The following is a 144,179-nucleotide window of genomic DNA, read 5'->3' on the forward strand; positions in this document are numbered from 1 at the left end:
TGTCCCTCTCTTTCTGACTCATTTCGCTAAGCATGATACTTTCCATGTAGTACTACTTGTATGTAAAATTCATGACTTCATCTTTTCTAGCAACTACATAGTATTCCATTTTGTAGATGTACCAAAGCAGTCTTTAAGCAGTCATCTGTTATAGGGCACTCAGGTTTTTTCCAGATTCTGGCTATTGTAAACAGTGCTACAATGAACAAACAAGTGCAGATGTCACTTTGACTATACTTTTTTTGCCTCTCTGGGATATATTCCAAGGAGTAGTATTGCTGGGTCAAATGGAACTCCATTTCTAATTTTTGAGAATCGTCCATACTGTTTTACAAAGGGGCTTGAACCATTCGGCATTCCCACCAGCAGTGAAGGAGGGTTCCTTTTCTCACCACATCCATGCAAACACCAGTTGCTTTTTCCTTGTGGATGTGGGCCAGTCTCTGTGGTGTGAAATATCTCATTGTTCTTTTGATCTGCATCTCCCTGATGATTAATGATGTAGAGCATTTTGTCATGTGCCTTATAGCCATTCGGATTTCTTCTTTAAGAAAGTTTCTGTTCGTTTCATCGCCCCATTTTTTGATGGGGTTGTGTGATTTCTTCTTCATGTGGAGTTCAACCAGTACTTTGTATATCCTTGATATCAACCTCTTGTCGGATGTGCTTAGGGAGAATATCCTTTCCCATTCTGTAGACTGTCTTTGTATTTTTGTCAGTGTTTCTTTTGGGTGAATAAACTTCTTATTTTAAGATAATCCCATTTGTCTCTCTCTGTTTTCACTTACTTGGCCAGTGGCATGACATCTTTGAAGATGCCATTAGCTTCAATGTCATGGAGGGTTTTGCCAACTTTGTCTTCAATGTACCTTATGGATTCCAGTCTGATGTTGAGGTCTTTAATCCATTTTGATCTTACTTAAAAAATTTAAGACTTGTTTTAATATTAAATATTTAAAAAAATTAACTTATTGCTTTCTTGTTTTCAGGTCAAAACTGGCAGTACTCAGGGCTTACTCCTGTCTATGTGCTCAGGATCACTGCTGGTAGGACTTGGGGAACTACACTATGGCTCTGGCTGAAGATTTGTTAAGACAGTTAAAAGGAAGGACTTTTATTTATTTTTAAATTTATTTATTGAATCACCTTGAGAACAGTTACAAAGCTTTCATGTTTGAATTTTGGTCATACAATGATCAAACACCCATCCCTTCACCAGTGCACATTTTCTCCATTAAACCCCCCAGCCTACCCCCATCTCACTCCTACCCCTGCCTGTGGCAGATAATTTCCACAATACTCTCTCTGTACTTTGATTACTTTCAATATTTAGACCCCAATCCCACCATTATTTTTTTTAATTTCCCCCAACACTTAGACCTGCTGAAAAGGCAATATTAGACAATTTGTTTTGCATTGTTATGAGTAGCATATGATGACTTGGAATTCTAAAATTTTAATAATTAGGGTCTGGAGTGATTTCTACCAAGACCTGCTCAGTTCAGAGATTCATCTGTGTGTTTTGGGATCCTGGCTTTTAAGGAGCATAATAAGTAGTTGGGGGCCATTCATGTGTGTCATCTCAGCATTCCGTAGGGGCAGAGGAGAAGGACCGACTCCTCCCCTATCCCGTAAAGCCTGTCACATGCAATCACTGCTGGCCCATACTTGGGATTTCCAATGAGGTCTGGTAGATGGTGGCCGCTGGAATTCCCAGGGAACAGGCCAAGGGATGACACCTTCTCCCATCTGGAGTGGCCTGGAAAGAGTGGCCTAGAGCGAAGTCCAGAGGCATTTCTACCAAGAGTTGCTTGGTTCTGAGATTCATTTTTGTGTCTCTCAGGACTTTTAACTGTTAAAACAGTTAAAAGTTAAAAAGACCCGCTCCCTGCCTCCGGCCCTGGGCCACCCCGCGCCTGTCCACGGGGCCCCGCGCCCCCGCCTCCGGGACCCGCGGGGAGGGCCGCGCGATCCCTCATAGCGAGTCTTCTGGACATCTAAGTATTGGAGTTGAGCCGTTTCCCTGTCTTCCCCCTGCAGTGCTGGTGTGATGGAGAGGAGAGATCCACGCTTCTGAACTGCTGCTGGAGAAGATCAAAGGCACAAGCCCTGCAGGATGCTGGTGAAGTTGGGGCTGGCCTGACGTGCGGTACAGCCCGCCCCCAAGGGCCTGGGTCCCTCTCTGGGCACGCGCAGCTAGAAACAGCCCCTAGAAAGCCGGTTTTCAACCCCTGATCTGCGTGGGACGGGCACAGAGGCCCAGCTCTGGGCAACAAAGCTGAACGGCTCCAATTCCAAACAGGAGACGTTCCCAACTCCTCGCCCAGTGCCAGGGACTCTTTCTGGAGCTGCGGCCGCGTCAGCGGCCGTGAAATATTTTCCCACTACGTATGCCATAGGAACCATAGGCTACCTTCTTAGATGGAAACTTCTCTATTTTAGCTCAGCCACTAGAAACACAGTAGCCAATAACTCATAAGCCTATCTTAACTCACACTGCATATCAAGCAGAATAGTAACAGTGAACGTGAAGGACTAAACCACACCTCTCACAATGGTAAAGCAACGCAAAAGCCCACCAAACTTTCATATTGAAAAGTCTAGCCCAGATGACACCAACAGTACTGTAGTGTTAGACAACCTCTCTGACAAGGAATTCAGAACGGAGCTACTTAGGATTCTTAGGGAATTAAAAGAAACAATGGAAAGCAATGCCAATAGAAGACAAGAGGATCTGAAGGCAGAAATGAGGAAAATGCAATCAGAAATGTCAGACCTGAAAAATCTCGTAGGCGAATTGAAAAGCTCAGTGGAAGGCCTCAGCAGCAGAGTAAGAGCGGCTAAGAACAGAATCAGTGAGCTCGAAGATCAAGTTCAGAGACTCTCCAGAAAAGAGCAGAAAATGGAAAAGAGACTCACAATTCGGGAACATATGGCAAGAGAAGATCGTGATGAAGCCAAGAGGGGTAACATAAGAATTATTGGAGTCCCAGAGGTACAGGGAGAAAACCTCGATGAAGAAGAAACTGTCAAAGACATCATTGCTACAACATTTCCAGAGCTGAAGAAAACTTGTGACCACATTCAGGAGGCCTGAAGGGTACCAGCTGGAAGAAATCCGAATAAAAATACCCCAAGACACATTCTGATCAAAATGACCAAAACCTTAGACAGAGACAAAATTCTGAAAGCAGCAAGATCGAAGAAAGAAATCTCTTACAAAGTAGCATCCTTAAAATTCACAGCTGATTTTTCTGATGAAACCCTCATGGCCCAAAAACAGTGGTGGGACATAGTAAAAAAACTCAATGAAATAAATGCCTCCCCAAAAATACTTTTCCCAGCAAGACTCTCATTCATAATAGAAGGAACAACACACAGTTTCACAGACAAACAACAGCTCAGGAACTTCATAGACACAAAACCATGGTTACAAGAACAACTAAATGGGCTACTTTAAGGCAAGAAAGGCCCCTCAAATACACCAAATTTTAACAGAACAATGGGACAAAATCCCATAAAAATAATCTCTCTCAATGTCAATGGGCTAAACTCACCAATTAAAAGACATAGAGTGGCAGGATGGATTAGAAAATTGAACCCAACATTCTGCTGCCTGCAAGAAACGCATCTCAATAGTCAAAGCAAACACAGACTCAGAGTCAAAGGCTGGAAAACAATCCTACAGGCAAACAGCTCCCAGAAAAAAGCTGGGGTAGCCATCCTTATATCAGACCACATCGATTTCAGAGTGAGGAAGGTCATAAGAGACAGTGAAGGCCATTTCTTATTGATCAAAGGATCTGTACAACAGGAAGAACTTACAATAATAAATGTATATGCACCTAATGAGAAACCAGCAAAGTACTTAAAACAACTACTCATAGATTTGGAAAAAGACATCAATAGCAACACAATCCTAGTGGGAGACTTCAACACTGCTTTGTCACCTCTTGATAGATCAAGCAGACTCAAGCTTAGCAAGGACATACTTCATTTGAGGGAAACAATGGAAGAAAGGGACTTAGTAGATATATACAGGACACTTCATCCACAAAAAGCTGGATACACATTCTTCACAAGCATACATGGAACATTCTCCAAGATAGACCACATGCTGAGCCACAAAACATGCCTCCATAAAATTAAGAAGGTAGATATTGTATCAACAATCTTCACAGACGATAATGCGCTGAAATTAGAAGTAAATCACACACAAAAACAGAAAACTAAATCAAACACCTGGAAATTAAATAGTGCACTATTGAACAACGAGTGGATTAGACAGGAAATCAAAGAGGAAATCAAAAGATTCCTGGAAACGAATAAAAATGAGAACACGAGTTACCAAAACTTATGGGACACAGCAAAGGCTGTGTTAAGAGGAAAGTTTATAGCTCTACAAGCATTCCTCAGGAAGGAGGAGCGAGCACACATAAGTAACCTAACCTCACAGCTTAAGAGCTTGGAGAAGGACCAAAAAAAGGAGCACAACCGGAACAGGAGAAAGGAAATAATAAAACTCAGAGCAGAGATTAACGAGATGGAAACCCAAAAAACAATCCGAAAGATCAATGAAACCAAAAGCTGGTTCTTTGAGAAAATTAACAAGATCGATAAGCCTCTAGCAAAACTCACAAAGAAAGGGAGAGAGAAAACCCTAATAAACCGAATCAGAAATGAAAAGGGGGTCATTACAACAGAAACCACAGAAATTCAGAGGATCCTCAGGGAGTACTTTGAGAAGCTTTATGCCACGGAACATCAAAACCTCGAGGAAATGGATAAATTCCTAGACTCCTACAGACTCCCAAGGCTGAACCAAGAAGACCTGGAATACCTGAAGAGACCTATCACCATCAAGGAAATTGAAATGGTAATAAAAAGTCTCCCCAAGCACAAAAGTCCTGGCCCGGATGGATTCACTAGTGAATTCTTCCAAATCTTTAAAGAGGACTTACTCCCGATGCTCTTTAAGCTTTTCCACGAAATTGAAATATCAAAAACACTTCCGAACAGTTTCTACGAAGCAAATATCACACTGATACCAAAAGCAGACAGAGATACCACAAAGAAAGAGAATTACAGGCCGATATCCCTGAAGAACACAGATGCAAAGATCCTCAACAAACTACTAGCAAATAGAATCCAACTACTCATCAAAAAGATCATACACCATGACCAAGTAGGATTCATCCCAGGGATGCAAGGATGGTTTAACATTCGGAAATCAATCAACATAATCCACCATATCAACAAAAGAAAAGATAAAAAGCATATGATCATATAAATAGATGCAGAGAAAGCATTTGATAAGATCCAGCACCCCTTTATGATGAAAACCCTAGCCAAAATGGGTATAGAGGGGACCTTCCTCAACATAATTAAAGCCATCTACCACAAGCCTACAGCAAGCATCATCCTCAATGGGAAAAACTGAGAGCCTTCCCTCTAAGATCAGGGACGAGACAGGGATGCCCACTCTCTCCACTGCTGTTCAATATAGTACTGGAAGTACTTGCAATAGCGATTAGGCAGGAAAAAGATATTAAGGGCATTCAAGTAGGAAAGGAAGAAATCAAGCTCTCACTATTCGCAGATGATATGATACTCTACTTAGAGAACCCAATAACTTCCACCAAAAAACTCCTAGAAACAATAGACTCGTATAGTAAAGTTGCAGGTTATAAAATCAATACCCAAAAGTCCATGGCTTTCCTATACGCAAACAGTGAGAGAGAAGAAATCAACATCAAAAAAAAATCCCGTTCACAATTGTGCCCCAGAAAATCAAGTACCTAGGAATCAGCTTAACTAAGGAAGTAAAGGACCTGTACAAAGAAAACTACAAAACGCTACTTCAAGAAATAAAAGAGGACATGAGGAAATGGAAAGATATCCCCTGCTCATGGGTCGGGAGACTTAACATTGTCAAAATGGCAATAGTACCGAAAGCATTGTATAAATTCAATGCAATCCCTATAAGGATACCCATGACATTCTTCAAAGAAATGGAGCAAACACTCCTGAAATTTATATGGAACAATAAGCCCCCACGAATAGCTAAAGCAATTCTTGGGAAAACGAAAATGGGAGGAATCAACCTCCCGAACTTCAAACTGTACTACAAAGCAGTAATAATTAAAACAGCATGGTACTGGAACAAAGGCAGAACTGCAGACCAATGGAACAGGGTTGAATACACTGACATCTCCTCTCAATCATATGCTCATCTAATCTTTGATAAAGGTGCAAGTAATGTGAAGTGGAGTAAGGAAAGTCTCTTTAATAAATTGTGTTGGCATCACTGGACGGCTACATGCAAAAAAAATTAGGCTCAGAACTCTGCCTAACACCATGTACAAAAGTAAGATCAAAATGGATTAAAGACCTCAACATCAGACCAGAAACCATAAGGTACATTGAAGATAAAGTTGGCAAAACCCTCCATGACATTGAAGCTAATGGTATCTTCCAAGATGCCACGCCACTGGCCGAGCAAGTGAAAACAGAGATAGATAAATGGGACTATCTTAAACTAAGAAGCTTCTGCCCCTCCAAAGAAACAGTGGCCAAAATACAAAGACAGTCTACAGAATGGGAAAGGATATTCACCGAATACACATCTGACAAGGGGTTGGTATCCAGGATATACAAAATACTGGTTAAACTCCACAAGAAGAAAACATCCAACCCCATCCAAAGATGGGGCAATGAAATGAACAGAAACTTTCTCAAAGAAGAAATCCGAATGGCAAAAAAGCACATGAGAAAATGCTCTACATCATTAATCATCAGGGAGATGCAGATCAAAACCACAATGAGATACCATCTCACACCTCAGAGACTGGCCCACATTCAAAAGAACAAAAGCAACCCATGCTGGCGTGGATGTGGCGAGAAAGGGACACTCCTTCACTGTTGGTGGGAATATCCACTGGTTCAGCCCTTCTGGAAAACAGTATGGACGATTCTCAAAAAATTAGAAATTGAGCTCCCATTTGACCCAGCAATACCACTCCTGGGAATATACCCCAGAGAGGCAAAAATGTATAGTCGAAGTGACATCTGCACTTGTTTGTTCATTGCAGCACTCTTTACAATAGCCAGAAACTGGAAGAAACCTGAATGCCCAAGAACAGATGACTGGTTGAAGAAACTTTGGTACATCTACACAATGGAGTACTATGTAGCTCTTAGAAAAGATGAAGTCATGAAATTTACATACAAGTGGTACAATATGGAAAGTATCATGCTAAGCGAAATGAGTCAGAAAGAGAGGGATAGACATAGAAAGATTGCATTCATCTGGGGGATATAAAGTAACAAAGTATGAGATTAATACCCAAGAATAGCTGAGATCAGCACCAGGAGGATTACTCCATAACTTAGAGGCCAGCCGGGTATCCTAGAGGAAAGGGCAGTTCAGATAGAGAAGGGAGCACCAAATAAAGGATGTTTGGAGGATCCTCCCAGGAGGGGAGATGCATGTCGAAAGTAGACTATGGACTGAAAATGTTTGCCACTCAATGCCTCTTTTGCAGACCACAACACCCAAAAGGAGAGAGAGAACACAGGGGATTGCCCTGCCACAGAGACAGGGGGGATGGGAGGATGGTGGTGGAAGGGATATTATCCATGGTGGTGGAAAATGGGCACTGGTGGAGGGATGGGTATCTGATCATTGTATAATTGAAACCAAAGCACAAAAAATTGTAAATCTATAACTTTAAAAGAAAATAAAATAAAATAAAGGGAAAAAAAATAAAAAAAAAGTTAAAAAGACCCAAATAATAGAGAAGACAATATATGTTTATTAATGCAAAGAACTGATATTTTTCACATTATCTTCTGATCCAAAACAATACCCAAGATTCAGTCTTATCTATGTGAAATTTCTGGTGGTGTTCTTCTAATAAATAGAACAGATACTTCTGAAATCCATAGGAAGCCACAAATACCTCAAGCAGATAAGGCAATTCTCCTGAACTAACATTCTTCAAACTATTTAGCATGTCTATAATAATCAAAGTAGTGTGATATTGAAACAAATTGTTTCTAGGATAAATACATACATACATACATATACAGATAGATGTAATATATTTGAGTGTCCATAAATAAACTCTCACAAATATGGGTGAACAGATAATGCCAAAAGATTAAAAAGCACAAAATGTCCAAAAGAGGGTCTCTTAATAAGTGCTGTTGGGGAAACTGAAGAGGTAAATACAAAGGAAAAAAATCTAATTTTCTTATTCACACTACACAAAAAGTTAAGCCAAACTGAATGCTTATTTTTCTTAGCAGAAAATGTAAATGAAAAGTACAACATGCTATCACTTTTCTTCTGTGAAAGTGACCTATATAAAAATGATCAGTAAAAAGCAATTGTTCTTGAGGGCGTGACTGAAAGTGAACCATCACACATTGCTAATCAGAATATAAATTTGTTCAGGTAGCAATTTAAAAAATTATATACCCAAATACTAAGAACTTACCCATGAAACAATAAGTTTTGACTCATACCAGTGAGAATAACTATATCAAGAAATCAGAATCAACACAGCCTGGAGGGGAGTCTACAGAAAAAGGAACCTTCACTTACTTCTGGTGGGAATGTCAAGTAATTTAGCCTTTATGGAGAGAACTGTAGAAATGTTCCAAAAAATAAAGAAAGCACAACCATATAGATCAGTAATTCTACTCCTAGGTATATAGACATCTGTTCCAACAACAACAATAGAACACTGAAATAACACAAAAATATATGTGCACGCCTATTTTTATTGAAATATTATTCACAGTAGCCATGTTTTACAAAAGATTCAAATTTCCAATGGCATATGTGGATAAGGAATTTGAGACTTTATACTCAGTGGTGCACTACTAAGCTCTAAGAAGAAATCTTGAGATATAGTTGTTACGTTTCTCTTTTCTCCTTGCAGACACCATGGTAGAAGCATCTTTGGAGCTGCCCCTCCTGATGCTGTCATGTCTCAGTCAAAGGTTTCTAAATGTCTCATCAATTGGGGAGAGTTTCTTCAGAGGATTGATTTTTGGAATGACTTGTGAAATTGTGAGAGGGCATGTTGAGTAATGGAGACTGCTCAGACTGTGTGGTAATGAAAGATCGGAACACCAAATGCTCCAGAGACTGATCACAAGTGCCACTAATGCCACCATGGAGGAGTGGACACAGCCATGAATGGAAGACCACACCAGATCTTACATGAAAGATGTGGATCCAGAGATGCCCCAAGAGAAGATTTCCGAGTACTCAGTGCCCATTTCACATTGAAAAATATTTCTGTTGGTTGCATTAAAAAGACTCTTAATAAGTCTTCTTTAAAGAGGTTCATTTCCTTTTTTTGGTGATGTTCCTTTTCTATGAAGAATGCCACCTAACATTATTTTGAATAGTACAGGAAAATTTTAGTGATTGAAATCAGATCTGAAAAAGACAGTGGAAAAAACAGACTTTTTTTTTGGAGGCTGTTGAAAACTATGATTTTGTGGTCAAGATTTTCATTCGAAAAAATTATCCGTGAATGGTCACAAGTGTGATGTATGAAATGTAGAATGAGTAATTATTAGCACTAGAGAGTTCTAGTGCTTCATCCTGAAAAAGAGGTAGGAGTTTAAGATCTTTGGTGTTGTTCTTTATCTGGTGGAAATGAGAACTTTGGTCATGGAAGAAACTTTAATGGGAGAGGTGGATTTGATGTGTAGGTGTGTAGCTGAGGTAGTGGTTGAAATGATGGAGTAGGAATAATTATCATGAATATGGAAATGGTGAAAGCAATTTTGGAGTTTGGGGCAGTTATAATGATTTTATCTATCACAACAGTCTTCAAATTTTATACCCATGCCAGAAGGAAACTTTGGAGACCAAAGCTTAGTCTCCTGTTAGTGGTGGAGGCTAATACTCTGCCAAACCATGAAAGCAAATGATTCCATCAGTAACAGTAGGCTAGCTATGATGAGTGGTAGAAGGTTTGAATTTCTGAGAATCAAAGCACAGCAGAACAAAAGCATCAGAGAAGCGACAGTGGTATCTGACAGGGATGCAGGGCTCAGCTGCTACTAAGATGATGTGTTTTAGGAAAACTTATGTATATGGGCAAAACTTTGAGGACTATATTTGTAAATAATTGTCAACCATGTTAATTTACTTTCTGTTCTGTGCAATGGAGAATATTTTTGCATAGTAATTTACTTCTAAGTATAAAAATATGATCATGTTACTGATCAGTTTTTTTGGGGTGCTGATCAGATTTTTTTGTTTGTTAAACAAAAAAAGGATGAAACTGATTCTTGTGAGTATATGAGGGGAACAAGGAAAACTAGAAAATTTCATGCTAAGAAAAATAAATTAGAGAAAGACAAATACCAGATAACTTTACTAAAATGTGATATAAAATATTCAAGCAAAGGAATGGAAAAGGACAAAAGAAAACAAACTTAACTGTGATATCAGATCTGAAATTACTAGAGAGCTTGGGGATTGTGAGTGCAAAATGTCCTATCTCATATGTAGAGAGTTTTTTTCTTTTTGCGTCATACCCAGCGATGCACGGGGTTAATCCTAGCTCTGTACTCAGGAATTACTCTTGGTGGTGCTCAGGGGATCATATGGGATCCTGGGAATCAAACTCGAGTCAGCCGCATGCAAGGCAAAGGCCCTACCCACTGTGCTATCACTCCAGCCCCAGAATTTTCTCTTTTTTTCTCTTTTTTCTTTTTTGGGTCACACCCAGCAATGCACATGGATTACTCCTGGCTCTATACTCAGAAATTATCCTGGCAGTGCTCAGGAGACCATATGGAATGCTGGGAATCAAACCCGGGTAGGCCGCATGCAAGACAAATGTCCTACCCACTGTCCTATTGCTCCAGGCTCTCATATGTAGAGAGATATTAGTAATTGATTATGGTCATGGTATATGTTTTGTTAACATACAGTTAAGTGGGGAATAAAATGCTATTTATTAGGTATTCAGTCTCATAAATATACATCATAAAAAGTAAGTAAATGTATTCCCAAAGAATTTTAAAAAATGATTTGTGTTTCTGTTTTTTTTAAACATCAAATTAGAAATTTGAATGTAGAGGTCCCTAGGCTAGATATTGTCTGGAAAACGAATGACTACAAAATATTTTAATATTGATTTTTCTGCCATATGTGTTTTAATTATAGGTAAAGGTAAAAGGTAAAGGCCCTCCCATTGATCGTCGATTTGCTCGAGCGGGCCCAGTAACGTCTCCATTGGAGACTTTGTTGTTACTGTGTCTGGCATATCGAATACTCTCGGTAGCTTGCCGGGCTCTCCGAGAGGGGCGGAGGAATCGAACTCGGGTCGGCCATGTTGGCCGCGTGTAAGGCGAACGCCCTACCACTGTGCTATCACTCCAGCCCTGTTTTTATTATAACAGATCAAATTAAGATCCTTTCCTTTTATTACATGTACAGTGACTAATTTCCTACATATTACTTGATCTGGAAACCTGCAATTAAAAGGCATGAAATAAATAAAACTTGAGTGATAGCAGTGAGAATTTGGAGTAATTAATGTCAAAAAATATTTTATGATGTTAATAATAGTTTGTAGCATCTATAATTATTTGGTTATCAACAGTTAGTACCATTTTTCAGATGGCAAAAAAAAGAATATTTTGAAGGATAGAATTTCCTCCTCTCAGCAAAATGGGTGAATTGTTGACGTTTGTAGCATAATACACGCAAATGCAAACAAAATAGATTAATAAAAGTCATTTTGAGGGGGTATGATGCCACCAGCAGGTCAACCTGTACCTGTGGGGTGAGTGCATCAGTAGCCTGATGGTGCTTTCAGACTTCCTGATACCCTAAAAATTGCTCCTGTGCCTTTGGCCAGACCCCAACAACTTGGGCTCAAGTTTACCAAGAAATAAAATGGCCAAAAGTTAGATATGTGGGAGTCACACCCAAAAACCACCTCTGGCTCAGCTATACAAGCTCATTCATTGGCCTGATTGCAGAGACCCGTAAATCTCAAGAGAGATAGAAAACCGCAGTCTGGGCCAGCCATGCAGTGTACTGTGGGTGAGGGGGCAGGCACACCCTGCAGGGCATAAGCCAATAGTTTATTTCTCTGGAAAAGATAGAAACAAGTACCATGATACAGAGATGTATAAAATCTGAGCATTTCGCAGCAGAGATGTCTCCGGACTTTAAGCCAGGCTGACTTCATCAGGGTCCCTCAGATGGACGCAGGCGTAGTCCCTCCACCTGCTGCATAAAAACCCCTGTCAGCGCCAACATCCAGAACCCAATGAGAAGTGTTGGTATGTGGGTTCAGTGACAGCAAACTCCAGAACTCGGGATAGGTGACGGGCCAGTCCCTCTCATCCCCTCATGCCCATGGGACACTGGAGGTTACACCCACAAACTGTCTCAGGCTGCTACTTAATCTCCTTAATAGCCATGATCCAGGGACACACAAAAGAATCTCCTGAGCAGCTCGCTGCAGAGAATTCTCCAGACCCTAATTATATGGAATTTTGCAGTTTCAGGAGCACATGACTGCTCCTGTGGCCTTGCAACATCTTATGCTATTCATAACAAGCAATACAGAAGAAAGTGTCGGGGAGATTGTCTGCCATAGAGGTGGGAGGAGGGGTGGAATGGAGGGTGATACTGGGGTTTTTGGGGGGAAAGATGTGCTTTAGTGGAGGGTTGGGTGATCGATCACTGTATGACTGGAACTCAAACAGGAAAGCTTTGTAACTATCTGATGGTGATTAAACAAAAAAATTAAAAATTAAATTAAATTAACATTCTGAATAAAAAAGTAATATGGATTATTCAATCAGCTTAATCAATGGCTAAATAAATAATGGTACTCTTACATTTTAAAGAAATGTCCATATGAATATGAGGAACACTGCAAAGAATGGTCCTCATGTGTTTAGTCTTGTGACTTTGAAACTTGGACATTTAAAATCAAACCTAAAATCTAAGCATCTAAACATCTAAAACCTAAAATCTAAACATCTAAAATCAAAATCAAAATATGAATATACACACAAACATATCCCATTTCCATGGAATTTTAAAAACTGAAATGATTGTAATTTGCAGTCAGGATTGTTAGTGTGTAGCACTGAGATTGTACTCAATGTTCCTTTAATATTTGAATGACACGTTGTAAATGAAACACATTTTCTATTTAAATTTATAAATATGCTAAAAAGGTACTGTAGACAAGGCCTATGCCATTAATATAAATTTGGGAAGCCACTATAGATAACTTTAAATCCAAATATTTATTACACACACACACACACACACACACACACACACATATATGTGTGTGTGTGTGTGTGTGTGTGTGTGTATATATATATATATATATATATATATATATATCATGGATGATTCTCCCAGAAGGAAGCATAAAATGAGGCTCCCATAACCATGCCACCGGGGCGGGTGAGAGCACACCCTGCCCCAAAGGACCCAGCCCCAGCAGCCAATCTCCACAACCCAACCACTGCCACACTCCAGGCTACTATGCACACTTTCAGGCCGAGCTTCATATACAAGTGAACATATTATACCTGGACCATGTGAAACATCATAAGACACCCCCTACCCATTTTCCATTATTACCACACCATATTTCATGGGCTTCAGACAGTAGGCAACAAATCGTAGAAGGATACACGCACACATACACACACATATATAACATATATATATATATATATATATATATATATATATATATATCCGACTGAGAACACCTGAAAAGGTGATTAGAGGCTGCCCCAAAAGCTTCCATCCTTCTACGAAAGCCCACAGTCTACCGAGAGTATTCCGCCCACATGGCAGAGCCTAGAAAGCTACCCATAGCATAATCGAAATGTTAAAAACAGTAACAATGACCGTCTTCATTCCACTGATCCTGAAAGAGCCCGCAATATGCCATCAGGCTATACTAGCATGCGACAGGGATTAATGAAAATAGTACTGGCTCCGATCAAGGAAATCGATGAACAACAGGATGACAGTGATACAGTAATATATATATATATATATACATATATATATACATCTCACTATATCACTATATCACTATATATATATATATATATATATAGAGAGAGAGAGAGAGAGAGAGAGAGAGAGAGAGAAAGGAGCCAGGAGCAAGTCCTCAACACCACCTGACATAGCCCCACAACTCATCAACAGCAACAATATTATCAAAGTGACTTTGTCTAGAATCTCTATAAATGCAGAAGAATTAAAGTCTATAGGGTCAGTAGTAAAGTCTAGATTATGCTAAAATAATCTCAGGGGGAAACAATACTTTCCTCCAGAAGTCACACTTCCAAGGTAAAGCAGCATTTGTAACATTTGGAAACTGTACCCAGTTTAAAGAAGACTTTGTAGGTATTCGTGCACCTGTGTATGCCATATTTCTTGAGTTGTGTATAATATATCATGTATAGCTTGTCAAATTCTTGTAGGTCTCCTTCAAATGAGTTTTAGATTTTACTCCTTCCTTCTGGAGACTGGGTGACTCTAGGAGTTTCTGGGCTCCCAAGGTGATTCTGGGCCTTTGAGCTAGTGCTGCAAGGCCAAGGAACTTGGGTTTCATGCTGTTGCTGCCCTGAGATAAGGGTTGGGTACCTAGGCACTGCACAGTACTGAGACCCTTCAGGGCCTGAACCAGTGGTGCTCAAGGCCTTCACAGCTCACCCTGATGCTTTGACACTTTGTGTCACTGAAAATTGGGAACCAGATGCTGGAGCAATAGCCATAGTGGGCAGGGTATTTGCCTTTCACACAGCTGACCCGGATTGATTCCCAGCATCCCATATGGTCTCCTCTGAGCACTACCAGGAATAATTCCTGAATGCCTGAGCCAGGAGTAGCCCCTATGCATAGCCAGCTGTGACCCAAAAAGAAAAAAATAGATCGGGAACATGGGAGACATGTACTTTAACACTTGAACTATATCTTCTCTCTGGATTCTGTTGGTAGTTAATTTCAACTGATAACGTCTTAGGACACTCTTGTAGTATTTTAGATGTGTGTATCAGGTGGAGTTTCAAAGCAGGGAAAAAGTATTTTGTGGGTTTTGTTTTGTTTAATTTTCTCAGAGTATACCTGTGTGCCCAGAGATGGCCTGGATGTGCACAATTAAACCCTCATTTCTGAAGGGAAGATTATTAACTAAAATGTTATTAGACAACATTTTTGCCTACAGTTGAAAGTTATCTGTTAATGGACCACCTCAGAGAGGTTTTCTAACAAATATTTTTCTTAATTATGCAGGTAAGAGCAATTATAAATTGTCTCCTACATTTTCTTACTCTTCCTCCTCTAGTATACAGATTTGCCACAAGAAGAAATCAATTCTTCTTGAGATCTTAGTCTCTTTTAAAAAATTAGAGAAAATATAAATTCAAATAACCACTTGTTTTTGGTTTTATTGTTTTTGTCTTGATTTTATTATCAATACTTGTTAAAATTTTCTGAGTTTTAAGAATAATTGCGACTCCTTTAGGTATTGGAGAGCAGAATGGTAATAGCATAACAAATCCAATCAGTGAATATATGACATATTTTAAAATTTTCTGGCGACAATATTACATATTGACAATATTCAATTTGGACAGCCTCTGGTACATCAAAGAATAAGGGTGGTCTCCATTATTGCAGGAACTGCACAACATATTGTTTCAAAATGTATTACAAAGAACATAGTTTTAGAAGATAGATGTTTATTTGGAAAATTAAAAACATCTACCAAATTATTATAATGAAAGACATATCTGTAATTAACTTTTTGCCTCAGTTATATTTTTTACTCTGGTATGAGAAACTAAGGAAATTCTAATGCATAATTATTTATGGGGAGTAAGTAATCCCACCAACTAAAAACATTTTTATATACATATTAGTTAAAAATATTTTGTTATTTTCTTTAGGCTAACTACAAAACTTTCTATGTAACAAGGTAAATGGTTTCCATAAAACCATAGCTAAAATTTTCATTATGAAATAATATGATTTCATCAAACTGTGGGCTTTATGTTTGTTTCTTTGTTTTCTTATGAGCCATATCCAGCTGTGTTTAGGGCCTGCTCCCGGTTCTGTGCTCACACATTGTTTATGAATGTTCTCAGGGGACTACACATGATGATGGGGATAAAACCTGGGTCAGCCACTTACAAGGCAAGCAACTTACTTTCTGTAGTATCTGGTTCTGAAATTGTATTATTTTATTATAATACTTGTCTTTTCAAAGTTCTTGCAAAATCCTAACAGTGGCCACAGTGTGCCCTTCTGTTAGTGAGGAGAAGAGTAGATTCTTTATTAAAACTTAATTTAAACCTTAATGTCTCAGTAAACTTCCATAAGGCTTTCTGAGTTGAGAAAGCATTCTCACTTTATGAAGCATGAAGCGAGTGCTGCTTTCTTCCTTCCAAATTCTAATGCCATAACAAAGATTACCTAAACTGTGTATAAAATCAATCAACCCCCAGACAGATGCCACTGGTGCCATAGAAAATAATAATGGTTAGACAATAACAAAAATCTTTCCTTTAATGTGCCAAATATAGTTTGTGTTTCCCAAATAAATGAGAAAACTGGTATTTAAGTGAAAACTATAAGGCATACCAATCAATAATTAACAATGCTTAATTAAAAGATGAATATAAACAATAGCCCAGGGTAGCACCAATGATGAGGATTTAGCACCACCTAGTAGATATGAGTCTAAATTCTAAATGTCCCAGAACAAAGGAAACAAGTAAACTTTTCTCAAGAGTGGAAATGTCCTATGTATATGTTTTACTGTGTAATCCCATCAATGGCCAAGACTCAGAGACTATAAAACCCAGCTCCAAGAAGCACGCGGCTGCATTTGTGGCTGTGCAACATTTTATTATCTCATTCCTACTTTGGACAAACTGACAGGCTACTGAACGTAACCTGCCCACACGGCAGAGTCTGGCAAACTCCCCGTGGCGTACCCAATATGCCAAATACCAGTAAAACATGAGGGTCTCATTCTCCTAAAGAGCCTTGAATATGACACTTTCTTAAAAATCTCAGGGCTAGGAAGAAGGAGACGTTACTGGGGCCTGCTCGAAGCAATTGACGAATAACAGGATGGTCGTGATCGTGATCGTGATATGTTTTACTATATTATGTACATATAGAACTACACATAAGAAAAGTTTCAAAAGATTTAATCAGAGTATATTACAAAGAATAAATTAAATTTAGAGAATTCTCTCAAGCACCAAGTTTCAAAGCATTTATCATGGAAAAATTATAAAAGTAAAATTTCCTAAGCACTGATTATAAATAATACAATGATTTTAGTAAATAATGGACATATTAGAATCATTATTTAATTCATATATCTTTAAATCAATTTTAATTTTTTGTTTCAAAGAATACCAGTACAATATTCATAACCATGTGATATTTTAAAAATTGTATTGTTTTCAATTTTTGGACAGATCAGTAACTGTTTCCTAGTAATGTATTATAGTAAGCTATATGCAAGTAGCCATGTACATAAAATGATATGATTGAACTGTAAAAGTGCAAGGAAGAGAGCACATAGTTGACTAGAGTTCACAACCAGTAAAGGTTAATCTTATGACAACAATGAGAAAGCACCAGGGAAGTAAATGAATTATCCATATAGAGTCATATTATGGATTAAATCACGTCCTTCAGAGAGTTATTTGTAAGTCATAACCCCTCAGGTATCCCTAATAATTGGGAAGGTGAACTTATTTGACAACAGGACCTTTGTAGATATAATCACTAAGGTCTCAATAAGAAAGAATATAGTCCTCTAAGATGAAAATCCTTATAAGAGTAATGAAACACAGGCCCTAGAGGTAGACCAGAAATTACAGCTCTTATATCCAAAGCAGCTGATACCAGTTTGACCCCCAGTGCACTGACTTCCATAAAGTCCTTCCAGAGGGATTCCGGAGCACAGAATCAAGAACAATCAATCCCTTAGTGCTTCTGGCTTAATCCCCATAGAACAAGAAGTCACTGTCACTGTCACTGTCCTCCCAGTGTTCATCTATTTGCCTGAGTGTGCACCGGTAAGGTCTCCATTGTGAGACTTGTTGTTACTTTTTTTTGGCATATTGAATACACCACAGGGAGCTTGACAGCTCTGCCCTGTGGCCAGAATACTCTCGGTAGCTTGCCGGGCTCTCCGAGATGGAAGGAGGAACAGAACGCGGGTCATCTTCATGTAAAGCAAACGCCCTACCCTCTGTGCTATCACTCAAAGATTTTAATGATGAGGATGCAGGCAGTTCATCACAAAAGAATGTTGACAAGACCAAAATATATTCAGGGATATGATTCTCCCTGAGGGTCTTCACAAAGGGCCAATGACTTTTAGACATACTGACTTTCTGACTTCCTAGCCTTAGAACTGTTAGAAAACAATTTTATGTTGCTTAAAACCACCAGGTCTTGTGTTGCTTTATTATAATTCTAGTAAATGAATCCAGGAAAAATTCCCCCAAGAAGTTTTATCCAGAAATTACCCTCTCTTCAGAAAGGTCAGAGTATTACTGAAATTCTCAAATACAAGTGGGAGATTAAATGAAACACCTGCCCATGTCTCACAGTCGCACTGGAAAGCTGCTAATATTTAGCAGACAGAGCAGGCATATATATGCAAGCAGGCATAGCGGACCCTGAGCAAGCACTAGCCACAGTCAAAGAGTATCTCTTTTCAATTAATCTATAATTTGATACAAAGAAAATATAAAGTGTGTGCTTTATAGCATAAACAATAGCAGTTTTTCTTCTCCTTTTTTCTCAATACAAACACAACAAACACTGATCTGCAATTTATTTTCTCAATTTTTTGTTAATAATTTAATCCCTTGCACATGCACATATAAAAAGTTATTAAGACACAGCCACAATGATAAGTATAAAAGATGAATAAATGTACAATTCAGGGACCTCAACTGAAAATAAGAAAAAAGTAAGAATGAAAACATCTAAACAGGAACAAAGAAGAATTCTTGGTGAGGACAATACTCTGTGCGGAAAGTTGAATACATTAATGTAAGGCCAAAATAATAGTTTATGTGCCTGTATAAATTATACACACTCATTTAGTATTGTGGTTCCAAGTTCAATGAACATTCTTATGTGTGATGTGGTAATATGACTGACTCAAAAGCAAATCTTTATTAGAGTGTCACCACCTAGTACTTAAGGCAGACAAATTGGGTACATAGAGACCCTTGAAAGTAAATAACTATTTCTTCCACCTTCTAAAGGTCTTTAATTCACATATTTTTCTTATGTTATTATTTTTCACCTTTTGGAAACAAATCTTACACAGAAAGTCTTATATGTAAATATAGTGTCTATATTACTTATTCCTTGGCATCCAACACAGATGACAGAAAATTTTTCTAATGAAAATAAATATGGTTTTGAGCATTTCTTAAATTTCAGATAAAAGGAAATAAATAGCTATTTCTCTGTAAAATACTTGACATTTCGTCTTTCCCCATTTCCATGGCATCTCTCAGATCATGTACTACTTTCACGAGGGCAGATGGTTTGCTCGCTGCTGAACCCTCAGCATGTAGAAAAGTATACACATAGTGGGGCTCAGTTCGTATTAAGTGCAAAATTAAATTTCAGAGAAATTAAACTATCCGAAAAATGACTCAATCACAATCCGGCGTTCTTATTCAACTGAGTATGGTCATTGTCTCCTTTATACCTCTGACTGCATTTTCTCATGAGTATCTCTTTGCACTATGGGTTAAACATTTTCCTTGAAAAATTCACATGCTAAAGGTCTAATAATTCAAAAGTTGAAGGTCAGGTCTTGAGGAGATGATTAGATCATGAAAGTGGAACTCTGTCTATGGAAATTTGGCCCATTATACTGAATTGTCTAAGATACCTTGTCTAGTAAAAATATTTCTGAGTCTTTAGCCTGGAGTAATAGTACAGTGAGTAAAATACTTGCCTTGCTTGTGGTTAACCTTAGTTTGATCCCTGGCACTCCATATGCCCCATGCCCACCAGGATGATCCTTGAACACAGAGTCAGGGGAATGCCCTGAGCACTGCCAGTTGTGGCCCCAAGTAGAAAAATACATAAAATAAGCAAATAAACAAAAATTTCTTAGTATAGAATTCCCACCATAGTCACTGTCACTGTCCTCCCGTTCATCGATTTGCTCCAGCGGTCCCAGTAATATCTCCATTATGAGACTTGTTACTGTGTTTTGGCATATTGAATACATCACTGGTAGCTTGCCAGGCTTTGCTGTGTGGCTACGATACTCGTGGTTGCTTGCCGGGCTCTCTGAGAGGGGTGGAGGAATCGAACCTGGCTTGGCTGGATCAGCCACGTGCAAGGCAAACATCCTACTGCTGTGCTATCGCTCCAGCCCACCATAGTACATGGATATATTTGATTAGTCTAGAAAAAATAAATCTTTATAGATCCACAATAAAGATACATACTATAAATTAACTGTTTAGAAATTACTATTGTCTTCTATAATTCTGATACAGAATATAGGAGAGACAATAAGTAAATTATATATTGTATATGATATAAAGTATAATACACTTTAATAGGAATTGAAACAGGGTTATAGAGATCCCCAGACGTGATAGAGGGAGAATCCAGAAAGTTGAACTATAATTAAGATACAAAGTAGGTCATTGAGAAGTTGAGGTTAAGGAAAGGAATGAAAGACATAGAGGAGCTATCCATGCAAATATCTGAGGAAAGAGAGATTTCCAGAAAATTGTATGTTTGAACTCTGAGAGCATCTCTGACATACTCAAGGAAAAACATTATAAAACAAGTGACTAAAGAAGAGCATGCACAAAAACCAGGGTGGTTGATGAGGGCATGGAGAGAATGGGAAACAAGACTACACAATCTTGAAGAGCACATTGAGGACAAAATTCGTCAATTGAGCAAAGAAGAAAGCATCCTCAGGTTTAATCTCTGGTTATAACTGAGCCACATACAAGGACCATGACATAAATGGTTCCTATAAACCCAGATCTCTGCTCTGATATTATATTTCATGTTGCTTGGTCAGATGATATAAACATTTTCATACCTCACCGTCGACTTAACAGCAATCTCCAGGAAGAAAACTGAAGACCAGTTTTCTACTCTTTTAAGTATTCTACACTTAGGAATGCAGTATTTTGTATTGGCTGACATCAAAAGCTCTAGAAGTAAGCTGTGTGGGTTAAAACCATGTCCACCATATTCGAGTTTTAAAGCTTCCATTTATTGCCTTAAATTCCTATTTTCTAGGAGAGAGGGAAATGATGCAAATATTAAATGTGGAGTCATATACATAAAAATTAGTATCACTTTAGAACAGTCTGATGACTCACAGTCACATGTTTCCACAGGTTAAATGCAAGTATTTATGAAACAATCCAAGTGAGCATACATGGTGATCTCCTTTACATATAATTCACATATTTGCATATCACTTTTATTAATCAACTATTTAAATTACATTACTAAACATTATGCAAGTTCAGGCTTTAGATTTCACTGCATTTAGCATGCAGAATGAAAATGACAATTACAACAATTACAATTACCATTTTAATCCAATGCAGCTCAACAAAAGATTAGTTATTTGTATGAACACTAATTATGTTTGTAGAAACCTCATGACAAAAGAAATTGCAGGCGTCTGGAAACAATAGTGTCGGACTAAGAACATAGAAAAGAAACTTTCATATTTATGTATGACATTCATTTTTAAATATGTTTAAATATGTTATAACATCCATGTTAAAATAATGTTTAAAATAATGTTTATCTATGGACTAAATGTTTCTTTTGGTTCAATGAATATTTTTACTATAATACATTGTTTGCTATTTATATTATCATATTACATTAAGATGAAGATATTTTACCAATGTCATATGATAAGTTGTAATATTGTCATTATTACTACTGTCACCCATCCTAATCACATCTATGTTCAAGAGTCTAGAAAACCCCATGGAATAACAGCTATAGCCATTTTTAAAGTCAAATCAGAAATATTTCATCAGTTTCTGGGAAAGATTAATATTAAGATTCTCTAAGTTTTATCATAATATCATAAATTCTGAAGCAGCTGAACAGCTGGGTAAATTGCAATTTTAATTATGGATAATATTATTTTTCTTTATAATCTCTTTGCAAATGAGCAGCTTACCATTTTATCTTTACCTAGAACTTCTAGAGATTTTGCCCTTTAACTGAAATGTCCGAATTGATTCCATTATTTCTCTACAACTAATGACTGTGTTTGGTTCATTTTCAATAAAACTTAATGACTAAATTAAAAAGGTTAATAAGGTTTAAATAAAGATGAGGGTGACATTTCTTCCATATTTGTCTGGTTTCCAACCTGTATTTTGCAAACTTTGAATTCTGCCTTCTGTGAAAATTGTGTCTTCTAAAAGTGAGTGTTGTTAAAACGAATATATGGCATAAAATGGAATGTTGGCATTCAAAAATGTAATAATTTTTTAAAATATTTTTATAAGAAGTGAGTTAGCCATTTAATTAACATTTTGGGTAGGAGTCATTGCTTTTCATTTGGATGAAGAGGAGCTACAAAGAAAATCCCCAAAGAAAATATAACACCGGATCACTTTGCTAAACACTGAAAAATAGGCATGAGACAGTAACATGAAGTCTATACTGAATCCCATTGAAGTCTGTATAATTAGCCCTTGCGTCCGTATTTTGTACAATACAATGAAGCACTATTTTACCCAATATATCTTAATTAAAAGCAAAAACTCAATACAACAGAGAGCGACCATCAAAGAGGTGTTATTGGCACTCACATAATGCAGAAGATGGGGAAGGATTTTGTTTTCTTTGTTTGGCAAGAAAATTGGAACTAGGCCTTCTATTTTATACACCTCTCTCAATATAGAAGCATTTGTGTACAAGAAAAAATTGCATTTGTACTGTAAATTATATGGAATAAAGCCATAGAGAAAGGGATAGTTTGTTGTTTTATAATTCAATAGTAATAATGCTTAGTTTTTTTCTCTGTCTTTCACAAAGAGATAATTATTGAAACTTAGGTTTTACAACAACAAAAAAGAGTTAGTTGAATATTCTAATGCATATTTTATATTTCTTTTTCACTTGGGTGAATTAATTATGTGGTATTGAAATTTACATGCAAAATAATTTCCTTGTTACCTCAGCTTTGAGTTTTAAATATCATGAAAAACCAGAGTCAGACTCTGTGTTCTGCTTTTTGTACTTTTTAATAGGAAAGAAATAAAAAACCTATGAGATAAAGTTTAGCTAATAGAAATTATAAATAAAATTTCCTCAAGATCTAGTTATCTCTATACCCTATAAAATTTATTAAATAAAAAAACGAAATGAAGTTGATTCAAAAAACACCAAAGATCCTGGGTATAACCATTTATAAAGATTTTATCCAACCCAAGTGATAGAGTTTAAGAGAAACAATGAAAGTAAAGCTGTAAATGATGTGTATGAAGAAAGACAATTTAATGACTAGATAGAGTCAATCATAAAAAATGAATTTCTGACATTTTTTAGTTTATATCTGACAACAGAAGTGTTATTTCTAGCAAATTCTTCAAAGATTTGTATATCTTCAATATCTTGCCAACTGGGAAGCAAGTCAAACAATGACATACCAACTAACTAATCCTACAGAGAGTACTGAAAAAAAATTATCTAAATTGCTGTAGGACTTAACCTGAATTATGAAATCTGATTCATTCTTTGCTGTTGATTTAAAAAAGAAGTTAGAAAGCTGTGTTGTTTGTCTATTTGAAGGATGGCATTACACTAATGTGGGTTTTGTGAATCTAAAACACATATGCAAATGTTAGTCTATACTCCTCAATTTCTAATAATGTTTATTTTTATTTATTTATTTTTTATTAGTGAATCACCATGAGGTACAGTTGTAGACTAACAAATTTTTGTGCTTGGGATTCAGTTATACAATGATCGAGTACCCGTCCCTACACCAGTGCCCCTTTTCCACCACCACTAAGCCCAGTATCCCTCCCACCCCAATCCCCCCAATCCCACCCTGCCTCTGTGGCAGGACACTCCCTTTTATTCTCTCTCTCCTTTTGGGCGCTGTATTTTGCAAAAGAAGCATTGAGTGGCAATCATGTTCGGTCTGTAATCTACTTTCAGCATGCATCTCCCATCCTGGGCGGATCTTCCCAACACCCTTTATTTGGTGCTCCCTTCTCTATCTGGGCTGCCTTTACCCCGAGAGTGTGTGGCTGGCCTCCAAACAATTTCTATAATGTTTGAAAAGGACTGAAATAATAAAAAACTGAAAAAGAAAAGAATAACAATCTATCATTCATACAGCCTAAATCTTATTAGAGAAAAGGAAGACAGTGAGTTTCCCCAAACAATAGAAATAATAGCAAAGGGGATTTTCTTTTCTTCAATATGTACTTTACAAAGCTAAAATACATTTACAATCTAACTTTACAAATAACGAGTCAAGTTAACAGGATAATCAGAAAATTGTGGATTAAGAATCAGTGATTATTCCACACTGTATATCACATTTCTAACAATTTTCTCATATGTGCTTTCAACACACAGTGGAAAACAGACGCTGAAAATGTGCTATGTATAACAGGAAATTGTTATTTATTGGTGAACACTTCAAAGTTTTTTAAATCGGTGTTGATGGGGAAATGTATGGAAACAAATTTAAAACCAGGGAATGAGAAGATCTATAACAATATGGAACAGACAGGCAAAAAGAACTGTAAAAATCAAGTTTTTAAAAGCCTGTTTAAATCTAGGTGATTATAAATTCCTGATTTGGAAAACATATATATATGTATTTATATATAATCAGAATGCTGATTCTTATAAATTTGATTAAAATTATAAAAAATAGACATAAAAATTGATTTGTCTGTTATATATGTTAATGTTTCAGAGTGTATTAGACATTGTTCATGGTTTTGTCAAACCTAGTGGAATGCATTTATACAAACATATATATCATTAGATGAAACATCTTATTAAACTGCCAAAGTATCTACTAAAATTCAGTAGGAGAAATGAATTAAGTAGAATAACAAAAGAAATAGCAAGTACAACGACAGAAGTCAGAGACTAAAATCTAAATAAGCAGTGCATGTATGTCAGATAAAACTATGGCATAGTCAGAATGGTAGTTACATAAACTAATCTTCTCATTTCTAGAAGTTTTATAAGGGCCCTTTATATTTTGGAACTTAACCCCTTGTCAGATGAGTATTAAGAAAGTATTCTCTAATCAGTGGGATTTCTTTTTATTCTGATCACTGTTTTTTATGGTGCAAGAAGTTTTTAATCTAACATATCTTATTTGTTTATCTTAGCTTCTGTATAGTTGGTCGGCAGCATTAAATCACTAAAGATGTTATACTGGTAAAGTGTGTTGGAACAGTGTATGACTAAAACCATCTGACAAGGGTTTAAATTCCAAAATATATAGGGCACTTGTAAAACTTTTCAAGAAAAAAATCTCACTTCACCAAAAAGTGGAGAGAAGAGATAGAAACTTCCTCAAGAAAAATATACAGATGACTATAAAAATCACTTATTGGGAAAATGAAAATGAGAACAATGAGCTGTCACCTCATATTAGTGAGACTGGCATACAATAACAAGAGCAAAAACCAGTGCTGGTATGGAAGTTGGAGAAAATAAATCCCCAAATATGATTGTGGGAATGTTGGCTGTTTCAACCATACTAGAAAACCATATGAATACTCCTCTATCACAGAGAATTAATGATATGATTCAATAAATTTACTCCTGGCATCTCACCAGTGCCAAAAATAATTCTGTTCAGGGAAGACTTTTGCACTCCTAATAATCTAATTTGCTTTTTATCTATCCTGGATTGTATACTTTATATATAGTTTTTAAATTTGATAAATGACAATTATTTTTTTCTGATTGATTTATAATTTAAAGAAAGACCTTCATTTCTTCTTTAAAATGTCTATATGCATTTAAGCTTTTCAGATTCTTGAATTAGTAAAACAGACATCATTACTTATAATAGAATACCTAGAAGATTTAAGTTTTACCAATGAAAATTCAAATATTCCATTTCTAAATACATTATTTCTAATGTTTATTTAAATAAATTAATTTTATTTGTATTAATATTGGTGAAATTTCAAATCAATTCTTTTTGGAGAAGGTTGACCTTATCTGTGGATGTCAGGCTCCATGCTCAGGATTTACACCTGGTACTGAGAACCTTTGTGATGCTTAAGATTCGAAACTGTCACAGTCATCAGTGTCAGTCTCTGTCAAGGCAACAACTTAGGTTTCATTAGCCTTACCCACTTCACTATCTCTCAGTTTAGCTTGGCTTTGCTTTGGACCCACATCTTGAGGTGCTCCCGGCTTTTTCCTGAGTCTGTTCAGAGATCAGCCCTGGCAGTGCTTGGGGGAGCATAGGCAGTTTAGGGGATCAAAACAAAGTTGGTCACATGAATGGTAATTGCCTTACTCCCTATACTGTCTGCCCAACCCTCAAGTAAATTTTATTTTTAATTTTTATTTATTTATTTTATTTCATTTGTAAAAAAATTTATTTTTATAAAGTAGTTCACAATATTTGATTACATTTAATATTCAGACATCAGTCCCACAACCATTACACCTTCCCAACACCGTATTTTGGATATTTCTATCCTGAACCTCAACCCAGGCCCAAAGCAGAACTGAAATAATTTATTTTGTATTGTTTGTCATGAATAAACCACTGATAATGATCTAAGGAAGTTCCCTTAGAAGAAAGTGTGTGAATATTTTTGTATTTCTAACAGGGGCCTTTAAGACCTTCTATAAGATATTACTAACATCTTGTTAAAGGTTGAGCTTTGTGTGCTTATATATATATACATTTAAAATACATAAAAATGTAAAAATACATTTCCCTCAAGATTAGGTGCATTCTTCTTTAAACCCTATTGAATCTGGAGTATGAGTGGTATGAGGTATGAGATGTCCAAGAATAGGTTCACTCATGGGTGAGACTCAGCCCCAGCGTGTGGAGAGCAGCTGTGAGCATGGCGGCGGTTGAGTTCTGGAGGTTTTAGGCTGTGGGGCTGGGTCCCTTTGGGGTGGGGAGAGGCCTCACCTGAGACCCTCTGGGGTCTTGCTGCCTGGCTATGGCGAGTCTCAAATCAGTTTTTAATACATGTTTGCTTTTAAACACAGTATTCTTCTATAGTCTGAAAAATTGGGAAATTTGATGGTAATCAAACAAAGGAAGACTGAATACTTATTTTAAAACACCTTCATGTATATTTGTCACCATCAGGGCTACTAAAATTTCATTATAGAATCATTGGCCAGTAGAGAAAATAATAAATCATTGTCTTTCCATCTGAGCGTAAGTATGATGTGTCTGAAATTAATATGAATCCTGTATCAGTTTGGTAAAACTATCACAACAAAATACCAGACTCCTGTGAGGTTGTTTACTTGCTTGTGTTTCAGGCCACACCTGGTGCTGTTGAGGAATCACTCCTACAGGCCTGGTGGATCATATGTCATGCTAGGGGTTAAACTTGGGCTGGGGCTGCGTGCAAGGTAAATGCACTACCTGCTGTATTATGCCTCGGCCAATGACACTGGTGTTTTTAACTAAATTGATTTCTGACAGTTCTGGAGACTATAAGTTGGAAATCAGGGTGCTAAAATGATCATTTTAAGGTGACATCTTTCTGTTTGGCACGCAAACCAGCTGTATTTTTGTTGTGTCCCATGGCAGAGATGAGCTCTGTATCTTTTTTATTTTTCTTTTATAAGACCACAAATTTTACAAGTTAGGACCAATCTTTAATTACCCCCTAAAATCTATAGCTCTACACTTTCATTAGGCTTCAAATTTTGGGTTTGAATATAGGAACTGCAGGGAATACACTATAGTCCATAGTATTATCCCAAAGAATTTCACCTGCAAAAATTCAAAGGCAACTGAATGAATACAGATTACAGAAAAGGCAAAGGCAGAATCCATTTTAGAATGACTAATGTCTCATCAGTTGAAATGTTGTTGTACCTCTAGTCATTGTTTTCAGAATAATGTGGAGCAGACAATAGCCGGCGGCAATCGTGATCTAGTAGACGTACTTCATTGCACACAAAATTGTTTAAACAAATCAGCAGATATTTCTCTGCTCTTCAGTTAGTTTTAATTTAACCTTCAAGTTCTCCCTTCTGGGACATCCCGAGCATCAGAGGATAGGTATATATATTTTTTCGTTTCATTTGAATAGTCCTACCTTTGACTGCACTCCACTTCCTTCGTTCAGCCTGCCTACTGCTGTTCCCAATGTGGCTGCTCTAAAGCCCTGATAGGACGCTCATGTCAGGGAGAAGCTTTCTGCATGTTTTACTTTCTTGTTCTACTTGCTCTAAACATCGTTTTTTCTACTCTGTTGCTTTTTGTCACACATGGCATCTTGAAACAGTTAAATAAAGAGATTATCAATGTTAGATCCATCTCAGCTGTAAAGCCTACATTTATGATCTATTCACTTTCATTTCTGAAAACCCAGCATCCAAAAAATTGGCATAAATTCACTGATTACTCAAAGCATTATATTTTTCATTTGGATCACTATTTGACTGGAAAAAATATCAAACATTTGTTTAAGCAAGGGAACAGCTTCCTATTAATGATGTGTGCAGGGAAACTGCAACATATAAATGATTCTGACTAAAATCATAAATAAAAGTTGACATGCCACCAAAATGACTCCCTACTATCTCCCTTTAGCACAGAGATGATAGGAAGAATACTAATATTTTTCTAAATGCATCATTTTTATGAAATTATACTTTATTTTTTAGGAAAATTGTGTTATAATTATAAATAATAGTACTGTAACACTGTCCTCCCATTGTTCATCAATTTTGCTCAAGCAGGCACCAGTAACATCTCAAAACAAATTGAGAAACTTGTTGTTACTGTTTTTGGCATATCCAATACATCATGGGTAGCTTGCCAGGCTTTGCTGTGCGAGTGAGATACTCTTGGTAGCTTGCAGGGCTCTCTGAGAGGTGCGGAGGAATTACCAGGGTCAGCTGTGTGCAAGGCAAACACTCTACCTGCTGTGCTATCGCTCCATCCCATTAAAATGAGAAATTCTATTAAAATGATATATGCTAAAATTAATATATGCTATTTTCTGTCCAAAAATACACAAAAGACATATTGGCCAGCATTTAATTAAAGACCTCCCCAAAATTCAAAAGTACAATTTTAATCATATTTTTAGAATTAAGACTTATAGAAAGATACTATGTAACTAAACCCATTAACATCTCTTCAAAAGAGCCATAAATTTTATGATTGAAGAAGATAATCATGGAGAACATTCTTTTTGTGAAATAAACGATGAAGCCTACATCTCTGATAAAGTACAGAAGGGGCCTACATCAGCTTTAGGGTTTCATGTTTTGCAAACAAGAAATTGAATTCAAAGTCAGCGTGATAGTACAGACGAGAGGGTGATTGCCTTGCTCAGGGTCATCCAGCACCTCCTATAGTTGCCAAAGCCTGTCGGGAGTGATCCCTGTGCACAGACACAGCAATAACCCTTGAGCACTGCTAGATGTGCCTCCCATCAACCTCACCCCAAAAAGACACCATGCAAACAAAAAAGAGATTGAGTTTCAGGTGGAAGTGATAATCCAGAGGGTATGGCATATGCCTTGCATGCAGTGACTTAAGCTCTATCCCTGGCACCACATATGGTCATCTCAGTACCACCAGAAGTGATTCCTGAGCAATGAGCCAGGAGTAAGTCCTGAGCATTGTCATGTGTGGTCTCAAAACAAATGAAAGATAAAGAATTGAGTTCCATCCTCAGCACCTCCAGGCATAGCCCTAGAGGGCTTTATCAGCTTCTACCTGACCTTAGTAGTGCTCTGACTTGCCCTGAATATAGAACCAATCAGCCCTTTAACATAGGCTCTGGGCCAGGCTCCCACACACATATCAGATGTGGGAGGCTTATCCCCACGTTACATGAGAAATTAATATGGTCTTTCCATTTGATGCTTTTCTAAGGAAAATGCTAAGATTTATTTCACTGCAATTATTTTATTCACCTTTGTTCCTTCAGCAACTTTCCTAACAATAGTTCAATGTTCCATGAAGGGAAGGAAGTGATGCAAGTGACTTGCTTGCCTGGAATGTGGACTAACTACTCCTTGGTTATTCTGCTAGCATATCCCTTAGGAATGTTTGGAGACTAAGACATATAGATCTTATAATTGAAAACCAAACAGAGGCTAATGTCCACCCCAGGGGAGATAATTAGAAAAATCACGTCTTGAGCTACTGTTGTGAATGATAATCAAGTAGAGGTCTATCATTTGATTACAAGCCTCATTCAGTACACCCACGTGTTCTTAGGCATGAAGTGATTAAGCAGTCACCATGCTGAGCTGCTGCTTGAGGGGGGAGAGATGGCAGACAGGAGGGTGCTAGGGAGCTGTTTGTTAGATAGCAAGGAGTATCAGGAGACTGAAGAGGAGAAAAGACAACCCTACTGAGCACACAGCCTAACACGCTCACAAAGGCCACCACGATGTCACAATCTGTCTGGTATAGGCAGTAAAATAGGCAGCCAGGAGTTTACAGATTATTATCTTGCCATTGATGTAAAGAATAGACTCGATGGCTAAAGTCAAAAGCACTATGCACTATTAACAAAGGCATGCTGCTTCATGTAGAAATGAGGATCTTTTAATTGTTAGATTGTTACTTAAAAATTATTTATTTTTCCTATGCATTTTGTTTGTTTTTAGCCACACCAGACAGTTCAGGGGTTATATAAGCCAAGATCTCTTTGAAGTTTATTCCCATCTGTTACAAATCTTAGTTTAATATGTGTTTATCCAATCACAGTATGGAAATCTATGATGGTTTCTTTTAGCATGCCTTTGTTATGAATAAACCCTAGTTTGTACAATGCCATCAATGTGATAAGTGCATTTTGTTTGAATATTTTATAGCATTATATTTTTAAGATAGAAATATATTTTATGTTTTGTTTTGTTTGTGGGCCAAACATGCCCATGCTCAGTTTACATCTGGCTCTGTACTTAGCATCACTCCTCATGGGCTTCCGTAGACATATGTGATGCTGGGGATTGAACTCAGATTAGCTCCATACATGGCAGATTCCTTGCCTGCTGTACTATTTCTCTGGCCCTAAAGAAAGAAATATTTTTAATAATTTCTCATGATTACATTAATCTTTAGAAACTTTTACCAATTGTTAAATTTGAAAAGCATACATACTTTTTATAGACATCAATAGTTTTACAAATACACTAAAAATGTAAGGCAGCTGGGGCTGGAGTGACAGTACAATGGGGACGGTGTTTGCCTTGCATGCGGCCTACCCATGTTCAATTCCCAGCATCCCATATGGTCTCCTGAGCACTGCCAGAAGTAATTCGTAAGTGCATTAGCCAGGAGTAACCCCTGTGCCTCGCCATATGTGATCCAAAAAAGCAAAAAAAAAAACCAACTATATATATATTTATATATATATTATATATGTACATATATGAGATCTCCGCCCCTCTCAGAGAGCCCGGCAAGCTACCGAGAGTATCTAGCCCACATGGCAAAGCCTGGCAAGCTACCCGTGACGTATTCAATATGCCAAACACAGTAGCAATAAAAGTCTCACACTGGAGACGTTACTGGGCCTGCTCGAGAAAATCAATGAACAACAGGAGGACAGTGACAGTGATATGGCAGCTAATACTATTGCAAATGGGCTGAAGCGATAGCAGAGTGGTAGGGTGTTTGCCTTGTGTGCAACCAACCCAGCCGAGCCGGGTTCGATTCCTCCACCACTCTTGGCAAGCCTGGCAAACTACCTAAAGTCTCTTACCCGCATGGCAAAGCCTGGCAAGCTACCTGTGACGTATTCGATATGTCAAACACAGTAACAAAAAGTCTCAAAATGGAGATGTAACTGGGCCCGCTCAAGCAAATTGATTATTACAAATGAGTCAGTCTTTGCTATGTATAAAACACAGTGCAAGTGCCAGTTTATGAAAGTTCCTCAGTGTAACCTGTGAAAAAATAGATAAGAAAGTGTTTTATGTTTCAAAAAAACACAATAATCCCCTAATGGTAGGAACATTGTCTGGCTCAGTCTTTATGGAAACCAATATGGAGATTGATAAAAGATAGAAATAGAACTACAATAGCACTGTGCAACTGCCATCCAGTTGTTCATCGATTTGCTCAAGCAGGCACAAGTAACATCTCTATTGAGAAACTTGTTATTGTTTTTGGCATATTGAATACGCCATAGGGAGCTTAACAGACTCTGCCATTCAGGCGGGATACTCTCAATAGCTTTCCAGTTACTCCGAGAAGGATGAAGGAATCAAACCTAGGTTGGCCACGTGCAAGGCAAATGCCCTACCCACTGTGCTGAACTGGAGCTATAGAACTACCATATTACCCAGCACTACCACTTCTTGGTATCAATTCCCCCAAACACAAAAATATTAACGCAAAAATATGTACATCACTACAATTAGTACAATATCCAAGATCTGGAAATAACCCAAATGCCAAATTACAGATTAATAGATCAAGAAAACATGATAGAAATAATCAATGGAATATTATGCTGCCTAAAAAAGATCAGTCAGCAATGCAGTTGGAACTAGAAGCCATCCTGCTGAGTGAAGTCAGAAGAGGTCAAATAGAGAATGATCTCTCTCATATGCAGGGCTTAAAGATGCATGATAAGGTAGCAGTGACATTATTAAGGCAACATAATGGGAGAACTGGTTCACACAGTCCAGTTGGGAGAGGTCTGGGGTCCTCAGGGTAAAGAGATGGGTCCATTGGTGATGGTTATGGTGTTGAACTTATGCATAGGAAAATATTATTCATAGTATTACAAATCACAAAGTATAAATTATACATGGAAAAAACTTTAAAAATAAAAACAAAATTTATTCATATGTGGTGACACCTATGCACCGTATAGATGCATATAGATAAATGAAGTTAAACTCCTAAAATGGCAAAAAATAAATAGTAAGACTATGCCATATGTCTGGTTATTGAAAATGTATGGTTATACAGATTTTTCACACCCTATATAAAATAGTTTATCCTACTTTTAAGAACATATGTATTCCCAGATTGTTAACTGTACACTAAATGCCACAATATACAGTGGTTCTATTGGTATTAATTCCTTAATAATTTAGTTTTACAAGCTGATTTATAAAGCCATAGGTTTTGTTTTTGTTTTTTGTTGTTTTATTTTTTTAGATAGGAGCGTTTTTTAAGGAGGGAAGGAGGAGGAAAGAATACAACAGAGAGAGAACAGAGTTCTATACTTTCTTTATTAAGGAGTTATTTCGGGGGGTGGTTCAGAGCCACCTGGGGTTCCTGTATGCGTAGTATGCTCTTCGGGTCCTTGACTTATCTCTCTGGCTCCTAAAAGGCAACTGCTTATATATCTATATCTGTGCTTAAAATAGTATCAGAACCTATACTTACAGATGAAATTACATAGAAACAGATACCAAAAAAAAAAGATGCATAGCATAAGTATATGTCAATTAACATTATAGTCCAGAGAGATAATGGTAAGGTTCTTGCCTTGTGGGTTCAGGTTTGATCCCCGGAACAATATATGATTCCCCAAGCTCGTCAGAAGTGAACCCTGATCATAGAGCCAGGAGTAAGCCCAAAGCATAGTTAATGTGCATCCCCTCCAAAAAATAACTGATCTTAGACTTTTCTTAACCTAGTTGTAAATTTAAGACCTTCAGTCTTCTCAAATGACCTGCATAGGACTGCTTATTGACTAGTAAATGCATTTATTTTTCAGGATTTAAATTTGACAGAGGTATTATCTACATCTGGGAAGATTAAGAGTTAAAAGTAAATTTGGTTTTAAAATAAAGTAATTACATTTATTTCAATTTCTGTTAATTTGCTGGGATTAGTTGGCATACATTGTTATATTATTTTCAGTGTATAATGTAATATTTATATATATACATTATTGCAAAATAATCAACCCAGTAAATCTAGTAAACCTGTATCTCCAGCAAAATTTATCAATTTTCTTCCTATGATGAGAATTAAGATCTACTTTCTTAGAAATCTAACTAGAGTTTTGAGGTAGATATCTAGAATATTTTATATCTGTTTGTATTATATGTATCATGTCCTTGTCTGAAAGTTGCATCCCATTGATATTTTTATTACAAATACAGATCAGAATTGAAAAATGTGTTATAAAATAAAAAGTAATCAATAGGTAGAAAATATATTACAATATCTCTACTTAAAGATGACATAACTTTGTTTTTTGGACCTTTATTACTGATCTATGAAATTGACTCTTACTATAAACTTTTAAATACCTAAACTTTCCTCCTTTGGCTCCTCATTTTTTAATGCCATTGTTTAATCATTAAAGAAGTAGTCAAAATGTAATATAGATGTGCCCTGCATGTTAAATTATTATTCTCCCCAATTTTTTTTGTAGAATAATGTGAGGTCACAAATGTATCTTTGAAAACCCAAACTTACACATGCTGATTAAATACAAAAGTTTATTAAATGAATTCTCTCTACAACATTTCCCGTAGATCTACATCAAGTAAGATATTGAATTTTCCTTGCAAATATGGTTACGTATATTAAGTTAGAGAAACAAAGTGAATCCGATGTATATACATATGTAACACATTTGTTTTAAGGAATTGGCTCAGACAATTTTAAAGACCAGAAAGTTCAAAATGAGTTAGAATGTCAAACAGGCTAGAAATTCCAAAATAAATTAATCCATTAAATGATAATAGGTAATTTTAGATTAAAATGTTGGATACTGTATTAAGATTATGTAGAGAAACAGAAAAAGGAAATGGTTCTATACACACATATATAATCATTTTATATAACTATGTATGATTTATAAGGAAGTTATACATTACTGAAGGCTAAATAGGTCTATATTGATAGAATTTATATATAATTGCTTCTGCAGAAGAGCATTTATTATAGGGCACTAAATACTATGACTATTGAGGCCAGCAAATCTTGAGGCCAGCAAATCTATCATCTAATGGTAGGCAGAAAATTGAAAACTCAAAAGAGTCGTCATCTAATTCAGCATATAGGCAGATGGCAATGGAACCAGGAGGATCCAGGCATTCCTACAAATTCAAGGAGATGCTAGAGAACTCTGGCTCATTAGGAGAGACTGATAATTTTGTTTTATTCAGGCTTTTCACTGAATCACTGATAGGATGAGATCCACCCTGCATACTATGGTCAAAAGAACTTAGCTCAGCCATTCCTTTTAAATGTTCATCTCATGCAAAACACTGACACTGAGATATTCAGAAGCCAACAACTTTCACATATAAAATAGCAATAAACTGAGCATATAGCACTGTAGCACTGTTCCCTGTGGTGGTTCATTGATTTGCTCCAGCAGGCATCAGTAACGTCTCCATTGCGAGACTTGTTGTTACTGTTTTTGGCATATCAAATATGCCACGGGGAGCTTGTCAGGCTCTGCTGTGCGGGCAGGATACACTTAGTAGCTTGCCGGGCTTTCCAAGAGGGACAGAGAAATCGAATCCGGGTCAGCCGTGTGCAAGGTAAACACCCTACCTTCTCTGCAATTGTTCCAACCCAAGCATTAAAATAGGAAAATATGTATGAAATATACCTATTACAATAACAAAACTGAAGAAAACTTAAAGTAGCACCAAAGGACAGCAAATGGACATACTATGACTTTTTTTGTCATTAGATAATTTTTTAAATTAAAGCAACGTGATTTACGAAGTCTTTTTTATTTGAGTTTTCTTCCCTGCACCAGGGTTCTCAGACTCTCACACCTTCCCCACTCATCTTCACCTGCCACCTTGACACATCTTCTAAAGTTTGGCTGTTGGAGTTTGGATCTCCTGTTTTCAGAGCTGCTATCTCTCGGTTTAGATATTTAGCTATACCACTTCTTTACATCACCAGTGTCCTCAGGATCCCCTGAGCCCTGCTCCCCATTGATTCCTGTCAAGCTCTTCTTCCCCACTCCAATTTTACTTCCATGTCCTTTTTTCCCCTATACGGTACATAATAACAATTTTTAACACTTCCTGCACTCATTTGTGGAATATAAAATAACATAATATGAAACTGACACCCAAGGGCAGTAGACACAAGGGCCAGAAAGATTGCTCCATAATTGGAATCCTGTCTCATGAGCTGGGAAGAAGGTAGCTGGAATAGAGAAGGGATCACTAAGTCAACGATGGTTGGAAGAACTGTTTGGGATAGGAGATGTAGGATGAAAGTAGATAAAGGACCAACCATGATGGCCTCTCAGTATCTATATGCAAACCATAATGCAAATTTTCTTCCATAGAGACAGGGGGAGGGTTGGGCTATATTGCGAACATTGGTGCTGGAAAATGTACACTGGTGGAGAGATGGGTGTTCGATCATTGTATGATTGAAACTCAAACATGAAAGCTTTGTAACTATATCTCATGGTGATTCAATAAAAAAAAAGAAAGTCCCAACAGAAAGGGAGAATATTAGAAAACTTTCAACTAGAGTACTATGTAGCTGTTAGAAAAGATGAAGTCATGAAATTTACATACAAGTGGTACTACGTGGAAAGTATCATGTTAAGTGAAATGAGTCAGAAAGAGAGGAATAGACATAGAAAGATTGCATTCATCTGAGGAACATAAAGTAACAAACTAGGAGACTAACACCCAAGAGTGGCCAAGATTAGTACCAGGAAGTTTGCTCCATGGCTTGGAGGCCAGCCACACATGCTAAGGGGAAAAGGGAGCAGATAGAGAAGGAAGCACCAAATAAAGGGTGTTTGGAGGACCCTCCCAGGATGGGAGAAGCATGCTGAAAGTGGACTATATACCGGACATCATTGCCACTCAATGCCTCTTTTACAAACCACAAAACCCAAATGGAGAGAGAGAACAAAAGGGAATGCCCTGCCACAGAGGTAGGGTGGGGTGGGGGGGATGGGGGGTGGGAGGGATACTGGGATCCGTGGTGATGGAAAATGGGCACTGGTGGAGGGATGGGTATTTGATTATTGTATAATTGAAATCTGAGCACAAAAATTTGTAAGTCTACAACTGTACCTCATGGTGTTTCACTAACAATTTTTTTAAAAGAAAACATTCAACTAGAAATTGCTGAGCTAAAAACATAATTGTGAATTAAAAACTAAAAAAATGAGGTTTCTTCCTGATCAGAAGTAGGATGACTGGTGAGGGGGAAAAAAAAAACAAAACAAAAGATTATACTTGAGTTAAGATTCACTAAACCATCCAAAAAAGATCTAAAGAAGGAAAAGCTAATAAAAATAAAGAAATCATAACATTTCTCTGACAGTTTAAGAAAAATAATATTCATATCATAGGAGTTAAAGAAAGAGAGGAAAGAAAGCAATTAGAGTAGTTATTGATTAAATATATTATATAAAGAATATTTTTAATCTGTGGATCAAGTTATCTAGTCATGTCCAAGATACTCAGAGTTCCAAACAAAATTAAATAAAACAGAGCACCAAGACACATTGTAATTAAAGTGCAAAATAGCAAATTTAGGACAGAATTCTAAGTGTTTTAAGATCAAAACAAAAACTTGTATATAATCCTCAGAAGACTCACAGAAGAGCACAGAAAAAATATCCCTTAGGCTAGAAGGGAAATGTGCGACAGGTCCTACACATTGAATAATTGATACCCGAACATGAATACTCAGTGAGGTAATCACTCAAATTTGAAGAGGTGACACAAAGCCTTACAGAGAAACAAACAATGGTTAATGAAGTTCATGGATAAAAAATAAACTCTATAGGAAGAGATACTGAAATTATATAAAAGGCAAACAACATGTTCTTGAAAGTAACAAGATGATAAAAAACATACAACATGGGAAAAGAGAATAATAAACTGTTTCATACGATGAATACAAGGCTCACTTGCTCTGAACTTCGTAAGTTATATCAGCTCTGAATCTCAAAGGTAAACTGCCTAGTAAGCTCAAAACCAACATACTCAAAAGATTCAAACAAGAAGAGCCAAAAGGAATATGACCACTGCATGAAAGGTAAATATTGAAGTAGAGGATGAGAAAATTTGACAAAGGCCAAAGAAACAAGACAAATTATACAAACAAGCAGAATTCATATAATATATGGTAGTAATATTTTTTATTTCAATAATTTCAATTAATTTCAATGTCCTGAAAATGAGGAGAAAATAATCAGAAGGAACAGAAAATTAAACTAAATTTCTAATGTTAGTAAGAGCAATAATTGAACTATTAAGAAAAATACAGAGTTAAAAAGAAGCTTGAAAAGGCTGTGAAAGTTATACTCATATCATATAAGTGTCTTCAAGTTAAACAGAAAACTGTAAAATAATGATCTTGATATCATTATAAACTTAGTACCTCAATAAAAAACATAAATCCCAAAATGAAAAAGAAATGAGATGGCTATTATTTCATGCCAACCTCCACTATCCAACCACACCAAGCTCCAGGCCACTTTTCAGACACTTGGGCCAAGCCTCACGCAGGAGTGAAGTCCCATGGAACCCAGGTAATGCGGAACTTTGTAACCTTGGACTCTGGGCTCAACGGAACCCAGGAGAGGAGATCCTCTGCCTATTTCCCCAGTCTCCAGTGGCCTAGGGCTCATAAGTCACATCCGGCTGGCACCAGATAATCTCCTCATCGGCCACCCTCCAGAACTCACAGCTGCTCCTCCCAGGAGGGAATACAAAATGAGGCCCTCATAGCCATGCCACCAGACTCTGAGCCAAGCTGTTTTCACTTGGAGTGCCTCAGAGTGGGGGCAGTGAAAGCCCTCCCTGCCCCAAGGGACCCAGACCTGGCAGCTGACCTCCACTACCCAACTGCCACCACCCTCCAGGTTGCTTTCTGGGCACATCATAAGACACATCCTACCCATTTTCCATAATTACCACACCATGTTTGATGGAGTTCATATAGTAGGCAACAAATCAGAGAGAAATATATATATATATATATATATATATATATATCACTTGATCATTTTACATCCCGTTACTCATCAATTTGCTAGAGCACCAGTAAAATCTCCATTCATCCTTGTCAAGTGCTCATGTAGCCCAATGTTATCTGCTCGCTTCAGGAGCACAAAGAGCCTCAAACTAATCCATTAGGGTCTTGATGAAGAAATCTGACCATCTCATAGGTGGGCAGCCACACGATCTTTTGACATCCCATGGAATCTAGTTGGTAATGGCTCTAGCCCACCAGTCACCTCCAAATTGCATTACGTGTCCAGCCCATCTGATTTTCAATGCCTTGGCAAACTAGACAGCATTCCTGATTTTCCATCATCAACAGAGGTCAGAAGTCCGGATTCTTTCTCTTACTTGAGTGAAGTGTGATACTCCAAGCATAGCTCTTTTGATTCCACTTTGGGAGTCCCGAATAGCATTCTCATCCTGTTTTCTCAGGGCCTAGGTCTCTGAGGTGTATGTTAATGCAGGAAAAATAGTGGAATCAGGAGGTGGTGTAGTTGCCAACCATCTATCTTCACTCCCATTTCTTCCTATTCCAGTTGCCGCATGATGTTCTCCAGAGTAACACTGAAGAGTTTCCGTGAAATGGTATCACCCTGCCGAACCGCTCGCTTGACATGGATGATCAATTCTTTGTAGAATGGTTAGATCCTGGTAGTGAATCCGTAGAATAGCTCACGGAGGATCTTGAGGTGTTGAGTTTGAATGCCCTGATTGGCTAGGGCTTCAATGACCACTTCTGTCTAAACAGAATCAAAGGCCTTCTTTAAATCAATGAACGTTAGACAGGGTGGCATCTTGAAATCCCCAGAAAACTCCATGAGTTTGGTTAATTTGTGGATATGGTCAATCATGCTGAATCATTTTGGAACCCACTTGCTTGCATGGTTGTCCTTCATCTAGTGTTCTGCAAATCCTATTCAGGATGATTCGAGTGAAGAGCTTGTAGATGACAGACAACAGGCAAATCCGGTGATAGTTGCCATAGCTGTGGATGTCTTCCTTCTTGTACAGTAGTACAGTACTGCTGGTTTTCCATTGGGATGGAACCTTGCATTCAAAGACGTAGCGTGTGAAGAATATGATCGTTTGGTTCAGCACCTCCATGATTGTGCAAGGAATGCTGAAAGAAAGAAATCCTCAAAAAGACGCTTTTCTTTAGAAAGTTTCAAGATCATTTGCCAATGTGGTTTGGAGTGAGCCTCAGACAATCACAAGCTATTGTCCAAGTTCACAAAGCTGTGCAGAAAAGCAATAAAAGAAGACCTCAAAGAGAGCAGCAATGTTGGCCAATGCGGCAGTAGCTGGAAATAGTATTCGCAATTCCCTCCTGTCCTTTGCCAAATATAAGACCAAGATAACTGCTCTTCGACATCCTGATGGATCTAACACATCTTCCAGAAGGGCAATGGAAAAGGGTATCCACGACTTCTACTAGGATCTCTTCAATAGCCATGTCCACCAGCCCACATACCAAATTCTGTAGGATGGATATATCATTCTCAGCATTCTCCCTTCCAAAATCTGACACACCATTTTGTCAGTAAAGATGCATACAGCACCCAGTCCAGAGAAGGTCAGACCCAGATACCTGAAAAATCTGCCAATAGTACTCATCAGCACATTGGCTTAGCTCTTCATATGCTACCTGTCTGAATGCAAGGTTCTGTCCCAATAGAAAACCAGCAGGACTGTCCTGTTTGACAAGAAGGGAGACATACACAACAGTGGCTACTATCACCAGATCTGCCTGCTGTCCAACACCTACAAGTTATTCACTCTAGTCATCCTGAATAGGATTGGAAGACCACTAGGTGAAGGACAACCATGCGAGGAAGCCGGGCTCTGAAAAGGATGCAGCACAATTAACCACACAGCGACCAAGCTCATTGCGGTTTCCAGTCTGGATTCCACAGGATGTCAAAAGAACTCCTGGCTGACCACCTATGAGTTGATCAGAGTTCTTCATCATGACTCTGAATGAATGGATTGAGGATCTCTGTGTTCCTGGATCCAGCAGATACCATTGGGCTACACTTGAATGTGACAGGGACCAATGGAGACCTTTGCTCAACTGGTGCCCACTTGAGCAAATCGATGAGCGACAAAATAGTAAGTGATACAAGTGATTCAGCCAACAATTACATTTGTTCTATATTCTCATGTGGTTTAAAGAGTAAATATTTTGTATAACACAGTTGTGTAGCACTGTAGCATGGTCCTCCCTTTGTTCATCATTTACTTGAGCAGGCCAGTAACATCTTTATTGTGAGACTTGTTTCTGTGTTTGGCATATCGAATATGTGTAAATTTTTCATATTTATCATGAGGCATCAAGAAATCCTTTTCTAAATGTTTTTAAATATTTAAGACATTTATTCAAAATTAACTGAATTCACACACACGACCTAAAGCATAAGACATTAGGAATTTGTTAAAAATTTGAGTCCAGCATAGTCCTTTCCTTTTTTAACCTCCTTCACACCTACTATGCACCTCCATTTGGAAAAGTAACCATAGGATGAACTCACTAAGATTCGAAACTTTCCCAGACTGAAATGTCACTAAGCTGTCCAAATGCTTTTTAAAGTTTAAATGCGAAGAATATTTATGACTTTGACACCCTGTTGAAATTAGCATAATGTATATCAGCCACACTCATCATCCTTGAACCGGTATGCAACATTGATTGCAGTGATGGTTGAGCATAATGTCTTGGCTAGGCATCCATGTAAATCAAGTATGTTCAGGTTGGGAGGCCCTGACACTACATAGACAAACAAAAGTGCACAGGTGAGCCCATATTTCCAATGATCACTACCAAGGCACCAGCTGTCTCAAATAACTCAGGCAAGCTCTCACTGGGACTAATTGTTATTTGGGTCCAAAGCGTTTCAATGGGGCCACAGGTGGAAATTTCATGGAATGGGAGCAAGGAAGGAGACTCGGGGGGATTTCTAGTAGGAGAGAGAGTGATCACAAGGAGAAAATGGCTAGGGCAGAAGTAGGTGCAGTCAGAGCAAGGTTAAGGAACATTGTTCTATGCCAACATGTCCCACAGTGGATAATACTGCACTATGGGGACCCCTAGAACATTTCTGGAAGAGGTGGTGCCTTAAATGCAATATGTGTATCTGGGGGCGTGGAGGGGAAGTAGGTGAGTGTTCTTTTGTTTGTATGCTTAAAGCTTAGATTTCTGGTCAGAGAGATAGAGCAGTTGGTAAGGCAATGCTTTTCAAGTATCAGCACTTAAAGCTCCTTGAGCACAAAGCCAGGAGTAATCCCTGAGCAGCACAGGGTATGTATTCCCAAAATAAATAAAAGAAGAAGGTAGATTTCTAAAAGTGAGTACCGAGTGATTTTCCTTTACTTTTTTCTTCATGGGGGCTGGTTTGCCAGATCAGTTTAGAAACCCTGCCTAGACCAAACCAGCTCTCAGCTAAATGCTGTCAAATGATCCAGACATCATGGGCATTATTACCTAGATAAACTTTTGACAATTTGAGGTTAGAGAGGACACCTCTTCCTATTTTCTGGGCTCTTCTAAGGTTAGGCAAACAAACACTGTCCTCCCGTTGTCAGTCGATTTGCATGAGTGGGCCCAGTAACGTCCCCATTTTGAGACTTGTTGTTACTGTGTTTGGCATATTAAATATGTCACAGGTAGCTTGCCAGGCTTTGCCAAGTGGGCATGATACTCTCGATAGCTTGCCAGGCTCTCCAAGAGGGGCAGAGGAATCGAACCTGGCCCGGCCGGCTGGCTGCACACAAGGCAAATGCTCTACCGTGTGCTATCGCTCCAGCCCAGGTTAGGCATATAAACAAATTAAAATCAGGGCCAAACAACCAAATGAATAATCAGTCATTGCTCAGAGGAAAAAAATGGGTTAGATCAACATCTATGGAGAATTTCTTTGAATGCCAACTTTTAAGTTAATAAAGCAAGAGAAGGGTGTATATACTAATCACAGCAATGAGATACAGGTTTTTGAATTCAGAAAAAATGGGGGAGTTGCATACTAAGGAGAGTCTGAGTCTTATCACAGAGAACTATATGGTTTATAGTGAGATGTCTACCTCCTTGTCTAGGTAGAATTTCCTCAGAGAAATATTTAATTGTTTATAATGAAAAAATGATGATTTTGTAAAATTTTCTATTTATTTTTCTTCTAGGTAAAGAGAGTGTTCATGAATCTAAAGAACCTTTATTGACCTCTATTAGAAATCATACATGCCTAAGTGACATACCATGAGAATACCTCCCAAAATCTTGCAGAAACATTTTGAGGAGGCTGATTAACTACCCAATTTTTGATATCAAATAAAGTGCATTTTTAGACGTGAAATTTGAGGATAATTTGTTTCATCACAATATGTAACTGTATTAATAAATTAAGGAAAAATTTCTAACCAAAATAAAGATACATTTGATAAATATTTTTAAGTTGATTAACAATGCTTAAATTGTGTTGGTTATATAGTATCAAACAGAATACCTTTCTTGTGACACACCATTTAACTGTGATTATATTTAACTGTGATCATATTTCAATTTTCACCTCCCTGTTTGTCACTACTCAATACAGTTTGACTTCAATCTTTTCCATCAATTAAACATTGTATTTCACATTTAAATAAAAACAAAAAATTTAAACAAAGATGCCATTTATTCAATATTTGGCTAGTTACCCATAACATAATATCAAAAATTCAGAATAAGATTGTTAACTATCAACCATTCCACTGGCAATCTTTTTTTTTTTTTCAGCTATTTTATGTCCTGCCCATTTTGTCTATAAATCCAAGATTTCCTAAGACTGAAGTTTTGGCAAATCTCTGGCAACTTGACTCGGTCCCTTTAATAACTTCTACTAGCTGAGCACAGCAGCGCTGCTGCGTGGGGCTGCCTAGGAAAGACCTGTTTAATATTAGTTTCCATCTCAGTCCAGTGGTGTGACTGAGGCTCTGAGCTGCATTGCTTCAGGCCTGTTGGCAAGAGAAAACCTGTTTAATTACCTTCCCCAGCTGTACTTACTAAGTGGAATGATTATTAAATCAGTCTTTCTGTTTCACAGATTCAGCATATCATTGAAATCTATGCCAAAAGGAATAGAGGACAGCAATTCTGTAGGTGTAGGCAGGACGGAAACTCTCATCTCGACAGGTGTCTGAAGACTCTGGTTGCCTCTGGCGCAGCAACCCTCTGTCCTCCACTCTGAAAGAGGAAGTTTCTTAGCTGCACTGCCAAGGTTGTACACTGAATCTAACCAGTCATCACATATCCATATTGTTGTCCATTTTGTGTTCAAAGATAATAATATTTGGACTTTCTTTTTCTTCTTTACCTGCAGAAGGGTAATGTGTGTACTTTGCTCTGAAGTACCAGGACATAAAACCACCAGCTTAAGTTGCTCTTGTTTGCAAAATCCCACCATCTGTTTCTGAGCTCGTTGCCTCTTTTTATAATGTTGGAAAGAACAGAAACATCGCTTCAGAAATTTAGACACCTGCCCCGATAATAATTTATTTCTATACTATGAAAAGCAATGCCCTCTTTTGATTGTATTCCATAATATGGTCAGGTTTATAACATGAAATAATGTTTTTTAAATTAAATCTTCTTTAAGATGGCATCTCAATTAGAGACAGTGGTGGAAAGAATGACAGTGGTGGTGGGATGGGTGTTGAATATTGAAAGCTTGTAACAAATCATTATGAAAAACTTATCACAGTGCTTAAAGAAAGTGTGGGGGAAATATTTTAAATTTGTAGGTTCTACCTATTTTATGCAAACTCCAAAATATACTAGCACAAAATTTTCTTTTAATTTTTATTAATTTAATAAAACTAGACATGATTATTATCATAAGATAAAAATCATAAAAATTATAATTGTTATTACAAGATACAAAATAGAATTTAATGCAATATAAAATAAAATAAAATGATATCTGTAGGATGAAATATGTTTGTCTTGAGGTTTACCCTTTGGTATCAAATAACTTCTGTATATTTCTTGGTGGTAAATATTGAAGTTGGAGGAAGTTAAAAATTTCACTTTCACTCATAGTTTTCTGGATAAGTTCCTCTTTTTATAAAACCTTTCTTAGTCTCACTTTGTAACTTTTTTCCTTCTCTTATAATATTTATCCCTTTATAGCACTGCACTGTATCACTGTCCTCCAGTTGTTCATCAATTTTCTCCAGCGGGCACCAGTAACATCTCCATTGTGAGACTTGTTGTAACTGTTTTTGGCATATTGAATATGCCATGGGGAGCTTGCCAGGCTTTGCCGTGGGGGCAGGATACTCTCGGTCGCTTGCTGGGCTTTCTGAGAGGGATGGAGGAATCAAACTGCATACAAGGCAAACACCCTGTTCTATCACTTCAGCCCACTTTATAAATAAGTGGTAAATCAAACTCATTTTAGCCTGGAAATTGTAGTGTAGTTTTTGTTAAAATTTATAACCAGAAAATTAATGTTTGCATTAGGGCATTTGCCTTGCGTGTGGCTGGCCCGGCCGAGCTGGGGTCGATTCCTCCTCCCCTCTCAGAGAGCCCGGCAAGTTACCGAGAGTTTCTGCATGCCCCAAAATTTCTTTTTGAGTAAGTAATAGTGACTATATAAATATTGAATAAATAATGATAACTGAGATAGTACTTTATGCTCCTTTTTTACTGTTTTTTTTATAGGTTTATCCCTGTAACATTGCTCCACTTGTATGAAATGCCACAAAAATTTTATGTGATTGTTAGGGTCTAAATCATGGAACAAAGGGAAAGAACTTGAAGTTGTCCTCTGCATCTAGAATTCAAAAAGTCATTTAAAGTTTATTGTGTTATTGGATGGATGTGAGGATAAACTCAATTCTTCTTATTTCTACAGGTGTATCATGGAGCTTTTGCGTTGTAATTTATAGCAGTGAATCCTGTATCAACTTCCTATGGTCATGACTAGACGGTCTTATGCTATATAACTTCACACTTTCACAGTTCAGCACTATCGTAGGTTCATTATAATTCTCCAGATGTTCTGAATATTTTTCACCCTCCTTTCACCCTGGACATACTGAGTATTACACTATGAGGTTTATATATAAATTGCAATTTGGATAGGAACACATGAATAGTTCTGACAAAAGATGAACAAAAGGTTAGCTACTTCTTGCTTAAGGTGAGATAACTCATCCTCCAAAATACCCATTCTCATCTACTCAAATCTTCTCAGTTCCTTCTGGTACAAAATGGTGACCCCATCACAGCCTGAGCCTGACACAGAGGTCTGTCACAATTTCCCTTAGGAGAGAAGCAAGAAATCCACTTGCTGTTAAGTCACTAAACATTTTTGTTGTTTTCACTGCAACATCACAGCCTATTCTGTGTTACATGCTGCATGCCATTAAGAAGAATTTATGCACTTCCTGAGGGATATATTTAGCCCTGTCTTTCCAATGCCGCACAGATACAGTTATTTATTCCCTTCCCCTCAAGCTCATCATTAAAGCACAACCCAATTTTGTTAATAATTAATATCTTTACCATATAAATCTCTAAACCATATGCTTCTTTCTTTCTAGTTTCTCATTACTGCCTACTCGACGCCTTCGTCTGTTTTTTCCAGTCTATTATGATACAATCCCAACTGTTCTGTCTCCATACTTTTCCCTCAAATCTCTCTTCACTGGCTCTACCATGAAATCTAGAATGCAACTTTATCTGAAGAATCTATTTTTCAAATATTTCAAATGCCAAAAGGCAATACCTAACACCGTGACATGGAAGTTCTTCACAAATGTGACTCATAACTCTCTGTTCCTATCATATTCCTTCACCTGAGTAGAGCTACTGAGTCACTCTAGTTCTACATGTGCCACACTGATTCACACTTTTCGAGCAGCATTTATGCTTCTGCCAGCGTTAGATAGACCATTCACTTATTTGTGTTCTCATTTTTTTCTACTTGGTCTTCAAAATCCAGATGCAAATACTCACAAACGTTTTCCTTGACCTCCAGGTAGCTGTGCCTTTTGGTTGCTATATCTCCTCTGTGCACTTTTTAGTATCCTGTTATAACAAAACTGTGTTTTGTTTGATATTGATTTGTCTACTAGATCCAAAGCCCCCCAAAAAAGGCCATGCGTGTCATGCGTCTCTGGCATTCTCATTAGTTTCCACAACAACTGCAGGTGTAAATAATACAAGCTAAGTCCCAGCTCTGAGGGGCACCGTCTATCATATCTCACATTCCCACCCTAAACTCTGTTTCTATCACTATTTGTTATGCCCCGCCCTACCCCCACGTTCCCCTGAAATTTGACCATCACAGTATATCTCATGTAGCAATTTGGGTTTGCTTTCTAAGCCTTGGTTGGTGAGCCTTCTGTCATTCCTTTATTCAGGACAAAGGGAAGGATCTTTTCATGAACAAATGAATTGCTTTTAATTCCTAATGTCACTCTTTTTTTAAGCTATTAAACAGAGCCTGACTGCTCTGCTCCATCTGCTGGATGAAACTTTTCAAATCTATTTGCAACAAAATAATGTCCAAAGAACCCAATTTCTACCTTCTGCTTTTCAAATTGATTCACTCTCTTTCCACAGAAGGAAGAGACAATCAGATTTTACCTCTGCTCTTAGTAAATAACTTATCAGTTTGAAACCCTGATAAATTTAAAAGATAGCATAAAAAGCTTTAAAAGATAGATCCTTTGTTCCCTCTTCTTTTATTGAGATCAAGAAAGGAGCAGTTAAAAATCAAACAAAAAGAGGAGTTTATATTAACATGGGAAGTGACTTCATATTATGGGTCAGTATACAAAGACAGCAATCTAAACAATTAACATACCAGTACATAGAAGAAGCTGAGATCAACCATTATTTTTATTATTTTATTATTATTATTACTTTACTTATTATTATTATTATTATTATTATTATTGCTTTTTTGGGTCACACCTGGCGATGCACAGGGGTTACTCCTGGCTCTGCACTCAGGAGTTACTCCTGGCAGTGCTCAGGGGACCATATGAGATGCTGGGAATCAAACCCGGGTCGGCCACATGCAAGGCAAATGCCCTACTCATTGTACTATCTCTCCAGCCCCCAAATCAACCATTATTGCACATGCATTGTATCATGTAGATTAAGATGGTTTTAATCTGGAGTGTCCCAAATTGAAGTTATTTTACACTATTTTTTATAAATTAAAAGTTATCATTAATATGTCATAATTAGTGATTAGTCATTAATTAGTCATTGATCATTTGATCACTTGACATCCCATTACTCATCAATTTGCTTGAGTGGGCGCCAGTAACGTTTCCATTTGTCCCTGTAGCATGCTAGTGTAGCCCAATGGTGTTTGTTCATTCTAAGAACACGAAGAGACTCAAATCAATTACTCAGGGCCTTGACCAAGAAGTATGACCATCTCATAGGTGGGAGGCAATGTGATCTTATGACATCCCATGAAATCCAGTCAGTAATGGCCCTAGCTTAGACATCCAGCGGTTTTCTCCAAATCTCTTTACGTATCGAGCCCAAATTATTTTCAACGCCTTGGTAAACAATACAGCATCCCTGATTCTTGATTGTTGATGGAGATCAGAACTCCAGATTCTTTCTCTCACTTGAGTGAAGTGTGATACTCCAGGCATAGCTCTTTCGATTCTTCTTTGGGAGACCCAAATAACATTCTCATCCTGTTTTCGTAGGGCCCAGGTTTCGAGGCAGGAAGAACAGTGGAATCAAAAAGATGTGCCTGGAGCCGGAGGTTCTTCATCCTCTTAACTATTTCTTTGATTCTTTTGAAGGTGTTCCAAGCCGCTCTCTTTCTCCTGTGCAACTCAGGTGCCAGGTCATTTGTTTTGTTATGTTGACTTCTCAATCTAGGTACACATAACTGTTGCATTCGGAGATGGTCATTCTGTTGACAGCAAATGGAACATCAGGAACGAGACCATTTCACATAAACATTGTCTTTGTGAGATTCAGCTGTAGCCCGACCTTTCCACACTCATGGTTGAAGTTGGCCAGCATTTTTGCCACTTGCTTGATGTTTGGTGTTATTAGAACAATGTCATCAGCGAATGGAGGTGGTGTAGTTGCCAACTGTTTATCTTCACTCCCATTCTTTCCCATTCCAGTCCTTGCAAGATGTTCTTGAGGGTGGCACTGAAGAGTTTTGGTGAAATAGTATCACCCTGCTGAACCCCTCTCTTGACATAGATGATAAATTCCTTGTATAATGGCGAGATCCTGGTGGTGAATCCATAATATAGGCACAGAGGATACTGATGTATTCAGTTTGAACACGCTGTTTGGCTAAGGCTTCAATGACCGCTTCCATCTAAACAGAATCAAAGGCCTTCTCTAAATCAATGAATGTTAGACAGAGTGGCATCTTAAACTCCCGAGAAACCTCAATGAGCTTGATTATTGTGTGGATATGGTCATTTGTGCTAAATCCTTTTTGGAAACCTGCTTGCTTGCATGGTTGTCCTTCATCTAGTGTTCTGCCAATCCTATTCAGGATGACTTGAGTGAACAGCTTGTAGACGACAGACAACAGGCAGATTGGGCAATAGTTGCCAGTGTCGTGGATGTCTCCCTTTTTGTACAGTAGAACAGTCCTGCTGGTTTTCCATTGGGACAGAATCTTTCATTCAGACAGGTAGTGTATGAAGAGCCGAGCCAGTGTATTGATGAGTACTGAGGGCAGGTTCTTCAGGTGTTCGGGTCTGACCTTTTCTGGGCCGGGTGTTTTTCGCTTCTTTATGGACAAAATGGCGTGTCGGATTTCGGAAGGGAGAACATTGGGAATGACATATTCATCCTGCAAAATTTAGTATGTGGGCAGATAGACATGGCTATGGAAGAGATATGAGTAGAAGTCATGGATAATCTTCTCCATTGCCCGTCTGTAAGATGTGATAGATCCATCAGGACATCAGAATGCAGTCATCTTGGTCTTGTAGTTGGCGAAGGACAGGTGGGCGTTGTGAATGCTTTTCCAGGCTTCTGCTTCATCTAACAACACTGCTGTTCTTCTTTCTTTAAGGTCTTCCTTTATCGCTTCTCTCCACTGCTTTGAGAGCTTGGACGTTCACTTGCGGTTGCCTGAGGCTTGCGCCATGCCAAGTTGGTGAAGGAGTTCGAGAGTTTTTGAAGAAAGGCGTCTTTTTGTGGCTATTAGTCATTATTAGTCATCAATTAGTCATAATTAGTCATAATTCAAATGAGTCTATAGTTAGTTTTATACTTATGAGTTAATTCACATAAGTAATGTCAGTAACAATCATCAGTTTCTACTCAGAAATGTCTGACATGTTCTCAAGGATGAATGATTGTTGTGGAAAGTCATTGAAAGGTTATGTTTTATGATTTGCAGAACTGGGAGCAGAGGAATTGGTGGGAGAAAGAACTTGGAAAAACAGTGGAGCGATTTGGAAACATGGATAGAAGGATTGATGTAGTAATCTGCAACTAATAATTTGGCCCCTTAGCCTTTATCTAAAATCTAAACAAAAATAAAATAGAACACATACTTTAGAAAACAGTGCAAATCAATATTGTGTTTATCAATATAATAGCACTGTCATGTAGCACTGTTCTCCCATTGTTCATTAATTTGCTCGAGCGGACACCAGTAACGTCTCCATTGTGAGACTTGTTACTTTTTTGGCATATCAAATGAGTCACGGGGAGCTCGCCAGGCTTTTCTATGTGGGCAGGATACTCTCAGTAGCTTGCCAGGCTCTCTGAAGGAGTGGAGGAAGTGAACCCAGGTTGGCCAGGTCGGCCGCATGCAAGACAAACACCCTACCTGCTATACTATCACTCCGGCCCATCAATATAATAACCATCAGATAGGGGTTGTTTCTAAGCTCAAAGTTTCCTCATATTTAGAAAACCTGCCAATCAAAAATTAATATTTGCCTTGATTTGCTGTGATGAACTTTTCTCTTTCTTTGTAATTAAATGTATAAGAAGCATTGTAAAAATTCTAGTGATTGTATCATTTTAAAATTCGTTTTGTCTGCATGAGCTTTGTTTTTATGTATTTTTATGAATTAATCAACAGATTTACAATATTAGTCTATTTCATTATTTCATCAGTTGGCTACCAACTGGTCTATGCCAATCCCTGGTCAAAAGAAAACCCTCTCCAACATCCCCTCTCTTTCACTTTGGTTTGTGAAAAACAACATTATTTACAACATCTCTTTTTGTCTTTCCCATATATTTGCTCTAATTAAAATATATCCCATGTATGAGTATCTGCAATTGCCATTCGCTTTCTTCCTTATTTCACATGGCATGATCATCTTTATTTTTTATTTTTTTAATTTTTATTAGTGAAACACCATGCAGTACAGTTGTAGACTTACAAATTTTTGTGCTTGGGTTTCTGTTATACAATGATTGAGTACCCATCCCTTCACCAATGCCCATTCCCCACCTCCAAAGCTCCCGGGATCCCTCCCCCCCTTCCCCCATCCTACCCCACCCCTGTGGCAGGGCATTCCCTTTTGTTCTCTCTCTCCTTTTGGGTGCTGTGGTTTGCAAAAGAGGCATTGAGTGGCAATCATGTTCCCTATATAGTCTACTTTCAGCCTGCATCTCCCAACCTGGGTGGATCCTCCCAACACCCTTTACTTGTCGCTCCCCTTTCTATCTGAGCTGCCTTCTCTCCCAGCATGTGCGGCTTCCTCCAAGGCATGGAGTGAACCTCCTTGTACTTATCTTGGCTATTCTTGAAGTAACAAAATGGGAGTAATGATCATCTTTAAACTACACACTTAACACCAAATGGACAGGATTCCACCTTTTAATGCACACTACTACTCATAGAATATGTATACTAGTTTTTTCACCATCTGTGAATTGATTTATCTACTAGTTCCTTATGTTGACTATTGTTAATAGTGCAGTGGTAAAGATGGGGGAAAATAGTTCAAACTACTGTTTTTATTTCCATTAGTTAGATGGCTAAAAGTGGTATTTCTATCTTATATGGAATTTCACCTTCTCTTTTTAGAGAATTTCCATACTGAGATTAAAAAATAATTGCTATGTTGCAAAAACATATACTTTATTTACAATTAAGTAATTTTGTCTTCTTTTTAAAAGTCTTAATCACAACAATTAAATTTGTTATACATATAAATGTTCCAAGTAAATTTATTATTAAAGGACTTACAATATAAAAGACAATATTTGCTTTTCTCCTTTCCTATGCTCTTCTTTAATTCATTTTTCACTTGAAGAAGATTATTATGCTCAACAGAAAAGACCTGCTGAGAACATAATTTTGTCGTGAATGTTGATCATTTTCAGTCTTAAAAACTCCAAGCCTTAATTGATTTCTCCTTAGTGTCAAATAGACAGTTATGTCTGAAGAGAAGTTGCCTTTCATTTTATTTTCCCATACTTTGAGGGTATGCATATAACAAATAACTTGTTTTTTATAATGATGTTCCTCACTTATTCTTTTTTTCCCCGTAGTCACTTACTAAAAATGTATTAGTTCTATATCTGTTCTATATAAGCATTTACCTTAGACAAAGTGGTTGTAAAGATTGGAAAAAAACCTAACATGATCTATAATGTAGAACATAAAATCTAATGGAAGAGGTAGAATCTATTAAAGTAATTACAAAAATCAATGGCAAATAGCATCTGTGTCAAATATATGAGAGTGGAGCCTGGTACTAAGAAATGTAGGAAGAAAGTCAGATGATCTCTAATATATGTAATGATCTGAAAAGTAAGTGATGAACATAGTACAGTTATATCAAAAATAAACACTTAAAATACATTTTAAAATATATTAACTTTAATTGCAATAAAACTTGTCTGATTCCCAGGTAGTTTCTTTTGCTTTTCTCTTTTAGAATTCTCTTCTAGAATTTTTTTTTCTAAATTTTATGTTATTAAGAACCATAATTTACAGGGGCTGGAGTGATAGCTTAGCAGTTGGAGCATTTGCCTTGCAAGAGGCCAACCAAGGTTTGATTCCCAGCTTCCCATAAAGTTCCCTGAGCACCACCATCAGTAATTCCTGAGTGCCTGAGCTGGAAGTAACCCCTCAGCATTGCCAGGTGTGACCAAAAAAAGCAAAAAAAAAAAAAAAGAACCGTAATATTTACGAAGTTATTCATATTTAGTTATTAGGCATACAATGTTCCTTCACTGATCCAGAATCAATGTTAACTTCCCACCACCAGTGTCCCCAGCTTCCCTCTCCTCTCCCCTCCCCTCATTCAGAACCTCTAAATACCACATACAAGTGATATCTCTCTCTGTTTATCCTTATTCTTCTGGCCTACTTTATTTAACACAATTATCTTCCAGTCCCATCCATGTGGCAGCATTGCATGGTTTCATCATTCTTTACAAAGTTTCTTTAAAAATCATGGGCAGTGGCTAGTGTGATAGGGCAGTTGGTAAGGTATGCACCTTATATAGCTGGTCTAGGTCCAATTTGCAGAACCCCATATAGCCCTCCAAGTCTGTCAAGAGTGAAGAGCAAGGAAAAAGTCCTGAGTACCACCACTGGTGGGCCCAAAATAACACCTAATGATTATAATAAAATAAACAGAAATTTGGACAAGGGTTAAGGAGACAGCACAGGAGTCATGGATACAAGCTTTGCATGCACAGAATTCCCTTGTCTGACATGGCAACATGTGTTCCCCTTCCCCAGCACCACAGGGCATGTCTTTTGATCCCTAACACTGCTGGCATGACCCTTATGATATTGGCACAACAGGGCCTGAGAAACACGGCATATTTGATCCATAGCCTTGAGCTGTCTGATCCACTAAGCGATAGGTTTCAATGACCTCAGATCCCCTGAGCACTGCCTGAGAGTCCTACAGTTCCCCAAAATACCTGTACAAGACATTTATGGAAGAAATTAAGAGAATATTTCAATATGAAACAAAACTCTTTGAATGTAAATAAAAGTACACTTTAAAAAAATGATGAGAACTTTCCTCATAATTGTCTCAAAATTTAATGTAATTTTTATCAATATCAAAAATAGAAGTTTTTAGTAAATTTTACTGCTTGTCATTTTGCAGAACTTCAGAACAAAAATGCACATGAAGGAGTATATCTCCAAAATTGTCACTGTCACTGTCACTGTCACTGGTCCTCCCATTGTTCATCCATTTGCTCAAGCGGGCCCAGTAACGTCTCCATTGTGACAATTGTTACTGTGTTTGGCATATTGAATATATCACGGGAAGCTTGCTGGGCTTTGCCCTGTGGGCGAAATATTCTTGGTAGCTTGTCAGGCTCTCCGAGAGGGGCCGAGGAATCAAACTCGGGTTGGCCATGTTGGCCACTTGCAAGGCAAATGTTCAACCGACTGTGCTATTGCTTAAGCCCTCCAAAATTATTAAATAAGAAATATTATTTCACCAAAGTTATTTTTCATTAAGCTATTTTATATAATTATAAAAACATGATGAGTTATTGATGTTCTACTAAAAATGAACGGAATAATCACGATCACGACCATCCTGTTGTTCATCGAGTGCCATATTCAAGGCTCTTTCAAGATTAGGAGAATGAGAACCATCATTGTTACTGGTGTTTGGCATATTGGGTACGCCATGGGGAGTTTGCCAGACTCTGCCATGTGGGCAGGTTACATTCGGTAGCCTGCCAGTTTGTCCAAAGTAAGAATGAGATAATAAGATGTCCGGGAGCTGGGTTTTATAGTCTCTGGGTCTTGGCCGTTAGTGGGATTACACGGCGCCAGGGGGCCAGTTGGCGGGTGTGACCCCTGCCTACTGGAATTTGGAGGATCTGGGTGGAGGATGCTCAGCCCCGATCTGAGCAGTCTTGGAGATCTCAGCCCCGGGACCCGCATGCCTTTGTCCCTATGCCAGTACCTTCATGTGTGTGGAGAGTGGTCTCAGCATGGTGGTGGCTGATTCTAGAGGTCTTCAGCTGCCTGAGTCCTGGTCGGGGCGGGGAGGAAAACTCAACCCGCTCCCCTCCAACGGGCCCCGGCGAGGACAACCAGGCGTAGGGTCAGGAGACTCTGGGCCTGTTGGAAGAAAACCTTCTGCCAAGTTCATGCCAACCAAATTATGAAGAGGAAACAACCGGGTTGGCAATAGATGCCGAAGGCAAAGACTTGAATGGAATAATAAATTTTAAAAATTATAATATTAGTCAAATTTTAGGCTGGAGTGATAGCACAGCAGGTAGGGCATTTGCGTTGCATGCAGCCAACATGGCTGGCCCGAGTTTGATTCTTCCACTCCTTTCGGAGAGCCCGGCAAGCTACTGAGAGTATCTCGCCTGCAAGGCAAAGCCTGGCAAGCTACCCGTGACATATTCGATATGCCAAGCACAGTAACAAGTCTCGCAATGGAGACGTTAGTGGGCCCGCTCGAGCGAATCCACGAACAATTGGAGGAAAGTGACAGTGACAGTGACTGTCAAATTTGACTTTGAAAACTTTTTGGGGAAATATAGAGTAGTTAATACATGATGTTAGACATTTAATTTTTCATTATCATAAATAATAATAAGGTAAAGGTAAAGGCCCTCCCGTTGATCGTCGATTTGCTCGAGCGGGCCCAGTAACGTCTCCATTGGAGACTTTGTTGTTACTGTGTCTGGCATATCGAATACTCTCGGTAGCTTGCCGGGCTCTCCGAGAGGGGCGGAGGAATCGAACTCGGGTCGGCCATGTTGGCCGCTTGTAAGGCGAACGCCCTACCCGCTGTGCTATCGCTCCAGCCCCTGAACGCGCCCGATCTCGTCTGATAAATAATAATATGTTTTATAAATATGGAAGCACAGTTTAGGGCTCAATATAACATTAAAGTAGGCTAAATATGAAAAATTATTTCTCTGATATGAATAAATATGTGAATATTTTTATGTTCTTTCTATAAAGAGATATTTATAGACAGGAAGCTGAATCTATTCAAATAGTTTAAAAACCAATAACATAAAGCAAAATTAAAAATTTTAATGTAATAAAATAAATTAACATATAGAGAAATTGCTGTATAGACATTTGAAAAACATGTAGTGATGAAATTTTAATATCTGAAGAAAAGTACTTATGTAAGCTAATTAATAGAAAAAACTGATTTCATAAAGCATTTGGAAAATATGTAAATGGGAAGTTCACAGAAAAGAATACTAATCATGAAGATGAAAAATATTCAACTTCATTAGTGACTATGGGAGTACAAATGAAAATATAAAACATCAATGCAAATAATTTTTAGGATGTATATAGACAAAGTCTTCCTTACATAGTGGACAGGGTAAATTGATAAGTACAATAGAAAGAACTTTCACAATGTTCGAGTTCTTGACACTGCAATTTTATACCTATTTACATAACCACATCTAGAAATATGAAATATAATACAAAATTTAATACAAAAATGACTTATAATACAAAAAGGATACCAATAATTTCAGTATAGTCATATAGCAATTTGAGAGAATAAATTAAACCAATATGAATGTCTCCACAAAACATTATCCTGCTGAAGTAGTAGAAATTATGTGACCCATACAAATCTTTCTTTATTAATTTCAATAATATTAAATATTTATGCATATTATCAAAAATCCCTCACTATAAAATCTGTTGTTATTCACAGAGAAGAAGTGATTGATTTAAGTGTATTTTTCATTGACATATTTTTCTGGTATCTCTAAAATACTGAGAGGTTATAAAACTGTTTAGTACTGGTGGAATTTTATCGACTACTGTCTTCAGACATTAAGCTCAGCAGACATCCTTGCTGTTTCCCAGCTTGATGTGTATAGAGTGGGAGTAAACCGGCCCTTTGTGGCGAGAGAGGGCAACCTTGTCTTGTGCTCTATCTTAGAGGAAAGGCTTTTAGTTTCTCCCCATTGAGAGTGATGCTTGCCATGGGCTTGTTCCATACAGTACTGGAAGTTCTGGCCATAGCAGTTAGGCAAGAAAAAGATATCAAGGGCATACAGAGAGAAAAAAAAGAAGTCAAGCTATCACTATTTGCAGACAATATAACAATATACTTAAAAAATCCTAAAGACTCTACAGAAAAGCTCCTAGAAACAATAGGTTTGTATAGGAAAGTGGCAGGCTACAAAATCAATACCCAAAAGTCCATGGCTTTCCTATATACAAATAATAAAAGTGAAGAAAGAGACATTAAAAACAAAATCCTGTTCACAATAATACCTCAGAAAATCAAGTACTTCAGAATCAGATTAACTAAAGACGTGAAGGACCTATACAAGAGAAATTACAAAACACTACCTTAAGAAATAAAAGAGGACACTAGGAAATGGAGACACATCCCCTGCTCATGGATTGGGAGGATTAACATTATCAGAATGGCAAAACTGCCCAAAACACTATATAGATTTGTTGCAGTCCCAAACAGGATATCCATGACATTTTTCAAAGAAACAAACAAAAGACTCCTGAAATTCATATGAACAACAAACCTCCACAAATAGATAAAGCAATCCTTGGGGAAAAGAAGATTGGGGTGGGGAGGGGAGGGCATCACTTTCCCCAACTTCAGTTACTCAAACATAAAAGCTCGTAACTATACCTCACAGTGATTCAATTAAAAAACAACAATAAAAAAACAAGGCCCTTTGTAACTCACTATCCTTTCCCAGAGAGCTCCCTGAGGGACCCTATGTCCTTGGCTCTTCTCTCCCCACATGTATGTTAGGGGCCTTTTATTTCTACAATCACAGCTACGTTTGTAAGGTACTATGTGGATAGACAGATGGAACTAGATTACAGATTGTGTAAACACGTAGTGCTTGGAGACTTCCAAGGACTAGATAGATAGATAGATAGATAGATAGATAGATAGATAGATAGAAAGATAGATAGATATTCCAGAAAACTCTGCAGATGAACCACGGGGGGCGGGGGGGGGGGCTTTCATCCCAGGGGACAGTTCTCTTAGCACCTGAATTTCTGCTCACCAAATCAGGAGCTCAATAACCTCAAAACTGCCGAGAAACAAGCAGAGATGCCGTGCAAACAAACTGGGCCTTGTTAAAGGTTCTGCCTCATCAGCCACAGAAGCACCTGGCACAGAATAATAATTCTCAATAATAGTAGCTAAATGTGAATGAACTATTTGCTGGATACCTAAGGGGAAAAGCACAATAGAGAGAAAGACTTTGTGTCTCTATTTTAAGAAAACATGGGGAAAGCTAAGTAACGGCTTCAGAATATTTAGTTTTTCCTCAATAGAGCCTACTGTATATTTTTTGGAGATGTCAGCCTTATTATCTATTACACATCAATGTGTGCATTGGCATTCAGCATGGAAATTCCGTATGCATGTAGTTTGTCTCATAAATTTTGGTGTCATGCTTTACAATTAATAAATATTTAGTACCACCATTGTCTACTTCAAATGCTGAGGATCATATTTAAGTTTCCTTGGGAGACATAAATATTTCATGTTAAGCATTCTATGTGACAAGTACAAAATATAACAACAAAAATCAGTGGGGGGAGCACATTTCAAATAATCAATCATGTCCTGAGACAAGAATTACAAATAAAATGGATGAGTTCAACATTTCTGGGTCAAATATAATTGCCACAATGTGCTTACATATTTGATAACATTAAAACAAATAGAAACATCAACCATGAAGTATATCTTAAGAAAATAATAAAGATAAAATTATTAGATCATTCACATCTATGGAAAAAACATTCAAGTTTTCTTTTAATAAAAAATGTGTATAGTACAGCAGGTTAGGCAATGACCTTGCATGCTGCTTGACCAAGGTTCAGTCTCTGGCACCCCATGTGGTCGCCGGAGCCCTGTCAGGAATAAACCCTGAGCGCAGAGTCAGGAAGCCCTGCAGCCCAAAACAAAGTTGAAAGGAAAAGTATTATTTACAAGCGTATGTTCACCAACTCATTAACTCCCAAGTGGTATATAGAAGCCCTGACTTGGCATTTTTTAATGTGTTTGTAAAAAAAAAATAGAACAATAACAAATCTCAACAACCACCGAATCTCAGGAGTTTTTGACAACAGAGGTTTTTTTCTTATCCATGAAATGAAAATTTCATATTAATTCTTCTCTTTCACCAAGACTTCCATCCACTGTGAAATGAGTATGGTATCAGGGTACTTTGCTCTTCAGATTTCAACTTCTTAACTCGTGATATCTTTACATAGAAAGGAAAATGTGTTACTAGTGACTCACCAAGAGGCCATTCATTTCATCATCCTGGTAGTAGCACAAGTCATTGAGCGGTGGTGGAGGTCGGGGGAAGGGGAGTGGACAGACCCACACTCTGTAGTACTTAGGGGCTACTCCAAGATCTGCATTTGGTTGTTCCAAGTAGAGATTGGGGACCATGCGGTATGATATGGTGACAATGAGGTCTTGGGGTCAACCATACGCAAAGAAAATATACATTTCGGGGCAAGAACTAAATACCATTCTAACCATTTATAAGGTTTTGGAGAATAAATTTTTGTGTGCCTCGAAGGGAGTAGCAGGCACACTTGATACTTAAAAAATATGAAATCCTTTTTAATTGATCGTATCCCCAACACACAACAAATTCATCACAGATTAAGAAAATAAATTTTCATCTAAAAAATATATTCTGTATAATCATGGTAAATAATCGTTCAACATTTTACAAAATACAGATGGCAAGAAATAGTTCTAACATCTAATTTGATGTATGATAGAATTTAGTTGGCAGATGTGTGAATTACTTTTCAAAAGAACATTTGGTCATCATCAAATTTTAACCAAATAAGCAGACATTTACTTTGTAGCACAATTAAATCAATTTCTACTAAAATTTTAACATCACTCCCTGAAACAAAGAGGAAGTTATCAGTAATGCAAATTCAGATAATAAGGAAAATTTCATTTTTTGGTTCAGAGATAGAATTTGAATTGTCATTTTTTTTACTACTATACAGCTCAACTTTCAACATTATTGTCTCTTTTTAAAATAATATGCTTTTAAAGTATGTTCTAAAATATTTTAACTGAACTATTTTAAGTGGTCATAATTTGCCATTTCTCAATAGAAAAAAATACACCATTAACAAATATTTTCTTAATTTCTGATAATAAAATTAAAATGTATTTAAGAAACTTTTCATGTCTATGATGTACGCATTTTAATTTTATCTTATGATATTAGCATTATTTTTTTATTTTGGAAACACATGCATGCTTCTCACAAATTACTCCTGGTTTTGCAGTCAAGAATTACTCCTAGCAGTGCTCATTCACGGTATGGATGGAGAGTAAGAGCAGGATCATCAATTTGCAAAGTCGGTGACTTAACACTTGAAAGAGCTCTTTTGGCCTGGGCATCAAGATTTTAATAAATCCCCCAAATCACATTCGATTTAAGTGATTTCTAGTTAGAAAATAATCATTTATAGAGCAGAGAAATGTTGCTAATTTTATAAATGTTCATTATAAATGCAATTTTTCTGTATATTATAATTTATCCCAAATGGTATTGCTACTGTACATTTAAAACAATTTATGATGTTTTGACATATGATGTATTATTACAATTTTTGTTGCATTCCTACCACTTCTGTAACTCTGATTTTTGTGTTGAGGTCATACCTATAGTGCTAAGGGTCACTTCTGGCTCAGTGATCCACATTTGTTTCCAGTTGTTCTCAGGAGACTAAGCATTGCTGAGAATTAACTCTTATTGCAAAGCATGCACACTAGTCTTTGACTTACCTCCCAGCTCTCTTTCCAACTTCAGTGTCTAAACACTCTTTATTGTATATTCCTAGTATACAAATGAGAATAAACCATTTTCTGTTAAGGTGCTTTAAGAATAAACTCTGTTCTGTTTGAAATAGGTGCGTTGGGGACTGGGCAGATAGTATAGCAGACAAGGTATTTGCCTTGCATATATCCCGTGCAGGTTCACTCCCTGACACCAAATATGGTGCTCTGAATTCCATCAGGAGTGATTTCTGAGCACCACTGGATGAAGCAAGAAAGAGAAAGAGAGAGAGAAATAAAGAAAGAAGGAGGGAAAAAAGGAAGAAAGGAAGGAAGGAAGGAAGGAAGGAAGGAAGGAAGGAAGGAAGGAAGGAAGGAGTTTTAATAATGTTACTTGTAAGGATATATTTACTATATAAGAATTAAAGTTTTATACCACATAAGCAAATAAAGAAAATATAAAGAATTTAAATAAAGCAACATACAATGAAGTTTTAAAATAACATGTTTGAATATTATATAGACTGTTCATAAGAATTTTAATAACAATATTTCCTTAAATAATGCTTGATAAGATTTATATTGAGTCAAGAAGTCACTTTACTAGTTAAGACTACAAACAGAGCATATCTTTTTATATTCTCAAGTTTTCTACTCTCCCTGTGACTGATAGATAGAACTGGATAAAAAAATCAAGTCTTTCAACCTATTTATGTTTATTCCTAGGTACTTAATTATTTTAAATGCAGATATAAATGGTACTTAAAATTTCTTTATTACTCTTTCTTTTTTTCTCATTTAACAAAGCAATATATCTCTAAATATTGAAATTGTATCTTGACACATTACTATTTGTTTTTTAATAGATAATGAAATATTTAACATAGTGTTTAAGGTTTTCGCATAGAGTATCAAATTATACACAAAGAACATTACAATTTTTCTTGTAATTTGGATACTTTTTGTCTTAACTAATTGTTTTTTTCTAAAACTTCCAATATTATGGTGTAAGTGTTGGTACTGGACCTCTTTGTGTCTGATCTTTGGCAAATCTCTTTCCAGTTTTCATCATTGAGTATGACACATCAGTTTATTACATGTGACATTTACTACACTGAAGTTTGATCCTTCTGTCCCCATTTTATTAAGAGATTTTAATCGTGAAAACACCCTGACTTGCTCAAAGACATCTAGTGAGATGCTCATAGGATTTTTATCTCTCCAATATTTTTGATGCTGTTATATTATATTAATTGATTTGGATTTTGAACAATCTCTGCACCCCAGAATAAATGTCATGTGGTTATGACATGTAGCCCCTTTAATATATTATTGACTTCAGCTAATTAAGATGTTCTTAAGGACCTTTACATCTTATGTACATTAGGGATTTTGATTTGTATTTTGTTTTCTGATAACCATTTTGCTTTGGATATGAGGAAAATGAAGTCTCCAAAAATGTTTCTTGAGATAATTATCTTTTCTCAATTGCTTTAAAGAGCTTGAGGGCAGGCAACAGGTTATATTTGAAGATAGTTAGACTTCAATAAAGTTCCTGTGTTTTTTTTTGTAAGAAACTTTTAATTACTCTTTATTTCTTTGTTTCTAATTGGTTTGATCTTGTATTCTACCTCCTCTTGATTGAATTTTGTAAGATTGCATTATTCAAATAATTTAAAAATTATCTGTTTTTGTTCTAGGTTCACCAACTTTGTGAATTGAAGTTTTTTATAGTAGTGTTTTATAATCATGTCTATGTAATTGTCTTATTGTACAGTATTTATTAATGGTCCTGATTTAAATGGTCCTATGTATTAGATGTTTATTCCAGGTATTACTAGTAAGGACCATAAACCTTACTATTACATGTATTAATAGTAATGACCATAAACCTTTTCCTGTATCCTAGTGTAAATCTGTGTTCTTATGAAATTTTGTCTATTGCTGTGTATCATGTCATCTGAAATTCTACTATTTCTGTGTATCATATCATCTGATATTTTTATTATCATTTGTTTTCAGAAAAATATTTATTTACTCTTTGATGCCCTTTTGGCCCAATTATTCCTTTTAAAGGATATGCAACTTCTCACCAATACAAAATGCTATTTATAAACGATAATACTGCTCATGAAGAAAAAAAAGTCTCCAATAAATATTCCAAAAATTATAATAACCCCAAGGATATCAATTATATAGCTATATTTTTCACTTGATGCTGTATGTTGTAGATTATAAATGTGTGTTCATACTTTTACATCTTCTAAGTCCAAAAGCTAACAGCAGAAATATAAAGAAAAATTGTATAATAATAATAATTGTATAATAATAATAAAGGAACAGGCAGAAGAACTCAGGTATGCGGGACCTGGGGCTGAGATCCCCAAGTCTGCTCGGATTGGGACTGGGCCTCCTCGACTGAGACCCACAAAACCTCTTATAGTCTAGCCCACTGATGTACCTAAAGCAGCACACATATGTTTGATCTTTAACATACTTGTTTGTATTCTCTTTTATATATTGTCCATCTCTCTTGGAGAGCCTGGCAAGCTAACAAGACTATCCCACCTGTACAGCAGAGCCTGGCAAGCTCCCATGGCATATTTGATATGCCAAAAACAGTAACAATAATGGGTCTTATTCCCCTGTCCCTGAAAGATCCTCCAACATGGCACTGTTGGGAAAAACGAAAAAGGGGAGGCTCTAAAATCTCAGGGCTGGGATGAATGGAGGAGTGATTGGTGCCTGCTCAAGCAAATTGGTGAACAATGGGATGATAGTGATACAGTGATACAGTGAATTATTTTAATAATTGTAAAACTATCGTAATATTATTTTAGTAACTAGAAAATCAAACCAATCCAGTGGCAACAGAAAACTAGAAATTTCAAGAGTATTTTCTTCAAAATATATCAGTCAGTTCAATTTTGATGTAGAATTCACACAAATATTAAAGAATACATACTTTCCAATCTAAAAAAAATTCTTTCTAGAGAATGAAATGGGTTATAAGTTATATGTTTCACTCACGGTAAAAGCGTAGATAAAATAATCACAAAATTATCACTTGATCACTTGATCACATGGCATCCCATTACTCAACGATTTGCTTGAGCAGGCGCCAATATTGTCTCCATTTGTCCCTGTAGCATGCTCGTGTAGCCCAATGGCATCTGATTGTTCCAGGAACACCAAAAGTGTCAAACCAATCGTTCAGGGTCTTGAGGAAAAATTATGACCATCTCATAGGTGGGTGCCTAGTGATCTTTTGATGTCCCATGGAACCCAATAGGTAAAGACTCTAGTCCAGCAGTCGTCTCCAAATTGCATTACGTGTCCAGCCCATCTGATTTTTGACACCTTGGCAAACGAGACAGCATCCCTGATTCTTGATCATCTATGGAGGTCGGAACTCCAGATTCTTTCTCTCCCTTGAGTGAAGTGTGATACTCCAAGCATAGCTCTTTTGATTCTTCTTTGGGAGACCCAAATAGCGTTCTCATTCTGTTTTTGTAGGGCCCAGGTCTCTGAGGCGTATGTTAATGCAGGAAGAATGGTGGAGTAGAAGAGATGTGACTGGAGCCAGAGGTTCTTTGTCCTCTTAGCTATTTCTTCAACCCTCTTGAAGAAATAGCTCAAGGCCATTAAATAATTTAATAATCTCTATTTAATTTCATCTCATCCAATGCCAAAAACAAGAAAGAAATAATAGATCTAAATTTTCTGAACTCAAAATTTTTATTTTATGCTTAATATTGATGACATACCAAGAAAACCCAACAAAACTTATTAAAATACAATTATATTTTAAAAGCAAGCTTATGAAAGTAATGGGCAGAAAACTAGTATAATAAATTAAAAATATATTTAACAAGCTAGAATAACTCGCAAAATACTATTAAGAATATAATATGAAATAGAAGTTAAATAAACACAATTATATGAAAAATGTATAGAGAAAACTGACAAATTTTACTAAGAAATAAAACTAGGCTGACAACATAAGACACACCAAGTTCTTGATGGGAATAATGAGGGCTATGAATATGGTAATTTTCTTCATTTTTGCATAATTCCAATTAAAATCCTCATTAAATCAGTTTTAATTTGATAAAACTACATTTTTAAAAATTATTGTGTAAAAGGAGAATTTTGAAAAAGAAATTCAAAAAGGGAATTAAGAATCAAATTAGATTCCCGTGTTCCATCTACTATATCTCATTAAAAAAAAAGTGATATTGAGCTTGTAATTAAAATGGACCTGGCAGGAAGACCAAAAAAATGTTCTAAATCTTCCCTCAATTTATCTCTCTTACAGCAACTAGGTTAATGTCTAGAAATGTTGGTTGCTTATAACATTTTAACAAAGCAGCATGCAAAGTAGTAAAACAGGGTCAAAATGTAATTAATGCCTACAGAGATATTAAGACCCTGTCCACAGAAATGAAAATTAAACCCAAATATCAAAAGTAATTTTAAATGAAAATGAAAGAAATTTTGGATTGCTTTGCTAAGAGTAAAAAATATATTTTTCTTTAAATAAAAAATAAGATTTTTTAAAAAAGGCAAATTTTAAGTCAGAAATTTAATAGAATTCAAACTATATACCTTACTTGAAATAATTTAATCCAAACTGTTATAAAATTTCCATAATATAAACTATTTTACTTTATATACATTCCTGTAAGTCCATGCTCAATTAAGACTAGCTTAATGAAAAAAAGACTTCTCAATAGACATGAGGGAATAGATTTTAATACTTTCCAAAGATTATACAGCTTTCTCAAACCCTGTATCCACCTTTATTTCTTCCTTTATTCTGAAAAGAACCATTCCACAGATGTGAATTCAAATTAATATTTATGTTTACCAAATATATAATTGTAATCTAAATATTAATGTAGAATTTCATTTAATTCAACATAAGTATGTAAAACTTATATTTTCGTAATTGAAGATCTTTACAATTTTTTTCCCAAACCCCATATGCTTTAAAAAAGCATTACCTTCCAAATCTTACCTTGTACTTTTGTGCAATGCTGAGAAAGAGCTAATAGAATTTTAGACCTACTTTTAATTTTTAAATTTTATGGCCCTCCTATCTAAAATATTTTGTTTTGTTGTTGTTCTTGCTACACTAATTTACATAAAAACACTTGTCTCACATATGTGTATAAAAATTTCCTATTCCTCCATACATATTTCAATGTGTGTATTGTTGTTCTTAATCCTCATTAGTGGTTTTCTTGTAAATTCATTTTGAATAGCAATCTTTCCATTTTTATTTTATTTTCTGGAATGTGCAAATAACTGATGTTTCCTTGTACTTTGCTTTCTTCTTCCTTTATTTTGCCTCTTATCATCACCAATAATGTTTTTATTAAAATTATTATTTTTATTTAAAATAGCTCTTTGGTCTGCTTTCTATTCTGTCTGTCCTTAAATTAAGTTTCAGCTTTGTCACATTTTGTATAAAATGCTCTCTGATTTTATTCATCCTTTTTGCCAAGTCATTAATTATTTTGGATTCAATTCCTTTTCCCCTTAGCCAATCTTCGCTTGTTGCTTTGTTGATTATGATTTTATGTTTTTTCTGATAGATTCAAGGTTTAATTTTTTTCTGTAGCTATAATCTGTTTTACTACTTTTATAAAAACATCCACATATTCTTGCTGGCAATGTGGTTCAGTGGCAAAGCACATGGCTTAAGTACATGAGGACTGGGTTCAATACAAGGAACTGCAAACCTAAATAATTAAGCAATTAAGCATATGAATATTATTTTGATTTATTTTATTATTATTATCCACTCTTTCTTCACAAAAACCCACTGCTTATTGTCCCATGTTGTAATTCTTATTTTACTTTGCATTTATTTTCCCCCATAGAATTAAAAATAGTTCCTTCCCATGCCCCCATTTTTTCATCTCATGGTGAAAAAGATCTTTGGGAATTTTTTTTACCCTGCTCCCTAATCTCACACTGATATAGCTATAATTTGATGTAGCTGGCAGCCAAAATTTCTCCAGCAGAATTTCTTTTCATGTAAGTGATCTTTACTTAATACTGTAGGACTGCAGCACTTTCTTCCCATTGCTCATCTATTTGCTTGAGCGGACACCAGTAACGTCTCCATTGTGAGACTTGTTACTGCTTTTGGCATACAGAACACGCCATGGGAAGCATTCCAGGCTCTGCCATGAGTGCGGGACACTCTCAGTAGCTTGCCTGGCTCTCAGAGAGGGATGGAAGCATTGAACCCCGGTCAGCCACGTGCAAGACAAATGCCTTAAATAAAGAATTTTTTAAAATACCTAATACAGTGTTAACAAGTTTTCAAGTTTTTCCAAACCCCATATGCTTTTAGTCATCTTTTATACAGTTTTATTCTGGTAAATTGCATTTATTAACTGCTATGCCCAGTAATTTGTTTCCTTCTCAGTATTATTTTCCTTAGAGTAAATTTCTGATTTCTGTCTTAACATTGTTTCTGGTGTATCTATTTTTGACATCAGTTAAATATTCTTCATCAAAGCTGTCAAAATATAATAATTTTTCAAGATACTGACATACTTCAGAAAACTTGTAATTGTTTTCTGTAGCCCCATGTCCACCTGTCCACCATGAAGTATTACATATTTCTGGGCCTGAAGCAAAGTCATCACTATGCATTTCATTTTCTCATTCTCCTGTGTCAGAGTCTTTTTCTAAATATTTTTCTATATGTATATGCTAATAATTTATTTTTTAGGTATGTTCTCTAAAACCTTCCTCAGGCAAATGTTTGAGTATTAAGTTATTGAGTCCTTACATTTTTTATATGACTTTATTTTTTCTTACACCACATTTCAGAAAGAAATCATCTTTTTATAAAACAGATGCATCTATTGAGGGTGAATATTTTTATTTTTTATTGCTTATAACTCACCAGTCCTCACCATCCTCTCATCCCTACAAAGTATTTTAGCCATTTTAAAACTGCTTCTTAAGTTCTACTATATTGAAATAACAACATAAGGTGCCAGGATGAATCTTTTATTTGTTTTTTTTTTTTTGGACATTCAGGAGAAACAATCTAAAGGTTGGTTTCTTTGGAGATCTGAGGAAATTTCCTTTTATCATGATTTATATTACTTAAAATATATAAATGATATATTTCCAGTTTCAATAATGTTAAATGGCCACGTGGTAAATGTTAAAAAAAGACTTAAGTTGTAGACTAATAGCATTGATCATGAAAAATGACTCATGTTAGAAAGTCTAAGAAAGTAATCAAAACATAAAATTATCTATAATGAATTAAATGTAAGCTAAGTGTATCAGTTTTAATTAATTGATTAGAATTTAAATCTGAATCAACCAAAATAAATACATATACAGATTATCATAATCTGTAAAGGCACATGATATGAAAAAATTATTATTAGTAAAAATAGGTAAATGCAACACAATGAAGAAAAACATATTTGGTATTAGCTTCCAAATCCTGAGAGAGAGATACTAAAATTCAAATAATATTCGGAAGTTATTGTGTTGCAAGGGACATTTCCTGTTCTGAGATTTGATATTGTACCACATTGACCAGTATCGAGATATTAAAACCTTTGTGATGTCCTTAGTGATCAGGGTGATTAGAGCACCTTGTATCAAATCAATAAACCCTGGGAATTTTCTCGATGGGAGTGCATTTTGTTCTAATGAAGGAATCGTGGTGTGCTCCTAAGTAGATGCAGTAGGTTAAAGTATAACACAATTTAGAAATTTGCCTCTTCAGATCAACCAAATATCTTCACAGGAAAGGAAAACAAATGGAAATTGAATAACTATGCCTATAGAAATAAATCTCAATGAAAACTCTGTAAGCTAGAAAGAGTTTCCAGGTTGGTAAACTAATACATATATGCCATAGAGGCACACATAATTCACTAAAAACAGAAGTTTATGCTCAGAGCTCTCGCAGTTGTCACCCCATGTATCTTTGAATCTGCATCATTGTATTGTTGGGGTCGAACTAGATGGTCAGGATGAGCCCATGCAGATTGTCCCACAAACGGACAGGAACAAGGGCCCCATGAAAATGTGCGAGAATACTCCTTTTTCAAGATTGGTTTCGATGAGGCTAAACATCTCTTTCTTCAAGCTGCCTTCATTAAAATAACATAAATTTCTGTATACTGAAATAGTTAGTCTTCCTATTCTCAGAGATCCCAGGCATTTACCTAGCCTATTTGTCTGTAGTACCTAGATTCCAAGTACTTAGCCAGCCTGTCTTTGACATGCAAACCCCAGGTGTTTCTAACTGAGGAAAGCTTTGTATTTCTTTCTGGAGGCCTACTCCACTGACCTCCAGACATAAAGAAACAATGTATGCTTACTGCCTCAATGTTCTTCCTGTAACTTCTTTGTTCATGATGTCACTATATTGAGTCCTTTAGAGGTATGTATGGTAGGATGGTAATAAAAGGACATCTCCGGATGCTCTACCTTTTGTCACAGGGACTGAGTGAATCTGTGATCCTCCATGAAAATAATTTCTCTTGCATTCCTTGTCTCAGTGCCTCCGACTGAATGAATATTCATGCAACATTTTATATATATAATATACGTATATATTATATATAAAACTTTATGTTAAATCATAAAATTTAAGAGATACTTTAAGAGTTTTTTAAGATAATTAGAAATTTAAGATAATTTAAGAGTTTTTTGAGTTATTATAGCAAAATGTCAGTACTGAGGAAGAATTTGAGAGCCCTTGGTTTGCAACTTGTTAAAATAAAACGCAGGTGACAAGCTTATGCTTCCATCTGGAATCTTATATGGAGGTGGCAGGGCAGTCACATGGAGCTGCCCCTGAAGATAGTGTGCTGACTCTGAGCAATTAGTACCATAATTGACGGTAGGACATCAAGTTGGTGTCAAAAGGGTTGAAGAATTTATTGGTGAAGGGGAAGAAAAACATATTTGGTGTCACAAATGTGAATAGAAGGATAAAGAGCTTTCTCACATCACTTGGTTGAGTTTATGTTGCTGTTTTAAAGACAAGACCATCAGAGAATTGTAGAGGAAGATGGATGTGCACAAAGAGTAAGCAATGGAATGGGGGCTGCCACCCCAGTCTGGGAGATAAAAGGTCCATCGTGCAAACATCAGTGACACTCAGATTTTTGTGTTTGCTGAATTTCAGTAACTTCTGTTATCTGGCGATGGTAATATGAATAAAGTGATATTTCTTATATGACTTCCTGACAGAAAGACAGCAGCTTGGTGATATTTAAAGCTTGGTCTACTCATGAAATGTAGGCTAAAAAGAAGTACACTTTCCAAATGAGACAATTAAAGGATTTCATTTGAATAGTGTGGTGATTCTCCATCAGCCCCAACCTTCAGACAGGAGAAGTGAAGAACATTTTTTCTCACATCACTGCTATTTCTTCTTCCCTTTCTTATAACACATTTCCTTGGAATGTATATTATATGATTATGGGGGATGTAAAATGAATTGGCTAATGAAGTCTGCCCTCAAAGAACTTAAAAGGCTGTAAAGTCTCAGTGCTCATTATGCGAGTTCAGAGAAGGTGAAATGACTTCTGGCTGAGATTAGTTAGAGAAAGTATAAAGAGCTGGGCAAGTGGAAGAGCAAGCTGCTCCTTCAATGTAGCCAAAGCACATGGAATATGAAGAAAAAGAAAAAATTAATGGAACGTAGCTAAGGCTCTGATGCCATAAATATCAATATGTGAAGCAAGGAACTTAGAACCTTCATATATTTTCGACTAAATTTCACCTTTCTGTTAAAAATTAAAAATGGAGAGCCTGGCAAGCTGCCGAGAGTATTCGATATGCCAAACACAGTAACAACAAAAGTCTCCAATGGAGACGTTACTGGGCCCGCTCGAGCAAATCGATGATCAACGGGAGGGCCTTTACCTTTACCTTACCTTACCAGAATGAAATCACAAATTTCTCGAATTTAGCTCCATGTTACTATAATAAAATACTCAACACTCAAACCACCAAAGTTCTATCGCCATGCCACGACCCAAAGCATCACTTGAGCATTTCTACCAACCTCTTCCACTTTCTCTCTTGTAATAATCAAGTCTAGAAGTTAGTTTTATTGTTTCTTGACAGTTTGTGTGCGTTAGTAATTCAATTTTCACAGATGGCTGAAACCATCAGATAAATGTCTTTCAATCCCTTGTTTCGTTAGCATTATCACCTCAATATCCATCTATTCTCTCTCAAGAGACTTCATTTCATATTACTTAATTACAGAGGAGTATTTCATTGCGTATTCATACCAACTTTTATACAGTCATTTGTCCATGTCTTGATGAACATTAACTTTTATCTCATATTTTCCTGCTCTGTTACGCATATAGAAGTATAAATATTATTTAAAATTGGTACTATCAGATCTCAGAAATAAGTACTTAGCAGTATTCTTGCTGGATCATATGGAATTTCTCTCTCTTTCTCTCTGTTCTTCCTTCCCTCCCTCCCTCCCTCCCCCCTCCCTCCCTCCCTTCCTTCCTTCCTTCCTCTGTTCCTTCATTGATCCTCTCTCTCACACACTTTCTCTCTCTCCCTCTCTCTCCTTCCTTCCTTCCTTCCTTCCTTCCTTCCTTCCTTCCTTCTTTCCTTCCTTCCTTCCTTCCTTCCTTCCTTCCTTCCTTCCTTCCTTCCTTCCTTTCTCCCTTCCTTCCTCCCTTCCTTATGTTCCTTAAAAACTGCTCTTCCTTCCTTCCTTCCTTCCTTCCTTCCTTCCTTCCTTCCTTCCTTCCTTCCTTCCTTCCTTCCTCCCTCCCTCCCTCCCTCCCTCCCTTCCTTCCTTTCTTCCTTCCTTTATCTTTTTAAGGAATCTCCATACTATGTCCATAGAAACTGCTCTAGTTTGTAACCCCACTAAATAATATACAAAGTAGATGTGCTTTGGAGTTTTATCTAAGTATAGGGAAACCAATGAAAAGTCGTGCTCTGAAGAGAAAATACCAGCCTCTATTTAAATGAGTGTGTGAACAGTAGGCCATGAAAAGATTCCTAGCAAGATCACAGAAGAGATACAAGAGATACAGACTGTTGTCAGAGTCTAATTCAGGAATGAGGCATCCAAATCCTATAGTACATGGAGAAACTTCTCATCCACATTTCAACGTTCTTACCTTTAATGCTTCTATTTATCCAAATTTACCCACAGAATAAAAAGAGATGATCCAAATAAAACAAAATGAATAAGCCTTATGTAATAGTAAAGATGCAATAATTCTGAAAATAAACAAATACTGTAATATCAGTCAACTTTACATTTGAAGACAATTATTCTCACAAATAGATAATGGAGAAACCAATGAGTTTCAATACACTTTTATAACTTAAATTGTGTTCAGTTATCCCTAACATGAAGAGTCTGAAGTGTCCCAATATCATAATTATATAAAATCATTTTAATTACATTAAAAAGCAAGATAGATGCTCAAATGTAACTTAAAGCAGAATTTGTCGATTAAATATCCATCAGCAGTACCAATGGGGCTTGTGAAAACACAAACTTGGGTTCTGACATCCTCAGTAGTCTGAGAGAAAGAGTGAGGTTCCTTTATTTTAACATACTTTTATGCAGCTGTCATTGATGGTCCAGGCCACTGCCTTAAATTTATAAGAATTCTGGAGGCATATGGTTTCAGTACTGCTTAATCCAGTACAAAATTGCTTGGTTGATATCTCGTGTGTTTTACATATTTCCTGTCATCCATTTTCATGCTTTTCCCATCATTGTCACAAGCTTATAGTACCAGGCATTGTGTATTCATACGGCCAGTGAGTGAATTTGTCCTCTCCTAATCAACAGAAAAGTAAGCAAACAGAGAAGAAAAAAACCTTTCCTCAAGGTCTCCATCAGACCTTAAAACACAGGTACCATTAGGCAGGATTTGATACATGCTATTGCTTAGCCAAAAGAAACACTGGAAGTATCTGGCATTTAGCACTTTATGTTCCTTATGTTTAAAGACTGCTCTTCTCAGCCTAAAAGCAGGAGAGGTAGCAAGGTAGAGAAACTTCCATATGATCATTAGATAGTGGCCACTAAGTCTTCTTTATATTTACCCCAAAGGTACATTTAGAATTTTAAAAATCAATTTGAAAAATAAGACTGGGCTTAAGATAGTCTGTGTTTAGCTTTTACATGCCATGACAATGCTGATTATGAAAAATAGTTTCATAGAATAAAACACAAGTCACACAATAAAAGAAAAAATAGAAATCTAATCAAATTAATGCTAAATCTGTACATTAACCTCAATACTTACGGAGTAAAGAATCTCCAAGCTTTGAAATCACAGAGCAGTAGGAAATGAAGTTTATTATTGATTTTAAGAGATTTCCCACAATATTTGATGCTTTGATTCATGACTGGACATTTGATTGGCAACATGTCACTATATTCAACTCCATACTGGGATTAAATTAAAGAAAATGAAGAGCTGTTATGTAGGACTGGATACATAATTTGAAGTTCCAGAACAATATAAGAACGCAAGTTTCTTATTCTAAATTATTATTAAGGATGTTAAGACAGTGACAGTAAAAAGCCAGCACAAGCCTCTCAGCTACTGAGCTCCATCTTGTCAGATGGTCAAGATAAAGCAGCCCTGTCAACAGCTTCTTAAAAACTCAAGTGTCTTTGAAAATGCCAGGTTCTTTTTATTTTATCATGCACTTCTTATTACACTATTCAAGAAAAGAAAGAAAGGCATAAGGAACTTTACAAGCAAAGACCCTTCCATATTATAAACCATACACTCTCCAGTATGTGAAAGATCTGCTGGTAACTTTGGTTTCAATAATATTAGTTTCCCACCCCATGGGCTGAGTGATTCAGTCAGAAAAAATAGTCAGTTTGAGAAAATAGTTTGTCTTCTGTGTGCACACACACACGTTTGTGTGTGTGTGTGTGTGTGTGTGTGTGTGTCTACAGAAGATTAAAAAAAACTGATCTAGAATTAAAGGGAAAAGAACAAACTTATCTGGATTTGAAATGTGAACATCAGTGAGGGCCATCAGTTCTTTTGAGAGTTACAGAACATACTTTCCAAAGTTAAAGCACTTCGCTTCCATGTCAAGTTCAATATAGGAACAAATTTTATCAGTCTGGTGTCCTTGTAGTATCAAAGGACTATTTGTCTACATCCCCTGCTAGCACCTAGGAAGAGGGCAAGTTTTCCTTTGTAAGGAAGATGAAATATTGGACTGATAAATCACCTGGTATTTGAACCAATGTAGAAGGCTAATGTAGCAAAGTCGAGGGATATAAAGGTGGGACCAAAACTGAAATGTGATGGAAGAGCAATTTGGCCTCAGTGCAAACAAACAGTACCATCTCAGTGACTTAGTCTTTGCTTCTATTTACTTTTAGTTTATATGTTTATTTCATTATTATTTTGGTTTGTGGCATACCTGGCAGTGCTTACCACTTATTTGTGCTCAGGGTCTGTGCTCAGGAATCAGTCCCGTAGGACTTGGAGAACCACATGCATTGCCAGAGAACAAACCCAGGTTGAAGGTGAGCAAAGTAAGCATCTTATCCTCTCTACTATCTTTCCAGCCACCTGTCTTTGCTTTGAAACAAGGGGCAACAAGTGAGCTTCCTAATGAGCTACACCTTTATCTTGAACTACTACTTCCCTTAAAGTGTCTTTTATATAAATTATAATTTTCATGTGCAGTGGTCTTACTTGCTATTAGTGGGTCTTACTGACCTCAGCAGCTTTTCTTCATCTGCTTTTGTAGAATTAATGAGGCCATTCTAGTTTGGTGCATCTGCTAATAACAGTATTAAAAAAGAGCACTTCCTATAGTGTCTGAATAGTTCTGATGCTCCTGAAGCCAGTTATGATAAACTTAATTAAATAACTTGTTAGGATTTAACTTTGTGGTTGAAAAATGGATTTCCAATTATGTTGACTGAGTGAATGTTCTTTTATTTTTAATATGGCTAATGATATCAGTTAAAGTGTCTCTGGAAAAGTTGAGGGTCTGTGTATGGGTCCAAACTGGCAGCCATTGAATTGACAAAAGTCAATGTCTCTATTAGAGAAGGCAACGCTCTGCACAAGCAGTCAAAGGAGAAAGGTTGATCAATCTGATCATAATTAAGACCCAAAATCAATTGTTTAGATTCAGAGCTTCTGTCTCTAGTGACATGAAACCATGGGGTTTAAAAATTGTCTTGGGGTGCTGGAGCGATAGTAGAGCTGGTAGGATGTTTGCCTTTCATGCACCCGACCGGGTTTGATTCCCAGCATCCCATATGGTTTTCCAAGCACTGCCAGGAGTAATTCCTGAGTGAAAAGCCAGGAGTAACCCTTGTGTATAGATGGATGTGACCCAAAAAGCAAAAAAGAAAAACAAAAAGAAAAACAATTTTCTTGGTCCAGAAGGCAGTACAGGGGTTAAGGCACTTTCATTGTACACACACACACACACACACACACACACACACACACACGAACACACACATACACACACACACAACCTGCTTCAATCTCCAGCCCCACAGATAGTCCTGAGGCACCTGAAGTTGTGATTACTGAGCAGAGACTGATGTAAACCCTGATCACTGCCAGGTGTGGCTTATAAAATTATAAGAAAAAAATTTTAATTGATGAGTTTTTCTTGTTAAAATTTGTTATAATTTTCTATAATTGCCATTATAGACCAATGACATCATTTCTAAAACTTATTTTATGTTTGACATTATTTAAACTAACTCCTAAAAACATTGAGTGAAATCCTTTGCTGTCTTCATAATAATAGCTGCAATTTTACAAATTTATAATTAGAAAAAGTTTTAAAATGAAAAATTATTTATTTAAAAAAACTCTAAAGGAATGAGCTCAATGCCACCTTATGGGGTATTCTTTGAGTTAATGCTATGCCGTATTTCATGGGGAATAAATGTGCTGTTCTGCATCATACAAACACATTTTTTTCCTTTTTCCTAGAAACTTTTGTTTTAAAGATTGAAGTCAATCATTGCCAAGAGTTGGAGTCGTTCCCAATTCAGAGGGGTGATAAATTATTCTTCATTATGCTACCATGACACTAGAACAAGTATAAATTTATTATTTGTGAACTTCTGAAATAGTTTTAAAAATCATATTTAGAAAATTAAATTGATTACATTATTTTAGTATTTGTCCTGTACTAGCAGTGTGAGTGGTAAGAGAATTACTTTGATTTTGTTGAAAGTGTATTTTTCCAAAGATGCCATTTGGTTATCTCTATATGTTTTAAGAGATACCACTCAAGAAACATTTAATCATGACTGTGTGCTACATAATCACATCAATTTTCTAGAGATGAATAATAGAGGTTCACTTTTGTCCTTCAAAACTTTATTTTTCACGGGACTGAGAGATAGTTCAGTGGGCAAAGAGCTTGTTTGTGTTCTGCCCACTTAGATTTACTCCTTGGCATTGCTTATGGTTCTCCTGAACACTGCCAGCTGCCAAGAGTGATCCCTAATAACAAAACAAGGAGTAAGTCTTGAGCACTGGTAGATAGATGTGACCTAAAACAAAAACAAATAAACAAATAACTGCATACTCCTGTTAGGAATATGACATAAAAAGGAGTGTTTTTAAGACGATTGGGGTGTGGGTAAAGTGTTGCTGATTCAAATAGTAAAAGCTCAGTCTGGAGACAAGCATGGAAAGCTGATAAGTCAAAATGTGAACTAACTTCTGGTATGTATAGAGTCTATCTTCAAATAGTGCTGCCTAAGATCTAACTCAAGTAATTAGGTAGAACAATTTTTTTTGAGATTTCAGACCAAATTCATCAGTATAATTTTATGTTTATTGTTATACTTTCCTTTAATTCTCAGCTAAACATTTGTTTGGGATAAACACAAAGAAAGCTCACAAAACTTATGTTCTGTAAATAACACAAGGGGAATATAAACAGAGGAAAAATTAACCATAACATGAAGAGAAGAATGGGAAAAGTGACAACTTTGAAGTCAGACTGTGCACTCAGTAGCAGAAACTAAATGATGTGCTAAATACCTCTTTAGCTTGATAACAAACATCAAAATTATGCCAATAAAGCTGCTCTTTGATAAAAATAAAGCCACGTTTTAGAAAAATTTTAAAAAGGAAGATAGATAATGTGTTGGCAATATATTGGAGAATGCTTTATTGGGATCAAAATATGATTGCATGGACATAAGGTCAACTAGAGAAGTACCAGTTAGGCAATTTTTTTTATTTTTATTTTTTTTTATTAGTGAAACACCATGAGGTACAGTTGTAGATTTACACTTTTTTGTGCTTGGGTTTGATTATACAATGATCAGATACCCATCCCTCCACCAGTGCCCATTTTCCACCACCATGGATAATATTCCCCCCACCCCCATCCCACCATCCCACCCTGCCTCTGTGGCAGGGCAATCCCCTGTGTTCTCTCTCTCCTTTTGGGTGTTGTGGTTTGCAAAAGAGGCATTGAGTAGCAAATACGTTCAGTCCATAGTCCACTTTCGACATGCATCTCCCCTCCTGGGAGGATCCTCCAAACACCCTTTATTTGGTGTTCCCTTCTCTATCTGAGCTACCCTTTCCTCTAGAATGCCCGACTGGCCACTAAGCTATGGAGTAATCCTCCTCGTGCTGATCTCAGCTATTCTTGGGTATTAATCTCATATTTTGTTACTTTATATCTCCCAGATGAATGCAATCTTTCTATGTCTATCCCTCTCTTTCTGACTCATTTCGCTTAACATGATACTTTCCATGTTGTACCACTTGTATGTAAATTTCATGACTTCATCTTTTCTAACAGCTACATAGTACTCCATTGTGTAGATGTACCAAAGTTTCTTTAACCAGTCATCTGTTCTTGGGCATTCAGGTTTCTTCCAGTTTCTGGCTATTGTAAAGAGTGCTGCAATGAACAAACAAGTGCAGATGTCACTTCGACTATACATTTTTGCCTCTCTGGGATATATTCCCAGGAGTGGTATTGCTGGCTCAAGTGGGAGCTCAATTTCTAATTTTTTGAGAATCGTCCATACTGTTTTCCAGAAGGGCTGAACCAGTCGGCATTCCCACCAACAGTGAAGGAGTGTCCCTTTCTCGCCACATCCGCGCCAGCAATGGTTGCTTTTGTTCTTTTGAATGTGGGCTAGTCTCTGAGGTGTGAGATGGTATCTCATTGTGGTTTTGATCTGCATCTCCCTGATGATTAATGATGTAGAGCATTTTCTCATGTGCTTTTTTGCCATTCGGATTTCTTCTTTGAGAAAGTTTCTGTTCATTTCATTGCCCCATTTTTGGATGGGGTTGGATGTTTGCTTCTTGTGGAGTTTAACCAGTATTTTGTATATCCTGGATATCAACTCTTTGTCAGATGTGTATTCGGCAAATATCCTTTCCCATTCTGTAGACTGTCTTTGTATTTTGGTCACTGTTTCTTTGGAGGTGCAGAAGCTTCTTAGTTTCTGTTTTCAAAATATTTCCAACTCAAAGAATATATATAGTCTGTACTTACATACTTGCACTGTAATTTGTAATTTTTGTAATTCAGACTGCAGCTGAATTTCACGAAGACAATGTTTATTAGAAACACACTCGTTCCTGATATTCCATTCGCTCACAATGAAACGACCATCTCTGAATGTAACAGTTATGTGTACTTAGGTAGAGAAGTCAATGTGACAAATGACCTGGCACCTGAGTTGCACAGGAGGAAGAGAGTGGCTTGGGATGCCTTCAAGAGCATTGAAAAAATAACTAAGAGGACAAAGAACCTCCAGCTCCAGTCACATCTCTTTGACTTCACAGTTCTTCCTGCATTAACATATGCCTCAGAGACCTGGGCCCTACAAAAACAGGATGACAATGCTATTTGGGTCTCCCAAAGAGGAATCAAAAGAGCTATGCTTGGAGTATCACGCTTCACTCAAGTGAGAGAAAGAATCCGGAATTCCAACCTCAATAGATAAACAAGAATCAGGGACGCTATTTTGTTTGCCAAGGCATCGAAAATCAGATGAGCTGGATGCGTAATGCGATTTGGAGAGGACTGCTGGACTAGAGCCATTACTGACTGGATTCCACGGGATGTCAAAAGATCGAGTGGCCACCCACCTACTATATGGTCAGATTTCTTCGTCAAGACCTTAAACAAATGGCTTGAGGCTCTTGGTGTTCATAGAGTGAGCAGACATCATTGGGTTATACTAGCATGCGTTAGAGATGAATGGAGACGTTACTGGTACCCGCTCACACAAATCAATGAGTAAAGGGATGTCAAGTGATCAATTGATCAAGTGATAAATATTACATTACAAAGATCTTAATCTGTAAACATGATATCTAAGAAGTTACATTATTTGAAGTCCTTCAGACTTATCTGTATCAGTGACCTGGGGACTTCTCTAAATTTTATGAAAGGAGCAATGGGTGTGTTGAGAGAATTACTTGCCTCTCATTCTCTACACTTAAATTGAATTTTATCATCACTTCATATATAACACATCCTTTTCCCTTGTCCCCCCACTACTCACATACTTTAAATTTAATTAAAATAACTGAAATGAAACTAGAGATAATTTGTTTTTTAAATAGACTGCCACATGCTCCATTTACATAAAACCCATTAGTTTGCATTAAATACAAATTAGCTGCTGATATGAATTAAATCATGTATAAATAGTTCAAAATAGCCTAAGAACCAGGCATTTTAATTAAGATAACTGTTAACCAGATTTATTTGTAAGGTAATCAAGAGGCTTACCCATTCATTCTTCAGTACAATAGGCCAAGAGATATGACCCTTAGAACAGCTCATCATTATTCTATAGGAATACAAATTCTGGATGTAGATTGATTCAATCCTGGTACTTCAAAGTGTATAAATTATCAAAGTATGTCAGCTTCAAAATTATGACAACCTGGATAATAAATGCAGAATCTCCTTAATAATTTACTAAATCTTATACAATTTATTGATCATCTGAAAGCAAAGCCAACATTTTCTTTCTACCATACTTACACATACTTATTCTAAGAAACAACCTCAAGGCAATTTAATGCACAATGAATTCTACGAATATGTAGGTGCATAGATGTGAAATACACATCTTCACTTAAAGCATGGTTTTATAATCCAGGCTTTCATCAGATTAACAATGGATAATTGTTGGATCATCAGAATAACAGCGGTCCTTACCATGGCCTAGAAGGGTCTTTCCTACCTGTATCTTCCATTTTCTGGTGGGTTTTGCTGTCAAAGCAAAAAGATAGTGCCTACAGCTCCTGGCTGTTCTCAGCACATGTGATTTTCCAAGTTCTCAATAGCTCTAATATTTCCCCAGTGTTCAAAGAAAGGGAATCTTATTTGGCCAGGTCATTAATTTTTGCCTGAGAAAATCATCAAAGAAAAGGAGCAGTATAATCTGGTGGGCTTGAATTACATGCTTGTCTATGAAACAGGAGAGAAGGCCAGTTTCAAGTGAACCATAGGAACTAAGGGAGTAGAAGGAGTGATAAATAAAGAATAAATAAATACTATGAGGGATAGCACTGTCCTCCCATTGCTCATCAATTTGCTCGAGCAGGCACCAGTAACATCTCACAACAAATTGTGAGACTTGTTGTTACTGTTTTTGGCATATTGAATATGTCATGAGTAGTTTGCCAGGCTTTGCCATGAGAGCAGGGTACTCTCAGTAGCTTGCTGGGCTCTCCGAGAGGGGCACAAGAATCAAACCTGGGTCGGCACATGCAAGGCAAATGCCCTACCCACTGTGCTATTGCTCCAGTCCACTATGAGGGATCACTTGATCACTTGACTTCCTGTTAATTGTCGCTTTGCTCCTGTGGGTGCCAGTAACGTCTCCATTTGTCCTGTCGCGTGCTAGTGTAGCCCAATGGCATCTGTTCGCTCTAGGAACATGAAGAGCCTCAAACAGATCATTCATGACTTTGATGAAGAAGTCTGATCATCTGGTAGGTGGGCGGCCACACGGTCTTTTGATATCCTGTGGAATCCAGTCGGTAACAGCTCTAGTCCAGCAGTCATCTTTAAATCTCATTACGTGACCAGCCCATCTGATATTTGACACCTTGGTAAATGAGGGAGCTTCCCTGATTCTTGATCATCGGTGGATGTCGGAACTCCAGATTCTTTCTCTCATTTGAGTGAAATGTGATATTCCAAGCATAGCTCTTTCAATTCCTCTTTTGGAGACCCGAATAGCGTTCTCATCCTGTTTGCGGAGGGCCCAGGTCTCTGTGGCATATGTTAATGCAGGAAGAACAGTGGAATCAAAGAGATGTGCCTGGAGCTGGAGGTTCTTCGTCCTCTAAGCTATTTCTTCGACGCTCTTGAAGGCGTTCCAAGCCGCTCTCTTCCTCCTGCGCAGTTCGGGTGCCAGGTCATTTGTCATGTTGACTTCTCGACCTAGGTACACATAGCTGTTGCATTTGGAGATGGTCATTCCGTTGAGAGCGAATGGGGCATCAGGAACGAGGCTGTTTCTCATAAACATTGTCTTCGTAAGATTCAGCTGTAATCAGACCTTTCCACACTCACGGTCAAAGTCGGCCAGCATTTGTGCTGCTTGGCTGATGTTCGGTGTTATTAAAACAATGTCATCAGCAAAGCGGAGGTGGTGTAGTTGCTGACCATCTATCTTCACTCCCATTCCTTCCAAAACCAGTTGTCACATGAAGTTCTCGAGGGTGGCACTGAAGAGTTTTGGTGAAATGGTATCACCCTGCCAAACCCCTCTCTTGACATCAATGATTACTTCTTTGTAGAATGGTGAGATCCTGGTAGTGAATCCGCAATACGGCTCACGGAGGATCTTGATGTATTGAGCTTGAATGCCCTGATTGGCTAGGGCTTCAATGACCGCTTCCGTCTCAACAGAATCAAAGGCCTTCTTTAAATCAATGAACGTTAAACAGAGCCGCATCTTGAACTCCCAAGAAACCTCAATGAGCTTGGTTATCATGTGGATATGGTCGATGGTGCTGAATCCTTTGCAGAACCCGGCTTGCTCGCATGGTTGTCCTTCATCTAGTGTTCTGCCAATCCTATTTAGGATGACTCGAGTGCACAACTTGTAGATGACAGACAATAGGCAGATCGGGCGATAGTTGCTAATGTCATGGATGTCTCCCTTCTTGAACAGTAGTAAAGTCCGGCTGGTTTTCCATTGGGACGGAACCTTGCATTCAGACAGGTAGCGTGTGAACAGCCGAGCAAGTGTATTGATGAGTACTGACGGCAGGTTCTTCAGGTGTTCAGGTCTGACCTTGTCTGGGCCAGGTGCTATTCGTTTCTTTACTGACAAAATGGCGTGTCGGATTTCGGAAGGGAGAACATTGGGAATGACATATTCATCCTGTGGGATTTGGTATGTTGGCAAGTGGCTATCGAAGAGATTTGAGTAGAAGTCATGGATAACCTTCTCTATTTCCGTTCTGGAGGATGTGATAGATCCATCAGGACGTCGGGGGGCAGTCATCTTGGTCTTGTAGTTGGCGAAGGACAGGCTCGCATTACGAATACTTTTCCTGGCTTCTGCCACATCTACCAGCACTTCTGCTCTTCTCTCTTTGAGGTCTTCGTCTTCGTTGATCGCATCTCTGCACTACTTTGCGAGCTTGGACGTTCGCTTGAGGTTGCCTGAGGCATGCGCCAAACCACATTGGCGAATAAGTTCAAGAATTTTCGAAGACAGGCTTTTTTTGTGGCTATCTCTCTCTTGGCATTCCTAGCACAATCATGGAGGTGCTGAACCAGTCGATCGTATTCCTCGTCAATGTTGTCAACAATGGCATCTTCCCATGTTGCCGCAATAGTGCCAAAGAGCTCCCAGTTGTTGGTCATTCTGGGAATTCTCTTTTTAAACTTTGCAGCCCTTTCTCCTCACTCTGTGAAGTAGAATTTTGCACGAAGGAGACGGTGGTCCGATCCCGTTCGGAATTTTGGGACAACAGCGACATGGGTCAGGCAAAACCGTCGATTGAATATGATGTGGTCTATTTCCTTGTGGAATCGTCCACCGGGAGACTCCCATGTCTAACGTTTAGATTCGGCCTTCTGGAACTGTGAGTTACCATGGATGGTCTTGGTCGACATGATGAACTCAGACAGTCTCTCACCCTGTTCGTTCCATTCCAGGCCATGGGTCCCGATGTGAAGTTCTTCAGCTGATCTTCTCGGTCCTATCTTGGCATTAAAATCACCCACAGTGATCTTGTAGAAGGTGTGGTCTTCTTTATAGAACTTCTCCAGCTCCATGTAGAACTTTTCAATTTCTCCTTCATCCTAATTAGATGTTGGTGTGTAGACAACAAAGATAGAAACTGCAGGCAGTGAGCCACATCTATTCAGATGTAAATGTCCGATTCAGCTTGTTCGGCATTCGAATGAATCAATGCTCATGGCCAACTTTGTGTTGATGAGGACATCGACGCCTCCGACACCTCTTTTATCACATGTTCCGAGGATCAATTCTTCTCCAGTGTCGAAAACGGCATGATGAGATTGGTGCCTTCTTGTCTCGGTCAGACCAATGATGTCGTACTTGATCTTTAGAGCTTGTACCATCAGGTCCTCGAGGGATGCATCGAGGGATGAGGGATACTTCAATAAAATAAAAGGTTGATGGGGGGTCAGTGATAGTACAGTACGTTGGGCAGTTGCCTTTTATTCAACTGACACAGGCAACAATTCCTGGCATGTATGTACTCTGAGCACGGCCAGGAGAAATTCTTATTTGCAGAGGCAGGAGTAAGGCGTGAGCATCATCAGCTGTGGATTCCCCTGCTGTTCCACCCACCAAAGAAAAAAAAAAGAGTTGATTACTTTCCCAGCAAAAGGTGGGAGAAGAGTTTTGACATGATTCGTATCAAAAGGAACATATAAACAACGTCATCTTGTAGCCTGCTTTGAAACTAAGCCATCAGCCTCCCTCAGTCACCTCACTTAGGCACTGATTTATCAATAAGTAAATAAATCAAAGGTATACGATCAATATTGCGTGCAAAAACCCCTGATGCAAGCAATCACACACTTGTAAGCAACAGCGGTGGATATTCATCAAATTAAGTACCTATACAAAAAAGCCTCCATGAGTTTTAAGTAATGATTGAACAGACGGTGTTCAAATATGAATGTTACATTATGTGCACATTCTGACTAGATAGTAGAGTGGATTAATGAAACAGGTTTAATTAACTATAATAAAGTCCTGGACATTTTTTAAAAGAAAAATACCACTTAAATCTTAATATTACACTTTAATATTAAGAGCAGTTTCTCATACTAGTTGATTAACCTAGATAATTTCTTGTTTTCTATCCTTTACAATTATAATATTTGATTGCAGCCGATTTTCAGATTTAGTTTTTATCAAGTGTGTCACAAATATTGAAGCAATGAAAAGCAGACATTTTTAAACTTTCAATGCCATGGAATCTTTAAGCAACTTCATAAAACATGTGGACACCTCTCTAAAAACATTATAAGTACAAAATATTATATTAAAATATCAAAAAATAGAAGTTATTATATTGTGTTTATAATAGAAGTTCCTTATGACATTTGTAAAAAAGAAATAGCATTGGGGTGTAATAGATGATTTTTGAGATGCTATAGCTCAAATAAGATATGAAAATATCCAATATTTCAATTGGTAAATGTCACCAGAATTACAATACTACCATGATATGTAACCTATACTCATATTTAAAGGAAATGTAAATTTCAGTTCAAGGTTACTGAAAATAAAGATGTAAATTTTCCCATTGTGAAAAATGGACTTCTGCCAAAGGACATTTGGTCATGACTTGAAGAAAAATTCCATGAAAGTACTAGCAGTAAGGCTCACTATCCACTCTTGGACTCTTACTGCATTTTCTTACTCATCTGTTGTTTACCTGGTATAATTTCACTGTAGCAATTCAAAACTTTGTTATATGTTTCTATTCCAACCCCCCTCCCTTTTTTTTAATGTAGGAGTACTGCTATTTATCCAGCCACTGATTAGGCTGATTGAATTGTGCATGAACTCCACCTATCCCAACCTTTTAATTGTATGGTTCATTTTGCCTTCCAGAACACAGAGAGCACAACTGAAAGTTTTTCCATTTGCCACCTTAATTTTTGGTTTTGATTTTGGGGCCACACCCAGCTATGCTAAGGGATTATTCTTGTTCCTGTTCTTGGGATCACTCTTAGCAAGCGCAGGGGAAGACATAGGATGCCAGGGATCAAACCAGGATCTGCTGCATGAAAGGCAAGCACCCTACCCACTGTACTATATCACTCTGGCCCCCATTTGAAACCTCTTTTTTCCCAAGAAGCTCAGCACAGAGAAGCTCTGCCAGAAATATCTTGGATTCATCATACACTGGATTTTGAATTAATTTTTACATATTGGTGTTCAAAAGGTTTTTATTGGTTTCAAAATTTTCACAAGCCCCTTATTTAATCATACAACCCTTAATTTCTAGAACTTAGAAAATAGGAGCAATTTGTTTCCTTTCTCTATAGGGAAAATGTATGCCTTTTCTTAAGAGTGTTCAGATTGTAGACAATATATATTTTCCAGTTTATTGTGGTTAGTGAGAGAAGCCAAGGAATGTAAAAAAAGGAAGACTGTTTTAGCAGTCCTGGAGTCAGGTATTAAGATGAAATAATGACACCAATTATAATAAAATCAAGAGCAGGATATGGCTGAAGCAGTAGAAAACTTGCTTGGCATGTGTGAGACCCAAAGTTTGATGCCACACACTGTGGTATCCCTATCCCTCTAGTACCGCTGGGTTGATCCCAATAGCACAAAGCACTAATGAGCCTAAGTACCCATCCTGAGTATTAATGCCAGCAAGCCTCTATCCCTAGACCAGGAATCTTTGAGGTTATCTTCACTGGTTGCAGACCATATTTAAAACGTTACTGGTGCCTGCTCAAACAAATTGATGAACAATGGGAGGACAGTGCTAATACAGTGCTAATAGAAATAATAAATTTTATTATTCATTATTTATTATGAAATTATTATTAAATTATAGATAATAAAATAAGTAGCAAGGCTCTTTACTATGTTCTTTGCTTGAAACCAATTCCTGAACATACAGGGTCTGACTTTACCAAAGTTAGTGAGTGTAAAGTTAGATCCGGTGTCAATTTGTTTATCTGAAGACAGAAATTGGAGGCTAGAGCAGTAATACAGCAGGTAGGGCACTTGCCTTGCATGCAGCTAATCTAGATTCAATTTCTGGCATCACTTATGGCCCTCCAAACCAGTCCGGAGTGATTTCTGAGTTCACAACCGGGTGTGGTCCAAAAACAAACTAACAAAGGATAGAAAACTAATATAACCTAACCCAGATGATCAAGAGAAACACATTTGAATGGTGGATAGTGAGATCCTATGAAGGAAAATGGTGTCTACATCCAACGACCTCATTTTTCAGGGCCTACACCATGTGACAATATAAAACCTTAAGCAAATCTTCTCCAGCGGATGATGAGTTTTGAGAAAAATCTGTCCCACAGTCAAGAGTTTATTTCACTTTTTTCTCTTTTTAAACAGAATATTGATTTTATCATAAAAAGGATTGGATTTTCTTTATAGCTATTTTCACTGAGATATATATGCTTAGGTCAGCCAGGTTGGCCGCTTGCAAGGCACATGCCCTACTGCTGTGCTATTGGGCTGGATATATATGCTTAACACACAAAACACCTACGTACGCCTGTGGCCTTTCTCTGCCCTCCAGAAAAATGAGTGAGATTAGATGATCTAATATTTTCATATTCATACCTAATATGACCACATGTCTTGCCCAATTTCTTTGGTTATATAGCTGAGGACACTTAAGAAATCCAGATAATTTGTTAGTTAAAGATTTAGCCAAAGATTACTTCTTAAATTGAGATTATGTGAATGAAATTAATTATTGACAAATGTTTTGCTAATTTAGTAGATATATTTTCTCATGAGATTTAACTTTACAAAATGACCTGTTTTCTGAAATGATTGAACTTTCTGTGGGTGAAAGACTAAAAAATTTCCTTATTTCCACAGAAACATTAAGTTTGGTTATCGGATATCACATATATGTGTGAGTAAGGTTGGTAGAACCTGATATATCAACAGACTCTGGCAGGTCAGTCTTCAGAAATAGGCTTTCATTCTTATAAGTTGAGTCAGCACGCCTTTAATAAGGAAAGGAGTATTGCTCATTCAGCTCCTCTATAATGTCAATCTGACTCCCTTTACTCCATTGCATAGATTGTTCTTGATTATTAATCTATAAACATACTGCTTTCTGTCTATAATCACATGAAATGTGAAGGTTTTCTTTTAATATCAATGTCATCTTCTCTCACGCTTTTTTATTACCTGTAGCTACATTAAGCACCCTTTAAACCCTCCAAAGAAAAATTGTGCATTGGGTCAATAAATCACACTTACTGGAGCGAGCATGTGCTAATTAGAGCTCTAAGATCAGGTGACCCCATAATCATCTGTTCAGGTGCTTTTATGGTCAGAATGCTGATCCAATCATCACTTGTCAAAGTGCTGGAGCAATAAGCCCCAAAGATAGCAACCAGAGCTCAAAAGCCTGCTAGGGAAGAATGAGGCTTGAGAGGGTGTGGGCATGTGAATGTTCTTATTATTTAGAGCTTCCTGTTCCAGGATGAGAACGCTATTCGGGTCTCCCAAAGAGGAATCAAAAGAGCTATGCTTGGAGTATCACGTTTGACTCAAATGAGAGAAAGAATCCAGAGTTCCGACCTCCGTTGACGATCAAGAATCAGGGATGCTGTCTCGATTGCCAAAGCGTCAAAAATCAGATGGGCTGGACACATAATGAGATTTGGAGACCGCTGGACTAGATCAGTTACCGACTGGACTGGATTTCACGGGATGTCAAAAGACCCCATGGCTGCCCACCTACCAGATGGTCCGACTTTTTCGTCAAGATCCTAAATGAGCACCGATCCCCGCGGAAGGACAGAGCGTCCAGCTCCGGAGCGGCAGTCCATCCAGGATCCTGGGAGGAAGTGGCCTGGGACTAGCTAGGGGCGTGGCCTCCCAAAAGTGGGCGTGGCCTTCTTCCTGGCTGGTGCCCGCTTACGTGGCCACAGGTATATCACTAGCTCCAAGCAATTTGGACTTTCATCCTTTCATCCTTTTCATCAACTTATCACCCAATACCAACAAAAATTTCTCACCTCTTCTACTACAACTCAACAACATCCCACTCACCTACTCCATTTCCAACAAAAGTCCTGTTTGAAAATAGCTGTACAAGCTCAGTAGTAAATAGCAAATTCTTCCAAAAGTTTCACGCAATGTCAGTTATAAAACAAAGAATGACACATGACTGAGAAGAAGCTCAGACTCAGAAAGGTAGAAGAGGCCCATCTAGCAGCAACAAAGCTGAACGGCTCCTGGCAGTCTCTCCTCATTTAACCAGAATAGTAACAGTGAACTTGAAGTACCAAACCACACTGGTCACAATGGTAAAGCAACGCAAAAGCCCGCCAAGCTTTCTTATTGAAGAGGCTAGCCCAGAAGACACCAACAGTTCTATAGCGTTAGACAAACTCTCTGACAAGGAATTCAGAAAGGAGCTACTTGGGAGGCTTAGGGAACTAAAAGACACAATGGAAAGCAATGCCAATAAAAGACAAGAGGATTTGAAGGCAGAAATGAGGAAAATGCAATCAGAAATGTCGGACATAAAAAACCTGGTAGCCGAATGGAAACCTCAGTGGAAGGCCTCAGAAGCAGAGAAACAGCGGCTGAGAACAGAATCAGTGAGCTCAAAGATGAAGTTCAGAGACTCTCCAGGAAAGAGCAGAAAATGGAAAAGAGACTCACAATTCGGGAAGAGATGGCAAGAGAAGACGGTGACAAAGCCAAGAGGGATAACATAAGAATCATTGGAGTCCCAGAGGGACAGGAAGAAAACCTTGATGAAGAAGAAACTGTCAAAGGAATCATTGCTACAACGTTCCCAGAGCTGAAGAAAACTTGTAACCACATCCAGGAGGCCCGAAGGGTACCAGCTAGAAGAAATCCGAATAAAAATACCCCAAGACATATCCTGATCAAAATGACCAAAACTTTAGACAGAGACAAAATTCTGAAAGAAGCAAGATTGAAGAAAGAAATCTCTTACAAAGGAGCATCCTTAAAATTCACAGCTGATTTTTCTGATGAAACCCTCAAGGCCCGAAAACAGTGGTGGGACATAGTGAAAAAACTCAACGAAATAAATGCCTCTCCAAAAATACTTTACCCAGCGAGACTCACATTCATAATAGAAGGAACAACACACAGTTTCACAGACAAACAACAGCTCAGGAACTTCATAGACTCAAAACCATGGTTACAAGAACAACAAAATGGGCTACTTTAAGGCAAGACAGACCCCTCAAATACACCAAATTTCAACAGAACAATGGGACAAAATCCCATAACAATAATCTCTCTCAATGTCAATGGGCTAAACGCACCAATTAAAAGACATAGAGTGGCAGGATGGATTAGAAAATTGAACCCAACATTCTGCTGCCTGCAAGAGACACATCTCAATAGTCAAAGCAAACACAGACTCAGAGTCAAAGGCTGGAAAACAATCCTACAGGCAAATAGCTCCCAGAAAAAAGCTGGGGTTGCCATCCTAATATCAGACCACATCGATTTCAGAGTGAAGAAGTTCATAAGAGACAGTGAAGGCCATTTCCTATTGATCAAAGGATGTGTACAACAGGAAGAACTTACAATAATAAATGTATATGCACCTAATGAGAGACCAGAAAAATACTTAAAACAACTACTCATAGATTTGGAAAAAGACATCAATAGCAACACAATACTAGTGGGAGATTTCAACAACGCTTTGTCACCTCTTGATAGATCAACCAGACTCAAGCTTAGCAAGGACATACTTCATCTGAGGGAAACAATGGAAGAAAGGGACTTAGTAGATATATACAGGACATTTCATCCACAAAAAGCTGAGTACACATTCTTCTCAAGCATACATGGAACATTCTCCAAGATAGACCACATGCTGAGCCACAAAACATGCCTCCATAAAATTAAGAAGATAGAGATTATATCAACAATCTTCTCAGACCATAATGCGCTGAAATTAGAAGCAAATCACACACAAAAACAGAAAACTAAATCAAACACCTGGAAATTAAACAGTGCGCTACTGAACAACGAGTGGCTTAGACAGGAAATTAAAGAGGAAATCAAAAGATTCCTAGAAACAAATGAAAATGAGGACACGAGTTACCAAAACTTATGGGACACAGCAAAAGCTGTCTTAAGAGGAAAGTTTATAGCTCTACAAGCATTCCTCAGAAAGGAGGAGCGAGCCCACATAAATAAACTAACCTCACAGCTTAAGAACTTGGAGAAGGACCAACAAAAGGAGCACAACCCTAACAGGAGGAAGGAAATAATAAAATTCAGTGCAGAGATTAACGAGATGGAAACCCAAAAAGCAATCCGAAAGATCAATGAAACCAAGAGCTGGTTCTTTGAGAAAATTAACAAGATCGATAAGCCTCTAGCAAAACTAACAAAGAAAGGGAGAGAGAAAACCCTAATAAACCGAATCAGAAATGAAAAGGGGGTCATTACAACAGAAATTACAGAAATTCAAAGGATCCTCAGGGAATACTTTGAGAAGCTTTATGCCACAGAACATCAAAACCTCGAGGAAATGGATAAATTTCTAGACTCCTACGGACTCCCAGGGCTGAACCAAGAAGACCTGGAATACCTGAACAGACCTATCACCATCAAGGAAATTGAAATGGTAATAAAAAGTCTCCCCAAGCACAAAAGCCCTGGCGCGGATGGATTCACTAGTGAATTCTTCCAAATCTTTAAAGAAGACTTACTCCCAATCCTCTTTAAGCTTTTCCATGAAATTGAAATATCAAAAACACTTCCGAAAAGTTTCTACGAAGCAAATATCACACTGATACCAAAAGCAAACAGAGATAACACAAAGAAAGAGAACTACAGATCAATATCCCTGATGAACACAGATGCAAAGATCCTCAGCAAACTACTAGCAAATAGAATCCAACTACTCATCAAAAAGATCATACACCATGACCAAGGGACTGGAGCAATAGCACAGCGGGTAGGGCGTCTGCCTTGCACGCAGCCAACATGGCCGACCCGAGTTCAATTCCTCCGCCCCTCTCGGAGAGCCCGCAAGCTACCGAGAGTATTGGATATGCCAGACACAGTAACAACAAAGTCTCCAATGGAGACGTTACTGGGCCCGCTTGAGCAAATCGATGATCAACGGGAGGGCCTTTACTTTTACTTTTACCATGACCAAGTAGGATTCATCCCAGGGATGCAAGGATGGTTTAACATTCGGAAATCAATCAACATAATCCATCATATCAACAAAAGAAAAGATAAAAAGCATATGATCATATCAATAGATGCAGAGAAAGCATTTGACAAGATCCAGCACCCTTTTATGATGAAAACCCTAGCCAAAATGGGTATAGAGGGGACTTTCCTCAACATAGTTAAAGCCATCTTCCACAAGCCTACAGAAAGCATCATCCTCAATGGGGAAACACTGAGAGCCTTCCCTCTAAGATCAGGGACGAGACAAGGATGCCCACTCCCTCCACTGCTGTTCAATATAGTACTGGAAGTACTTGCAATAGCGATTAGGCAAGAAAAAGATATTAAGGGCATTCAGATAGGAAAGGAAGAAATCAAGCTCTCACTATTCGCAGATGATATGATACTATACTTAGAGAACCCAATAACCTCCACCAAAAAACTCCTAGAAACAATAGGCTCGTATAGTAAAGTTGCAGGCTATAAAATCAATACTCAAAAGTCCATGGTTTTCCTATACGCAAACAGTGAGAGAGAAGAAAGCAACATGAAAAAAACAATCCCGTTCACAATTGTGCCCCAGAAAATCAAGTACCTAGGAATCAGCTTAACTAAGGAAGTAAAGGACCTGTACAAAGAAAACTACCAAACGCTACTTCAGGAAATAAAAGAGGACATGAGGAAATGGAAATATATCCCCTGCTCATGGGTCGGGAGACTTAACATTGTCAAAATGGCAATACTACCGAAAGCATTGTATAAATTCAATGCAATCCCTATAAGGATAACCATGACATTCTTCAAAGAAATGGAGCAAACACTCCTGAAATTTATATGGAATAATAAGCCCCCACGAATAGCTAAAGCAATTCTTGGGAAAAAGAAAATGGGAGGAATCAACCTCCCTAACCTCAAACTTTACTACAAAGCGGTAATAATCAAAACAGCATGGTACTGGAACAAAGGCAGAATTGCAGACCAATGGAACAGAGTTGAATACATGGACATCTCCCCTCAATCATATGATCATCTAATCTTTGACAAAGGTGCAAGAAATGTGAAGTGGAGTAAGGAAAGCCTCTTTAACAAATTGTGCTGGCATCACTGGACGGCTACGTGCAAAAAAATGGGCTCAGAACTCTGCCTAAAACCATGTACAAAAGTAAGATCAAAATGGATTAAAGACCTCAACATCAGACCAGAAACCATAAGGTACAATGAAGACAAAGTTGGCAAAACCCTCCATGACATTGAGGCTAATGTTACTTTCAAAGATGGCACGCCACTGGCCGAGCAAGTAAAAACAGAGATAGATAAATGGGACTATCTTAAACTAAGAAGTTTCTGCACCTCCAAAGAAACAGTGACCAAAATACAAAGACAGTGTACAGAATGGGAAAGAATATTCGCCGAATACACATCTGACAAGGGGTTGATATGAAGGATATACAAAATACTGCTTGAAATCCACAAGAAGAAAACATCCAACCCCATCCAAAACTGGGGCAAGGAAATGAACAGAGACTTTCTCAAAGAAGAAATCCGAATGGCAAAAAAGCACATGAGAAAATGCTCTACATCATTAATCATCAGGGAGATGCAGATCAAAACCACAATGAGATACCATCTCACACCTCAGAGACTGGCCCACATTCAAAAGAACAAAAGCAACCATTGCTGGCACGGATGTGGCGAGAAAGGGACACTCCTTCACTGTTGGTGGGAATGCCGACTGGTTCAGCCCTTTTGGAAAACAGTATGGACGTTACTCAAAAAATTAGTAATTGAGCTCCCATTTGACCCAGAGCTACCACTCCTGGGAATATATCCCAGAGAGGCAAAAGTATGTAATCGAAGTGACATCTGCACTTGTTTGTTCATTGCAGCACTCTTTACAGTAGCCAGAAACTGGAAGAAACCTGAGTGCCCAAGAACAGATGACTGGTTAAAGAAACTTTGGTATATCTAAACAATGGAGTACTATGTAGCTCTTAGAAAAGATGAAGTCATGAACGTTACATGCAAGTGGTACAATATGGAAAGTGTCATGCTAAGTGAAATGAGTCAGAAAGAGAGGGATAGACATAGAAAGATTGCATTCATCTGGGGGATATAAAATAACAAAATATGAGATTAATACCCAAGAATAGCTGAGATCAACACCAGGAGGATTACTCCATAGCTAAGAGGCCAGCCGGGTATTCTAGGGGAAAGGACAGTTCGGATAGAGAAGGGAGCACCAAATGGAGGGTGTTTGGAGGATCCTCCCAGGAGGGGAGATGCAGGTTGAAAGTAGACTGGACTGAACATGTTTGCCACTCAATGCCTCTTTTGCTGACCACAAAACCCAAAAGGAGAGAGAAAACAAAAGGAAATGCCCTGCCACCGTGGCAGGGGGGATAGGGGGAATGGGAGGGGGAGGGATATTACCCTTGGTGGTGGAAAATGGGCACTGGTGGAGGGATGGGTATTTGATCATGGTATTACCGAAATCCAAGCACAAAAATTTGTAAGTCGACAACTGTACCTCATGGTGTTTCACTAATAAAAATTTAAAAAAAAAAAGATCCTAAATGATCAGTTTGATGCTTTTCGTGTTCCTAGAACAAACAGATGCCATTGGGCTACACTAGCATGCCACAGGGACAAATGGAGATGTTACTGGCACCCGCTCGAGCAAATGGATAATTAAGGAGAAGTCAAGTGATCAAGTGATTTAGGGCTTCCAGGTATGTGATATCCCCAGGGCCTTTCTACACTTGCAATGGAGACACTCCTGCTTTTCCTAGCATTTGTTTTATTCTGAAATTAGAAGTTAGACTCATTTTCCAAATATGCTCCAGACCTGGGTCTGGTTAAGGCTCCATACCAATTGTTCAGCTCTTTTCACCTCAATTCCTTCAATATTGATACTAAGGTGCCCTGGTAAGATATAAGAACTTTTCTGTGTTCAGAGCTGATTCCTAGTTCTGTTCTCATGAATTATTCCTGGTAAGTTTCAGGGAACCAAGTGGGGTGGTGAAGACTGAACCTGGGTCAGCGGCTTACAGGGCAAGTGCCCTATCCATGGTACAATACCCTGTCTCTGTTCAATTGACCTAAAGAAATAAGCAAGTAAGCAATATTTGGTGTTTTGTTTGTTTGCTTCTCAGAAGAGTATACCCTCACTTCCCATTTCAGTTTTCTCCTTCACATTTCACCTGGGATTGTTCTGCTGTTTTGAGCTGAGACCATGTGAAAGGACAAAAGCATATTAGAAGCAGAGATAGTCTCTCTTATTCATCACTTTTATCTACAGCATCTGGGATTGACTAACACAGGTGCTATAGGCAGAAAGACAGGAAGGGGCCCCTGATAATGGGTCTTTTCAGGAAGAACTAATAGCAGGGTGTGATTTAAAGAAATTATCAAGTAACTAGTCCTGGAAGTAGCCCAAGGGCATTTAAGACACCACCCACATGTAGAAACTGAGGCACCACTCACAAGTTGGTGGAACCCTCGGAAAACGAGCGCCTCCAAAAAGAACAAAAGATCACCTTAAGATTGTTTTCATCAAGAGTCCAAAGCTCTTCTGCTCAGCTGCACCATCCATACAAAGGCCTTGTTTAGGAAAAGCCCTATTACATTCACATTTGCAGGCAGCAGTCTCAATCTTAAAGATTTGTCTTCTCTTCTCATTTTCCACCTGAGATATGTATTATTATTCTCAGCTCTCTCTCTTTCTCTCTCTCTCCCCTCTCTTTCCTCCTACTCCTACTCTTCTCTCTCTCTCTGTCTCTCTCCATTTCTCTCTCGCGCTCCTCATATTTCTCTAATAAAAACTATTTTCCTACAGTATCTACCTCATTCTGAAATTCTTTACTGTGGGAAAGGCAATGATCCTGGTAAATTTGGGCAGATTAGGACCACCTATTCTGTTTCCACAAAATACAATTCCTTGCCACATTCTAATTTTGTGGCTCCCTGAGTAATGTCAGTGCCATATTGATCAAGTGATCCTCAGACATAGCTTGACTGCTGCCTTTGTGGGGTTAATGAGCTAATAGTGACCATGCACTATTCTTGTTCTGATGGCATTCTTGTTCTGATATTCATGTTCTGATAGCAGATTTTCCCAGTTCTAATCCAACCCAGAACTCCTCTGAGTAACTGAGTTATGTTGAGCTGAGAGGCTGGCAACACTGTTTACTTGAAGCTACTTTTTTCATTGTTCACATCACCTGAATCAACTGCAATTTTAAAATACTCTCCAAGAGTCAAATGGCCTCCAACTACACACATAAGCCATCTGGAAAACCTAGTTCTTTTGGTGGAACCCACTTCTCCCACCTGCAACATGATTCAGAAGCTGAAGGGCAAAACTCTGAATTTGGTGGGGAACATTTCTCCCATCTCCAAACATAGGAAACTGCACAATATATATTTTTTGAACTAAAACGAGCCTGGGATAAATGAATTAGGATGGATGTCTTGGCCAAAAATAAATAAATAACAAAGTCAAATACAAGTAGACTGTCTTGCCTGCAATTTGAAACTATTCAGGAAACTGGAATGCATCTTATTTGTATATTCTCAGTTTTGCCAGATACAGAATTGCAATATCACCCAGATATATTTGTATGTGTTTGCATTTGTCTTGATGCTTATACATATGTACTTGAATATTCTCCATCTCTACATGCATGTACAAAACATTGGAGATATATTTAATACATAACAGAAGCATTGGCAAATAAACCTACTCTGGATAAGATGATTCATCAGTTTAAATGAGAATAAGGAACATTATCAAATTATACACATACATGTACATATATATGAGTCTCATTTGGAAAATAATTATGTTTATTTCATTGATGCTTACAGAATATATAAGATACTATTAAAGTACATCTCTTCCACTGTGTGTGAACATTAGGTATCTGGGCATTCTATCAAAAAGAAGATAAATGCAGGCAGCAATGCCTAGAAAACTCAATAATCTCTTCACAGTCAGCTGACCTTATGAATCAGAGGGAAATCAGTCCGGTTATATAAAACATTGGGAGAGCATGTAATAACTGAAGTGGCACTAATAGTGAAATACAGAAAATGCTCCAAGTCCTCTTAATATCAAAAGGAGGTCAAGTTTCCAGATGTTTCCACTGATTCATAAATAATTGACTATGGTTACAGTAACACAGCATTGTAATGTAATTAGACCATGTGCCTAATATTCTATTTAGTAGTATTAAATCATTCAACCAATATTTAACAAAAGTTTAAAATCACATACAATAAAGTCCATAAAATATTTTATACCAATTTATCTCTCTAATTCATTACTATTGAATAGCATTTTTACAAGTAAGGTAGTTATTAGATAAGTGCAAAACTTCACATCTTTTTTGATCTGCAAAACTGTCTCTGAACATCACAATTCACACTAAAAAGTGTTTATTCTGTTAGTGATGCTCATAAAATTCATATAGATCTGTCCCCCTCCCTGAGGCTCACATATATTTACTCTGTGTATTTCCTTTATAAACCTAGTTGTCCAAAGGTCTCTGGAGACAACAAACATTTTTCTTTTCAATAAAATATCACTATTGACTTTTCAAACTCTGCGCTGCTCTGTACAGTCCTGACATAGTATTTATCTGACATACTCTGACCACATTCTTTGTAGTCAAGCCTTAATTAGCATTTTGATATCTTCTTAATATGATTTAGTAAAGATTGTTAGCAGGTACCTGGATAGCTATTTTATATTAAGTAGTCAAGAAAACCTGCATTGAAATGTAAACATGGGCTGATATCTGCATGGTTAGAAGGCATTCGGGAGTGAGGAGGAGCAAGAGAATAGAGAACCTTAAAGCAAGAGCAAGGTTTGCATGGCCAAAGGATAGATAGAAAACCAATGTGGCTTAACAGTAATAATCAAGAGTCATAGCAAGTGAATTTAGACATGTCAGGTGCTATTCAGCTATGAAGAGCTTAGAAAGTCAGGGTAATGCATTTCAAATATACCTTAAAGGTAATGGAAAATCACAGTGCATTTAATGAATAGGAATGACCTTAAATAATTTCTAGTTTTCAAAGAGTATTTAGCTGCTGACTAAAGGTGGATTGATTGTGTCTAAACAGAAGAGGGGTCAACTAGGTAATAGACTACTGTGAAAAGTCAGGTGAGAGATAAATGTTACTTGAACTAAGTGCACTTGAAAATAGAAGCTGGATTTTAGTTACGTAAAGAATATGGAGACAATCAGTTTCACTGATGGGCCAGATCAGAGAGCAAGGAAAAGAACAAAAAATGACATTGTGTTGAGATATCTTGAATGACTGAGAGGCTTATGATATTTCATTTTATGTCTTAGGTTGAGTCTAAAGGGTCGGAAAAAAATGTTCTAGATGACACAAGAGGATGGGACAAAGCAGTCTTTCATTTAGAACATCAACCTTTTGCCTTTGCTTTGTTCTGCCCTTCATTTGATTAGAGGGCTCTACATTAAGATTAATCATTCATACTCATTTGAAGGCTAATTTTATCAAGAAACATATTATGAATACATCCAAAATAACAATATGGGTCCCCATGACCCAGTTGAGTGCATCCACATAATATCTCAATTTCACCTGGATTTTATACCATTACTATAGGTTCAAAGCAGAAACTTCTTTCTATGATATACCTGCAACAGATACACTGGGGACCATCTTAAAATTCTCTCTTACTAGGGCACAGTAAATATTTTAACAACAGCTCTTTCTCCCTGGTAATATGATCACTATCATGCAAATTCCTTTGCTTTTGCTGCAAGTCTTTTCTCTGAGAGCTTGAGCATGCTGATTACCAATAACCAAAAAAACCAATCAGGGGGCAGCCATTAGAGACATGGATTTAATGATTAAATGTTATCTGCTTACAGAAGCTAGTAAGAAAGATTAGTAGGGGCTGGAGGTGGGGTGGAAGAGAGTAAGGAAGGGCCAGCAGAGTGGACCAGAGCAGTCAAGTTCCCAGTATCAGAGGCTAAGAACTCCCTGAACCACACCTGAACTTATACATCAAATTGAGCAAGCACAGACAATACAGTAATCCAGACACAGCTATAAAAACAGAAAATGGGGTGGGGAACATAGATGATGTACTTTCAGTGCAGGTGGAAATACAGGTGTTATACTTACATGCACACAACACACACAAACACATACGTGCATGTGCACACACAGACATACAGAGCAATAGCATCTGGGTATTTTGTCCATATTTTCCTTAGGTCTCCTGGAAATGCATGGCCACATTTGTGGCCGCACAACATCTTATTATCTTGTTCTTACTCTGGAGAACTTGGCAGGCTACAAAAGTATCTTGCCCACAAGGCAGAGTCTGGCAACCCCCCAGTGGCATATTCAATATGCCAAAAACCAGTAACAATAATGGGTCTCATTCTCCTGACCCTGAAAGAGCCTCGAATGTGGCACTTTTTAAAATCTCAGGGCTAGGATGAAGGACTAAGGCATTTGCCTTGCATGCAGCCAACCTGGTCGGCCCAGGTTCAATTCCTCCGCCCCTCTTGGAGAGCCCCGCTAGCTACTGAGACTATCTTGCCTGTATGGCAAAGCCTAGCAAGCTTCTCGTGACATATTCGATATGCCAAACACAGTAACAACAAGTCTCACACAATGGAGATGTTACTGGGCCCGCTTGAGCAAATCGATGAACAACGGGAGGACAATGCAGTGCTATAGGATGAAGGAGACGTTAATGGGGCCTGCTCGAGGCAACCGATGAACAACAGGATGACAGTGATACAGTGATTTTCCTTAGGAACTTCCCAATTTTTTTTTCTTTGTTTGGTTTTGGGAGTACACCCTAGCAAAGCTCAGGACTTAATCCAGGATATTTATTCTTTAGAGGTTCAGGGAAACATATTCACTTCTGGGATTAAACTCAGGTCAACCTAATTCAAGGCAAGTGCATGATCTACTGTATTATCACCCCAAATCTGTATTTTTGTTTATCCCCTTAGGAACTATCTGGCCATTGAAGCTCAAAGGTGAAGGAAAGGTCCATGCTCTTTGCTTGATTTTCCCCACACCAGGTACCATATGGCAGAGGGAAAATGAGAATAGCCAGAACTTCGATATAATGAGAGTCAAGGTCTGACATAACATAACAAATAGGGAACCTAAAATTCCACTAGCTTTTTTTTTCGAATTATAGAATTATATAGCATTTCCCCCAAATTATATGTTGTTCATATTATAAAAGTAATTTCATTTTGAACCCAAATCTATTTATAGTGCTATTATCCTCTAGGTATTTATAGTACTAATATACATAATCTGTAGTGGTTATAACTGTAGCAATTAATCTAGTCTCTGAACACACAGTAAATATATATATATATATATTAGCTTGATCAGGCTCAGTAACATCTCCATTGTGAGACTTTGTTCTTACTGTTTTTGGCGTATCGAATACGTCATGGGTAGCTTGCCAGGCTTTATTGTGCAGGCGAGATACTCTCGTTAGCTTGCTAGGCTCTCCAAGCGGGGCAAAGGAATCGAACTTTGGTTGGCCACATGCAAGGGAAACTCCCTACCTGCTATGCTATTGCTCCAGACTTAATGGGTATGTATAAAAATCTCCAACCCAAACAAAATGAGTATGAATTCTTCTCAAGTACATGCATAACAGGCTCAAGGAGAAAAGGTCGAATGTTGGGGCATGAAAACGACTAATATAAAATCTAAGATGGGAAATATATCAAGAATATTTTATAATCACAATGGTATGAAAATCACGGTCACGGTCCTCCCATTATTCATCGATTTGCCTGAGCGGGGCCAGTAACATCTCAATCGTGAGACTTGTTGTTACTCTGTTTGGCATATTGAATACGTCACGGGGAGCTTGCAAGGTTTTTACCAAGCAGGCGTGATACTCTCAGTAGCTTGCCAGCCTCTCCGAGAGGGGCGGAGGAATCGAACTTGGGTCGGCCATGTTGGCTGCGTGCAAGGCAAACGCCTTACCCGCTGTGCTATCGCTCCAGCCCGGTATGAAAATAGACATCAATAACACAAAGGAAACTGGACAAACCTCAAAAGTAATGACTAACAATATGCTGATGAATAAGTTTGGTTCAAGGAAGAGATCAATGGAAAACTTAAATCAGCTGAAGAACTACAAAACAAAGCCACAAGCTATCAGCTACCACAGGACACAGCGAAATCAATATAAATGGGGAAATCATTGCAATATAGGTCCACCTCAAGAAGTTACAAATAAACTTCTTTGAATAAGCTCCGGGCTGGAATGATAGCACAGCAGTATGGCATTTGCCTTGCACGCAGCCAATATGACCAACCCGAGTTCGATTCCTCTGCCCTTCTCGGAGAGTCCAGCAAGCTACCGAGAATATCTAGCCCGCACAGCAGAGCCTGGCAAGCTACCCGTGACATATTCAATATGCCAAACACAGTAACAACAAGTCTCACGATGGAGACATTACTGGGCCCGCTCGAGCAAATCAATGAACAATGAGAGAAACATGACGTGAAATTATTGTGACTGTGACCGTTAATAAGCTCCGAAGTGAGGTGATTGTGCCAAGTGAAATAGGGCAAGGCACGAAACACAATTTCCAGATGGTTTAACTTATATGTGGAATGTGAGCAATGAAAGCAAACCAATTTCCAAGATATAACAAACCCTAAACTATTCTGGTTGCCAAAGTGTAATAGGTGGAGGGTGGAAAGAAGCACCAGCTCACTCTCCACTTATTACAAGTGTCTTTACCCCACAGTACTCAATGGCAACTGTCTTTGTAAAGTGTAGCATATGACCTTCTACCTGAACAATATTATATTTAACTGCAAGTTTTCCTTCATACTTCAGAGTTTTTGTTTAATTTGAGAAATACACCAGCTTTTCTTAGGGCTCACTTCTGGCTCTGTGCTCAGGGATCACTTCTGGGGGTATCCGGAGACCACATGGGCTGTCAAGAATCAAACCCGGATTGGCCACATGCAAAGCAAGCACACTGCAGTCCCATTCTCATTTGCAGATTTGATGCTACCATGCTCTAGGGGGGATCATCACTCTGGACACCAACAGAGAATGAATTCTTATTGTCAACTCATGAATATTTACTGAGGACTGTTCCTGAGCTAGTTTTAGTCTATTCCCAAAAAAGTCAAAACAAAAAAACGAAGAATCCACACTCTTGACTTTTACTCAAGTTCAACCAAAATGAGAGAAAATAAAGATTATTCGAGAGGCAAAGCAAGACTGTACCAGGCAGAGGGTTTTTTTTTTGTCTGTTTGTTTGTTTGTTTGTTTAGCTGAATGCTGCATTGTAGGGCACCATTGACACTGGCACACTCAAGCAGACATGAAACAATCCCTTGTCCGCAGTCCTTGGTATGCTCCCCAGACCGACATGGTAAACAGGCTCCTTTGATCTCCTGCCATGTCCCACCCCAGTCATCCCCCTGTAGATCCTGACTGATTACCTGACCCATGGGGGAGATTTAAACTGACCAACTGAATTCACCTTGCACTCGATCTTCTCCGCTTCTGCTGCATCAGTCACACTGGTTGGGAAAGAAACTAATCGTATTAGAGTTTCAGCTCTGTAACCGAGAAAAAAAGTACTCTTAACCTTCCATGTGCTTTCCATGGACTGAAAAAAATGTGCTTGGTAGATATTTTTTGGAGTATTATCTCCAGAGAGTTTGGGTACAATGAACAACTCTTCACATTTAGGAATTTTTACCATCATGAGCTTACAGATGCCAAGTTAAACTTTCATTGTATGTCATCAGATGTACCAAACTCTGAATGAAATTGGTACACCATACTCAGTGCCTGAAAAACTTCAACTTATTTTTTAATAAACAGTACAATGGCACTGCTTTCTTAAGCAAAACAATTTAATTCTGCAAAAATATTTCTCACAAAAACTTTGAGAAATGAATAAATATTATTTAAAGTATTAATATTAAACTAATAGTTATCTATAAACACAATCTACATTTGGCCAGCCTTCAGCTCTGTGTCCTTTCTCATCAAATATATCATATAAGGTTTGCCACCAAGTTGCTCGCTGCAGACACTAGTTTACCCAACACATTCAGTTTGTATTTTCATGAAGTAAATGTAGCATTATCCTGTCTGCCCTCTCGTTATTCATAGACTTGCTGGAGCGGGCACCTGTAAGGTCCAAATCGTGAGACTTGTTGTTACTGTTTTTGGCGTATTGAATACACCACAGGGAGCTTGCCAGGCTCTGCTATGCGGGCGAGATACTCATGGTAGCTTGCTGGACTCTCTGAAAGGGACTGAGGAATTGAAACAGCGTCGGCCGCGGGCAAGATAAACACCCTACCCGCTGTGCTATCACTCCAGCCCATGAAGTAAATATTTAAACTAATTTCAATAAGACTATATTTTAATGTAGATAAATGTCCATATTTAAGATATTTTTATAATTTTCTTTTCTTTTTTTTTAAATTATTATTAGTGAAACACCATGAGGTACAGTTGTACACTTACAATTTTTTGTGCTTGTGTTTCAATTATACAATGATCGAGTACCCATCCCTCCACCAGTGCCCATTTTCCACTACCACGGATCCCAGTATCCCTCCAACCCCCCATCCCTTCATCCCATCCTGCTCTGTGGCAGGGCATTCCCTTTTTGTTCTCTCTCTCCTTTTGGGTGCTGTGATTTGCAAAAGAGGCATTGAGTTGCAATCATGTTTAGTCTATAGTCTACTTTCAGCATGTTTCTCCCATCCTGGGAGGATCCTCCCAATACCCTTTATTTGGTGCTCCCTTCTCTATCTGGGCTGCCTTTTCCCCTAGCATGTGTGGCTGGCCTCCAAGCCATGGAGTAAACCTCCTGGTACTTATCTTGGCTATTCTTGGGTGTCAGTTTCTATTTTGTTACTTTATATTCCCCAGACGAATGCAGTCTTTCTATGCCTGTCCCTTTCTTTCTGACTCATTTCGCTTAGCATGATTCTTTCCATGTAGTACCACTTGTATGTAAATTTTATGACTTAATCTTTTCTATCAGCTACATAGTACTCCATTGTGTAGATGTACCAAAGTTTCTTTAACCAATCATCTGTTCTTGGGCACTCAGGTTTTTTCCAGATTCTAGCTATTGTAAACAATGCTGCAATGAACAAACAAGTGCAGATGTCACTTCGATTATACTTTTTTGCTTCTCCGGGATATACTCCCAGGAGTGGTATTGCTGGGTCAAACAGGAACTCAATTTCTAATATTTGGAGATTGGTCCATACTGTTTTCCAAAAGGGCTGAACCAGTCAGCATTCCCAGCAGCAGTAAAGAAGAGTTCCTTTTTCTCCACATTCGCACCAGCACCAGTTGCTTTTGTTCTTTTGGATGTGGGTCAGTCTCTGTGGTGTGAGATGATATCTTGTTGTTTTGATCTGCAAGGCCCTGGAGGGGGGCCTGATGCTGGGCGGGTAACTGATGAATGAGGAGAGAGTGCCCAGAGTGGTTCAGCTTTGTTTTTGCATGGTGTGCCTCAATTCTTGTCCCCCACAGACCAAGGGTGAAAACCGGCCATTCTGAGGGGATCTAGTAAGCCACACAGGCCCAGGAAGGGTCCCTGCCACTGGGCGGGTACCATATGAATGAGCATAATTTTATTTTCTTACAAGGATTATACCCAACTATTCTTGGGGACCCTTCAGGGTCATAGCAGGCATGCTTGGATAGTCATGTGTGCTAAGGTTAGAACTCACATCCTTACATACATGTAAGGTATGTTCCATCATTTGAATCACATCTCCAACTTCTACAATTCTTTTAAATTAATTATTTGTATAATTGAAACCCAAGCACGAAAGTTTTTTAGTCTACAACTGTACCTCATGGTGTCTCATTAATAAAAAAAAAAGTCATAAGTTTTTTTTAACAGATTCATGTCTATCTAACTGTACACACCAGACACATTATTTTAATGAATATGCATTGTGTACCATTTTGTTAAGTAACTTTATACTTACAAATAACTTAATATATAGTGCAGATTAAATGCTCTACCTGAAATATCAGTGTTTTGATCCTCCTTTGGGTGAATAGGTGTTGGCTTCTATTTTTCCAGGGCTTTGGGGTCATCTGCTTGTTTATTCTATTTTTTTTTTTTTTGGTAATGAGACTCTTCCAATCAAATATCAGTCTTATGGAAACCTATAATTTCCTCACAGTTCTATATTTTTAAATAAGTAGAACTGCACAATTTTTTCTTTGAAGGGAAATATGAAAGACCTTTCAACAAGTTTAAGCAAAAGTTGAGAATTTATTACAACTGAAAATGTGAAGCCAACTGCCTAATTATTGGGGCTCACCAGCTATTAATCAGGAATGCTTGCATTTATTAAGAGCCTATCCCTGAAAACAAGCTCACTCGCCTGAAAGATTTTTCATTCCACCCAACTTTCCTTGCCTCTTGGCATTGACTCAATAGTTACTATCCATTAAATTAAATATGGCATGCTACTAAATTATTATATTATCTAGTTAGAAACCAGCAATAATTCTCATGTCATTAGAAAATGGAGGAAAAAACTTATAATTTTTCTATACCTATTCGATATGCCAAACACAGTAACAACAGAATCTACAATTGAGACGTTACTGGGCCTGCTCGAGCAAATTGATGAACAATGGGAGGACAGGATAACGGGATAACAGGATAAATTTGTTTTCATTTGTACTTTTATTTCTTTTGTTTTCATCAGTGAACTACAGAGGCATGATTATAACTCCATGTTTCTTGGATAATACTTTATTACACCATGTTCCAGGATCATAATATAAGGTGATTTTTTAGCAGAACAGAAATTTAAAATTAATGGGGCTGGAGCGATAGCACAGCGGGTAGGGCATTTGCCTTGCATGCAGCCGACCTGGGTTCGATTCCCAGCATTCCATATGGTCCTCTGAGCACTGCCAGGAGTAACTCATGAGTGCAGAGCCAGGAGTAACCCCTGTGCATTGCCAGGTGTGACCCAAAAAGCAAAAAAAAAAAAAATATTTCAAATTAAAGATTTCTTTCAAATGAAAAAATAATGGGAAAGTATATCAGTATATAAATAAATATATTTTCCTCTTATTTTGACCTAATTTTCTCTCTACCAAAGAGATGAGATTTCTTTCAAGTATTCTAATTTCAACTGGCTATCAATAAGGAATGTCACCACTCACTGTTAAATAAATTATCTGAAAACCATAATACTATGAGCATTGAAATTCTGCCCATCCCTTGTGGGTCCTCTTCAAAACTATAATAAAAGAAAAAAATCTGTATTTCTCTCTGAGTAGTACAATAATTTATTCTATAGCATTCAAATTTTTTTCATAACAACATTTTTGTAGCATGGAAAAATTATTAGCAGAAACAGATTTAATAAATTAAAAGAAAACTAACTACATTTGCTATTATGCTCACTCTCTAATATAATATTTCCCCTAAATATTATTTCTGGTATTTATTTTTTTCGATGCCCAGATCGTTCAAATGCATATTACCCTCCTTCTATATAACATACCTCTGTAAATAAAATTTAATTACTTTCTTCTTACAGTTTGTTCAGCTTTATAATAGAATGATTAATTTACATTGTTTTTAGAGTTTAAACTGTTTCTCTTTACTTATGTACATGATTTTGTTTTAATTTTTTTCTTTACCATTTTCATTGAAGTACCACCACTTACATAAGTTAGACATTTTATGCATGCATCTTGCCCAAACCAACCCACCACCAGTCTCTGCTTCCCTCCATCAATGTCTCAAAGATGCCTTACCCCATTCTATGCATTTTTAATCATATCTTTATTTGATCTGCAGTAGAAAGCCTATTGTAATGATCTGTTCCTTATTGCTGAGAGATAGAACAAATGAAAAGGACAACTTTATATGAAACTGAAAATTTTTTATTGTAGATCAGTCGACCAAATTAGGCATTCTCAGAGTACTTAATACATAATTGTAAAAAATTATAAAAGCATTATCAATATATATTCATATATATTTATTTATGCATTAATTTCAAGAGACCAAGTACTTTGCTCATAGTCAAAGTAATTCACGGGTAGATCGAAGATTTATGCCAAGTCTATGTTTTCATAGCAAAGTTCTGGCTTTTATATTAAATAGTGAATTATTCAGTTTCCAAATAGTTCGACGCAGATAATGCTTGTCCATTATATTTCAAAGACTTTTTATTAAGTCTACATCAAAAGCTTCTTCCACAAGTAAGAACCCCAGAATTCCTTGGTTTCATTGTCTTTAGGATTTTATGTAACAGGAACTTTTGGCGCCATACTTTTTGCTACTTCACATCCATATTTGTGGTATAAGAGCACCCTTAGGAGCAAATCTGGCTCCATAAAAATGACATTGTAGTTATACTTGCTTGGTTGTTGAACAGCAGTTACAGTATAATTAGTGCCACTTAATGGAAAGCGTTACTGAAGTGCCCATCGTTATTAATCAAGTTCCAATATAAAACTGGCCACAGTAATAATGAATGCAATTATGGGCTGATGAACTGTTAAACTTGAAAACTGACCCTAACAAAATTTTCTTCCTTCAGAAAGCAATAAAACTCAAAGGGCTGAAAATCACTTTATTTCTCTGGGCTCTCTTGGTACAAGAACTACTAGGGAGATATTTTCTCATGCTCCACGTTGTATAATTTCATGCACACTGAATCTTATAAAATGGTGTGAGACTTGGAAAATGTGACCCTAAAGACAGGGTCAGTTCTAATCTGAACCTGGCAAGATTTGATGCAGTCCAGACTCATTTCCTACCAGTCACTCTAGAATTTTATCCAATTACTTTGCAGAATTTCATACATACCAAATTCAAACACTGAAAAGTCCATTGAGCCTGAATTTGCCACAAGCCAAATTCAAGTTCAGGATAAAATGCTTGCTCTGTGAGGTGTATTTGGCAAAACCTCTGCTGATTTTATAAATTAAGAGTCCAAAGTTTGCTCTCAATATTGTGCAGTGGCTATTTAACAAGATCTTTAATTTTATTTGCATTTCTTTATGTTAGAAAACATATTCAGTTTTTATAATGTTTAGCATATTAAAAGCATACTTTACTACCTAGCTGAATTTCAACTTTATAAATTTTTCTACTTATGTTTCCTTATAAATGAAGTGGTCCTGCTTTTCTCCAGTAATAATTAGAATATCTTCTCACACATAGACTTCCAAACATATCTTGTAGATGGATGAGCTAAAATTCTCATATCATCTGTTGGCTAAAAAGAAAAATTTCAATCCTGAACCATGACCTTGTATTTCATATAAATTGCCAGAACTTCAAAGTTTATAAAGTTTATAAATACCTATTAAAAGAATTAAAACAAATTTGCTAAATCAGGAACCCAAGAGCTGTGGATATAAACTAAACTTAAAATGCACAAGAGCTGTGGATATAAACTAAACTTGAAATGTAGAAGAGAAAGGAACAAATTAAAAAAAAGAAGTAAATCATAAAACATATTTTGGGGGTATGACGTACAAATTCTAATTCTCTCCAACATAGATTTGAATGCATGTTATTGGTTTAAGAAATATGACCTATTCATGCTTTCCTTGTATTATTAATGCCTGTTATAATAAATGTTTTCATCAGCATTCTTGAATTCAATGCATGCCATGATCTTGAACACTCTGAAAAAGGAAACAAAATGTCATGGAAAAGTGTAGAACCACCATGGGAGAACACTCGCTCAGCTCAATTCTCTTGATTCAGTCCCCTTTCAATAACATTCATGATGCCTAAAACATAATCAATACTTCCAGATATAGTCTCCAATATTTTTTCTATCCACTTTGCTCAAATGTATATCATTTCCTTGCTGGATAAAAATAGATTTAAAAATCTCTTAAGATAAAATGTTAGCTAAATGGTCACTATCACAATGTAGTTATTTTTCTGTCAGGCTTCAAAATATGTTTTCCATTATATGCATTGAGTTGGTTTGATTCTCAAGTTATTTCTAGATAGGAACCTCCTATTCATTTAAGATATTTATACAATACTCAATCATATTGCTGTACTTGAAGAATATACTTTACAAACAAGAAGCAACGCTACAGATTTCCCTCCCCTTTTAGCTTTCAAAAAGGCTCTGACACTTGGCTACATATTCTTTATCGTAAAATATTTTCCTCACTCTTCAATTATGTGTTTATTTTTATTTGCACTAAAATAATATTAATGCTTTAGAGCTTTATATTTAAAACAAGTCAATTATTACTCTATTGAAAATAATCAAACCAGTATATATATATCCAGAGGGACAGTACAGCAAAGTACAGACAGTACAGGAGGTAACTAGAACCTAACATGCAGCCGACCCGCTTCAGTTCCCAACACTAGAGTTGGTCGCCTGAGCCCTAACACTACAGATTTCAAGTCCAGAGCCAAGAGTAGGTCCTGAGAACCACTCGGTGTACACTACACTAAAAAATAACAATAATAATAATAATAGTCAGGTCATAATTAGAACCATCAGAATTATGCACACACACTTTCAGAAAGTATTTTTCAAGAACTAGAATGACCCAGCTACTCAATGGTAGATTCATTAACTGTACTTTTTTTATTTAATGTGACAATTTACCAGTTTACTAGTTTATAGTCTACTGTAATTATCAAATATGTTTGCTAACATTATTCTTATTTGCATATGGAGTTCTTTTGTTCTCGGAGAAAAACATACTTCTGCATAGTTTCTGAATAAAATATGTGTGCCCTCATTCCACTGTAAAAACAAAGGAAACAGTTGTATATTTTATATAGAAAAGTTGGACTGCCATGAATAAAACATAAAGTCAAAAATATTGTTTCTGTTGACATAGTTCTGTTTGATTACTTAAACAATGGCTATTATTATACCTCAAATAGCAACCTCACTTTTATAGGGCTAAAAGTGTTATTTATTTATTTTTCACTGCTTTATTCCAGTATTGTGATCAAAGTTCAAGGAATTAAAGAATCAAAATTCCCCCCTACTAACTTGCTATTTTCCTCTACCTGATTGGGCAGTGTGATCAAAGAAAGTAGTCTGGGAAATTGAGAAATCAAGATTTCCCCTACTAACTTATTATTATTTTCCACCACCTGATTGGGGCACTGTGATCAAAGATAGTAGTCTGGGAAATTGAAGAATCAAGATTTACCCCCCCACTATTTCCAGTAAATAATTTGGAATAGATTGTCAATGTACTTCAATGTCAGTTTTCTCAAATGAAAAGGCACTGCACTTATTTAGTGCATGTACATTCTCCACTATCTATATATTGAAATTGAGCAAAATTGCATTCATATAATCCTAGATTGATGTGTGCTATTTTTTCATCTAAGCCATTCAAAGTGTCTATTTAGTAATGATAAAATTCTAACTAAAATAATCAACATATGAGTATTTGTGAAAATTACATTGAAAATTTGTACACAAAAAAGCATATTATTGTATTAACTATGGAATTTATGTACTTATCCACATTTTTTTACTCTTTGTTTTGTCATGGGAAGTCTACTATGGTACCCAGGAATCTGGTACCACCCCCAGTAAAAGTTGGCCAATGGTGCAATGCGTAATGAGCAGGTGCGGAGGCCCAGACAAGGTACCAGTGTCAGAGGGTTGTGCTGGGTCACAGGGCCATGACTGGGCAGTGCCTAAAGGACCATAGTCCCCTGGAGATCCAACTCAGGCCTATTATAGGCAGCCCGCTGAGTTACCTTCTTGACTGCTCTTTTCTGGCAGTTTTAGTTAGCTATTTCAACCTTCTAAGTTGGAGGCTCATCAAGGGAATGCAAGTTAAATAACTGTTACAGTCTGATCTCAAAAGTATATACCTAACTCTAAAAATGGAATATAGGTGTATCACAGAGAAATTGACAGTACAATCTTTGTCAAATTCTAAGTGTTTCCCACACAAGCTACACAAACTAAGGGCAAAAACTAGATCATTGTATTTTATTGCATGAAGTAAATAAAAGACAGCTCATTCATTTTCCTTTCCACAAAGGGCACTCTCCTTTACTAAGACTGATAAGATAGGGAGATGTGAACTGAGCTCACTTCTTCCATACTTAGCACATGTTTTTCAGATAAAATACAGAGTATGATAAATATCCCTGTTCATGCTAAAATGATTAACCGTTTCACCTACTCTATTAGCTTAAAACGTATGAGTGTGTTAAATTCACTTTCTCAATGGTAAGTATTTGTCACATTTACAGATTACAATTTCTTATGTTCTATTCTCTGCAAAGGTTAAAAAAGAATCCTATCAGAAGTTCAAGTAGTTACAATACTAGTCTTTGAAATGACCTTCTAACAAGGAATTAATACTTTTTGTATGAACTGATGGATTGAGCATATACTTAAATAAATCAGTGTTCAGCTTGTCTTTTTTGTACAGAGTAGAATGGAGAGAGACATCACAGGCAAGTTTTTAAGTTTGTGCTATTGGTAGAATAGTGGAGAAAAATCATATCTTTGGAGGCCCCATCAGCATATTTTCTAGCATCTTAGAAAAAACATTTATATTATACATTTGTCCTTTGCCTTTGAAGAAAACTTTATGGAAAATATTACTACATTTAAAATTAAATTTGATTATAAATACATTATATACCCATAAGAAGCACATGATCTAAGCATTTTGATGGAGGATGACAGTTGGGGAATCAAATAATCAAGGTATCACCTAGGTATTTCTTGTAAATAATTCAAAAATTATCTTTAATGTACATCAACCTTAATTTCTTTAGATACAAAATTTGGAATGCATGTTTGATAAATGACATCTATATCCATAATAGCTTGATTTATGCCAATTTGTTAATCTAAACTTTACAAAGGGCTGACTTGTCAAGTATAAAATATAACTTATTTTATATATTTTATATAACTTCAGCTGCTGGAGCCCTGGTCAGGGCGGGGAGGGAAACTCAACCCGCTCCCCTCCAAGGGGCCCTGGCGAGGACAGCCAGGCATGGGGGCAGGAGACTCTGTGCTGTTCTCTTCCGGGAGCTGGGTTTTATAGTCTCTGGGTCTTGGCCATTGCTCCGGCAGCCGAAGACCTCAAGAATCAGCCACAACCATGATGAGACTACTCTCCACACACATGAAGGTACCGGCAGAGGAACAAAGGCATGCAGGTCCCGGGGCTGAGATCTCCAAGCCTGCTCGGATCGGGGCTGAGCATCCTCCACCCAGATCCTCCATATTCCAGTAGGCAGGAGTCACACCAACCAACTGCCCTCCTGGTGCCGTGTAATACCATCAATGGTCAAGACCCAGAGACTACAAAACCCAGCTCCTGGATATCTTATTATCTCATTCTTACTTTGGACAAACTGGCAGGCTACTGAATGTAACCTGCTCACATGGCAGAGTCTGGCAAACTCCCCGTGGTATATTCAATATGCCAAATACCAGTAACAATGATGGGTCTCATTCTCCTGACCCTGAGAGAGCCTTGAATATGGCACTTTTAAAAAAATCTCAGGGCTAGGATGAAGGAGACGTTACTGGAGCCTGATCGAGGCAATCGATGAACAACAGGATGGTCGTGATCGTGATCATGATTTTATATAACTTATTTTAAACTTATTTTAAAAATATATTTAAAGATTTGCAGTGAATTTTTTTATTAAAATACAATAGCTATTCTAATTATCTTATGTTATTTATGCATGTGTGGTCACGTAAAAAACTATAAAGAATTAAAGTTAATATATTTTAAAATCTTGAAATTAATTGAGGTCAATTTCATGGAGAACTTCCTTATAATAGAAAATTCCCAGATGTTGAGGGAAAAGAATATTCCAAGGTCCGTAGAGATAGCATAATGGCTAAGATACTTCCTATGCATAATCTGTTTCTTATTCTCTCTCAAACCAAAGGTGGTTCTCAGAGCACAGATTCAAGAGTAAATCATTAGCAAAGATCAGAATGAGCTAAAAATTTATATATATATACATATATATATCACAATTGTCTTTACTACTTAGTGTGAACATTCAACCATTACAAATTTTAAAAAATCCCTTATAAATAAGGTTGCAATGCAACATTATTCATTTCTGAAAACACCTTGCCTATCTTTTTTGTTTTATTGAATAACATGAGATATACAGTTTCAAAGCTGTTTATGATAAAGTCTCAAGTATTCAATGTTCTAATACTCATGCCATCACCAGTGCACATTTCCCACCACCAACGTCCCTATTTCCTTCCAGCTGTTAGGAAAAATGTAGTCATGAAATTCGCTTATACATGGATAGAGATGGAGAGAGTATCATGCTGGGTGAAATCAATCAGAGGAAGATGGACAAACATAGAATGATAGCATTCATTTTGCGGGATATAAAAAAAGTGATTAATACCAAAAGACAGTAGAAACTAGGTCCGGGAGGATTAGTTCATGGTAGGAATCCTGCTATCATTTTGAATTGGTTGTGTTACTGGGCCCACACACAGTGGTTCTCAGGGCTTACACCTGTCTCTGTGTGTAGGGGTCATTCCTGGTGGTGCTTAGAAGACCAGATGTGATGATGGGAATTGAACCGAGGTTAGCCAAGGCAAGCATCATAACCTCTACACTATATCTCTGCTCCTCGCTTATTCGCTTATTTTTTTTTTTTTGCTTTTTGGGGTCACACCCAGCAATGCTCAGGGGTTACTCCTGGCTCTGCACTAAGGCGTTAACTCCTGAAAGTGTTTGGAGGACCATATGGGATGCTGGGGATTGAACTTGGGTCGGCTGCATGCAAGCACCCTTTGTGCTGTACTATTGCTCTGGCCCTTCCTGGCTTACTTTTATAATATTTTTGGATGCTTAAAGTTTATATCCTTTCTCATTAACCTTGAAAGACCATTTATTTCCAAGGTGTCCTTCAAGTGTCTTAAAAGTAATTTTATTGGTGTTTTCTTCTGTTTTGTTTGAGGCCACACCCAAGTTTCTCAGGGCTTACACCTGGTTCTGCTCTCAGGGATCCCTCCTGTAAGGCTCAGGAGACCATATGCTGGGCTGGTAATTGAACCAGGAATGCTGCTTATAAGGCAAATGCTTATCCACTGCATGCTCTCTAGTCCCTTAGAAGTAGTGAGTCAATTACTTGAGGAATTTTTTGTATTGCTTTCTCAGCTTTGTTTCGTTATGGATTTTGTTTTGGCTTTTGCTATGGATGTTTGTATTATTCACGGTCACGGTCCTCCCGTTGTTCATCGATTGCTCGAGCAGGCCCAGTAATGTCTCCATCATGAGACTTGTTGTTACCTTGTTTGGCATATCAAATACATCACGGGTAGCTTGCCAGGCTCTGCTGTGCGGGCGAGATACTCTCGGTAGCTTGCCGGGCTCTCCAAGAGGGGCAGAGGAATCGAACTCGGGTCGGCCATGTTGGCCGCTTGTAAGGCAAATGCCCTACTGCTGTGCTACCGCTCCAGCCCATTTGTATTATTAATACAAACATTTTATAAAGGACATATAAGTCATATTTTTATATCCTTTAGATTGTATAAGCTGATCTTGATTTTTCTACATGTAAGAAACAAGCCATAGGCACTGCTTCATTTTTTCAGCTACAATAATTGCTTGAGTTATAAAAAATATGCCTGAGAGCTAATATTGCAGGTTGTCTTTGATCAATGAAAGTCCTGTTGAGTAGTAAATATACCAATGCTGTGAGAATCAGATAAAATCATGTGTTATTTCATTATGTTTTATAATTTCATTGCTCCAATCAATTTAGGAAGTTGTTGCCACTTCATATGATACAAATTCTTTTAAAGTTTTTAAAATATTTTAACTATTACATAACTAGAGATTGTTTTGTTGAATTCTACTTTTACATACAAGTTTTTTAAATTAAACTTTATATGTAAAGACAAGATCACACTAGTGAATATGCTTTTTCAAATCTAGCAATGTATAAACCATGTTTTCAGAATTCTTAAGCTATACACATTAAAATTACCACTCCATAACTTAATTTTTCTTAAATATAGGGAAATACTTTTCTACATTTACATCTGTCATGTAAAAGCCAGTTTGCCAATCAGCTTAGGGAAAACTTCTAATTATAAGTAGTTTCTATTTTTAATTAATCTGTGGCTCTGGGCTGTGACTGTGCTACATATGGCATTTACTACTCCTATGGAAAGATTCCCATTTTACTGACTTTAGTCGTAAAGGAAGATGTGATTCACTTCTGTGTTATTGCAATTGATTGTAAAATTGTGACTTTGATATCAAAGATTTTTTCAATTAAAATCTACCAATTATCTGTATCAAGATAAAGTGATGAGGGGCCAGAGAGAGAATCTAAGATTAAGACATTCTCCTTGGATGTATCCAACCTAGGTTTGATTTCCAAAACTCAACAGGGTCCCAAAGCTCAGGAATAATCCTTGAGCGCAGACTCAGAAATATGCCATGAGCACAGTCAGGTATGACCCTAACAAAAAGAAAATAAACGAAAAAAGAAGGAAGAAAGGAAGGAGGAAGGAAGGAAGGAAGGAAGGAAGGAAGGAAGAGTAATAAGTTTCGTATTATAAAATGATTAATTTCATTTTATTTCCAAAATATTTTTATCATTGCTTGTATTACTGCTATTTGTTTACAGAAAATTTCAAAATAAAACACCTATGTGAATTATATATTAATGGACAATATTTAAGACCTTTTAATTATATGATTATATAATATGTTAACGCAAGTTGAATTTTAAAGGAATATGTAGTATTTTAATCAATTACCAGTAATTAGAAATTATTAATTAACTAGTATGCTTCTAGCACAGTCATTGGGGCTAATAATGATGGTTTAAAAAACAGTCTTCTTCATACAACTACAAAAACTAACTTGGTTTTGGAAGCCAGAAATTTTCAGCACTTTCATTCATTCTAGAATATCTTAGATTAAACTTGTAATAAAAAACGCATTCTATATCAAACAAGATGGCAGGAAGCAAAAACCTTAATCAGCAGATATTTTTTATTAATGTTTTTATAAATAAAGAGTGATTAATGAGAGAAAAAATCCTATAGTAGGGCGAAATCATTGAATTTATTAAAATTCTAACTCGGGGCTAGAGTGATAGAACAGCAGTTAGGGAACTTGCTTTGTACGCTTCTGAACTGGATTCAATCTTCAACATTCGTTATGGTCCACCATACTCTGCCAGGAATGATTTCAGAGCTCGGAGCAAGAGTACTGAGCTTTTCCAGGTGTTCTCTTACCTCCCAAAATGAAAGACTCTAATTCAGAAGAACTCAATGAAGTATTTATTAATTACTAACAAACTTTCTTGTTAAACCATTCACATGCAATGAACAGCAACGCCCTTGCAAGCACTACTTCTGTTACATGGTATCATCAAAAAAGTGTAATCTTAGATATTTTTAAGCAAGCAAAGAGCACTGATGTATTCTGTTTCTCTTTTTGATGTTTTCACATCAAGAATCATCATTTTCATTTTGCCTGTTTTCTCAACCACCTTCTTATTGAATTTGATTATTTCTTAGAAATAATTTTAATAACAGCATGACCTGAGAAACTAATTTGCTTTCCCAGAACGAAGTGAATCAGTGTAAATAAAATAAGCTAAAGAGACAACAATCATGTGCTAAATTGAAGTTTCAGATATTTTTCTTGAGATTTGGTTCATTTATATTATAAAAGCCATCAGTAGGAAAGATACAACAAAAGTTATATTTTCAGGAGTATTTAAGGATTGTCACAAAACACCAAAATGTTGAAATGCATAATTGCTGTAACACAAAACACAAGAATGTTGATATGCATAATTGCTATAACTTTCCATTTAATCACACTCAGACACATTTTGGTAGACATCCTTAAACTACCCACTATTTCTGCTTCCAGGACTGATCTACTTTAATTTTCCACTTTGACATTTAACGAGTAATTACTGAGTTCTATCCCATGATTATATTCTTTAAAATTCTTTATTTTTGATTTTTGGGTCCATACCTGGTTGTGCTCAGAACATGTTTCTGGCTCTCTACTCAAGGATCACTCTGACTGCTCATGGCAGTGCTGAGGGGACCATATGGGCTGCTGGGAATTAAACCCAGTACACGCCCAAAGCCAGCTCCCCACCCACTGGACCATTTCTCCAGCTTAGTGGCACTAAGATTCTTTAGTAAAAATTGGCTACAGGAGAAAGGAATACAGGAATTTTAGATTGTATGTTAAATTTAAATTATAGCTATTTTGAATGTATAATTTATCTTTCGATAAGCAACACTCCTGTTAAAATTGAATATTGTTACTTTAGAAAGAGAAATCTACTACCTACACTTTACTCATTTGCCGATTGCTTTTTTTCCTGTATACTTGTAATTAAACTCATTCTGAGATTCATGTCAACCTTCTGCACAGAGATCAATAGTAAATTGCTACAAAGGAAAAGAGACTATCTTTGTTGTTAGGAGATTTTTGCCTGTACTTGTACCAATAAAATTAGACACAGCATGTAGAGTGAGCTGTTAGTACATGACATTTCCACAGTAACATTTTCATTATTCTGAAGTGTGTATGAAACTTCTGTAAACCTGGGTGTTTCTGTTCTCTCCCACAAGTAACTGAGAATTCAGCTTCAGTACATCTCAGCCACTGACACAAAGCAAGGGCTTTTGGCTTCTCCTTTCACCACTATCCAGGGTTGTGAATTCCAAAATTCACATTTCATAATGAATTCAAATAAATAATGACTAAGTTCCAAAACAAAACCCAAACAAAATAAAATATAATTTTTTCTGAGCACTTTGTTGCAATAATACCAGGAAATCACTTTTTGCTATATGAATACTAAAATTAACATGAATTTATACCATAAAATCAATTTTAAAATCATTAAACATTATAAATGTTGCTTAAAATGTAAGTTTTGAAATCATTAAAAATAGTTGTGTTCTGAAAATAAAATTTCAATATATAATGCCACAAAAATACCTTTCCTCAATCTTATTTTGATAAGTGAGCATGTCACCAAGTATGTATATTATTTGGAGAAAATAGTATTAGCCACAGGAATGACTATTCTAAAAATTGATGTTTCATAGGAGCATGTAAATGCAGTTATTTCCTAGGGACTCGAGTGGCCAAGAATATGCTAGATATGTACGAGGCCCTACTTTGATGCCAGTGTCACATACCTTGCCCTGCATGTCCTGAGTACAGCCTTCCTGATGCCAAAACACCAATGGCGCTTCCTGGGAACTCAGCACCACTCAGACGCTTCCCTGTAAAAACTAGTATTCATCTGAGGTCATTAAAATGCCCTGAAGTTTCAGAAGACAAAAGACTGCTAGAATACTGTAATTCTATAACTTCCAACCCTGACCACCGAATGTGGAGCATACAAAAAAGTAGTTACACATTCCAAAGAACCGTGCTAAGTTACTGATATGGCCATAATATAATGCATGCAGTCACTTTACAATTATAGAAATGCATAGACTACAATTCACATGGCAAGATCTTGGATTAAGAGCATAACGTCAACTCCCGGAATTTCCCATTTTATTACTCCTGTTGCTTTTCTGAAACTAACTCTTAGAGGTAGGGTTACTTGTCTTGAATTACATGGATTTATGTGTGCTCTTTGCTCAGGACCTAAACTTTATACCCTTAAATGTTAAAGATTTTATTTGTATATATCTCTGTAGATCAGGTTAAGAACTTAACCATAAAAGTGTTTCCGAAGTAATCTGTATATTTACAATAAATGTCTTTGTTACCATGGCTGTGTGACTTTATTATATATATGTACATTATATATATATATATATATGCATACAGATTGTGTCACATTTATTTTATTAGTTTTGAAATAAGGTTAAAATGTTAAATATAGTTGTAAGCAAATGTTTCTGTAATTTTGTTTTTATCTGTGTTACCTTTTAGTTGTTCATCGATTGCGGGTAAAGCATTTGCCTTGCAAGCGGCCAACATGGCCGACCCGAGTTTGATTCCTCTGCCCCTCTCAGAGAACCCGGCAAGCTACAAAGAGTGTCTCACCCACAGGGCAAAGCCTGGCAAGCTACCTTTTACATATTCGATACGCCAAATACAGCAACAAGTGTCACAATGGAGACGTTACCAGACCTGCTCACCTGCTCGAGCAAATCAATGAACAATGGGAGGACAGTGACAGTGACAGTGACCTTTTAGTTGTTGACACTGTTAATTCTGAACACTGAATCATGGTAAGACTTGCTCTTAGAACTTTACAGACCTATTGAATGAATGAATAACAGAGCATAAATACCTACAACCCAACAATTTTGACTAAGGGGAGTAGAATCTTTTTGTCAGGAAAAAAATAGAAAACAATAGCGGAACAATTTCTTGATTTCTATTTTTTTTTCTTTTAATTAAAAAAGTGTGATTTACAAAGTTATTTGCAGTTGAGTTTTAACCATATATTTCAATATTAATCACATCGCCAGTGTCAACTTCCCTCCTTCAGTACCCTCAAGTTTCCTCTCCACATCAACCTCACCCCATCCATGCCTGTCAACATAACAGGCACATTACAAAGTTTCATTGGTTGAAGCTTAGATCTCATGTTTTCAGTTTTGTTGAGTCTGTTTTTTGGATATATAGCTGAACTGCTCATGGTATTACTGAAGTCCCCAAACTGTGATGATACTCACTACTTCCACTTTTCTCATTTTCTCCTCTCCCCACCCCCATTTCTTCCCTTCTCTGTAAACACTGGGGTTAAAGGTGATCTAAGCCTCACCCTTTTACCACAATATATTTCTTCATCCAGTATTCTATATTCCACAGATAAGTTATATAATTCTGTGTTTGTTTTTATTCTTCTGCTAACTTCGCCCAACATGATATCTTTTAGTTCCAACCACATTGCAGCAAATTGTGTGATTTCTCTTGAGTTCTATTTTTATAAAAGAGATGAACGTGCCCGATCTCCTTTGAATGTAAAGTAAATTTAGATTATACTATGTAACATTTTATGAGTAATTTACTCATAAATGTAATTCAAGTTATTGCATGAAATATTTTGAGCTGTTCACTCTTTATTTGTAGGGATATTGCATAAAATACAGAATATATAGTTAAGTGAAATTCAGATGAACCAAAAATAACATTTTTAGTGTAAGTATGTTTCATTCAATATTTGGACAATATGTATGCTAAAAATTACAGATTCATACAGATCCACTTACTGGAAATTTTATTTTAACTGGGTGCTATGTGTTTTTGTTTGCTAATCCCAGCTTCCTTCTGATATCACATATATTTCTTTGCACAAGTCAAGAAATTGCTACATAGTTTTATTACACTCTCATCCATGATCAGAAAGCTTGCCACAAGTGCTGGTGGTAGAGTGTATTTACGATAGAGAAGGAATCGCTATGACAATGATAGTTGGAAGTGATCACTCTGAACAAGAACTGAATGGTGAAAGGAGGTAAAGGGACAAATATGATAACGGCTCAGTACCTGTATTGCAAATCACAATGCCCAAAATTAAAGAGAGAGAGAGAGAGAGAGAGAGAGAGAGAGAGAGAGAGAGAGGGAGGGAGAGGGAGATGGAGGTGAGGAGAGAGAAAGAGAGAGAGAGAAGAAAAAGATAGAAGGAGAAGGAGAAGTAGGAGAAGGAGGAGGAGGAGGAAGAGGAGGAGGAGGAGGAGGAAAAGGAGGAGGAGGTGGAGGAGATGGTGGGATGGAAATGAGACATTGGTGGTGAGCAATGTACAATGATGAAGTGGGACGGGTGTCCCTTCAATATTATCATTATCTTCACTTGGCTTCATTTTATAACTTTCTGTTACAGTGATATTCAAATAAAACTTAATAGTGTCATACACAATCAAACTAAAAGGACAAAAGTGTTTAAATTATCAGAATTTTTTTCTTATCTGAAACAAGGTTAGTTTTAAAAATAATGTCACCTTTATACTTGAAAAGGACAGTTCCATGTGGGAGAATGAAGAGCTCAGGGGACTGATAATGAGATGCAGGCCTTTCATTGGTTTGAATATAGCCCTAGGTGGTAACAACAGAAAGTTTATGCCATCTGGTACCTGATCAGTGGCTAATATGGAACTTTTTGTTGATTTTCCTTTTTAAAAAACTCAAGGCAAATAGCAAATGCTCTAGAAGTAGAGTGATTTTTACTGTACCCACGTCTCTATAACCTTGACCAAGCCACCTCCTTTCCATCTCAATCTCTCCAGGTCTGTGAAAGAAAATATGTAACTGGTCTAATATAAATCTATTCTTAGTTTAGAATAGCATCTGTCATGCTAAGAAAATTTAAATATAGAAAATATTCTAGACAGTAATTTTTATCAATAATTCAAGTTGCACAAAGATCATATTTTAATATCTTTAATGAAGTAGCTGTTAAGATTTTTCACCATCTGATAGGACCCTCAATGTTGGAAATAGAAATTATTCCTGTTTTTAATGTAATTTGGATAGAATTTAGGAAAACACTACATGAGAAGAACAGAAGCATTTATACCAATGTATCTGGAGATCCTGACTTTCTTACATATGTACCAGTTTCCTAACCCATTCTTTAATATTGAGTATCCTGTTCTTTTTCTCTCGTCTTGAGTCTTCTACTTCTTTTTCTCTTCTTTGGTAAAAGAAAATAACTAGATTTAAATCCTGTATTTAAGACCCAGGCCTGATATTACATACCTGGAAACAAAGAGAACTAGTTGACATTACCAAAATTCTAAGCTAACTAGGATAGGTTTTGAATCTATTGCAGAACTAATATTTTTTCATCTAAACTTTATGAGGAATGTCAACCTCATGGCTATCTTTGATAAAGCTGATTTGGCAAAATATAATAAAAGTCAAAGTGTTTTCAGGAAGAGTAATGAAGAAAGAAAAGATGAAAGGGGAAAACATGCAGTACTCAGACATGAAAAGCCTGCTATGTTCAGGGAGCTTTGGGAAGCTCAGACTAAGTCTGACATGTGAGGTGCAGTCAGGATTAACAGGAAGGACTGTCAGGACCAGCTCAAGGATGGCATTGTAACCAGAGGAGGAACCACACTCCACTATATGGACACAAAGAAAGATAAGCAATAAAGTATCTTGTTTAAATTTACCTCTAGTTATTTTCCAAACCAAGGCGGCTATAGATGGGAATCTATCCAGAAGAGAACAAAAGCAATTCAAAATGTTATGACAAAAATATAGAACAAAGAGATGGGAGTTTGACTTAAAACAAGAATGAAGTAAATTGGGGAGTATTTTGATGTTAAAGTTATTAATAATTTCCAGTCTCATAGACTTTGGTAATTCATATGTAAGCCTATCGGAGAAGTTTCCCCTAGGGTTAGACCTTGGATTACAGTGCAGACAATATTACTATTAATGAATTTGAGAATTAGGACACAGGTATAAATCTGTGGCATACAGACAACACATCTAATTTTCAGCCTTTTGAGTTTATCACTTAGCAAGTCTGCCAAGGTTAGTTATCTAATCAATGGTAATGCTTACCATGTGTAAACTATTAAGTGAAAGAATGGGTTGTTCTCATGAGTCCCAGAGTTAAGCTAATCAAGGTCTTTAGTTGCAGACCACAAAATCTGCATTATGTAGGATAATCAGTAAGGCATCTTCAAACTGTCATGAGTTTATCAAAAGAATCAAAGCCAAAGAGGCAGAACAGCGAATAGGATGCTTGCCTTGCATGCATTCAACATGGGTTTGATCCCTGACACCCCATATGGTCCCCCAACACTGCCAAGAAAGACTCCTGAGTGTAGAGTCAGAAGTAAGCTCTAAGTATAGCCAGCTGTGGGTCCCAAAACTAAAACAAACAAGTTAAGAAAAATACCAATGCTTGCAAGCATTGTTTGAAATGTATACTATATTATCTTACAGTCTCTAATCGAGACTCTGAATAAGGTTTGAGGAAATTCCATGGGCATACCTGCCACGTGCTCCAAAGTAGCAATGAAGATTAAAAATTTAAGGAAATTTCCAAGACACCAATAAAAGACACTTAGATAAAATTAGAAGAAAATGAAGCAAGCAGTGAAGAGAAAGGGGGTTAAAAGAAAAAAAAATATTTAAAAGTGACACCAAAAGGATGAGATAATATAGTATAGTAATTGGGAGTGGGTGGTAGGGAGCAAAGTGATTAGTATTTAATGAGAGAGAGAGAGAGAGAGAGAGAGAGAGAGAGAGAGAGAGAGAGAGAGAGAGAGAACAGAAGAGAATTGCCAAGCTGTCTTCTGCATGGGTTTCTTAAAAGAATCATTTTAGTGTCAATTAGCCTACTGTGCTGTGAGTTACCTTTGCTAGAAGTGTCATTAGAAAGGTGAGAGAAGAAAAAAATATCAGAGGATTAATGTGTGTCTTGAAGACAAGAATTTCATGCCAGCTCGACTCAGAGTTATGAGATAAGGTGATAAATAGAGGGAAAGAGGGACAGGAAGAAACAGCAATGTACCCGAGTGGAAAAAGACTCATGCATATGTGTTTTCATTTCTTTAAATGAAATTTATAAAAGAAAATATTGTGAGTATATAGGATGGAATCAGGAAAGATGAGTATCAAAAGGAAAGTCACCTCTTCCACTGTCTACAACAAGAAGAATCTTTAATTAGAAGAAAAAGGATTTGAGTGAGCGCAGTTTACCTAGATTTAGAACAAAGGAAAAAAAGTTCTGGATTTGTAATAATAAATTTTGTACATTTTGGAGATGGTTAATGATGAAAGTGCCTTCATCAGGATTATTATTTCTTTGTCTTCTTGAGTTACATGAAAGAAGGATTGCTTGGGACGGGAGATGTGTGGTGAAAGTAGACAAAGGACCAAACATGATGGCCTCTCAGTATCTGTATTGCAAACTGTAATACCCATAATTAGAGAGAGAGTAAGAGGGAAATTGTCTGTCAAAGAGGCAGAGGGAGGGGTGGTTGGGCAGAGGATTCTGGGGACACTGCTAGTGGAAAATGTACACTGGCAGAGGAACAGGTGTTTGATCATTGTATGAACTGAAACTCAAACATGAAAGTTTTGTAAGTGTAGCTCACGATGATTCAATAAAAAAAAGAATTTATACATTTTGATAGGTATTATATCTACCCAGAAGACAACTAAAGCAGTGTTTCATGAATTTCTGTTTGCTGATCATCCATAATTGTTTATTCTTTTACTGTATTTTGGGGTGGGGGGCGGGGCATGGAAGGATAGGGCATCACCTGGCTGTGCTCAGGGTTAAATCCTGGCTCTCAGAAATCATTCTTGACAGTGCTCAGGAAATGTATGAGGTGCTAGGAATCAAACCTAGGTCAACGGCTTTTAAGAAAAGCACCTTACCCATTGTAATATATATATATATATATACATATATATATATACATACATATATATATAATCTCTGTTTATTTCATTGTCGATTCCTTAAAAGCGGATACTTAGACTAAAGTCAAAGTTGAGTTATAGAGTAAGAAAATGGGTCAAGCGAATAAGATATTGAAGACACTCTCACCAAATTTATGTTCATAAAAATATACTAATAGCAACACTTCTTGGGTGAATTACAAATGCTTGTATATATTTTTGCAATCATAAGTATATTATGTGAAACTGAATATTTTATTGGTACAAATTTGTTTACTCTTAAGAATATTACTAAATTCTGTCTATTGTGAAAATTACAAGTGTGGATGTGTTTTTTGCACCTTTGGGGTATATTCTCAGAAGTGGTATTACTGGGTCATATGAATGCTCAATTTCTAAGTTTGTGAGGAATGCCCATACTATCCTCCAAAGAGACTGGATCAGTCAGCAGCCCCACCAATGATGAATGAGAGTCCCTTTCTCCCCGAGTCTGTGCCAGCACTGGTTGTTCTTATTCTTTTTGTTGTGTGTCAATCTCTTTTGTATAAGGTGATATCTCATTGTTTTGATTTTCAACTTCCTAATGATTCGGTACATAGAGCATTTTTTTCATGTGCTGTTTGATTTGTATTTCTTCTTTGAGGAAGTCTCTTTTCATTTCTTCTCCCCATTTTTTATGGGGTTGGAGAGTTTTTTTCTTGTAAAGTTCTATGAGCACCTTATAGATCTTGAATATTAACCACTTATCTGATGAGGGGCTGGAGCAATAGCACAATGGGTAGGGCATTTGTCTTACACACGGCCTACCTGGATTTGATTCCTCCAACCCTCTCGGAGAGCCCAGCCAGCTACCAAGAGTATCCTGCCTACACGGCAGACCCTGGAAAGCACCCCACTGCATATTCAATATTTCAAAAACAGTAACAACAAGTCTCACAATGGAGATGTTATGGTGCCCACTTGAGCAAATCAATGAACACTGGGAGGATAGTGCTAGCTGATTAGATATTGGGTAAATAATTTTTCTTCCTAGTCCATGGACTGTCTCTATATCTTGGTCCTTCTTTCTACTGAGTGCTTGAAAACAGATGACTGGTTAAAGAAACAGTGGTACATCTACACAATGGAATACTATACAGCTGTTTGAAAAAAATGACATGAAATTTACTTATAAACATATTTACATAGAGAATATCTTGCTGAGTGAAATAAGTCGGAAGGAGAGGGACAGACATAGAATAACTGCACTCACTTGTGGATATTAACATAAACAAAGAACATAGTATGAGACTAACATGCAAGGACAATAGAAAAAAGGTCCAGGAGAATTGATCCATCGAAAGCCTGACTCTAGGGTTGGGGAGAGGAAGTTGGAATAAATGAGACAATTATAACAATGATGGTTGAAAGGGATAACTCCTGATGAGAGATGTGTGCTGAAAGTGGCTAAAGGATCAAACATGATGACCTCTCAATATCTGTATTGCAAACCATAATGCCCCAAAGGAGATATATATATATATATATATATATAGAGAGAGAGAGAGAGAGAGAGAGAGAGAGAGAGAGAGAGGAGAGGAAGAAATTGCTTGCCATAGAGGAGACAGGTGTGGGGAAGGGGAACTGGCTGGGGACATTGGTGGTGGGAAATATAAACTATAGTAGGGTTATGAGTTGAAACATTGTATGACTGAAACCTGACCATAAAAGCTTTGTAATTGCATCTCACAGAGATTCAATAATAATAATTAAAAGAGAGAATAGCACTAAGCAGTATATTATTTTGCCAATTTTACAGTAGAATGAAATTACTGTATTGAAAATTAATGACTTAAATGGAACTAACTTTGTTAGGATATAATTAGTTTAATGTAAATGAGATGCTCAACTGAAAAGAAAAAAATGTATTTTGAACTTAGATTTACGAAGATATGCCAGTTCTCCTTCACGAATTTGCCAAGGAATCAGATTTCTTGTCTTGCAGCTCCATAATTTTCAAGTAAGTTTATTTCTATACTTACCATCATTCATCATTGGTTTAAATGAACAGAAGTCCAGAATTTATATGTGTGGCTAAGAATAATAAAAAATCTTTATCTCCTGCTAGGAAGCCAAACCGTTTGGGTGGATTATATTAGTAAAAGAAACTGACAGTGTTATCACAGGTGAGTGCTATATAATAAGGGTTCACCATTGACGCTATTTTTTTTTGGACTATAGCCTAGCTATTATCAATGTTTATTGCTAGCTCTGAACCTAAGCATCACTCCTGGAGGGTTTAGAGGACAATGTGTGGTTCCAGGGGTCCATACTAAGTGAGGTGCATTCAAGTTAGTGCCCTACCCACACTACCATCTTTCCATTCCCAGAGAATATACTTCTTGAGGTATGGTGATCGCTAGCTGTGTTCAGCACACTGGGGCCCACATAGTTGATACTCCACACAGCAGTGCCAGACCTGAAGTTTAACACTTGGCTCAGCCAGGTAAGACTGTTGCTCAGATGCAGAGTGCCTGGTGCTTCCTAGTCCGCCTAAGGCAATGCTCAGTGGGCCCTGTCATGCCAGAGATTTAATTCAGGGCCTGATATAAGCCAGGTATGTGCTCCAAACCCTTGAGCTTGCTCCACAGTTCCCAGAAGTAACATTTCATTTCCAAAGCATATAAACATCTTGACTCACTTCTGTAACTGATGTTACTGCAATTAAAAAAAAGTGGAAAATACTATTCTGGAAGCATTTTTGAGTAAAAATGTGCTGCAATGAAAAAATGGATCTTTTCTTTCATCATCATAATTCCTGTGCTTTTAAACATCTGAAAGGATGCAGAGAGATGTGTGGGGTAACATGATCACCTTGTGCAGGACCTACCCAGGCTTGATCCCCAGAACCTCAGGTGGCGCCCAGGACAGACAGCTGAGTGCAGAGACGGGAGTAAGTGTTGAACACATCTGGGTATGCACTCTCCCCCCAGAAACTTATAGACACACAAATTCCCCTTAATGGATTGGTGGGTTAGGTGGCATCTTCAGAATAACATACAGAAACATTAGAAACCCAAATTTCTTTCACTTCTGATTGGACCGAAACACTTAATCCCTTACTCTCTTCTTGTTTGCTAAATTACAGTCAATAAAAATGCAGAAAAGAAACTCACTTTTCTGACTTTATGCTTCAAGGGAAAGAGGACAAGATTGGAGAGAATAGATATGGGAGATTTTTTTGTAGTTATTACTTTTAGCTATTACTTTTTGTGTGTTCTGTTTGGATGCAGAGGGAGAATCTCTCCTTTAAATTGACCCATATTCCAATGCGGTGTTGGTTTCCTTAAAAAGATTTCCAGTACCAAATAGTTCCTATAGTCTGAAAGCTGTTCTTGATAATCAGGCCACATTTGTTTTATTTCTTGTAATACCTTTTTTCCCTCTGCTAAATGATTCTGCCGCAAAATTAGTGTTAGGTAACTGGCAGCCTTCCCTGTTTTCATGTTCCTCATTCCTCATCCCTTATTAAGTTCCCTGTAGAAATCCATTATCTGTTTCTCTAATCAGCTTCTGTCACACATTTCTAGACGAGTTTATCTGTTTCTTTTGGTTCCTGAATGACCAAATGAATGAACTTGTCTCATTAGAATCACAGGGAGAAGAAACATTGCCTATCCTTTTCTTAATATTGTTTCAGAAATTCCGTGGAAGATTTTGCTTTCATTTCAGATCACCAAATGGACATTTGTATATAAATGAGTGGGATTATATGAATCATATTTTAAAATTATTTTCTTGTTATTATGTGACAGACTATCTAATTCAAATAAGTTGATGTATATCTATTTTAGACTTAATTTTACTCCACAGTTTCTCCTAGTCATAGTATGGTCAATGATATCAACTAGAACAGGTTGATAATTTATTTTATTTCTACTGAGTATTAAAAAAACACCATTTTTCTTCCTTACCTTATAACCACAGTGTTTGACTTGTTGCCTCCATACCCATTTTACTCTAGTTAAAATATATATATATGTATATATACATATTTATACATACGTATGTTGTGTGTGTTTAAAATACAATTATTAAAAGAAGTTATGCTCAACCAGAAGGGACCTATTTGAGTATATTTTAAACCATATTTAAAGAGACCTGGACCCCATGAGGGCCTCTCATTAAGGGGGTTTTCAAATCCTGAAACATCAGTCTCTGTCACATCATTTTTCTGCAGACAGAATCTCTCATTTGCTTAATCAATCTCTGTCTACATGGTTTAGGCATCATGAAATCAATAGTTGCCTTAATTATAGCTTGGAGAATAGTTTCACTATGGTACAGAAACTTTACTTATCTCACAACAATAAAAATCATGAGTACCACCATGTGCATTTAATTTTTGTTTGTTTCTGTTTGGGGGCACACCCAGCTGTGTATGAGGCTTCCTCCTGTCTCTGTGCTCAGGAATCTCTCTGACAGTACTCAGGGGACTATATTAGGTACTGGTAATCCAAACCAGGGCCAGCCACATGCAAGGCAAGGCCTGACCTCTCTTTTCTATCTCTATACCTCAGGAGCAATGCACTGTAGCACTGTCCTCCCATTGTTCATCCATTTGCTTGAGCAGGCCCAGTAACGTCTCCATTGTGAGACTTGTTGTTACTGTGTTTGGCATATCGAATATGCCACAGGTAGCTTTCCAGGCTTTGCCATGCGGGCGAGATGCTCTCGGTAGCTTGCTGGGCTCTTTGAGAGGGCAGAGGAATTGAACCTGATGTGGCCAGGCCAGCAGCTTGCAAGGCAAACACCCTACTACTGTGGGAGCACTATAGCCCAGTATCTCTTTTTAAATAAGAAGAAGTTGAGGCAGAGGGGCAATAAGCAACCAGTCAAAAATTCACAACTAAAATATAGTCATATATTAAATAATCTGACTTCAGCATTTGTACTTTAATCACTTTGCTAGAAATGTCTAAAGACAAATATTTTTATCATGGTTAACCTTTATCCACTGTGATTATCTTGTTATTAAAATGAATGTAGCCATACATAAGATAAGAGGCAGTTTGAGTTTACCACCTATGTTACGTAGATATGAAGGAAGGCAAAGTGTAGGCCTAAGTCATCATGAAAATATAAGCCTCCCAGAGACTCAGAGATGTCAGTAGTGTTTCTTCCTTGCGTGCTATCAGATCCTCAGCTTTATATATGGTCTCCTGAGGACTGAGCAGAGAACCAGGAGTAATCCCTGAGTTGGTGTAGCCTTGGTGTAGCCAAAAACCAAAAGAATATAGAAAGATAAAAAGAATATTTAAGACCTCTTTTAAGGAATGACAAACACCATTTGTCTTCCCAAGAATTCATTGGTGGTTTTTCATATTGTTTTTACATAAATGTTTTTTGTTTGGGGATAATAATGCTATAGTTTAAAATTCTATTTAACAAAATAAATCAGATTTATGATTTTTAGTTAGGTCAAATACATTTCTCACTTCTGTCACTTGCAACACTTCCCAGTTTAGCACAGGCTGTAAAGTTCCTCAATGTGTTATTCACAGATTTTTCCAAATCATTAATAAATGATAAATGTTTTAAAAGATCAGCCCCAACACCACCTTCTCTTGCAAGCCCTTCTTCACCTCCTACAGATTTGCTCCGATGCTGATTTACTCTTATACTTTATTTATGGTCCTGGAGCTAGTTTTGAATCCTTGGCTTTTTTCACATCAACTCTAAATTTGGCCCAGCTTAGTAAAGAACACTTTTTAAAATGTGGCATCAATTATTACTAAACAAAAAATTAATTTATCTACATATTCATGTTGCCTTACATTTATTGCTATACATTGTATAGGAGATCTGTGACAAGATGTTTGCTCACTAATAGTACTTACTATCTTTACTTTATACTATTAAAAACACTGAACGAGGGACCAGTAGAAGGTGTATCTTTAGGGCATCATGAAAAATACTATAACATTTTGTACTAGTGTTCAGCTAAAAAGGATAATATGTACCCCAGAATGTTAATTGACACTTAACATTGGCATGCATAGGGATAGGAAATAAACAGGCTAATATTGGTACTGGAAGTAAAGGATACAAAAGGAACAAATCACATTATATTATACTTAAAGTACTAGTAGTATACACGTAAGAGAGTAAAGGAAAAATTATGTGAATTAATATAATCACACTGAGTAGAAATCATTAAAATGAAACTGGATTCAGACTATGTCTGGGGAGAGGGCATTTGGAACAGCGAAGGGACTGCCAATTAATAAATAATAAATAAATAAATAAATAAATAAATAAAATGAAACAAATTCTACCTATCATAAAAACCAATTGAAATTTCTATTTGTATTTTTCCATCAATATTGAAATAATCAGTTCATAGACAATGTTATCTGTATGTGAATAGTTTTTTTAATGCTCTTTTTAATATACTTTTTAGTAGATTCAAATTGCTTTCCTTTTACTATTGTTTTTGTTAGAAAAGATTGTATACAAATACAAAACAAGTTTGAGGAAAACAGTATCACTAATTTCAATGAATATGCTAACTCTCAATTTCAGAAACTCTTATATAAACGCATATATGTACTTACACATATGTATACATATATTTAAGTGACTATGATATTTACAGTTAATATGTATGCCCATATTTGCTACATATTTATATACATCAAATATAGATTGGAATAAGAGTGCCTGACAAGCTCCCCGTGGGGCATTCGATATGCCAAAAACAGTAACAAAAAGTCTCACAATGGAGACGTTACATGGTACCCGCTTGAGCAAATCGATGAACAAGGGGAAGACAGTGCTACAGTGCTAATAAACATAAATATAGATTAGAATAACATATAATTGATTATAACACCTAATTAAAGCTAAGTATATTTTCCTGTCTTTAAATTTAGGATAGAATATGATATTTAGGGAGTGCACCTCTAATAGAGGCCCGGGGTTTGGGGGGCTTGGGGGATGCAGGGATGGGGGAAAGGATACTGGGAACATTGGTTGTAGAGAATAGGCACAGGTGGAGGAATAGTTACTCGATCATTGTATGACTGAAACATAAGCATGAAAATTTGTAAGTCTGTAACTGTACCACACAATGACTCATTAACAAAAAAAAAAAAGATATTCAACCAGGTAAACTGGGGGTGGCAAATACTTTAACTGAAGAGATTTCTATTACAAGGTAACAAAGAAAAACTGAAAATAATGGCTGAATAAATTAATACACAGGTATATATTCTGTCAAATTTATATGCATATAATTATTTAAAATTGTTATTATAATTATATGTAAAAATAAATGAAAAATATTAAAATAAGTTGTGTGAAATAATCATAAACATAATTAATATAGTAAAGGTAAAGGTAAAGGCCCTCCCGTTGATCGTCGATTTGCTCGAGCGGGCCTGGTAACGTCTCCATTGGAGACTTTGTTGTTACTGTGTCTGGCATATCGAATACTCTCGGTAGCTTGCCGGGCTCTCCGAGAGGGGCGGAGGAATCGAACTCGGGTCGGCCATGTTGGCTGCTTGTAAGGCGAACGCCCTACCCGCTGTGCTATATATAATATAATTATAAATGGCAAAGTGAAAGAATGAATAGTGCACCAGAGAAATGTGAAAAGTGAAAATCATATAAAAATGCATAAGAGCCACTAAGCAACGAACGAGTTGATACGTTTTTCTCTACTAAGCACAAACTTAGGATGATATTGTCAGGACTCCTCATATTCTGATCACAGTAAGATTTCTTGAGATAGTATTTCCGTTTAATAAAGGTAGGGTATCACAATTTTACATCGTGGTTTTAGGGAAGGAAGGAAGGAAGGAAGGAAGGAAGGAAGGAAGGAAGGAAGGAAGGAAGGGAGGGAGGGAGGGAGGGAGGGAGGGAGGGAGATAAAGAGAAAGAAAGTGAGAAAGAGAGAAAGAGAGAGAGTGAAAGAAAGACTGAAAACTATTTTTTAAGTAACCAAATAAAATTTATATATGTTATCAGACACTTCATTGGGAAACTAGATGACATATAAAAAAACTATAAAATGATCTGTTTCTTAAAATCATTAAGAATGATAATTTATTTAAATTTTATAATTATGTTATATATAGTTTTATCAAAAACCAATTCTCTTATTAATTCATTTTAATCTTTATTTACTGAAAATAAATGTCATTATTAGGAGGAATGTGTATTGAAAAGACATCTTTTTCCATCTATATTTTCAAAACTTAGAAAATTAATTAATCAAAAATTGTCTTCTTTTTTTCAGGGAAAAGAGTTAAAAACATTTTAAGAGTGCAATGCCTCAATTCATATATCCACAAAAAGTTTTCATTCAACTATAAATTTCCAGAGAGCAGGTGTCATGGGAACAATAGTAAGGAATAGTTGGTATAAAGTCACTATTTCATGGTTAACCTATTTTACTAATTTTGATAATGTTAAACTTCTACTTTCCTGACTAATGTTCACATTTATACTCAATAATACTAGATAATATGTGTTTGAGGAGTGTTCTATGAAAGTTATACTATTACATATTTGTTTCTTGATCCTGTGGGCAGAAGTTTCAAATTCTGTAACTCCTCAAGTTAATGTGAAAGCCCAAATTCACCTTTCTAGGGATAATACAAAATGTAAAAAAAAGATTAAATCAATGCTAAGAAATAAAAACATGAATGAACATTTTTCTAATTTGAGCAGATAATGAATTTTTAATATGAAGCAGTTTTGCCGACCCATTACACAAGCACACCTTATCTAAATTTCTTTGATTAAATGGCAGCAGATTGTATTCAAATTGGTTTCTGGACAGTTTCATTATCATTCTGAAGAACATTAGGGAAGGTATTATATGTATTCTTTGACCTTTTGAGTAACATATTGAATTCTAGAATGAAACACGGGACAAGCAGCAATAATTTTCTTTCATATTATTAGAGCTATATCATATTTCATATTTTGTCTTTTTTCCTGATGAATCTTTAGAAAAATATGAACATTCTGTATAAAAGACACAGAAAGCACTTATCTTGATAATAGAATACTTACAACTCAGTCACCAAATAGCAGACATAGAGTATAGAGAACAATGGTCAAGTGGAAGAAGGAATAAAAGATCATTGTGGATCATTCTCCTTCGACTTTGAAAGCACATGGGGAAAAATTGGGGTTCTTGCTACCACTCAGAGGCTGATTCCATTGGTTCAAGTGGAACCCAAGAGGTTTAGTTTCTAACAAGCACCCCAAAGATTCTAATGCTACTTGATCAGCAAGCCCTAGTTTAAGAGGGACCCTAATCAGTCTCTTACTTACAAAATGTCATCTGTACTGAACACTATCAGGAATAGAGAATCAACAGCACTTAAGAGTCTTTTTTGCTTCCTTGACATAAAGAAAGTTTCTTAGACACTGGGAAGATTTTCTCTCATTCCTAGCAAGGCTGAAAATGTTCTCTAGGAATCTTCCTGCAGAATTGTCACTACACTGTGGTTCACAATGTCTCTCATCTCGCCCAAACTCATAAGCAATGCAAAGTCTCTGTTAACAAATTCCTGAATGCAGAATATAGTACAGTGCAGAAAAGGAGAACACACACACACACACACACACACACACACACACACACACCAGCTACAAATATAACATAGCTCATGCGTCTCAGGGCCAACTTAAGAACCATGTGGGAACAGATAACTGGTTAAAGAAACTTTGCTACATCTACATAATGGAGTACTATGTAGCTGTTAGAAAAAATGAATTCATGAAATTTCCATACAAGTGGTACTACATGGAAAGTATCATGCTAAGCAAAATAAGTCAGAAAGACAGGGACAGACATAGAAAAATTGCATTCATCTGGGGAACATAAAGTAACAAAATAGGAAACTAACACCCAAGAATAGTTGAGATAAGTACTAGCAGGTTTACTCCATGGCTTGGAGGCCAGCAACACATGCTAGTGGAAAAGGCAGCTCTGATAGAGAAGGGAGCATCAAATTAAGGGTATTGAGAGGATCCTCCCAGGATGGGAGAAGCATGCTGAAAGTAGATTATAGACCAAACATGATTGCCAATCAATGTCTCTTTTGCGAACCACAGCACCCAAAAGGAGAAAGAGAACAAAAGGGAATGCCTTGCCACAGAGCAGAGTGGGATGAGGGGCTTGGGGGTGGAGGGATACTGGGATCCGTGGTGGTGGAAAATGGGCACTGGTGGAGGGTTAGGTACTTTATCATTGTATAATTGAAACCCAAGCACAAAAATTTCTAAGTCTACAACTCTAGCTCTTGGTGTTTCACTAATAAATTTAAAAAAAAAAACACGCAGGGCTTCCCAGGCCACCCACCTGCATGCCAGTGTGCACTGTGCTGCTTAACTTCCTTCACAAGTTGGTGTGAAGGCACAACTACATAGCTGTTGTAGGTGTGGCTTCCATATCAGGGGAAGTGGCTTCTGAAGAAGTGGACTTAGTCTCGTGGAGGCAGCAGATGCTCAAGTGCTGAAGCTATTTTTCCCTTCTCCAGCAACCCAATTTTGTAAGCAGTATCCTAGCAACCTTAAACACAGCAGGCAAATAGTCCATTAGTCTACTCCAAGTTCACCAAAATACTGGTGATCACAAGAATCTATACAGGTCCAATATAAAAGATCATATCATCTGTAAACCTCACTAGGGATCTCAGATAAGTTTCAGTGGAACACCTGAGAGGAAGGACATACTCTAGAAGGGGAACAAAAGCGAGCACCATAGACCGAACTTATCCCGAATCCTTTCTCAAAACAAGAGGGAATAGTGATAGGAAACACCTGCATACAACCACCACAACATAAAGAAACAGCACAAATCCCTACCACGAAGAGAGAACTATGAGAAGAGTCCAGAAGCTTTGATAATTGTTACCCACAAATCTGAGCTCTCTGATAAAGAATTTAGAGATGAAATGCTGAAGATGGCCAATGAACACAAAGAAACAATGGAAGAGATATCCAATTAATTAAAGGAGGACATAAAAGAAACAGTAGAATGAACAGTCGAAAAATACAGGAAGAAATGATAGTAGAAATAAAAAAAGCTACAAAAAGAAGTGTTATGAATAAAAGATTCAGTAGATGAAATAAAAGACTCAGTGGGCGCCCTTAACAGTCTAATGGCTACAGCTGAAGATAGAATCAGTGAGCTTGAAGATGAGCTGCAAGAAGCCTACAGGAACAACAAACAATGGGGGAAAATCTTAAAATAGCTCTAGGGAAAATCAGAGCCCTAGGGTATGATTTCAAGAGGAACGTCATCAGAATAATTGGAGTACCAGAAGGACAGGGAGGTAACCCCAGTGAAAAAGCCACAGTAAAAGATGTCATTGCTGAAAAATGCCCAGAACTGGATAATACAGGCATCCAGATTCTAGGAGCCTGAAGAGTGCCAGCTAAAAGTGACCCTAACAAAAAAGCTTCAAGACATATCATAGTTACAATGATGGATGTCACACATAGAGATACAATTCTGCAAGCAGTGAGATCAAAGAGGGAAATCACATACAAAGAAGAAACCATTAGATTTACAGCAGACCTATCAGAGTAAATCCTCCAAGCACGATGGCAATAGGGGGATATACTGAAAAAAACTCAATGAAATGAATGGTTCACCAAGAATACTTTACCTGGCTAAAATCTCAATTAAATTCGAAGGAAGGATACACTTCTTTGTGGATAAACAACATCACAGTAACTTCATAGATTCAAAACTAAACCTAAAAGGGCTAGAGTTGCTAGTGTAATACAAGAAAACAACCTACAAGAACAGCAAACCCTTACAGAAAGATGGCACAGAACCCCATAACAATAATCTCTCTCAATGTCAATGGTCTAAATTCACCAATTAAGAGACACAGACTGACAAAATGGATTCAGAGATTGAACCCAACATTCTGCTGCTTACAAGAATCACATCTGAACAGTCAGAACAAACACAGACTCAAAGCAAATTATGGAAAACAATCCTGCAAGCAAACAACTCCCTCAAAAAAGCTGGGGTGGCCCTACTAGTATCAGAAAACACAGATTTCAGGTTGAAAAAGATTAGAAAGAACATACAAGGCCATTTTTTTAATTAATCAAGGGATGTGAACACCAGGAAGAAATCATACTCCTAAACATATACGGACCCAATGAGGGACCAGTTATATATCTACAATTGCTAACAGACCTTAAAAAAGACATTGCAAGAAACACAATAGGAGTTGGAGACTTATCACCTCTGGATAGATCAAGAAGATTAAAAATCAGCAAGGAAGTACTGGTTGTGAAGGAAGAAAGAGAAGAGAGAGAGAGCTAACAGATCTAAATAGGACTTTACATCCCAAACAAAAAATGCACATTCCTTTTTTAGTGCACTTGTACCATTTTCCAGAATAGACCATTTGCTGGGCCACACAACATACCTCAACAGAATCAAGAAGATAGACATTGTATCAACTATCTTCTCAGACAAGGATGCACTGAAGATAGAAGTTAATTATGTACAGATGTAGAAAACCAAATCGAACACATGGAAATTAAACAACTCAATGTCGAATAATGAGTAGGTCAGGAAGTAAATTGAGGAAGAAATAAAGATACCTGGAAACAAATGAGAATGAAGACACGAGCTACCAGAAACTGTGGGACACAGCTAAAGCCATAACAAGGGGAAAATATATAGCTCTGCTAGCATTTCTCAGGTAGGAAGAAAGTGCCTACATAGATAACTTGACCTCACACCTCGAGACCCTAGAAAAGGACCAACAAAAGGACCTAAAACCAGGCAAAACGAAGGAAATAATAAACCTTAGAGCAGAAATCAAGACACAAAAAACAAACTGAAAGACCAATGAAACCAAGAGCTGGTCTTCAAGAAAATAAACAAGATCAATAAACCACTAGCAAGACTCACAAGAGTGAGAGAACCCTAATAAACCTAATCAGAAATGAGAAGGGGAATATCATAACAGAAACCAAAGAAATTCAAAAGATCATTAGAGACTACTTTGAAAGTCTGTATGCCACGAAACAAGAGAATTTAGAAGAAATGGATAAATTCCTAGATTCCTATAATCTCCCAAGGCTGAGCCAAGAAGATCTGGAATACCTGAATAAATGTATTAATATCAAAGAAATAGAAAGTGTAATCAAAACTCTTCCCAAAAGCAAAACCCCAGGTCCAGATGGATTCACTAGTGAATTTTTCCAAACATTTAAAGAGGACCTATTGCCACTTCTTCTCAAGCTTTTCCAGGAAATTGAAGAAACAGAAACTCTCCCAGTTTCTATGAGGAGTATATATCCCTAATACCAAAAGGAAACAAATACACCAAAAAAAAATAAAACTACAGGCCAATATCCCTGATGAATATGGATGCAATGATTCTCAACAAAATATTATCAAATAGAATCAAACAATTTATCAAAAAGATCATATACCATGACAAAGTGAGATTCATCCAGGAATGCAAGGATGGTTTAACATTTGGAAATCAATCAATATAATCCATCATATCAACAAAAGAAAAGATAAAAACATATGATCATGTAAATAGATGCAGACAAAGCATGTAACAATATCCAGTACCCATTTATGATTAAAACTCTTGCCAAAATGGGTACAAAAGGGACTTTCCTCAAAATAGTTATAGCCACCTACCACAAGACTATGGCAAGCATAATCCTCAATGGGGAAAAACTAAGAGCCTTCCCTCTGAGATCATTGATGAGACGAGGATACCCACTGTCTCCACCTCTGTTCCATATAGTACTGGTAGTACTTGCAATAGCAGTTAGGCAAGAAGAAGATATTAAGTGCATTAGGTAGGAAAGGAAGAAATCAAGCTCTCACTATTTGCAGATATTGTGATACTATACTTAGAGAACCCTAAGACCTCTAACAAGATATTCCTAGAAACAATAGACTTTTACAGTAAAGTTGCAGATTATAAAATCAATACCCAGAACTCCATGGCTTTCCTATACACAAATAATGAGAGAGAAGAAAGTGACATGAAAAAAGCAATCCCATTCACAATAGTGCCCCAGAAAATCAATTACCTCATAATCAGCTTAACTAAGGAGGTAAAGGACTTGTACAATGAAAACTACAAAAAGCTACTTCACGAAATAAAAGAGGACATGAGGAAATGGAAAGATATACCCTCTTCATGGATTGGGAGGTTCAATATTGTCAAAATGGCTATACTCCCCAAAGTATTGTACAAATTCAATTCGATCCCTATAAAGATACCCAGCACATTCTTCAAAGAAATGAAGCAAACACAAATAGCTCAAAAATTCTGGGCAGAAAGATAATGGAGGAATCACCCCCCTCAATCTCAAACTCTACTAGAAAGCGGCACTTATTAAAACCATGTTCCAGTCATGGTACTGGAATAAAGGCAGAACCACAGACCAATGGAACAGGGATGAATATCCTGACACACCCTCCCAAATATATCTAATCTTTGATAAAGGACCAAGAAATGTGCGGTGGAGCAAGGAAATATTCTTTAACAAATGGTGTTGGCAAAATGAACAGCTACATGCAAAGAAATGGTCTCAGACCTCTCCCTAACACCATGTACAAAAGTCAGATCAAAATGGATTAAAGACCTCAACATACAACCAGAATCCAGAAGGCACATTTAAGACAAGATTGGCAAAACCCTCCATGGCATTGAAACTAACCGTGTCTACAAAGATGACATGCCACTAGCCATGCAAGTGAAAACAGAGATAAACACATGGGACTATCTTAAACTAAGAAGCTTCTGCACTTCAAAAGAAACAGTGACCAGAGTGCGAGTCCAACTAGTCCCCGCCCCTCCTCAACAGGTCTGTTCCCGATTGGCACCCCCCCCACCAAAACTCGGGACCATGAAAGCCAGCCATTACCGGGATATGGGGCAGGGGCATCTGCCTCGACTTCTGCAGTGAGTGCAGGCCCAACTAGTTGCTGTCCCTTCGCAACAGGTCTGTGGACTAGCATCTGGACTGGCTGCGGGTGTGTCCACCACTGTAGGGGACGTAGCCTCCACAAAAATGGGCGTGGCCTTCTCCAAGGCCAGTGGATGCTCATGCGGCTGGAGTTATATCTCCCACTCTTGACTTTCATCCCAGCTTTTATCACTTAATTCTGTGGGAAAATTTCTGGCCACCTCAACTACAACAATTATCCACTGGCCTAGTCCAATTCTAACAAAAGACCAATACGTAAGAAGCTGTACAAGCCCAATATTCAAAGAACACCTCTTCCAAAGCTTCGCTAGATGCACATTATAAGCCAAAGAATAATGCCTGAAAGGAATATCAGACTCTATAACTGGAGAAGAGTGACCACCATCGACTGACCTTATTCAGAATCCTTTCCCATGATAAGAGGGAATGGTGCTAGTGAATTACAGGGTTTTACCACTAGACAACCAAAACAACATGAAGAAACAGCGCAAATCTCTACTACAAGAAGAGGATGAAGAAAAGAGCCCCAAATCCTCAACTAGGGTTATGCACAAATATGCTCTCTTCAATAAAGAATTCTGAAGTGAAATGCAGATGATGGTCAAAGAAATACTAAAAGAATCAATGTAGGAGATATCCAGAAAACTAAAGGAAGAAATGAAAGAAACAATAGAACAGATAGTCAAGAAAATACAGGAAGAAATAAGAGCAGAAATAAAAAAGCTACAAAAAGAAGTGTCACAAATAAAGAATTTGGTAGAGAAAATTAAAAAATTCAGTAGGTGCCCTCAGCAGTAGGATGAATACAGATGAATATAGGATCAGTGAGCTTGAAGATGAGCAACAGAAATCGCATAGGGAACAACAAACAATGGGAAAAGACCTCAAAATAGCTATAAGGAGAATCAGAGACCTAGGGGATGATGCCAAGAGGAACAACATTAGAATCATCAGAGTGCCAGAAGGACAGGAAGGCAACCCCATGAAAAAGCCACAGTCAAAGAAATCATTGCTGAAAAGTTCCCAGAGTTAAAGAATGAAGACCTACAGATCCAAAGAGACAGAAGGATGCCAGCTAAAAGAGAACCGAATAAAAACACTCCAAAGCATATCATAGTCAGAATGATGGATGCAGTGGAGAGAGATATAATACTGCTACAGCAAGGTCTAAAATGGAAATCACATAGAAAGGAGCACCCATTTCGTTTTACAGCAGACCTATCAGAGGAAACCCTCCAAGTCCAAAGACAATGGTGGGATATAGTGAAAATCTCAATGAACTGAATGCCTCACCAAAAATACTTTATCCAGCTAAACTCTCACTCAAACTTGATGGAACTATACACCATTTTGAAGATAAACAACAGCTCAGGAACTTCTAGACTCAAAACCAAATCTAAAAGAAGGACTAAAGGAGCTCCTGTAAGATAAGAAGGAAAACACTTATAAACACAACCAACCCCTACAGAAAGATGGCACAAAACCCCATGACAATAATCTCTCTAAATGTCAATGGTCTAAAATGCATCAATCAAGAGACACAGAGTGGCAAAATGGATCTGGAATCTGAAACCAACATTCTACTATCTACAAAAAACATATTTGAACAATCAAAGCAAACACAGACTCAAAGTTAAAGGATGGAAAACAATCCTGCAAACAAACAACTCCCTCAAAAAAGATAGGGTAGCCATACTAGTATCCGACATAAATTTCATATTGAAAAAGATTAGAAGGGACAGTGAAGGCCATTTTCAGACCATAATGCACTCAAGATAGAAGCGAATCACACAAAGACACCAAGAAACAAATCAAACACCTGGAAATTAAACAACTCAATGTTGAACAATGAGTGGGTCACGAAGGAAGTCAAAGACGAAATCAAAAGATACCTGGAAAACAATGAGAATGAGGACACGAGCTTTATGGGACCTATGGGACGCAGCTAAAGCTGTGCTAAGAGGAAAATTTATAGTGTTGCAAGCATTCCTAAAGAAAGAAGAAAGGGCCTACATAGATAACCTAACCACACAGCTCAAGATCTTAGAAAAAGTCCAACAAAAGGGACCGAAGCCTGGCCGAAGAAAAGAAATAATAAAACTTAGAGCAGAAATTAACAACATGGAAACCAAAAAACACAATCCAAAAGGTCAGTGAAAGCAAGAGTTGATTCTTTAAGAAAATAAATAAGATTGATAAACCACTAGCAAGACTCATAAAGAAAGAGACAAACCTAATAAACTGAATCAGAAATGAAAATGGGGACATTACAACAGAAACCAATGAAATTCAAAAAATCATCAGATATTTATTTGAGAGTCTGTATGCCACAAAACAAAAGAACCTAGAAGAAATGGATAAATTCCTGGATTTCTATAATCTCCCAAGATTGAACCAGGAAGACTTGGGATACCTGAATAGACCTATTCACATCAAGAAAACTGAAGTGGTTAATCAAAAGTCTTCCCAAAAACAAAAGCCCAGGCCCAGATGGATTCAATAGTGAATTCTTCCAAATATTTAAAGGATACATTTTGCCAGTTCTCCTCAAGCTTTTCCTGTAAATTGAAAAAACAGGAACCCTCCAAAACAGCTAGTAAGAGGCAACTATCTCCCTAATACCAAAAGCAAACAAAGACACCACCAACAAAGAAAACTATAGTCCAATATCACTGATGAACATGGAAGTGAAGATCCTCATCAAAATATTAGCAAATAGAATCAAACAACTCATCAAAAAGATCATACACTAAGACCAAGTGGGATTCATTCCACAGATGTAAGGATGGTTTAACATTCAGAAATCAATCCAACATAATCCATCATATCAAAAAAAAGTAAAAATAAAACCCATATTAAGATATCAATAGATGCAGAGAAAGCTTTTGACAAGATCCAGCACCTGTTTATGATGAATCCTCTGACCAAAATGAGTTTTGAAGGAACGTTCTTCAAGATAGTCGAAGCCATCTATGACAAACCCATGGCAAACATTATCCTCCATGGGGAAAAACTCAGGGCCATTCCTCTAAGATCAGGGTCAAGACGAGAATACCCACTAAGACAACTTCTGTTTAACATAGTGCTGGAAGTACTTGCGATAGCGATTAGGCAAGAGAGAGACATTAAAGGCATCCAGATAGGAAAGAAAGAAATCAAGCACTCACTATCCTCAGATGATATGATACTGTATCTCGAGAATTCTAAATCCTCTACCAAGAAACTCCTAGAAACAACAGATTTGTACAATAAAGGTGCAGGCTATAAAATCAGTGCCCAAAATTCCATGGCCCTCTTATACGCAAATAATGAGAGAAAGGAAAGTGATATGAAAAAATGATCTCATTCACAATTGTTCCCCAGAAAATCAAATACCTCTGATAGGAATCAGCCTAACTAAAGAGGTAAAGAACCTCTACAATGAAAACTACAAAACACTACTCCATGAAATAAAAGAGGACACGAGGAAATGGAAACATATCCCCTACACAAGGATAGGAAGAGTTAACATCGTCAAACTGGCAATACTCCCAAAAGAATTATACAGATTCAATATGATCCCTATAAGGATACACATGAAATCCTTCAATGAAATAGATCAAGCACTCCTGAAATTCATCTGGAACAACAAATGCCCACAAATAGTTAAAGCAATTCTGGGAAAAAAGATGTGGGGAAGTATCACCCTCCCGAACCTCAAACTCTACTACAATTAAGATGGTAATAATTACTACAAACTCTACTACAATTAAAACAGCATGGCACTGAAACAAAGCCAGGGCCGCGAACCAACGGAAAGGGTGGAATATCTGTACACACAATCCCAAATGTATGAACATCTAATCTTTGATAAGGGAGCAAGAAATGTGGAGTGGATCAAGGAAAGTCTCTTTAACAAATGGTGCTGGCATAACTGGACAACCACATGCAAAAAAAATGGGTTTAGACCTCGACTTAACATCATGCACTAAAGTCAGATCAATATGAATTAAAGATCTCTACATCAGGCCAAAATCCATAAGGTACATTGAAGACAAGGCCAGCAAAATCCTCCACGATATTGAGGCTAACGGTATCTTCAAAGATGATACTCCACTGACCAAGTGGAAACAGAGATAAACAAATGGGAATATCTTAAATTAAGATGCTTCTCCACCTAAAAGATTCAGTGACCAGAATACAAAGACAATTTACAGAATGGGAAAGAATATTTACCCAATACCCATCTGATAAGGGTTTAATATCAAGGATATACAAAGCAATGATTGAAATCTACAAGAAGAAAACATCTAACCCCATCAAAATTTGGAGTGATGAAATGAATAGAAAATTTTCCAAAGAATAAATCGAATGGCTAAAAGACGCAAGAGAAAATGCTCTGCATCACTATCATCAGGGAGATACAGATCAAAACAACAATGAGATATCATCTCACACCACAGAGACTGGCCCACATCCAAAATAACAAAAGCAACCTGTGTTGGCGTGGATGCGGCAAGAAAGGGATTTCCCTTCACTGCTGGTGGGAATGCTGACTTGTTCAGCCCTTTTGGAAAATAGTATGTACTATTCTCAAAAATTATAAATTGAGCTCCCATCTGACCCAGATATACCACTCCTGGGAATATATCCCAGAGCAGCAAAATAGTACAGTCGAAATGATATTTGCACTTCTATGTTCATTGCTGCACTATTCACAATAGCCCAAATCTGGAAAAAATCCGAGTGCCGAAGAACAGATGACTGCTTAAAAGAAACTTTGGTATATCTACACGATGGAGTACTATGTAGCTGTTAGAAAAGATGAAGTCATGAAATTTACATACAAATGCTACTACATGGAAAGAATCATGCTAAGCGAAATGAGTCAGAAAGAAAGGGACAGATATAGAAAGATTGCATTCGTCTGGGGAACATAAAGTAACAAAATAGGAGACTGACATCCAAGAATAGCCAAGATAAGTATCAGGAGGTTCTCTCCATGGCTGGGAGGCCAGCCACACATGCTAGGGGAAAAGGCAGCTTAGATAGAGAAAGGAGCACCAAATAAAGAGTTTTGAGAGGATCCTCCCAGGATGAGAGATACATGCTGAAAGTAGACTATAGACTGAACATGATTTCCACTCAATGCCTCTTTTACAAACCACAGCGCCCAAAAGGAGAGGGAAAACAAAAGGGAATACCGGGCCACAGGGGTGGGGTGAGATGGGGAGGTTGGGGGTTGGGAGATAAACTGGGAGCACTGGAGGTGGAGAATGGGCACTGGTGGAGGGATGGGTGCTCAATAATTGTAT

Source organism: Sorex fumeus, unplaced genomic scaffold (assembly GCF_029834395.1).
Source record: "Sorex fumeus unplaced genomic scaffold, SorFum_2.1 ptg000131l, whole genome shotgun sequence".
NCBI lineage: Eukaryota > Metazoa > Chordata > Mammalia > Eulipotyphla > Soricidae > Sorex > Sorex fumeus.